At 37.2% G+C, this 144,179-nt stretch overlaps 7 protein-coding genes across 11 annotated transcripts in view; 2 read left to right on the forward strand and 5 right to left on the reverse strand.

The window, feature by feature from the left end:
• Positions 1–9,471, forward strand: part of mboat1 (membrane bound O-acyltransferase domain containing 1) — a 20,846-nt gene extending 11,375 nt beyond the window's left edge. Inside the window, exons 7-13 of the mRNA XM_053235042.1 lie at positions 1,870–2,050; positions 3,550–3,742; positions 3,955–4,062; positions 4,456–4,516; positions 4,624–4,756; positions 5,985–6,136; positions 6,784–9,471. Of these exons, the coding sequence (XP_053091017.1) occupies positions 1,870–2,050; positions 3,550–3,742; positions 3,955–4,062; positions 4,456–4,516; positions 4,624–4,756; positions 5,985–6,136; positions 6,784–6,901 (946 nt within the window). The 3' untranslated portion in view covers positions 6,902–9,471. The remainder of the gene's footprint in view (positions 1–1,869; positions 2,051–3,549; positions 3,743–3,954; positions 4,063–4,455; positions 4,517–4,623; positions 4,757–5,984; positions 6,137–6,783) is intronic.
• A 4,272-nt stretch (positions 9,472–13,743) lies between these two features.
• On the forward strand, positions 13,744–28,963 carry LOC117598148 (tumor necrosis factor receptor superfamily member 5). Its single transcript, XM_034307681.2, has 8 exons — positions 13,744–14,129; positions 14,912–15,037; positions 16,767–16,931; positions 18,171–18,264; positions 18,693–18,769; positions 19,006–19,113; positions 22,504–22,605; positions 26,493–28,963. The coding sequence occupies exons 1-8, from the start codon at positions 14,069–14,071 to the stop codon at positions 26,657–26,659; spliced, it is 900 nt and encodes a 299-aa protein (XP_034163572.2). The 5' UTR covers positions 13,744–14,068; the 3' UTR covers positions 26,660–28,963.
• An 8,078-nt stretch (positions 28,964–37,041) lies between these two features.
• Positions 37,042–78,072, reverse strand: LOC113533985 (transmembrane protein 65). Its single transcript, XM_026926527.3, has 7 exons — positions 77,512–78,072; positions 59,932–59,976; positions 56,226–56,293; positions 54,976–55,030; positions 48,219–48,261; positions 42,100–42,205; positions 37,042–40,840 (listed from the first exon to the last, which is right to left on the reverse strand). Exons 1-7 carry the CDS (start codon positions 77,723–77,725, stop codon positions 40,700–40,702), a joined length of 672 nt encoding a protein of 223 aa, XP_026782328.1. The 5' UTR covers positions 77,726–78,072; the 3' UTR covers positions 37,042–40,699.
• A 10,327-nt stretch (positions 78,073–88,399) lies between these two features.
• Positions 88,400–100,918, reverse strand: oscp1b (organic solute carrier partner 1b). Of its 2 annotated transcripts, none has more exons than XM_026925948.3 (10): positions 100,759–100,918; positions 97,847–98,001; positions 95,616–95,783; positions 95,417–95,497; positions 93,318–93,421; positions 92,694–92,822; positions 91,940–92,009; positions 91,639–91,778; positions 91,429–91,492; positions 88,400–90,522 (listed from the first exon to the last, which is right to left on the reverse strand). In XM_026925948.3, the coding sequence occupies exons 1-10, from the start codon at positions 100,781–100,783 to the stop codon at positions 90,403–90,405; spliced, it is 1,056 nt and encodes a 351-aa protein (XP_026781749.1). In that variant the 5' UTR covers positions 100,784–100,918; the 3' UTR covers positions 88,400–90,402. The 2 variants fall into 2 exon arrangements, with proteins under 2 accessions (XP_026781749.1, XP_026781748.1); XM_026925947.3 differs by lacking the exon at positions 100,759–100,918 and adding an exon at positions 100,059–100,696 and having other exon boundaries at positions 88,404–90,522.
• A 5,744-nt stretch (positions 100,919–106,662) lies between these two features.
• Positions 106,663–109,226, reverse strand: LOC113534155 (cornifelin). The gene is made up of 4 exons (XM_026926782.3): positions 109,068–109,226; positions 108,122–108,252; positions 107,210–107,346; positions 106,663–107,099 (listed from the first exon to the last, which is right to left on the reverse strand). The coding sequence occupies exons 2-4, from the start codon at positions 108,231–108,233 to the stop codon at positions 107,001–107,003; spliced, it is 348 nt and encodes a 115-aa protein (XP_026782583.1). The 5' UTR covers positions 108,234–108,252; positions 109,068–109,226; the 3' UTR covers positions 106,663–107,000.
• A 419-nt stretch (positions 109,227–109,645) lies between these two features.
• Positions 109,646–120,506, reverse strand: mrps15 (mitochondrial ribosomal protein S15). The gene is made up of 8 exons (XM_026926781.3): positions 120,211–120,506; positions 113,956–114,018; positions 112,566–112,641; positions 111,384–111,432; positions 111,141–111,225; positions 110,943–111,001; positions 110,006–110,197; positions 109,646–109,846 (listed from the first exon to the last, which is right to left on the reverse strand). Exons 1-8 carry the CDS (start codon positions 120,368–120,370, stop codon positions 109,733–109,735), a joined length of 798 nt encoding a protein of 265 aa, XP_026782582.1. The 5' UTR covers positions 120,371–120,506; the 3' UTR covers positions 109,646–109,732.
• Positions 120,507–122,259: 1,753 nt separating this feature from the next.
• csf3r (colony stimulating factor 3 receptor (granulocyte)) lies at positions 122,260–136,770 on the reverse strand. 4 transcript variants are annotated; one of them, XM_026926531.3, is made up of 17 exons: positions 136,651–136,770; positions 134,833–134,915; positions 134,459–134,534; positions 133,613–133,906; positions 129,793–129,925; positions 129,504–129,676; positions 129,173–129,333; positions 128,735–128,891; positions 127,387–127,466; positions 126,912–127,122; positions 126,606–126,794; positions 126,402–126,500; positions 126,037–126,183; positions 125,815–125,955; positions 125,621–125,714; positions 125,452–125,533; positions 122,260–124,735 (listed from the first exon to the last, which is right to left on the reverse strand). In XM_026926531.3, the coding sequence occupies exons 3-17, from the start codon at positions 134,520–134,522 to the stop codon at positions 124,253–124,255; spliced, it is 2,508 nt and encodes an 835-aa protein (XP_026782332.3). In that variant the 5' UTR covers positions 134,523–134,534; positions 134,833–134,915; positions 136,651–136,770; the 3' UTR covers positions 122,260–124,252. The 4 variants fall into 4 exon arrangements, with proteins under 4 accessions (XP_026782332.3, XP_026782331.3, XP_053093138.1 ...); XM_026926530.3 differs by having other exon boundaries at positions 134,829–134,915; XM_053237163.1 differs by lacking the exon at positions 134,833–134,915 and having other exon boundaries at positions 136,651–136,759.
• Positions 136,771–144,179: the final 7,409 nt, after the last annotated feature.

The raw sequence follows: 144,179 nt of genomic DNA on the forward strand, positions 1-144,179 counted from the left end.
TTAAATATTGTGTGGTAAATGTATAAATGTAAATAACTGTGCACACATAATGTTTAATTTATCAAATCATTTCACCCCACTTTTTTTAAAAGCCGCCAATAGTTATGAAATGAAGTCAATGCTTATTAAGGGTTTGTTAAGTGTTACGGAAGAACGTTCACTCAACCATGTTTATGTTTTAAACCCCGATATAATTCCCGAGATTAAACTCAGAGATTATTCCTGAGATTAAACCCCAAGATTGAACCCCGAGATTAAACCCCGAGATTATTCCAGAGATTATTCTCAAGATTAAACCCCAATATTATTCCCGAGATTAAACTCTGAGATTATTCCCAAGATTATTCCTGAGATTAAACCCCAATATTATTCCCGAGATTAAACCCCAAGATTAAACCCTGAGATTATTCCCGAGATTAAACGCCAAGATTAAACCCTGAGATTATTCCCAAGATTATTCCTGAGATTAAGCCCCGAGATTAAACCCCAAGATTATTCCCGAGATTAAACCCCAAGATTATTCCCGAAATTAACCCCTGAGATTAAACCCCGAGAGTGTTCCTGAGATTAAACCCTGAGATTAAACCCCGAGAGTGCTCCAGAGATTATTCCCGAGATTAAACCCTGAGATTAAACCCTGAAATTATTCTAAATTAATAATACTGAGAGTGTGAGTTTGTGAAGAGGAAGGTCGTCCTGATGACTTGAGTGCACTTGAAGGGTGTGTGTGTGTGTGTTTATAAATGTGTGACAGGGCAAGGATGAAATGAGATGAGTGATCAAGAAAAAAAAAAGCGTGGGCGAAATTCCAAGAAACGAAGAAAGAAGCGACTGAACGTTTGACCTGTAGCACATTATTCATGTACACGTCAGCACTGTTTCAGCTCCGTCTGCTCACACACCTCTCTTCTGTAGCTCAGCTGTTAACTAGCATTACAGAAAACAGGCTAAAAGACAAACACTGAAGTCAGTATGCTAAAATATGAACCTATAAAATGCTACAAAATGATCTAGTAATATAGTAAACATGTTGAAATACTAATAAGCATTATATATATATATATATATATATATATATATATATATATATATATATAGCAAACAAGCTAAAACATGAACTAGCATTACAGTAAGCAGGCTAAATCTTGAATTAGCATCACAGCATGCAGGCTAACTTATTCGGATTTAAGGCAAATGTCGTAACTAGCACAAACTAGCATTATAGTAAATTATAATACCGACTAAAACATGAACTCGCATTGTAGCAAATTTACTAAAGTATTGAAATTACGTGCTGAATTAAGTGGCCAGGATAATGTGATTTAAGGCAACACAAGTTAAAATTACATCATTTTAGTGTTTACGTTGATGCTGGCTAACATATGAACTAGCATTAACACTGTTATATGAACTGTTAAATGTTTAACTGTTATATTAAGCAGTCCATAACTGTAAGTTAGCATCATAGAAATCAGGCTAACCTTTTAACTAGCAATACAGTAAAAATCCAATAATACAAACTGGCATTGGAGTATCCATGCTAAAACATTAGCTTACTAAAATGCAGAGTAAATGACCTGACTTAAGCAGTCAGGCTAATATGATTAACTGCAACGCAAATGAAAATGCTAATTTTAGCGTTCACTTTGATCTGAAAAAAAAAAAAAAGTTGTGATTGTCAGAGTGAAAATTAGCATTTTAGCTCACTGTTGCTAAAACCAACAGCCGTGAGTGCAGTAAAGTTTCATATTGTTTTGTATGTTTGTGTGGAAAAGTGCTGCTGTAAGGTCAGGTTTAGCCTGTTAGAGCTAACCTGATTAGCCTGACGACGTTAAGCTAATGAGATTTAGCGTGTTTTTAATGCTACAGCACCCAGCCGTCGCTGCTGGAGTATCTGAGCTACACCCTGAACTTCATGAGCGTCCTGGTCGGGCCATGCAGCGACTACAGTGACTACACCAAGTTCATCGAGGGACACCACGTTCACAGCAAACTCAAACACAACGTGCAGCACAACGGCTACGATGTGCAAGCAGAACCCTCGCCTGTGGTGAGAGACAAAGACTGATACACACACACACACACACACACAAACTCAAAGAATGGTTTATGCTAGCATAAACCAGAGGGAAGTTAGCATAAATTAGAAATCTTAGCAAGTAGAAACATACTGGATAATTATTATTCAAAAAATAATTAAATATAATAATAAAAAAAAATTAAAATTGTCTTATTTCCTTGCCAGATATTTAGCTTTTTAAAATTTTTTTATTTATATATTTTTTCATATTGGATAATAATTATTCAAAAAATAATAATTTCTTTGAATAATTTTTCAAAAAAATGTAAAATTGTCTTATTTCCTTGCCAGATATTTTACTTTTTTGAATTTTCTTTTTTTATTTTTTCATATTGGATAATAATTATTCAAAAAACAATTAAATAGAATAATTTTTCAAAAATTTTTTAAATTGTCTTATTTCCTTGCCTAATATTTAATTCTTCAATTTTTTTTTTATTTATCTAATTTTTTCATATTGGATAATAATTATTCAAAAATAATTAAATAATAGAATAATTTTCCATTTTAAAATTGTTTAAAATTGTCTTATTTCCTTGCAAGATATTTTGCTTTTTTAATTAAAAAAAAATTTTTAGTCCAATTTCAGTGACATAAAAAAGAATGAAAAAATGCAGGAGGCAAACTATGTCTAATTTATTTTTAAAAATATGTATAAATTGGTTGAATCTACTTATAAAGTATTTTAAAAAGTATTTATAAGAATCTGTATTATAAAGTATCTTTTAAAAATATAAAAAAAGAAGTAAAATTATTATCTAGTGGATAAAAAAGTTTCAGTGATTTAAAAATTATAATAATCGCAAACGTGAAATTAATTAAAATTTTGTATAAATATTTATAAATTCAATCAAATTATAAACAATAAAGACAAACAAAAAATAAGGAAATATTGAATAATGAAATCAGTCTATTGTAAATGCTATTAATAAATATAACTAGTGTTAAAAAATAATATAAATATCTAGGAAAAAAGCAAAATAGCAAAAAGAAAAAACTTGGCAAGGGAATAAGATTATTTCAGTTATTAAACAAGGGAAAAATAGATTAAAAAATAAAATTAATAAAATTGCCTGAAAAAACAAAGAAGAAAAACTAAAATAAAAAAAACAGCAAAATGCCAATAAAACAAAAAAAGAAATAAATTAAATAAAATCAAATTAAATAAAATCCAAGCTTAAAATTGACACAAATATTTAGAAATATGTTGAGTTTTATTTTATTATAAAATAATTATTTTATTTTGGAGAAATACTCTTAATACTGAGATAAATACTCTACGTTATTTAATAAAACTTTTTTTTCTGCAATGTTCTAACTAGCTGCAATTTTTTTCTGTAAAATGGCAGACCGTTATACAGCCTAGTGCATTGTGGGTATTATGATTGCTAACTGCTTTTACACTTTATAGCAAGCAAGGATCGTTAGCATGTGTACAATGAGCCGGTCGTCTTTTCCTCCCTCCACAGCGAGCTGTATGTGAGAAGTTGATGGTGTGTGTCGGCTGCCTCTTCTGGTTCTTCACCGTCACCAGAAGGTTCCCGATCGGCTACAACGTGGACCCACGGTTCATTAGCGACGCCTCGTTCCTCAGCAGATTGGCTTATGCCTTCGTCTCCATCCAGGCAGCTCGGCCCAAGTTTTACTTCGCGTGGACTCTCGGTGAGTCTGAGATCTTCATTAGTGTTCCTGTTGTGTGCTCAGGAACGCTAACGCAGAGCGGCTGTGTTAGCTCCATGGCGTGATGTGGCGTTTTTATAAGAACACAATGTAAGTGTTTGTAGATGTGACATTGCTACACAATGTGGCTGCTTGTTTGGTGTGTATTGTGTTTCTCAATGTCATCTGAGTGTATGAGATGTTCCTCTGTTCAGCTGATGCAGTCCATAACGCAGCGGGATACGGAATCAGCGGATTGGATCAGAATGGCCGAGTGTCCTGGGACCTGGTCTCTAACATCCACATCTGGGAAATCGAGGCAAGTTCATTTATTATTATTAAAAAAAAACAAAAAAAAGGTAACCATTAGGCAAGTTTTATTATACATCATCATCTACAACACTCACAATGTTATATACGGGACACTAAAATATTGGTATAAATAGAAATGTGCATGCGTCTTTAAATCCATATATGGAAATGGTTCCTGCTCTGAGTGGGCGTGGCTTAAAGGGAATGGGAATGTGGGCTTGTCTTTGAGGACCCATATGGACATAATTTCCATTTCATTTGTGTTTATAAATATTGTAAAGATCATGTGGTGATTCTAATACAACTCTGCTCAATGAACAGTCAGTGTTTACTTTAAAAAAAAAATAGTTTTGTCTTTTTCCTGATTCTAAAATGACTAATTTTGTCTTTCCTTAAACAGACAGCAACCAGCTTCAAATCGTTCATCGACAACTGGAACATTCAGACAGGAGTATGGCTCAAGCGGTACAAACTATTCTTCTTCTTACTATAATAATAATAATAATAATTATTATTATTATTATTATTAATGATGTTTAATCCTGTGTGTGTGTGTGTGTGTGTGTGTGTAGCGTGTGTTACGATCGTGTGCCGTATTTCCGGACACCACTGACATTCGTGTTGTCGGCACTGTGGCATGGAGTTTACCCTGGATATTACTTTACCTTCCTCACAGGCATCCCTATCACACTCACCGCCCGCGCTGTGAGTCTACACACACACACACACTCACACATACATACATACATACACACACACACACACACACACACACACACACACACACACACACACACACACTAGGGCTGGGCGATATTGCCAAATTAAAAATTCATGATTTTTTTTTCCAATTTTATGAATGATTCTAGATTACGATTTAATTTTTTTTTGTTCTTACATATTGCAATTGAAAAAGTATGCAATTGATTTATAAAGTTCTGATGAAATGCCACTGCAACTGAGAAGTCAACTTCTTCTCAACTCCGAGTTCCTTCCCTGTTTACGGAGTGACGTCAAATCATGGCAGCTGACAGCATCAAAAATAAACACAGTAAAACTTCTTACCTGTATATACAAGTATTAGCTTTAATCAACATACACATATGTAATCGTTTGTCAAATCTAAAACACAGTTCACTGTTTCAGAAAGAAAATATACATCACTCCTCCACATTAGCTGCCTAGCCACTTCGTCTGTCGAACATGCCGAGATCGAAAAATAAAGTAATTACGACGGAGAATTACGATTGGGATGCATTATATTTTACATAAACAATTACGTTGTTCATCTGACTTTTCAAAATTGTACCACTTCCGCATCTCTAAAATGAGATTTGAACATTTTTTTTGCTACGAGCTCAGTCCTCTCGAAGTGTTGCCTGTTTATCTTTTTTTTCTTTAATCTAAGCGTGCAGTGTTTGGAAGCGCAGGCTGTAGGAGGCGTTTATCATGTTAAGAAGGCTGTGTTTTTCCTTCATATAGGTTTAAACTTTTAAACAGCATTAATGGATGTTTTAATTCAAAATTTAAATATGTATGTGTGTATATATATATATATATATATATATATATATATATATATATACATATATATATATATATATATATATATATATATATATATATATATATATATATATGTAAACATGTACAATCTCGATTAGAAATTTAAATCGAGATTTTTTTTTTTAATTAAAATTTAAAATTGCGTTAAAACATTAATTCGAATTAACCGAATTATTTGTGAAATTCACCCAGCACTATTTGTTTCCCCTTTTTTTGATGGAATAAACTCAAAATAGTTTGAACGATAGTAAAGACGCTCAGGCAAGACACCTCAGTGACATGATGTATTTGTGAGTTTTTTTTCTTTTTAGTTCTGCATGCTTCTCCACACTAACTTCTACACTCTCCTCTTTGTCATGGTCGGCAGGTCCGCAGGAATTTCCGCCACTATTTCTTGCACTCTCGCTCCATCAAGCTGGCGTATGACGTCATCACCTGGGCAGCGACGCAGTTGACCATCTGTTACACCGTCATGCCATTCTTACTGCTGGCCGTGGAGCCGACGATCATCTATTACAGGCAAGAAACACTCGAGTTTAATTCCTCAGTTCCTCAAACCTGAGTCTTATTTTTTTTTTTTATTATTATTATTTAATGCTGCAAATTAATAAAAACATTTGCATCTGTTATCATTATGTTACGTGCATATAGAATTTGTTTATTATAGGTACATTTATGGGTGAAATTTCTTTTAAGAAGCTAATATCAGGATCTGTGAATAAAAATTAATATGCAAATTAGCTAACATTGCTACATATAGATAACTTAGCTAGCCAGTTAGCTAACTGCTAGTCGCTCAAATTAGTTACGAGCCTCGAGTTACATCCTCTTTTTCTCACTGATTTATTTAAACCTGCCAGAATATAGTTACTATGACAACCATCATCTCCATTCATCAACATAGTTTAGCTAGCTAGCATTGCTTAGCACACACGTTTTGCAGCTAAACATTTAAGGTATTACTTTAACTCTGTACTAATTTGCATAATTTCAATACATATTTTGTGACATCACAACCTGAATAGCTGGTTTGAAATGAAACCTGCATCTTTGTATCAGTGCCAGCGTGGAAGAGGAGTTAACCTTGTAAACTATCTTATTGATTTTAGAAAACATTAAATGAATCTTTGAGGACAAAAATGGTAAATAATTATTTTGTCTCTCAGGTCCATGTACTTCCATGTGCACATCATTAGCATTCTGGCGATGCTCGTCCTGCCCAGCAGACCCAGGAGGCCTGATCTCCATGCCCAGCACTCCAACAATAACGTGAAGGGAGAATAAATACCCTGCTGTGTGTGTGTGTGTGTGTGTGTGTGTGTGTCTGTGTGAGACTGCAGTGGCATGAGGGCTGCACAAAGGACGCTCTGTGTGAGCGACAAAGCGAGCTGGGCCGGCGTGTAACCGCCTGCCATAATGTGTCCTCACTCTCAGTTCATGAACACACACACACACACACACACTCTCTCTCCATGGATGATGAAGACTGAACTGTAGGTCTAAAAAAGGCTTAAACAGCGCTGTGTCACGCCACACTGCACCTAGCTATAATGAAGACAAGATGGACTCATCACATCTTTACTAAGTAAATTAATTGTCATTCTTAAGTATTTTTAAAACTTTAAACTTGGGGTATTACACAGGTTTGGGACCAGAGCATTAATTGTAAATTAATGTTGTCTAATATGTATTTATTATTAATTCATATGTTGTGTGTTTATATATATTAATATATATAAACACACACGGATCAGCTATAACATTAAAACCACTGACACAAAGTGAATAACACTGATTATCTCATTAAAATGGCACCTGTGTAAGGGGTGGGATATATTAGGTAGAAAGTGAACAGTCAGTTCTTGAAGTTGATGTGTTGAAATTAGAAAAAATGGGCAAGTGAAAGGATCTGAGTGACTTTGACCAGGGCCAAATTGTGATGGCTAGACGACTGGGTCAGAGCATCTCCAAAATGGCAGGTCTTGTGTGGTGTTCCCGGTATGCAGTGGTTAGTACCTACCAAAAGTGGTCCAAGGAAGGACAACTGGTGAACTAGTGACAGGGTCATGGGCGCCCAAGACTCACTGATGCACGTGGGGAGCCAAAGCTAGCCCGTCTGGTCCGATCCCACAGAAGAGCTACTGTAGCACAAATTGCTGAAAAAGTTAATGCTGGCTATGATAGAAAGGTGTCAGAACACACAGTGCTTCGCAGCTTGCTGCATATGGGGCTGCAGGCTGGACAGAGTGCCCATGCTGACCTCTGTCCACTGCCAAAAGCACCTACAGTGGTGACATGAGCATTAGAACTGGACCATGGAGCAATGAAAGAATGTCGCCTTGTCTGATGAATTACATTTTCTTTTGCATCATGTGGACAGCCAGGTGCGTGTGCATCCCTTACCTGGGGAAGATATGGCATCAGGATGCACTATGGGAAGAAGGCACTTTGACACGTACCACCTACCTAAACACTGTTGCAGACCAAGTACACCCCATTATGGCAATGGTATACTCTAATGGCAGTGGCCTCTTTCAGCAGGATAATGTGTCCTGTTAACACTGCAAAAATTGTTCAGGAATGGTTTGAGGAACATAAAGAGTTCAAGGTGTTGACTTGGTCTCCAAATTCTCAATCCGATCGAGCATCTATGGGATGCCCTGCACAAACAAGTCCGATCCATAGAGGCCCCACCTCACAACAGGACCTTACAGGACTTAAACGATCTGCTGCTAACATCTCGGTGCCAGATACATCAGCACACCTTCAGAGGTCTTGTGAAGTCCATGCCTCGACGGGTCTGAGCTGTTTTGGCAGCACAAGGGGGACCTACACAATATTAGGCATGTGGTTTTAATGTTATGGCTGATCTGTGTGTGTGTATATATATAATGTATAACATTGTGAGTTTTTGATAAAAAAAAAATATTTGGGAGCTACCTTTTTTAAAGATATCTTTTTGAATAAAAAAAATAAAGCGAGGTTTCAAATAAACAATTCATTTATTGTTCTTATCCTACATACAAATGCAGCCATGTGTTCATGTTTATGAGAAGATTACAGCTTCGACCAGTTAAAAGTGGGTGCTAAGTGCAATTAAAGTCTAATTTTAGTTCAATTGAGTCTTTCTTCACTAATTTACTAACAGATCTGAGGTAAATGTTGATGTTCTGGACAGTTCTGTCTTGTTTCCGTGGTCACTTTGTCTTTACACTGTCTGTATAAAGGACTTAAAGGCTACGTGTTAGCTAGCTAAAGTGTGGAGCCCAATCATTAGCTAACGTATCCAAAGTGTACAAAACACTTGTGCTGCAATATTGAAGCTTCTCAGTATGACAGTACTCATTAAACTGGATTAAAGGTTGATGCTAAGTGTAATTTAGTCTAATTTTATTTGAACAAAATGTTTTCTTACTAATTTAACAACACGCCTGAGGTAAATGTTGATGTTCCAGACAATCCTGTCTCATTTCCGCTGACACTGTGTTTACACTGTCTGTATAAAAGACTTCAAGGCTACGTCCTAGCTAGCATCCTAGCTAGTATATGTTGCACAACATTTCTCAGTATTGTGAAACCCATTAAACTTAGCAGTCAATGCCAAGTGTAATTAAAAGTAAAAAGTGCATTTTAAGTTGTACGTAGTCTTTTCTGAGTAAGTTACCAACATCTTGATGTTCCGCATGGTTCTGTCTCTTCACACTGTCTGTATAAAAGACTTCAAGGCTACATCCCTCATTTCAATCACTAGCCAGCAGATGCTCTGTGAATGTATTTCCTTTTCACCTAGCAGCAGACTTCTAACAAAACATTTGTGCTGCAATACTGACTAAGGGCAGAATCCATTAAATTTGGATTAGCAGTCAATGCTAAGTGAAATTATAGTGTAATTGTACTTTTATGGAGTCTTTTATTACTAATTCAACACATCTGATTTAAATGTTGATGTTTCTGATGGTTCTGTCTTGTTTCTACGGTCACTGCTACATGCTAGCTAGTTAAATTGTTAGCCTCAGTCATTGGCTATCTTATGCTCTGTATGTGCATGTTTCCCAGTTGCCTAGCAGCTGTCTTCTTACAGCTTTAGCCATTTGAAAGATTTTTTTTTCTTACTATTTGCCTTCTGATGTTACTTTTTTATACAGATCTGTGTTTGTATGCTTGAGGTTCATGTTGTAAAGCACTAATACCAACCAGTTACACAGAATTTTTTTTTTTAATGTTTTGGGTCAGTGTTGTATCAGTATTTGTGTAATCCAACCTGATGTTAGCCTTGAAGCTCTTATTATTTGGGAGTTACTAGAAAAGCCTGATGATGCTACACAAATACACTCAGTCATGGAGACTGGAACACACACTACATTATTGTTTATTCCAGGCAAGAATTCCTCACCATTTGTCACATTTCTTTATGATCCTCTGAGACCATGGACAAATCCAGCACTGCCTAGAATGTTCCAGAATTTTTCTTGAACAGGTTGAAAGGTACACGACTCCTCTGTCAAGCCATAAACAGAGAAGTGTTTGCATTTCCAACAGAAAGTCAAGTATAATATCCACTGCTGTGAAAAAGACAAACCCCTGTCCAGACGAGGGAGGACCTTCACAGGGGTCACCTTCTCCCCACAAATCAGCTGTGTTCCTTAAATTCCTGGCCATTTTTTTTTTCCAGGTAGTCAACACTTCTCCTGCTCTGTAGCTTCTTCTCCAAGCTCTCATTTCAAACAGAAGAACCAGCAGCATCATGTTGCCAGAGATTTCCTAAAATTCTAGAAACCCCAATGACTGATTTTAGACATCAAGTTCTTGGGTTCCTGTTCATTATTTAATTGACGTTATCCATTCCACAGACTTTGGTCCTCAGATTTCCACCACTATGTAAATAATGACTGGTTCAGCAGCATGGTGACACAATTGGTCCTAAATGTTAAGGCACTGATTATATACTTGAACCTTTGAACTTCACCTTATCCACTAGAGCAGTCTGAGTTTCCCAAGTCCTTCTCTGGTACATGAAGTTTTCAGCAAAGAGAGCTTTCCTTCCTCATCATTGTCCACACCATGGTCCCATTCACCTTGAGACTAGCAATTTATCAAATGCATCAAGTAAGCCCTCTCAATTTAATTTTAAGAATAGACATCATCACAAAGCAGCTTAACAGAAGAGGGCATTTAGACAGCATTTTTCTTCCTGTTCGCCTGTCAGTGCGACTGATTTAATAGATATGATGTAACGCCAAATTTTTAGCAGTTACTACTAGACATTTTCCAACCTGAATGCCAAATCCATGCAGGACTTCTGTGAGCTTCTCTTCCACTGGTGATTAATTGTTCCATTTATCTATCCATCTATTGTAGTGGTTGACTTTGACACATCCTTTAAGATCTTCTCATTCAGGTTTAATTACCCACACATTTGTCGTTCTCAGAAAAATAGTTGGAACGGAATCCAAAATGAAAATACAGCGTGTCCAAAAGTCTCCATACAAAGGGGGAAATTAACACTTTTTAGCAAAATGTGACTTTATTTACAAACTATCCTCATGATTGACATTTTTTTGTAAACACAGAATTTTGGCTCCCAGTTTGGTGACAGTGTGGTGTGTGATGTGCTTCCCATGTTTCCTGTTAAAGTCCATCTTCCCAATCCAGCCATGAAAATGATTTCGATATGTTCTTCTGTTCCCAAGGCATTCCGAAAGGCTATCTGAAAAAAATATATAACATAAACTAAACCTAAAAAATTTTGAAAGACATTTTGCCAAAAAAAAAAAGTGTTAATTTCACCCTATGAGACTTTTGAGACACCCTGTATAGTCTGGAGAGGTTTTTTTTTTTCTTTTTCCGTTAGTGTCATCAAAAATTTAAAATTCCTGCACAAAAAAAGTCGATAGCATTTTCCATCCATTTATTTTTAAGAATAATAATACACATTGGAAGTGGAAATTCACTTAAAATTTTAAGAGAGGATACTCTTTAAATATTCACAAATTAAATTTTGTGACAGACAGATTAGATGTACTAGCACAGAAACACAGACAGGGGGCAGTACGTGCACACACACACAGACAGACACACACAGACACACACACACAGACAGGGTGAAAGGTTTAGAAAGAGGAATTGGACCTGTAGGCTTTTGTGTCTTACATCCTGTTTTTGTGGTCTGTGGTTGAGTTTAAAACCCCTAACTGTTTACTGTAATATAGTTTAACACTCTTTTCGGCTTTTCTTCTGACGTGCGTGTACGTAATGTGCTAACCACACATAAAAATCCAGTAAGAGGACGACTGCAGCGTAGTTCATCAGTGAAAGCTGAGAATGAAAAAATTCATGGTTGGTTTGCATATGGGTAATTTAAAAAAAAAATTCCTCTTCAAGATGTAGGCAATGCCATTACTGCTGCATTCATTTGCATTCATCCTCGTTAAGTGCTCTGTCCTGGTGAGTGTGAGGTGGACCTGCAGCCTATCCCGGGATTACTGGGAGTGAAGTGGGAATACTGGTGACCCTGGAGCTGTGATGTTGCCGCACTAGCCGCTGCACCACCATGGCGCCTGTTACTCCTGAAAATGTTTGTAAAACCTTTTTGCCACTTGTGAGCTGTCCGTTAACGTGAATAAAGATTAATGTTGCTTTCATTAATTGAAGCAAATAAAATTTTAAGTTTCTTGGTCTGTCCATACAGCACGAGGGAAACATGCAATGTAGCACATGCACTTATTTGAAAAATCTCGATATTGCAAACTTTGACTGATTTAGAAGAAAATAATCAGTGAGCCAATGGCTTGTGAGCGAAAAGAGTTGACTCTTATTGGTGAGTTATGTCAAATGATGAGAATTAGAGGAGCGTGAGATTAGTGTTAGAGGAGCATTAGAGGAGCGTTAGAGGAGCATTAGCTTAGTGTTAGAGGAGTGTTAGTGTTGGAGGAGCATTAGAGGAGCGTTAGATTAGTGTTAGAGGAGCATTAGATGAGTAGTAGATTAGTGTTAGGTTAGCGTTAGAGGAGCATTAGATAAGCGTTAGATTAGTGTTGGAGGAGCATTAGGTGAGCGTTAGATTAGTGTTGGAGGAGCATTAGGTGAGCGTTAGATTAGTGTTGGAGGAGCATTAGGTGAGCGTTAGATTAGTGTTGGAGGAGCATTAGGTGAGCGTTAGATTAGTGTTGGAGGAGCATTAGATGAGTAGTAGATTAGTGTTGGAGGAGCATTAGATGAGCGTTAGATTAGTGTTGGAGGAGCATTAGGTGAGCGTTAGATTAGTGTTGGAGGAGCATTAGATGAGTAGTAGATTAGTGTTGGAGGAGCATTAGATGAGCGTTAGATTAGTGTTGGAGGAGCATTAGGTGAGCGTTAGATTAGTGTTGGAGGAGCATTAGATGAGTAGTAGATTAGTGTTGGAGGAGCATTAGGTGAGCGTTAGATTAGTGTTGGAGGAGCATTAGGTGAGCGTTAGATTAGTGTTGGAGGAGCATTAGATGAGTAGTAGATTAGTGTTGGAGGAGCATTAGATGAGCGTTAGATTAGTGTTGGAGGAGCATTAGATGAGCGTTGGATTAGTGTTGGAGGAGCATTAGGTGAGCGTTGGATTAGTGTTGGAGGAGCATTAGATGAGCGTTGGATTAGTGTTGGAGGAGCATTAGGTGAGCGTTGGATTAGTGTTGGAGGAGCATTAGATGAGCGTTGGATTAGTGTTAGAGGAGCATTAAGTGAGCGTTACAGGAGTTTTAGATAAGCGTTAGATTAGTGTTGGAGGAGCATTAGATAAGCGTTAGATTAGTGTTGGAGGAGCATTAGATGAGCGTTGGATTAGTGTTGGAGGAGCATTAGATGAGGGTTAGATTATTGTTAGAGGAGTGTTAGAGGAGCATTAGATGAGTATTAGATAAGCATTAGTAGAGTGTTAGATAAGCGTTAGAGGAGTTTTAGATAAGCATTACAGGAGTGTTAGAAGGGCATTAGATGAGCGTTAGACTAGTGGAGTCCAGTGGATACAATAATCAAATGCTGCTTTAGATGGCCATTGGGCAATAAAATAAGTGGAAGTGGACAAGAGGAAGTATTAAAAATAGGATTTCAAATGTTCTTTTAGATTCAGCTGGACATACAGATATGATCTCTCTCTTTTCTTCATGTTTCTCTCTCTCACATACACACACACATACATTAGTCTCTTTCTTCTTGAGAGCCTTCACACCTTACATTCACTTTCCTCTTTTAGGTAACATGAGATGAGAGAGAGAGAGAGAGAGAGAGAGAGAGAAAGAGTGGGTGGGATGATAAAATCAGAACGAGACAGAGGAAGTGACAGAGACAGCATGAAGCATGTAAAATGCAACCAGTTGTAGAACAAAGAGAAACCTCGTCAAACTCAGAACTTTAAGGAACCTTAAGGGGATTCATTTTTAATTTTTTAAATTAAAAAATCTTATCAAGTGAAAACTTTCAGCAATGGCCTGCTCTCCGGACGAGCATGAACACAAAGGTTCCTGCTGCAAAAAATGCCCAAAAGGTGAGTCTTGAAAATTACAGATCAGAAAAATATAAGAAATGGTTTACATTTATATTTTGCATTATGAATTGAGTACAACACATTTTTGTGATTCTTATATGTGTGTAAAACAAATTCCCAATAATCGGATTAAAGCTCTACAAAAACTATAAGTTTTCCGTTTGGGGCACAGACATAACTTTCACAAATTTTACTCTTTTGATAAAAATATACTTACACTTTCTTTCATGAAATTAATTTAGATAAATTTCATTGAAGAGGGCTGGAAAGTAAACATAAATAACAGACTGTGTATGTGCTTGTGTAGTATGATTAAAAATATATTTTAAATCTGTGCTCCTCTTATATTTTAAATCTATGCTCCTCTTAAAACTTTTAATAAAGTTTTATGTTTTATGTCGTAAACAGTTCATTTTTTGAATATTTCTTCGTCATTCCAGCTAACAACCGTGCATTAGCAGAACATTTTCAAAATGTTACCGTTTGCTTTTTGAAACTTTCAGACTGTCAGGTTTGTTTTTATGGGTGTTGTGAAGATCTTTTTATATTTTCTAACATCTATAAATGTTCCTACAACACTACTGTAACATTTTGTTTTGGAAACAAACTCATAACTTGTATAATAACTCCTGCATAAATCTTATAGTACACATAATTAATACCTTAAGCTGTTAATGAAGACTTAAAGCCACATTGAAATAATGCAGAAGATTATAAAACAGCTTTTTCTTAAAATAGTACGATTCATAAAAATGGTGTTTTTATTTCTCTCTCTGTTTCAGGGAAACATGTGTCAAGTTACTGTGCTGCATCTTCACAAACGGAGTGTGCACAGTGCCGTAGTGGCTTCTACACAGAAACTGATAATTTTATAGACGATTGCTTGCCATGTAGATCATGTGACCCTAGTAAGTTTCACCACCAGTTACCAGCATACACTGATGTTCTTCACCAAAACACAAAAATTTTCTATTAAATACCAATAAAGACCATCAGACATCAACATTCTTCACCAAACACCATCAAACACAAATATTCTTCACTGAACACCATCAGGCACCAACCTTCTTCACCGAACACCATCAGACTCCAAAATTCTTCACTGAACACCATCAGGCACCAGCTTTCTTTACCAAACACCGTCAGGCACCAATATTCTTCACAGAACACCAACCTTCTACACTGAACATCATCAACACCAATATTCTTCACCAAACACCATTAGACACCAATATTCTTCACCAAACACCATCAGACTCCAAAATTCTTCCCCAAACACCATCAGACACCAATATTCTTCACCAAACACCATCAGACACCAATATTCTTCACCAAACACCATCAGACTCCAAAATTCTTCCCCAAACACCATCAGACACCAATATTCTTCACCAAACACCATCAGACTCCAATATTCTTCCCCAAACACCATCAAACACCAATCTTCTTCACCAAACACCATCAGACACCAATATTCTTCACCAAACACCATCAGACTCCAAAATTCTTCCCCAAACACCATCAGACACCAATATTCTTCACCAAACACCATCAGACTCCAAAATTCTTCCCCAAACACCATCAGACACCAATATTCTTCACCAAACACCATCAGACACCAATATTCTTCACCAAACACCATCAGACTCCAAAATTCTTCACCAAACACCATCAGACTCCAAAATTCTTCGCCAAACACCATCAGACTCCAAAATTCTTCACCAAACACCATCAGACTCCAAAATTCTTCGCCAAACACCATCAGACTCCAAAATTCTTCGCCAAACACCATCAGACTCCAAAATTCTTTGCCAAACACCATCGGACTCCAAAATTCTTCACCAAACACCATCAGACACCAATGTTCTTCACTGAACACCATCGGACTCCAAAATTCTTCACCAAACACCATCAGACACCAATGTTCTTCACTGAACACCATCAGACTCCAAAATTCTTCACCAAACACCATCAGACACCAATGTTCTTCACTGAACACCATCGGACTCCAAAATTCTTCACCAAACACCATCAGACACCAATGTTCTTCACTGAACACCATCAGACTCCAAAATTCTTCGCCAAACACCATCAGACTCCAAAATTCTTCGCCAAACACCATCAGACTCCAAAATATAAAAGGCATTTCTCCATTATTTGTTATTATTTTCTTTTTAATTTAGGGTAACAGAGTTGAAATCTAACAGGCATTCCCTTTAGTTATTTGAAAGAATAAAAATAGGGCATTATAAATATGAGTCACTCTGAATCATTTTTCATACAGAGATAATCTTTTTATCATAACTTCCTGTCAGTAATACTAGGTGAAAAAATAATAATATCTTGCCTTTTCCCAAAAGGGTAACATGCCTGATATAGAACTAATAGTCATTACAACAGATCGTTTTTTAACAATTAATATATTACTCTTATACATATTTTAGCTTGAAGTAGAAACATTATATCTGGAAAATTTAATGTTGTAAACATAATATTTAAAATATTACATTTAATACATTTATGTAAAATTATATTAATATAATAACGATGTTTAAAATTTGAAGGTTTAATAATTGTTACTGCATATTTATTTTACTGCTGATTGGTGTGTGTGTGTGTGTGTGTTCCTTCTCTTAGACAACCATCTGCAAACATCAAAGTACTGCACAGCAGACAGCAACACAAAATGCAAGTGCATGGAGGGCTTCTACTGTACTCAAACATCTGGAAATTGTCAAGATCACTGCGAGAAATGTGAATTAGTCCACCGCTGCCCACCAGGACAAGGAGTTTCAGTTCCCTGTGAGTTTAACACACACACACACACACACACACGTACACATACACAAACACACATTCTATCCCTGAACTAATTCCTGGTACTGTAGACACATTTAAACACCTTATCATACTTTTATACGAGATTTAATTCTTTTGATTTGCTGCTATTCAAGATACTTATCAGATTATGAAAATTCCACCACCGTAATATTTAAGTAGATATACGTTTGAGTACACTTAGATACATATAGCCTAAAGCTTTATGGATAATATGGCAAATAAAGTACGTATTAATGTATTAATATTAATGTAATCAAGCCATTTTATTTCTCATTTATTTCAAGTCAGTTAGGTTTACATCTATGATTACTAAATAATAATTTCACCAATCACCACCATCATTTAAGGACTAGTATTGCAATTCCCATGAACAGTTTTGCACTCAAGTCTCCATCAGTGAACAGTTGATAACAAAATAGACGACATATGAAAACTATAATGAACTTTCATGGTTACACAATTGCACTTTTTGTCCATGTAGTACACAGTTATAGGAGAGGTTTATTTATAATTGCACTATCTGTTGTCACTCAGATGAGGATGGGTTTCCTTTTGAGCCTGGCTCCTCTCAAGGTTTCTTTCTCATATCGTCTCAAGGAGTTTTTCCTCACCACCATTGTCTCTGGCTTGCACATTAGGGATAAATTCATACATTTAAAAATGTATATCCTGAATTTATATATTTCTGTAAAGCTGCTTTATGACAATGTCCATTGTTAAAAGCGCTAAAACTGGGGGTGCCTGGAACACACTTTGGGAACCATGGACTTAAAGAACATGGACATTCTCCCCTAAAAAAAAATAAACTTACAACTCAGTTCACAACATCATTCAAAAAAGTTCATCAATGACCAGTCCATACATGTTCAGGAATTTGTAAGTAAGTCAGAAATACTGACTTACCACTCCATTCTGACACATTAACCTCAGCGGTTTCATGCCAAGTCACACCTCTGTGGTGTTAAATCCCACACAGGAGTTTAAACAGAAGAGAGTACCCATTATTCAGGAGAACCTCAGATGAGCGGAGAAACATCTTAACGCAAAAGTTCAGTCACCAAGATTACATGTCTATGTAACAAACTTTACTTTATAGTGGACTTATGTTATCTCACTGTGTGTTGATAAGAAGATGATGATGATGAACACTGACTTGACATAATAAGTTTGAATAAAATGAGACGTGATTTTTTTTTTCAGCCAACAGCACACGTAACACAGTGTGCAAGCTCTGTCCACCAGGAACCTTCAACAAGGAGACTGATTATGTCACACCTTGTCAAAATCACACCAGGTGAATAGAGCTACATCACACACACACACACACACACACACACCATCAAACACCACCATCCACCATAGAATCCACAGTTCTACATGCAACATCAAAATTCTTCATCAAATACCATCATTTACTGTCAAAGACCATTAAACACCAACATTCACCATCAAACACCACCAACCACCATAGAACCCACAATTCTACATGCAACACCAATATTCACCATCGAACACCATGAAACATCATCATTCACTATCAAACACCATCATTTACTATCAAAGACCTTTAAACACCAACATTCACCATCAAACACCAACATTCACATCAAAAACCAACATTCGCCATCAAAAACCATCAAACACCAACATTCACTTTTTTATTCTGCCTTTGTTACTGTTTAGTGTTGACTGATTTGTGGTTTTTAACTTGTTCTTTCCTAGCTGTTCGGATCTGGGTCGGTCTTTGATATCAGCTGGAACAGCAGAAACAGACGCCGTATGTGGAGATTTTATACATCGTGAGTAAAAAAAAATAAAAATAAATAAATATAAATATAATAAATAAATAATATATATATTTAAAATATTATAAAATATTAATAAAATATTAAAATATATATATATTTAAAATATATAATAATATATATATATATATTAACCCCAAACAGGATTTTGCTCCTTTAAATACTAAAAAAAATACTTTTTTTTTTTTTTTTTTTTTTTTTTTTTTTTTAACCTCCGCCTCTGCTTATAGGCTGTCATTGGATGATTCCTGCTAGTTTGTGGGCGGGGCTAATCCTGACGCTCATGCTCATTATGATTGGAGTTATTTATCTGAAGTGTAAGCGTAGAGGAAAAGCAGGTAACACTTGTTTATTTTAAAACCGTGATATGTGAGATACACTCTATTTGAGAATGTATTTGATGCACAAAAATGTATAAATTTGCTACTTTAAATGATTTGTGTGTGTGTGAGACTCGCAAAGCCTTAAAATGGCCAACATGCTATTAAGAAAGCTAAAAGTCCACACAGTGGTTATTCTTTTATTTTACGGATAATCACCGATTATTATATATATTGGTCTCCTCCTGCCATCAGATAAATCAGAGACACTAGACATCCTTCAGTTTAATTCATTCTGAAGGCTTTTTTGTTTATGTTGAATGTGTAATGTGTATTAGAACGTGTTAGTGTGTCTTTCAGTAAATATTGTTCCATTTAGTGTCATTTCCTTTCGGTTTGCTTTGATGTGTGCTGTATACAATGTGTGCGTTGGATGCATGGTTTAGTTTCGTGTCGCTGTGGTGTGTAGTGACGTCACAGCAGCTAAATCTGCTCCTTTAACCCAGTTACATTAATATCCACTCTGTGTGAGAAACCAGGTGTAGTGCTGTTGTTCCACTCACTATAATCACACACTCGCTATAACCACATTAACTATAAATCACACACTAGCTATAATCGCACACTCGCTATAATCCCATTAACTATAAATCACACACTCGCTATAATCGCACACTCGCTATAATCACATTAACCATAAATCACACACTCGCTATAATCACATTAACTATAAATCACACACTAGCTATAATCGCACACTCGCTATAATCCCATTAACTATAATCACACACTCGCTATAATCACATTAACTATAAATCACACACTAGCTATAATCGCACACTCGCTATAATCACACATTAGCTATAATCACACACTAGCTATAATCACACACTCGCTATAATTGCACACTCGCTATAATCCCATTAACTATAATCACACACTCGCTATAATCACATTAACTATATATCACACACTAGCTATAATCACACACTCGCTATAATCACATTAACTATAAATCACACACTCGCTATAATCGCACACTCACTATAATCACATTAACTATAAATCACACACTCGCTATAATCACATTAACTATAAATCACACACTAGCTATAATCGCACACTCGCTATAATCCCATTAACTATAATCACACACTCGCTATAATCACATTAACTATAAATCACACACTAGCTATAATCGCACACTCGCTATAATCCCACTAACTATAATCACACACTCGCTATAATCACATTAACTATATATCACACACTAGCTATAATCACACACTCACTATAATCACATTAACTATATATCACACACTAGCTATAATCACACACTCACTATAATCACATTAACTATAAATCACACATTAGCTATAATCACACACTCGCTATAATCGCACACTCGCTATAATCCCATTAACTATAATCACACACTCACTATAATCACATTAACTATAAATCACACACTAGCTATAATCGCACACTCGCTATAATCACATTAACTATAAATCACACACTCGCTGTAATCACACACTCGCTATAATCACATTAACTATAAATCACACACTAGCTATAATCACACACTCGCTATAATCCCATTAACTATAAATCACACACTAGCTATAGTCACATTAACTATAAATCACACACTAGCTATAATCGCACACTCGCTATAATCCCATTAACTACAAATCACACACTCGCTGTAATCACACACTCGCTATAATCACATTAACTATAAATCACACACTCACTATAGTCACATTAACTATAAATCACACACTCGCTATAATCACATTAACTATAAATCACACACTAGCTATAATCACACACTCTGTAATCACATTAACTATAATCACACACTCGCTATAATCACATTAACTATAAATCACATGCTAGCTATAATCATACACTCTGTAATCACATAAACTATAAATCACATACTCGCTATAATCCCATAAACTATAAATCACATACTCTCTATAATCACATTAACTATAAATCACACACTAGCTATAATCACACACTCGCTATAATCACATTAACTATAAATAACACACTCGCTATAATCACACACTCGCTATAATCACATTAACTATAAATCACACACTAGCTATAATCACATTAACTATAAATCACATGCTAGCTATAATCACACACTCTGTAATCACATTAACTATAAATCACACACTTGCTGTAATCACACACTCGGTAATCACATTAACTATAAATCACACTAGCTATAATCCCATTAACTATAAATCACACACTCGCCATAATCACATTAACTATAAATCACACTTGCTATAATCACATTAACTATAAATCACACACTAGCTGTAATCACACACTCGCTATAATCACATTAACTATAAATCACACACTAGCTATAATCACACACTCACTATAATCACATTAACTATAAATCACACACTCGCTATAATCACATTAACTATAAATCACACGCTCGCTATAGTCACACACTCGCTATAATCACATTAACTATAATCACGCACTCGCTATATTCACATTAACTATAAATAACACACTCACTATAATCACATTAACTATAAATCACACACTCGCTATAATCACATTAACTATAAATCACACACTAGCTATAATCACACACTCTGTAATCACATTAACTATAATCACACACTCGCTATAGTCACATTAACTATAAATCACATGCTAGCTATAATCATACACTCTGTAATCACATAAACTATAAATCACATACTCGCTATAATCCCATAAACTATAAATCACATACTCTCTATAATCACATTAACTATAAATCACACACTTGGTAATCACATTAACTATAAATCATACACTCGCCATAATCACATTAACTATAAATCACACACTCGCTATAATCACACACTCGGTAATCACATTAACTATAAATCACACTCGCTATAATCCCATTAACTATAAATCACACACTCGCTATAATCACGCACTCGCTATAATCACATTAACTATAAATCACGCACTCGCTATAATCACATTAACTATAAATCACACACTCGCTATAGTCACACACTCGCTATAATCACATTAACTATAAACGACACATTCGCTGTAATCACACAAATGTGTATCAGGTTGTATGGTAACAGAACATGTCTAGTGAATGTCTCGGTTGTGCTGACCATGCAGCTCTGATGCAGGATGTGGAAATGAAAATCATGAAACACACACACACACACACACACACACACCATACATTGCTTAAAGATTGCTCAGATAACACAGCAGCAATAATAGACCACATCCTTTCAGAAGTTCGCTTAGGAGTATGTGAAACACTCACACATGGCAGTGTTCATTCTATTAAATTGTGTCTGTTTGTGTGTGTGTGTGTGTGTGTGTATGTGTGTGTGTGTGTATCATCAGTGATTACATTGGTGACTTCAGAGAATTTCGTCCCACCAGCTCTTCCTCCAGACGTCATCAAGTATCCGGGAAGCCCAGAGTTACAAACACTCACTCACAGCAGTAAGCGCAGACACACACACACACACACAATTCACTGTACGTCTCTGGTACTCAGGAAGTACAAGAAGTTCAGAAAAGAGAAACAGGAGCAAAACATCACCATCAACTTTAATTTTTATGTAATTTTTAATTAATCAGTATTGTTTTCTTGATGCTAATATTTTGATAAATTTTAAAATGTCTTACACTGGACCACATAAAAATTGGCCACTTTCAAGCTTCTTATTCACTATATATGCTCCCTATATAGGATATAACAGAATGGTGTTATGGACCCTACCTAGTGCACTATATACCCAATGGAACACCATTTAATATTCAGTTACAAAAAAGCAGAAACCTTGTATTTTAGTTGTATTTCAATGTCAGAGATTAAAATATTGGCACACTTGGTTGTGTTTGCGCCACTCGCTGGCTCTCATACTCAGTGGTTCACCTCATAGGGAAATACACAAGAACGAAATTGCAAAAAAAACCAAAAAACAACAACCCACATTTAGGATGCATGTGCAGAGTTTATTAAATCACAATTCAAAATCATAGTCGTCAAAAAAAAGTGTATACACCCCTGACCATCACATCCATATATGGTTCTTCCCCAAACTGTTGCCACAAAGTCTGAAGCACACAATTGTATAGAATGTGTTTGTATGCTGGAGCATTACAATTTCCTTCACTGGAACTAAGAGGCCCAAACCTGTTCCAGCATGACAATGCCCCTGTGCACAAAGTGAGCTCCATGAAGACATGGAGTGTTAAGGTTGGAGTAGAAGAACTCAAGTGCCCTGCACAGAACCCTGACCTCAACCACACAGAACACCTTTGGGATGAACTGGAACACTGACTGCACTCCAGACCTCCTCGAAATCCCAACATGAGTGCCTGACCTCATTAATGCTCTTGTAGCTGAATGAACACAAATCTCCACAGCCACGAGCCAAAATCTAGTGGAAAGCCTTCCCAGAAGAGTGGAGCTTATTATAACAGCAGCAAAGGGGAATAAATCTGGAATGAGATGTTCAACAAGCATGTATGAATGTGATGGTCAGGGTGCACATACTTTTAGCCATATAGTGTACCTGTGTTTTTTTTGTTTGTTTGCTTGTTTATTTCAAAATGTAATGAGAAACAGAAAGAGGATAGTTCTGAATTCGGATTAGCTTCTGTCCTGCACCCTGCTGCATGGTGGTGGTGGTGGTGGTGGGATACCTGAAATTAACTGACCACTGAGAGCATTCTTCTCACATTAAATACTAAATCTTGTTATTTACATATGCAGTACTGTTTTAATTAACTAAAGGCATTCTTGAAAAGTAGGCCAGTATACGCGATGTAAAAAAAAGATTTTCCATTACAAAAGCTGGGGTAGAAAGTAGAAGTAGGCTGTTGTGTGGTGCGTCTTTGATGCCTTCGCTGTCTGCAGCCTTCTCTAAACCCTTTCTCCTCTTTGTTAAGAAAAGGAAATGAGCTGGCAGGAAGTACTGTTTATGTTCAGTAACCACACACAGATTCAAATAGCTGCTAGCTCAAACGCTAACGCTGTTAGTCACGTCTCTGAACTTTACAATAAAGTGGCTTATAATAATAATAATAATAATAATAATAATCAAAATAATAATAATATACTTTATTTATAGAGCAGCTTTCATACATGTGGTAGCTTATAGTGCTGCACAATCAAGTAATGAAAATGCAATAGTATGCACAGGATAAAATAAAAGATGAAGTAAACATAACAGCAATAAAATAATAAGTGTAATGAGATAAAAACTAATGAATATAAAGTATGAATATAATATAAAGTACTGTACAAAAGTCTTAGGCACTGTATTTTTTTAGTACATACTTTTTATTTTTATTTAATGACATCTACATTTAGATTCCAAACATTAGTTTTCCAGCACAGAATGAAATGTTACAAAAAATGTTTGTATGTAGGTTAAAAAAAAAAGCAGCATGTTACGCAAGAGACCACTTTTCAGATAAATACATAATGAAGGCTGCTGGGTTTCACCGCAAAAATAAGCGAGTGCGACAGTCAAGAACTGTGAAAAGTCTCCAGAAGAACTGTGGCTGCTTCTGCAAGATGCTCAGTAACACTTACAGCTCATTTCCTTATAAAACTGCACACGCTGTACCTGAGACTACTATTTTTAAAGCAAAGGGCTGTCACATTAAATACTGAGTTTCATTTATTACTGTTTACTGCTCTTTATAGTATTATTTAAAATGTAGAAACATGTAATTTTATTATTTTTGAAGCCATCTTTGCCTAAGACTTTTGCACAGTACTGTGCAACAAGGAGATATAGTGGAAATATTACATCACGTGTGTGTGCGTGTGCGTGTTTGTGGGCGTGGTGTGAAACACATGTAAGTTTCAAAATGAGTGTGAATGTGACATGGGTGCTGTACGTTACATAGATCAGCAGTTTACACACTCATCTAAAACCCCCCTCACACACACATACACACACACACACACGCATCAATGATCTAGGACACTAGATCATAAATCATAAATTACCCGATAATTAAATCAGCAGTCTGCTTTTAGTAAAAAGACTGTTTAATGCAATTGTAACAATGTAACAATAATAAAAATCTAACCATGAGAAAAATATCAGAACGCCGATTTGCACCGCAGCAGAGGAAGTAACCTGAACGCTGATTTCCTCTAACCCACGTCCTCGTGTTTTAGTCACATTAACCATCTACAGAGCGTTCCATTACTCTGTCAGTCCCAGTGACGTGTGCTACACGAGGAATCACCTCAATGTCACTGTAGCGTTCAGGACCACAACATTCCAGGAAACATTTACTCAAGTGAAAAATGCTTATTATTTTTATACCTCGGTCACTTGGTCACACGCAACTGTCAGCTTTTATGCTCAGTTTATGCTCAAGTTAGTAAATTCAACTCTTCAGCTCTTACTGAAGCTGCTAATAGGATGAAGAAAGAAAGAAAGAAAGAAAGAAATATAAGAGAGAGAACAAGGAACGAGCAGAAAAATAAAAGAAAGAGAGAAGAAAAATACTATAGAAAGAAAGAAAGAAAGAAAGCATGGAGGAACAAGCAGAAAATAATGGAAGAAAGGATATGAGAAAATTAGAGTAAAGGTAGAAGAGAGACATAGGAACTAAGGAAAAAACTAAACAAAAGGCACAAATGACACTGAAGAAAGAAAGAAAGAAAGAATAAGAAAAAGAAGAATAAAAAGAAAGAAGGAAGAAATGATACTATAGAAAGAAAGAAAAAGAAAGAAGGAAGGATGGAAGAACAGAAATAAAGAAATAAATTGAAATAAGTAAAGATAGAATAAGCACAAGAATGAAAGAAGGAGGAAATTATACTATAGAAAGAAAAGAAAGAAAAAACGAAAAGCAAAGATCGAAGAGAGAATAAGAAACACACAGAAAAATAAAAAAAGAAGGAAGAAATGATACTATAGAAAGAAAGAAAGAAAGAAAGAAAGAAAGCATGTAGGAACAAGCAGAAAATGGAAGAAAGGATATAAAAAAGAAAGAAAGAAAATGAGAGTAAAGGTAGAAGGACATAGGAACTAAAGAAAAAACTAAACGAAAGGCACAAATAACACAAGAAATGATACTATAGAAAGAAAGAAAGAAAGAAAGAAAGAAAGATGGAAGAAAAGATGGTAAAATAGAAAGAAAAAGAAAGAAGGAAGGATGGAAGAACAGAAATAAAGAAATACATTGAAATAAGTAAAGATAGAATAAGCACAAAGAGAAAGAGAAAGAAAAGCAAAGATAGAAGAGAGAATAAGAAACACATGAAAAGTGGAAGAAATTATACTATAGAAGAAAGAAAGAAAGAAAGAAAGAAAGAAAGAAAGCTATAATGTGCATCATGTCTGGTTTTCCAGGTAAGCTCTGTGCTGAAGAGGACGACGGCACTCTCGAGACTGACGGCGTCTCTGTGAACATGTTTTTGGAGAAGTGTGGAGCTCTGTACATCCCGGACACCTGCATGTCCTACATCAGCGAGCCGTACAGGTCCGAGCCGCAGGAGGACGACTGGCCTGTACCCTGACACACCCTCGGCTTCTCCTGCGCTCTCTCCCGCTTCCTCCTCACTCTGTCCCGCTGCTCATTTCAGGTTTTTCCCCCAAATACTTCAACACACACACACGCACACACACAGGCTCCGTTTTAGAGGTGATGTGTGTGTGTAATACCCATAATGCACTGCGAGGAGTCAGCCATGTTACCTGGAGCAGAGAGCTGGAGTTCTGATGTGTTTAACATCTCTGTGTCCAATAATCTTATTATTATTATTTTCCCACATTCTTTCATTTCCACTTGATGAATGTTAATAAAATATTACATTTTATCAATGCTAGCATTTGGGACACTGTTTTATTTAAATGAAGATATACAGATTTTTGTTTTATTTATTTATTTTTTTGCTAAACCTATGTAGAATGTACAGCTTGAACACGATGCATAACAAAATAATACTTGTATTCATTTTGTAGTTTTATAAATACTTCTTTTTAATAGGTGATGTAATTTAAAAATTCAGTAAATCTATTCCTGTAAAAAAAATAACAATATTTATCCTTCTAGAGTTGCATTCGTGTATGAAGCTGGTATAATAATATAGTGTCTATAATAATAGTGATGTGTAATCACTAAACATTTATTTGAATTAAGTAAACAATTCTGTAAAATTTTACAGCGTAACATCTCATAATTCCTTCAGATACGGGAAGAAAAGAAAAGGGGTTTTACGCTGTAGAGTTTGAGTGTAAGGGGTCACTGACAGCTACAGACAGGACTACAGCGTCCCCTGGTGGCTCTACCTCTGATGATTGTTTTTACCTTCACATATTTAATTTGCTGTAGCCTTTAGGCAAATGTTATCCGAAAACCCAGTGCTAATCATGCTTACCAATACCACTTCATGAAAATATATATCCAATTCAATTACTCATGAAGGCTCTCTTTAATTATTGCATTATTAAAGTTATAAATGACTGCTGTATGCTGATTGCCCTCATCCCTGCTGGAAGTACAATAGAAATACATAGAATTTGTAATGGTTTTAATGGGAATTGTATTGGTTTTAATGGAAACTCTAATGGTCCCTGTGGGTCACTACTGGTAATTCCTTACCTTCTGTTGGTGGCATGTTATGTCTAGTGGATACCATTAAGGACCAGTAATGGTTTTAATAGTTAGCTGATGGTTTGTAATGGTATTTGTACTGGAAACCATTAGAATTTTTTTGATGGTTTCTATTGTTTTTTCAGCAGGGATAGTTTCATCTAACATTTGAACTTAGTGGACATTTTATTCTAGCACTGGCGATTGTTCTGTTTTATTCATGTTTTATTTATTTTTTCCTGATTTAGGTTTTTTTGTTGTTGTTGTTGTTGTTGTTTGTTTTGTTTGTTTTTTTAGTCTGATTAATTTACTTCTTGACCGAGTCAGTTGCTAGCTAGCATTCAGTGAATCAATCTGAACGAATCATTTAAACTGAGTCACGGAAATGACTCAAAAAGTCTAATATTGAGCCACTTCAAGCTCGTGTTAGCACAAAATCAAGCTATATTCCTGAGGACTGGTCAATAAGTGACCATTAGCAGCTATTAGCTAACTATCTACCTGACTACTGGCTCAGTATTAGACATTTCTGAGTCATTTCAGTGACTCAATTTAAATGATTCGTTCAGATTGATTCGCTGACTTATTTAGTTTGGCCAAATGTAACTACAGCCTCCATTTAAAGCCAGCAACAAACAGCTTGTTCAAAAGCGATTCAATGAACTCTGATCAGCTACACAAGCAGAAGAATCTCAGTCATGGCTGAAAGATTTACTGGAATCATTGGCTTATCTACACTCAGGTTCATTTTAAAATCTAACTTAACATAAGCCTAGGCAATTGAGAATCATAAATCAGGGTTATTTGATAATTTGCTGATGCTGTTCTTTTTGGGTTCTTTTTGGGTCTGATGAGTGCAGCAGCAACTGAACAAAACAAATGACTCACTGCATACTGATTCACTCATCTAGAGACTCAATCAGTATCTACTGACTGTGATGTGGTCCTTCATCTGAACAGGTCTGTTTGTCAGGAGACTCTGCTGGAAAGAAATAATAGGACACATTACAGACTTCTGTTGGTTCTTGATGGTTTTTAATGGAGTCTAATCAGTATTCTGTATGTTTGGAATATTAGCAACTGTAATTAAACTGAATTCATATGTTGCTCATAAGCTTGCTCATTAGGGATAAAAGTTATAAATTTAATGTATATATTTCTGTAATGTTGCTTTGTTACAATGTCCATTGTTACAAGTGCTATATAAATAAAATAAAATTGAATTGAATCTATGCAGAACTGCAAATATTCCATTAAAATACAACAATTCAGCTAATTATGCTCTGAACATCTTCTGGATCTGTAACTGTAACTGTAGCTTTAAAATTTTATTCTGTATTTGTATTTAATAGACACGATTAGGCTGATTCTCATTGGAGACTGAAACAATATGTTTAATGTTTTTTTTTTTGTTTTTTTTCAGCAGGGTAAACTTTTCACATGTCACAAATACTAACTCAGGATTGATTCTGGGTTTGTTCGGGGACAGGTAATCATCATCATCATTATCATCATCATCAGTTTTCAGACAGACACACAAATACTGAACTGCAGTTTTATTCCACATCTTTAATCAGCAGTAGCTAGGGGGCGCAATGTGAGAGCGTTATTTCACACAGTCTCTCAAACTTACTACGCATTTCTGAGTTCCTGCATTGTTCCTGCATGGTTCCTGCATGGTCACAATAATATTTCCGAATCAAAACAGAAAGATCAGAGATGAGTTTTTACTGTTGAGCTACAGCTGGTCTTTTCTTCATACACATGGAACTGCCTGAAACTGGTGGCACAGTGGAAACGGGGTGTGTGTGTGTGTGTGTGTGTGTGTGTGTGAGGCAGGTGTGATGTGTGGTTCAGGCCCAAATCAAAAATTCTTCCACAGAGTTAAACCAAACATCTAACCCTAATTGAGCTGTGTGAGAAATGTAAAAGATAAGAACCTGATAAACATCTCATGGTTGGAGTGTTGGTTAGAGTGTATGTCTCTGTGTGGGCTGTGGTTTGAGACCAGCCTCATGTGAGATCGAAATGATTCCTTCTTGAATCATGTTTGACTACAGACACATTCTCTCACTCGCCTATCACACTTGTTTAAGCCACTGGTGGTAAGAGATGCTCTTTTTTGGACATTTTTGTCTTTTACTTTAGGTTATGGCATGTGGGTCCCTGGAGAAATAGTTGTTAGGCTACATCACTCTCACTGCTGGGGCATGGGTTCGATTCCTGGCCAGGGAACCTACCCCAGCCACTGGGGTTGCGTGCAACAGTGCACTCTCAGTGCCAGTCTCAAGCCCGGATAAAATTGGGGAGGGTTGCGTCAGGAAGGGCATCCGGCGTAAAAACTGTGCCACATCAAATACGCAGACCAATGATCTATGGTGGCGACCCCTAACAGGAGCAGCTGAAAGAGGAACTTCACATTATAGCGTGTGTCCGAGTCCAGGTTCAAACCACAGGCCATGATGCACCATGATACACAAGCACACTCATTACACACTGAGCCATCAACCTCCTTTTTTGGACATTAGAAGAAGAGAAACCAACAGCAACCCTTTACCTGTGTGTGGGTTTGAACTGCACTCCGACACTGCAACATGTTTAAACCACTGAGCCACCTGCGTAACAGGCGTTGTGTTTTAGTGTTTTTGTTCTTGACCTCCATGCAATGCTCACTTCTGATTGGTCAGGTTGTTGTCTCACAAGTAGTTGTGTTACTGAGTAGTGAGTTACTGTATGTGTACCATGTATTTAGCTTGGACACTAGCTCTTTACAAAGACTGTAGCTGATATAGTGACCTTAATCGGCGTTTAGAGTACTACAGGTGTGTGCTTGATGCTACAACCTTCTGAAAGTGGACGTTTTATGTATATGCAGTAGTATGGAACATTATTCAGGCTTGTCCATTTTGCGAGATTTATGGAGGAAATTTAGAAGGACTTCATCGGCTGAATCACAGCTGTGCCTTTACTCATCTGTAGAAACAGCAGTGTGTTAGTGATCACATCACAGAAAACCCCAGAGTTGGAATTAAACAGAATTAATCAGATCCAGAACGAATGTGAAAACTTTTCCCCGAGCAGGAGTTCACTGTAATAATGAAAATGAAACGCCGATGAAAGTACAGCAGGTCATTTCTCTGGGCATTGTTTCAGGATTAATGTGATGATTAATGTCATGCTAATGCGCCTAACTCGATGATCATTTACAATGATAAATGAAATAAAGCCAAAATAGACCATGTGCTGTGTGTCTTCATTAACATAATTACAACTCTGCAGTGATGTGCATTTGGTCTTTGTTAAAGAAGAACTTTTGGAGATTCAGATTTATGGATTAAACTGCAGTAAGTCATATCTCATACACAAAGAACTTTCTTCCTTCCCAAATGAAGCAAAATGCTCCTTCTGCACACTACATAGTGCACTAGATATTTGTTACGTAAGGAGCCATTCAAAATCCTGCTCCTTATACTCTATACATGTTCACTACATAGGGTAATGAAATGGCAGCTTCTACACACTACATAGTGCACTCCATATCCAATTTGGGAATTGGCTACCTATATAAGCGGACTATAAATGGTATAAATGTACTACTTAATGCACTAGACAGACGTCCAATAGAGACTTGGCTCTTCACACACTATGTAAGTACACAATAAACACGTCCAATAGGGATTCGCCCCATTGATCTCTGTGTAAGTGTTCTACTTAGTGTACTAGAAACATATCCAACAATGAGTTGGCTCCTCACTCATTATATAGATGTAGCACTTAGGGTGTAAAATTGTGGCTTTACACCCTACATAGTGCACTAGATGTCCAATAGGACACAGTTTGTGACTCAATTTCCCACTTCCTGTAGTGCACTACACAATGCATCCTATGCCCTATGAAGTACAGTATATGTACAGTTGGAATCATTTAGGACCATAACTTATTATGTCAAGTGCACTACATCGGCTACAAAATAATGGCATCTACACAGTTCATGCACTATAGGAAGTCATTTGGGAATCAGATCTCTATATTTTATCTCCCTATATGTAAGTAAACTGCGTAGGGTATATAACAATGGTTTCTACACTATATGTGTTTTTGTGGAGTCATTTAGGATTCATCTGCCAGTCTAGGTGAGCTACATAAGGCATGAAATAATAGCTTCTACACTTTATCACCCTATGTAGTACTCAACAAGCTATCTGGAATCTGGCTTCTTACTCTTCATATATGAAAGTGCACGATGCCCGTTATGAAATAATGTCACTAGAAATTAAAATAGAGAAAGTGCCCTAGGCAGAGGACACAGGGACGATGGACTCGGCTCTCCAGCTTAAATGTTAATGAATTCATGTTTATTCTACAGCGCAAATGTCAGTCCTTTATTTTTAACACTCACACACACACACACACACCAATTAATAATGTTATATCATCAAATTATACACTTCTACTGAAGCTACTTGAGAACAGGAAACACACAGAGTCCCAAATCACTCCATACTCTGTTTATAAGGCTCATTAATGATAATAATTCCTCGTACACCCTACATAGTGGCCTCCAGCTCCCAGACACTTGCTATTAGTCTCCCTATTTCACCCTTGTAGGGTCTCATCTGGGCTTTAGTGCACCATTTCCCTCCAAGTGCTCCATATGAAACATGAAATAATGGCTGTGAAATTATACTCACCTGCGATGATCTGACCAATATGACAACTTTACTGCTTTAAAAGGTCACTCTCTATTCCCTGTTCCTTTTAGACAATGATGAAGAGTGAGACAGCAGTCAGAAAAATGATCATCACCAAATATAAAAATTCAGAAGGGTACACAGCTTCTCTCCAGACACCTAGGCATCCCTGTTTCCACAGTTCACAATGTTCTTAAGAAGGTTAAAGCTCATGGAACTGTCGAGAACCTTCCAGGACGTAGTGATAAGAGAAAAGCTGAAAATATTATATCTCAAATATCTAAAAATGCATGGGTGCCAATAATTTTGAGCAGAACTACATGTCAAGTTACACTACATATGGTGTACAAGAATGGTTTCTATGCCCTACATACTGTATAGTGTAGTATATTCAGAAAATAAGAGGAGTATAGACTTTTAACTTCCCTAAAGATACAGTGTATAAAGGCAAATAGAGACATAAAAATATAACCTTGTGTTGCTGTGGGGTTTTTTCACTCTCTGTGACTTTCGTTATGATCTATAGCTTGTGATATGCAAAAAAAAGCAAATTATGCAAGGATGATGTGAAAAAGTTGCTGAAAAAAGTTCCATTTCGGTCTAAATAGCTGCGTCAGTGTGCGCGCTGGGATTTTACCAAGACAAGAAAATGGGTTTTATCTTGAAGATGGAAGAATCTGTGCATAAATTCTGAGATGCTAAATGACTGTGTCCGTAGTTAGAGTGAATAAAATCATTTTAATGAAGGACATCACTCAATAAAATATAAAATCCCAAAATAGAATAAAATTGTGTTTTATATGATAATCTGGAGAAAATATGAAATATTCAACATCAGAATGCGTGTGGGATTTATGTTGGGGTTTGAGGGTGTGCCTAAAGCGTAGAAGAGACACAGTCTTTTGATTAGGTACCTCACACACACACACACACACACTTTACCACAACATCTCACCCTCCAGAGAGCAAATTATTTTAGCAACCTGCTTGCTGTGAATACACACTATTCATTCCCCTTCATCTTAAAACATGTTCTGAAGAACACACACACACACACACACACACACACAGCCCTATACATAATACACCATGACACAAACCTACAACTGCTTCATGCCAAAAATAAAAGCAAAACTGCTACAACAGAAACCAGAGATAAAATGCTCAGAAACATTTGAGTAATAAAACAAATCAGTGTATTTTTTTCTTTCTTATGGCTATCATTTTATTATTTTAATGAGCTTTTTTAAAAATTGCGTGTAAATGCGTATGTCTATAATTTACCAGTGTTACCAATACTTAGGCAATGTAAAGCCTTTTACCATGCTAATAAAGCTACTTGAATCTTGAATTTAGTGAGAGAGAGAGAGAGATTCATAGCCATCACAAAACAAGAAAACAAAAGGTATTTTTTTCTGAATGGTCATGACTAAAATGTCCTGATTATGCAGCAAACCCTGAAAAAAACAACATAAAGTGCTTTTTATTAACGCTTTAAGATTTCCCTCAATACTGAAAGTTTTTGTGGTTACTGACGTTAACCCTGGTTTGGAGTCAGATTTAGGATTCAGTGTAGAAAAGTATTAGAACATACAGGTAGTTACACACGTACACTAGAAGTTACAGTAATATATGTTACATTTATATAAAATCCTGTGTGCTGAAGAGAACAGAATTCCCTCCCCGTGTGTGTGTGTGTGTGTGTGTGTGTGTGTGTGTGTGTGAGGTACCTAATCAAAAGACTGTGTCTCTTCTACGCTTTAGGCACACCCTCAAACCCCAACATAAATCCCACACGCATTCTGATGTTGAATATTTCATATTTTCTCCAGATTATCATATAAAACACAATTTTATTCTATTTTGGGATTTTATATTTTATTGAGTGATGTCCTTCATTAAAATGATTTTATTCACTCTAACTACGGACACAGTCATTTAGCATCTCAGAATTTATGCACAGATTCTTCCATCTGCAAGATAAAACCCATTTTCTCGTCTTGGTAAAATCCCAACGCGCACACTGACGCAGCTTTTTAGACCGAAATGGAACTTTTTTCAGCAACTTTTTCTCATCATCCTTGCATAATTTGCTTTTTTTCATAATGAAAACAAACAGGTGCTTTTACTTTTACTCAGAGGGCTGTGCAGACCAAACCACAGGTACTACACACGTCAAACTTAGTACACCTGGAATATCAGAATACAACATCCTATCAACTAACTGGGTTACCCCAGCAACCAACTAGCAACACCCTAGCAACCACCCAGCAACACCCTAGCAAACATGTAGCAACACCCAAGCAACAGCTGGAATATGAGAGCAACCACCTAGCAACACCCTAGTAACCAGCTAGGATAGCATAGCAACCACCTAGCAACACCCTAGCAACCACGTAGCAACACCCTAACAACCAACTGGGTTACCACAGCAACCCCCAGCAACACCTTAGCAACAGCTGGACTATGTGAGCAACGACATAGCAACACCCTAGAAACCAACTGAGTTACCACAGCCACCACCCAGCAACACCCTAGAAACCAACTGGGTTACCACAGCAACCACCGAGCAACACCCTAGCAACAAGCTAGGATAGCATAGCAACCACCTAGAATATCAGAGCAACTGCATAGGAACACGTCAGCAACCAACAGGGTTACCATAGAAACTACCTAGCAACACCCTAGCAACCACCATGAATACCATGGCAACTACCTAGCAACAGCCTAGCAACCACATGGCATTAGATATCTACCATAACTATGTGTTTTAACCTTTCAATGTTTTACCCTTTAGACATGATTTAACCTTTAAACAATATTTTTAAAACATAAGCTTTAAACATAATTTGTAAGATTTTAAACTTTGACTATTATAAGTTTTAGCCTTTTGACCTTTACACACAAACACACAACCTGTTTTAACATTAAAAATCAATAACAACAAAACACTGGAATATCATTGAACTCTTTTAGTTTATTTAATGTACTCCATCAAGCCAGTTCATCCATGACCTTTAACCTCTGAGTTTATTGTGCAGTTAAGTTTTTTCAGAAAGTTTTTTGTCAACCTTGCAGAAAACGTCATGACATCACGGGATTAGCAGATCATTTATGACGTCACAGCAACCATACTGCTCCACTTGATTGTAATGAATGGTATCTGATTGTTCATTATAAGTAAGAGGTTAAATCCAGAGAACTGCAGTGAGTGTTGCAGTGCTGTTTTGTGCTCAGTAGCTGAGACTGTTGCAGTGGTTTGTATTTCACAGCTCCTACACTGAAAACAACTTTCCACGTGTTTCTTTTGTGCTGCACTTTAGCGACGGTCCCTAACCTTCCAGCACCGCAGAAACACAAACTCAGAGAAAATGTTTTACTAACTCCAGAATTAAATGTGTGCCATTGCCATGCCATGTAGTTTTACATTTATTTGAGCAGAAATACCCAAAATCACCTCTACACAACTCCCACAACACACTCTCACAGTGATGAACATACAGCAGCGCGCTCACTGGAACAACAATGAGTCCAAATTAATCACTAAAATAAAATATAAATGTAGCTCCTTATCTTAATTTCAGCAAAACCCATTTCAGTTTTTATTTCCTTTTCCTCCACTAGCCTGTATTAACAGCCTGTTCGGTTATTTTCCATTATCAGACACTATGCCAATTAATTAGCCAATTAAAATCCCATGTGACTGCACCTGTCCACGAGTTCAACCAATCAACACAAAGTAAGCATGACTGACGCACAGCTGAGCAAATTAAAACACCTGCATCCACCAGGTACTGAACTTTTCTTTCATATTTCTTTAAATAATATTTTTTTCAGCTATTTCTGGTGGAAGACAAATATTTGGAAGTGAATTAAACTCACACATATCCTGAAATAAATGAAACAGAATATTTGAAATTATAGTAATTTATAAACCATAAGTGTTTTATTTCTCTTATACCACAGCAATTTGCCAACAATGAGCATTTCTTATTTGTTAGAGTTAGTTCCTGTTGTCACTTACATTATAGCAGCTATAAACAGTCATTCTCTCAGCAGCCTCTCTTTCTTCTCCCTCTTGAAGTTACCAGTGTGACCAATAACACATTAAAAATTTTTTTTTAAATGTGTTAATTTATCAGCTTTTATCTGAGTTAAATTCTGATGATTCTCAGATTTATCACAAATTAATTATAAAAAAATATTAATAAAATTAAAATAGCCCATTATATTGGAAAGGAGGTGTGGGCAATCAATATAGTTTTAAAATTTTTTAAATAAATTAATTAAATTTATTTTTTTTTGCATTAGTTTTCACCCACATTGCTGTGAAACCCCTGAATTCTTTAGGGTAAGAAAGACGTTCTGTCAGTAGCCGGAATCCCAGTCCCAGCTGAAGAGAAGCAGCTGCACAGCATGATGCTGACACCACCATGCTTCACTGTTGGTATGGTGTTCTTGGGGTGACAAGTTTTCTTGTTTCTTGCTGCCAAATGTATCTTTTAGGATTCTGCCCAAAAAGAAGTTCAGGCTCAAATGGAAATAAGGTCACCTCGCATTGCGTAGAAATCAGATTATGTAATTAGAAGACAAAACAATTGAACAGACATTTCGATCTCCTTTATGAAGTTTAATAAATAATCCAGCATGCAGATATAAAAACATTCTGTGGCATTTTTCACCTTTAATGCATAGTCACTACAAGCTAATGAACTCTGATTAAATCTCTATTCAACACAAATCTCTCTCACACACACTCTGAGGGTTTACTGTTCACACACACACACACAACGCTTGTGCTTCCTTCTTTGCTCCCGAGTGTAAGTGTAATGTCACAGAGGTCAGTGAGATCCCGTGAACCTTCATTCCACCTCTGATGAAGAGACGTGGTGTTGCCATGGTTACGCCACTCAACAACACAACATCACAACTTCGAGCAGCTTTGATCCCTTTAAATCATCATTAAAATGCTTTGAATACAAAATAACAGTGTTTCATGACCAACACACAAATAAAGAATGAAAATAAAATAAAAAATAAATGTAACATGTGGATTAAGTGAGTGTGCAAACATTCTGCAGTGCGAGAGATAAACACTGTGCGAAAAATCCAGAAAAAAAGCTGTTTATTTCATTTTCAGTCCCGTTATCTCAAAATCACAACCGAACCGTAACAAATAATATTTAATATTAATACTACATTGAAAGTTTTATTTCTGGCACAAAACCAATGGCTAAAGGTCACATGATCACTACAGATTTCACTGTGTGTAACATGCATTTAATAATATCTAATTAATTTAAATTGTTTATTTTTTTTATTTACTATGATTTGCAACAATAATAAGGTTTTAGAAATAAACGACATTTTGCATTGTTTGAGCAAACTATAATAATTAGCATAATTTTTGCTAGCATCCTAGTGAAAACAAGACAGTGAAATAGCTAGCCTAATATTAACTAGCTTGCTAATTAACTTGTGGACTGATTTTATTTAAGCAAGTAAAAATGTTTGCCTGATGTTTTTTTAGTTTGTGAGATTTAAACAAACATTTTAAGCTAAACTCTCCACAAAAAAAAAAAAAAAAACCTGACCTGGTAGCTTGTAGCCGTGATGTTGTGATAACGGAACTGAAAATAATAAACACGCAGCCAGGTCTGGACATTTTCCTGCCATGACTATGTTTATAACATGCTAACGCTACGTTTACCACGATGACGTAATCACACATATAAATAAAGACTTTCTCGTCACATCGCCTCTGCATTAAGGCACAAAATAACACAGAAGCATGCCTGAGGTCTGTGCAGTGCTTATGTAATGTATACGAAGTGTCTATGTAGTGTGCGTAAGAATATCCTGATTCTGCTAGTTTGGCTAAAGAGGGTGGAGCTTAAGTTGAATTTGATCTGCCAATCACAGGCTTGATTGTACAACAGCAATACTAGTGTAATAGTGTAACATTAGCTAGATTGCTAGCGGAGCTGGCTATGTGGATTAGCTAACTCCAAAACAATTCTAACAGTTAGCTAATAGTTAGCTAAAGCTAACACTGCTAATCCGTTCATTTAGCACACCTTGCATGCATTTTTTTAAAAATTTAGAATGCGTTTTAAAATATTGAGATTTTGTATTTCTGTTGCTGAAAAGCTAAGGGTATTTTATGAATTCTTTACGTTTTTACTTATCCATAGTCCCTTTTCGCTTAATTGTAATAACACTTACACACTCACTACACAACAGTAGAATTAGCCGAATATTAGCTAGCTTGCTGAGAAACTTTGCTACTGATTTTAAATACATAATTAAATATCTTTTTGGTTTATTAGCAAAGTTAACTAGCTTAAGTCACGATGTTAGTGTTTGTCAGGTTAAATGAAGTTAGCTAGCTTAGCTAATGTTGTCAAAGTATCGTATTGTACAAAACAGTATTTTATATTAAGCACTAAATCAAGCTGATCACATTTACAACTGTCTTAAGCTCCGCCCATTTCGACCGCCAGGACGCCTGTCACTCAGCTAAATCAGGATGTGCTAGCTTAATGTGCGCGCGCACGCATGTGTCTGTGTGTGTGTGTATTTTTGTGCGTTGACTCAGAAACATAACAATACGTGGCATTTGTTCAGATTCTCACATTCTTTCAGATTTCCTTCTTTCAGTCTTCATTGCTGCCCCCTAGTGGCTCGGAGGAGAAATGATTTCAATCTCTTTCCTAAATCTAAACAGGGTTAAACTGATCCACAAATAAAACACGCAAACAAACAACATAAATATAAAGTCCCATTTTCCAGTGTTTGTGATGCACAGAGATGTTGAGTGTATGTGTAAATTAATGATGATGATGATGATGATGATGTTTGTCCCACAGCAGTAAACTCCTGATTAAATAAATAACAGGCTGTGCACGATCCAGCATTTTCAGGAGTAAAAATCTGGAGTTTTTACTCCAGTGATGTGATTTTAACGCAGGATTTGACTCAGTTCCACTTCAATCCATCAACATCAGCATGTGAGCAGAAATGAAATCCTTCACAGTCTGAAGGAAGCTGAGATGATTTCGCTAAATCACACGGCGATGCTTTGATATTTAATAAATTCCCTGACACGCAGGAGGAAGGGAGTACGTTAGTGTGACGTTGGCTGGAGGAAGAAGCTAACATGTCGCATGTTACGATGTTAAATACCGAAAATTGAGAGTTAGCATGTTATTATGAAATCTGAGATTTCATTTTAAATATTTTAGTAGCTGAAGGAATGCGGAAAAAAAGTGTAATGCTATTAACGGATAAAACAAAAATTACAGAAAGTCTAAAATCCAAACCCATTTTTTGTTATATCTTGCTACTTCATGTCATGTAAAATACAAAATTTTACTTTTTTCCCCCGAAATCTTCCGTCAAAATGCAACAATTTTACAAAAATGCCTGCTTTTAAACCTCTTTCTATTTTTGGATTATATCACCATGCACATGCAAATAACGAAAAATAATATTAACCAATAATAATCACGTAATTCCCCCCGCCCCCCATTCCCAAACATCACGCTAAAGAAAAAAAAAAGTGTTACGGTTTGTGTTTCATGTCGTCTTTAAACATTCAATAAATTTACTTCTTTTCTTTGGTCGATACTACGCCTGACGTCTTGTACACGACCCCAACAGTCATCTTTTGTACGTCCTTGAAAAAGACGTTAAAAACGCTCAGCCTTTTTGCTCAGTGAGAATTTGGAAAAAAAAAAAAAAAAGACAACTATTTAAAAAATCTCATTAGCCACATTAGTGTTGTACATGAATTTAACGTTTTGAATATTGAAAAAAGAAAAAAGATAAAACTTGATTTGTAAATGTGAAACATGGACAAATCAGCTTTCGCTTTCCTGTCGTTCCTTGGCTATTGTTCACCTGCTAGCCCTATTAGCTCTGTTTTGTAGGCTATTATAATGAAGTAAATTTGGTGTGAAGAAATGGAAAAGGAAGTGACCTCACTATTGTTTTTCACCTATTCCCGCTTTAGTGGTGTTGACAGTTCTGAAAGAGATAAAAACAACTTTGTGTAAAGTGAAATAAGAAAGCGGCTGGAATGGTTGAAGTTTCTCTTCATGCTCTCACTTCTCAGGAACTTCAGGATCACCAAAAAATTTCAGCACGACGAAGCTGTTAAAGAAAATCATACGCACACGTGTCGATGAAAATAGGCTGCGATCGGCAGCTCGTCTTGCAGTTTGATCAGTTTGTTTCATTTACAGGATGTCGGGGAGGAGCTGCGTCCTCTATCACGCGCTCTTGGAGGCGGAGTCAGCAGGAGGAGGAGGCGGATCCTCCGCTCCAGCCTCCGTCTTCTCTTCGTCGTCTTTGTAGAAGAGGAGAGGAAACATTCCCAGAATGCAGCCGATTCCCACTCCGATGGCTTTGCCCTGCAGGTCCAACACAAGAGATTAGCGTCTGGTTACGATGGTCCTGCGTAATAGTTAGCATGCATCACATGAGATAATTTGTAAACTCTCACGTATCTTGCTCGGGCACATTTTAAAGCACAGACTAGCTAAACACTTCTAGCTAACTTGTTTGTTAGACCAGCAGAGATGAACACACCCGTGATGACGTATAAACTCGAGCGTAAGGATAACAGTAGGCACGTTTTACGTTTTCATCCAGTCATTATGTAATGAGGTTGTAATCTCATTATCTGCCGACTCGCTGTGAGCTCGTCAGCTTCTTAAATGATGAAATCCTGATTTCTGCCTGAAGCCATCTTCATCTACTCATCACTTCCAGCGTGAAAACAAAGCTGGACAGAAATTTACAGCTGTCACAACAACATTGTTTGATCTTTTCAACATTAAACTGGAGCTCTTTAACTAAAACTCCACTCGCTGAGCTCGTCACGCCAGACGTTAGTTCATTTTAAGCTAGTAAATTATTCAGAATTTCTGAATCTGTTTTATTCAGCAAAATAAAAAAAGTCAAAATGTTCTTCCACAGACGCTGAGGTGTTTCCTCATAATCACAGTTTAATTACTAAACTCGATGGTGTTTTTTAATAAGGAGTGGAATAAGAGATATCACTGATGGGACACACCATGTGGATGTTTATTTCTGCTCTCTAATTTAGTGATTTTATTTATTAACCGTAAGATAAATCCGATGCAGTCTATCGAGCTCTATATATGGTAAACAACTTCATTTAAAAGGCAAATGTATATAAAGCAACTATAACATGAAACATATATATTGCAAATCGGTACATTACTGAAATGGTCATATTTTGACTTTATGAAATGAGATATTACGTTTAAACATTTTATATTTCATAACAAAAGAAAGAAATTCCATTCCATTTCATGTATTTAATCCACTGCAAAAATAAATTTAGATTTACTGATAAATACAAGCCATGTGTACTGAGTGCTAACCTGCACACTTAGTTCATGCAACCTGTTTGGAAGAAAATCAATAATAAAATAAAAATAATTGAGAATTATGCATTCAGAGAAGCCTCAATACTGTTGCTCAGACAGCATGTGAGAAATAAACTGTACCGTTACTGCACCAAGTTTTAAGAAGGACTTTTTTCCACTCCATTGTGACTAAAGACTGGAGGGAATAAAGAGAGAGGTGTGGATGATGAAGCTCTAGAGAAGGGAAGTGATAGAGACAGTGATGTATTGCTCACCATGTGAGAGCTGACTCGGGTCTGCCACATGTCAGCCTGTTTAGGACTCAGATCTGGAATCTGCATGCCGAGTCTACAGGCCAGAGCTTCCACATAGCCTGCAAGACTACACACACACACACACACACACACACACACACATACACACACACAGACATCCATGGAGTGACAGGATTTCAATAATCAAATTCTTATAACTGTGATATAAAATGCTGAAAAATGGTCTGATGGATCCGGCACGCTGAAGACGTCGTAACTCCGTTATTTATCTCCTGACAGATTTCTTTGGCTCCAGACGCAGTGGTGGAATTAAAGCCAGCAGTGACAGATGTGTTCAGCTAATTAATTAAATCACATGCGATTATCGCATGCTAGGGGTCTGTGACTCTTCTCCTGAGACAATATGTCTCCAAGCTTGACGTGTGAAAGAAGGTAAACATTTCATATAAAACTGATTCAGTTTCATGCAAACAGGTGTGCTAGCTCCAACAAGTGGTAGGCCATGCCTCCTTCACACACAGTGGCCACACCTCCTACATGCTGTGACACACACAGAGGCCACACCTACTTCACGCTGTGACACAGAGGCCATGGCTCCTTCACACTTTGACACAGAGGCCACGCCACGTTTACACTGTGACACAGAGGGCACGCCTCCTACACGCTGTGACACAGACCACGCCCCCTTCACACTGTGCCACAGAGGCCGGGCCTCCTTCATGCTGTGACACAGAGGCCACACCTCCTTCACTGTCTGACACACAGAGACCACGCCCTATTCACTGTGATGAATTTAGGCCATGCCACCTTCACTGTGTGACACACAGAGGCCACACCTACTTCATGCTGTGACATAGGCCACGCCCCTTCACACTGTGCCACAGAGGTCAGGCCTCCTTCATGCTGTGACACAGAGGCCACGCCTCCTTCACTGTCTGACACACAGAGACCACGCCTCCTTCATGCTGTGAGACAGGGCCACACCTCCTTCACTCTGACACACAGAGACCATGCCCTATTCACTCTGATGAACAGAGGCCATGCCACCTTCACTGTGTGACGCACAGAGGCCACTCCTACTTCACGCTGTGACACAGGCCATACCTCCTTCACACTGTGACACATAGGGCATGCCTCCTTCATGCTGTGACATAGGCCACGCCCCCTTCATGTTGTGCCACAGAGGTCAGGCCTCCTTCATGCTGTGAAACAGAGGCCACGCCTCCTTCACTGTGTGACACACAGAGACCACGCCTCCTTCATGCTGAGACACAGGGCCACACCTCCTTCACTCTGACACACAGAGACCACGCCCTATTCACTCTGATGAACAGAGGCACACAGTAGTGCTGTGACACACAGAGGCCACGTCTCCTTCACTGAGACTAACACACAGAGGCCACGTCTCCTTCACTGAGACTAACACACAGAGGCCATGCCTCCTTCACTGAGACTAACACACAGAGGCCACGCCTCCTTCACCGAGACTTACACAGAGACCACGCCTCCTTCACTGAGACTAACACACAGAGGCCACGCCTCCTTTATTAAGACTAACAAAGGCCATGCCTCCTTTATTAAGACTAACATATACAGGCCACGCCTCCTTCATTAAGCCTAACACAGAGGCCACGCCTCCTTCATTAAGACTAACACAGAGGCCACGCCTCCTTCACTGAGACTAACGCATAGAGGCCACGCCTCCTTCATTAAGACTAACACAGAGGCCACGCCTTCTTCACTGAGACTAACGCATAGAGGCCACGCCTCCTTCATTAAGACTAACACAGAGGCCACGCCTTCTTCACTGAGACTAACGCATAGAGGCCACGCCTCCTTCATTAAGACTAACACAGAGGCCACGCCTTCTTCACTGAGACTAACGCATAGAGGCCATGCCTCCTTCATTAAGACTAACACAGAGGCCACGCCTTCTTCACTGAGACTAACGCATAGAGGCCACGCCTCCTTCATTAAGACTAACACAGAGGCCATGCCTCCTTCACTAACGCATAGAGGCCACACCTCCTTTACTGAGACTGAAGCCAGACTTTTTCATTAGAGCTGTAAACAGAATAAGGTTCTGAGTCAGTGATGGAGTCGTCCCGTCTCAGCGCTGTTTCATTACAGCTCAGTAATATTTCATTACACTCTCTATTAGCACTTCCTGTTGTGCGAGAGCTCTAAACACCTCACCAGCTCTCAAATCATGTGAGCCGAGATGACGATGGAAATGAAAAGGAGCTCGTCAGTAAACAGCTCACTCCGGGATCCGGCACCGTCCCCCTCCCGGACCTGGAGCACGTCAGTGTGAGAGATGATGAGCGCGTGGAGATTTCTGGATAAACGTGATGGACAGATTTCAGGAACAGGTGCCACACGGTTTGGGAGGAATACCATCCTCATCAGTTCAGACGCTGATGTCCTCCATCTGTACGTGATGTTCTACTGAGAGACAAGACTGATTTCACTGCCTGATTCTCACTAAACCGTGCAGCTCACAAAAATGTCCTGATAAGAGGATTTATTCCATTTTTAATCTTTTAGTTTTATTCGTTTATTTCCTTCTATTTTGTTTCTTTTGTCATTATTATTTTTTCTTTGTCATTTCTCTCCCTCTCTAAGAAATGGCTTTAATAATCCATAAAATTTTTACTACATATTTTGTGAACAAAGTCCTTACTGTTCCTTCAAAAAATGTATTTTTATTTATTTTTATATGAAAAATGGTCTGGATATTTATTTTTTCTTCCCTTTTTTTTTTGCTTTTCCAGCCTTTTTTTCTTTCTTTTTCTCTCTCCATCCCATTATAACTTTCTATTTAGCAAACAATGTTCTTATTTTCCTACAAAGAAGAATTTTAAAAATTTATTCACTGACTGATCATTTGATTGATTAATTACTTCCTTCCTACACTTTTATTTATTTCATTTTTTCCCTCTTCTTTTTCTTTTGACTTTTTTTCCTTTTTCTTTCCTCCTTACTTTCCTCCCAAAAGAATTTTTATTTTGAAATGTTTTCTTTCTCGTCCTTTTCTTCTTCTTAATGAATTATTTTTTTAAAAAATATTATACGTTTTTCCTATTTCTTGATTTTTTTCTCTCTCTCTTAGGAGTGGCTTTAAAAGTCCATAAAAAATGTAACTTTACATTTTGCTAATAAAGACTTTACTGGTGGGGAAAAAACCTCCTATATTTCTCTGCATGTGTGCAGTAAGAATCGTTGGTCTAGTGATACGTGTACATGGAACATGTCCTTGTGAAAGCAGACTTAGCTGTATTATCTTTGTTTTTTCAGTCAGGAATTGTGGGTAATGTGGTCTGACGTCAAAAAAAAGCTGAGATGTCACGGAGGGTCAAACGACCAGAACGCTAATCTATCAGGAGGCTAAATATAGATCCTAAACTAACACACGTCATTAAGCACTTAATAACAAGCTGCTGGTTAACAAATGAAATGAAACACAGCTTGACTGCTCAAAGAACGATCTAACAAAGAAAAAATTGCAAAAAAAAAACAAACAAAAAAAACAAATGAAGAAGAAGAATGCTGGAATTTTCCTCTAGCTGTTGAGTTCAGTGATAAGACACGGCATGCGAGAGAAACCTCCAATCGGAGAGGAAATGAAGAGTGGGAGCTACTTTCTCTCTCTCTTTTCCACTGAGTGAGCGAGTGAGTAAATAAGAGAGAGAGACAGAGAGAGAGAGAATGAATGCTAATGGAAGAGGAAGGTCACTCGGGGTCATTCGGCTCACGTTCACTTTGCGTCCATGTCTGGAACTCAGGAGAGCAGATCAAGAACACACACTGGAGCCGTAATGGAGTCAGGAGCAGTGATGATTTGCATATTCACAATGATTTGCATATTCAGAATGATTTGCATATTCAATGAAGCGTCAGGATAATTTGCATATCAACACCTTATACAAAGATCTTAATAGCTCTTAATAGAATTACTGTTTAACAATTATTTTAATTAAATAAGAATTTATTCTAATGTATATAGTTTATTGGAGAAATGTTTCTTAGAATTGTGATATGATATTTTTGTCATATTGCTCACCCCCTTAACTATAACAACGGGCTAACGCTTTGAGACTGGCTCAGACGGCGGTGATACTAAAAGCCTCATACAGTTTAATAGAACAGGAAATGAGTGTAACAGCATGTCAGAGAGTGTGTGTGTGTGTGTGTGTATGTGATGACTCACTGTCTCATTTCAGAGAGATGGAGAGGGTGAAGAACTTTCTGGAACCTTCTGGGACTGAAGTGTACTGAGGTGTGAAATACAGCCACATCATGCACACACACACCTCATACACACTTTAATGCCCAACCTGTCACATAAATATTCCAGTCCTCTCTGCTCTCTGGTCATGACCCCAGTCAGGTGTGTGTGTGTGTGTGTGCGTCTGTGAGGCGTGTGTGTGTATTTTGACTTGCACTAAAGGGAGGTGGAGGTTTAAAGGGGAGTGGAGTTTTAAAGGGGAGTGGAGTTTTAAAGGGAGATGGAGTTTTAAAGGAGGTGGAGTTTTAAAGGGGAGTGGAGTTTTATAGGGGAGTGGAGTTTTAAAGGGGGGTGGAGTTTTAAAGGGGAGTGGAGTTTTAAAGGGAGGTGGAGTTTTAAAGGGGAGTGGAGTTTTAAAAGAAGGAGAAGTTTTAAAGGGAGGTGGAGTTTTATAGGGGAGTGGAGTTTTAAAGGGGGGTGGAGTTTTAAAGGGGAGTGGAGTTTTAAAGGGAGGTGGAGTTTTAAAGGGGAGTGGAGTTTTAAAAGAAGGAGAAGTTTTAAAGGGAGGTGGAGTTTTAAAGGGAGATGGAGTTTTAAAGGGGAGTGGAGTTTTAAAGGGAGGTGGAGTTTTAAAGGGGAGTGGAGTTTTAAAGGGGTTGGAGTTTTAAAGGGGAGTGGAGTTTTAAAGGGGAGTGGAGTTTTAAAGGGAGATGGAGTTTTAAAGGGGAGTGGAGTTTTAAAGGGGAGTGGAGTTTTAAAGGGAGGTGGAGTTTTAAAGGGGAGTGGAGTTTTAAAGGGGAGTGGAGTTTTAAAGGGAGATGGAGTTTTAAAGGGGAGTGGAGTTTTAAAGGGGAGAGGAGTTTTAAAGGGAGGTGGAGTTTTAAAGGAGGTGGAGTTTTAAAGGGGAGTGGAGTTTTAAAGGGAGGTGGAGTTTTAAAGGGGAGTGGAGTTTTAAAGGGAGATGGAGTTTTAAAGGAGGTGGAGTTTTAAAGCGGAGTGGAGTTTTAAAGGGGAGTGGAGTTTTAAAGGAGGTGGAGTTTTAAAGGGAGATGGAGTTTTAAAGGGGGGTGGAGTTTTAAAGGGTGGTGGAGTTTTAAAGGGAGATGGAGTTTTAAAGGGAGGTGGAGTTTTAAAGGGAGGTGGAGTTTTAAAGGGGAGAGGAGTTTTAAAGCGGGGTGGAGTTTTAAAGGGGAGTGGAGTTTTAAAGGGAGGTGGAGTTTTAAAGGGGAGAGGAGTTTTAAAGGGAGATGGAGTTTTAAAGGGAGGTGGAGTTTTAAAGGGGAGTGGAGTTTTAAAGGGAGGTGGAGTTTTAAAGGGGAGTGGAGTTTTAAAGTGAGGTGGAGTTTTAAAGGTGGGTGGAGTTTTTAAAGGGAGGTGGAGTTTTAAAGGGGAGTGGAGTTTTAAAGGGAGATGGAGTTTTAAAGGGAGGTGGAGTTTTAAAGGGGAGTGGAGTTTTAAAGGGAGGTGGAGTTTTAAAGGGGAGTGGAGTTTTAAAGTGAGGTGGAGTTTTAAAGGTGGGTGGAGTTTTTAAAGGGAGGTGGAGTTTTAAAGGGGGGTGGAGTTTTTAAAGGGAGGTGGAGTTTTAAAGGGGAGAGGAGTTTTAAAGGGAGGTGGAGTTTTAAAGGGGAGTGGAGTTTTAAAGGGAGGTGGAGTTTTAAAGGAGAGTGGAGTTTTAAAGTGAGGTGGAGTTTTAAAGGTGGGTGGAGTTTTTAAAGTGAGGTGGAGTTTTAAAGGGGGGTGGAGTTTTTAAAGGGAGGTGGAGTTTTAAAGGGGAGTGGAGTTTTAAAGGGAGGTGGAGTTTTAAAGGGAGGTGGAGTTTTAAAGGTGGGTGGAGTTTTAAAGGAATGTCTCTGTATCTGTATCTGAGATGAATGTCTGGAGGAAGTCTTACCCGAGTCCAGCCAGGTCTGACACCAGGTTACCGAGAGCAGCAGCTGGAGAAAAGAGAGGAATAATAAATTCAGTACTGAGGAATATTTCAAATCTGAACCCATAAGTGTTACTGGTTCTTTCCTTTTGCCCCCTCCTTCTTTCATCCTTTCCTTTTTTCTTCCTAGTTTCTACATTTCCTTGTTTCTGTCATCTTTCCTTCTTCTTTTCACTTCCTCTCATTTACTTCTTTCCTTCCTTAATGTCCTTCTTCTCCTTCTCTATTTCTCTGCCTGTCATTCTTTCCTCTCCTCTGCATGTTCTGTTCTTTGTTTTTTGTCCTCCTTTTTTCTTTCTTGTCCTTTCTTTCATCTGCTATTTCCTTATTACCCTCCTGTCTTCCCTTCCTTTCCTTCTTTTTTCTTCCTTTTCTCCTCTTTTAGTCCTTTCCTCCTCTTCTTCCTTCCTTTCCTCCTTTCTTTCATTCTTTCCTTTCCTTTCCTCCTTGATTTCCTTCTTTCCTTCCTTCCCCTCATTTCTCTCCTTCTTTCTTTTCTTCTTTCCTTTCTTTCCTCTCCTCCCCTTTCCTTCTCTTATTCCCTTCCTTCTCATCTCTGACCTTTTGTTCCTCCTATTTTTCCTTCCTTCCTCCTCTCTTTTCTTCCTCTCTTTCTCTTTCCCTCCTGCTGTGATGTCATCAGTGTGCGCCTCCTGATTCTGTGCCAGATGAAAATTTCACTCTTGTCCAGACGGAATAGAAATGGTGTAGCTCTGCGCTTTATTTTACTTCACACCAGGGAATGTGTTTATTAACTGGAAGATGTTGAGCTGCAGTCTACCATGTGAGCTCAGATGAATGCTCTCATATCAGCTAGCTATTGTTATAAATTCCTCCTTACTGCAGTAAAGGGACGACGACGCTGCTAATCAGAGCGAACTAGCCTGTTGCGCTGCTAAGGCAGTTGAATGCCTAGCTTATATCATGTTAGCGAGCTACTGGTGCAGAAATCTGTCTCCATCCCTCTTCATCACGTCTCTGTATTTTCTCCAGGCGATGCTCGTCCTCTACAGAGAGTGATGAGGTGAATCATAGCATCGCAGCAGGGAATTATGGGAGAGGGAACTCATCTGGCCAATCAATTATCAGTCATCGATTTAAGTGTCAGCGTAACACGGGCCTCTTGGGTCGTTATTGAGCAGTGACGCCATGCTGAATAGCAGCAGAGGTCATATTCTCTCTGTGGTGTGTGTCTAGTCATGCCGTAGATTAACGGCAAATGAGAAAACAAATCCCAGAAGAAAAGAGAAAGAATGAAAGGATGAGAAGGAAAACAGAAGGAACTGTTGGGCAGAAATCCAAACCGTCACTAGTCAAAACCGGATATCCATCAGTGTACGGCACGCGCAGATCGGTTTTCACAATGAGTTTATGTTAAAAAAAACTCATCAGGACAAGGATGGGATCTCCATCTTACACTGTTTAATCTGGATAAATAACGGTTCTTCTGCATCTGCCTCGCTCAGCCAGTGAGATGTCTCAGTGATGACATTAACAGCTCATTTGTTTGTTTGTTCTGTTCTGTTCCTGGAGGACCAAAAACAATTTTACAAAGCCCCTTTATTTAGGCTAATTCAGTAATCTTGTTAGTTTGGATCATAATAATTAATAACAGGGGGCCAGACACTGCAACACCGTCACCTCTGACGAATCCTTTACTATCATCACGGAGAACCCAAAGACAAGAGAAAGATTACTTAGACCTGGAGAACACTGATGTAATACTCGAGTACTAGACAATGACATCAGACTCGTTCTTTTTCTTTGACTCGAGTTAATGAGACTAGGTCTTTGTCTTATGAGATTCCTTCTTTGCCTTGGACTTGGACTTGAGTTTGTAGGACTCATGGTTCGACTCGAGATTATGAGACTGATTCTTGGATTTGGACTTGAGATTATGAGGCTCGTTTTTGATTCAAATCTTTGTGAGTTTAAGAGATTTGTACTTTGACTTGGACTCAAGCTTGTGAGACTCATTTTTTTGACTTTATTTTGACATTTAGTTGAAGTTTAGAAGGTTCATTCTTTGACGCCGACCCAAGATTATGAGACTCAGCGACTTGATGACCGTCGTTGATGACAATCGTTCTTTAACTCAAACCTGAGTTTATATGAGACTCGTACTTTTACTCAGATTTGTTCTTTGACTTACAGGACTCGTACTTTGACTTAGCAGCAGTTTAGGGATTTTTTCTTGACGTTGACCTGGTGACCTGACTACAACACTGCTGGAAACAGAGATGAACTAAAGACTAGAAAATTATGGCCATGTTCCAATACTCTCTTTCCCCCTACCAGTTCCTGCTGGATAAAAAAACCAATCACTTAAAGTGACTCACTGACAACCTTACATCCTCCTGATCGCTAGCTCAGGACCTCAACGTTCTTTGCAATCTGACAAAAGGTTGGTGTTTATTAGTGGCAATATTATTTAAATAATTTAATTTTAATATTTAAGTTGCTGCTTTCAAATTGGGTCTGCTCCATTTATATATTTCAACAGGCTAATCAGCATGCTAGCCAATATGACTGCAAAAAGACCGCTTGAACCTGACTACATTGCTGTTTCTGTCACGTACAAACTCCCACCCATACACTCCTACACACTCCCACACACTCCTACACACAGGGAATATTAGACTAGGAACAAAGATTTTAGTTTAAAACAAACAAAAGAAGAACAGGTTATTAAAAGCTTCATTTTTTTGAAACTCATGTCCAATCATGTCTGATGTCCTCCAGACGATCCACATGTCTCTTAAACACACACAACCATCTGCTCAGCTTTAAAAAAGAAATCACACACACACACACACACACACACACACACAATGCAGTCTTTTTGTTCATCCAGCAAAGAAATGGCTCCAAAGCAGATTTTGTTTGAACTTCCTCCCAAGCTTTTCTGCAGTCCGGAAACATCTCCACTAATCTCACTATAGCTAAGACATCTGAAACACACACTCGAGTTTTTTCTCCTCTCAAACACGCTGCAGAGAAATCACAACCGGGTTTGTTTTTTTCGTTCGAATCCACCATGCCACGTGACGTTCACCAAGAAAGTCCCTGGTCATGTCTTCAAACATTTGTAGAAATAATTACAATAACATGTTCATTTCATACTATTTGGTCTGTATTTATTTACTCTGCCTGAGTGTTTTTATTCAAATGAGTTTATTTTCAGAGTATTTTATCTGTATTTATTCTTGTTTCTGTATTTATTCTATATTTATTTTGCCTGATTATTTTGGCTTACTTACATTACCTGAGTATTTTGTTTGTATTTGTTATGTTTGAGTATTTTATCCATATGTGTTTATTTCGCCTTTGTGTGTTTACATCTGAATGTATTTATTTTTTCCTAAGTATTTTATCTGCATTTATTTTGCTAGATTATTTTGTCTTTAATAATTATTTTGCCTCAATATTTTGTCTGTGTTTATTACGGCTGACGTTTATTTTCACTGAGTATTTTATCTGTTTGCATTTTTGTGTTAGTATTTTTTCTGTATTAATTTTACCTGAGAATTTTACCTGTAAATGTCTAATTTTACCTTTTAATGTCTAAGTATTTTGTCTGTATTTATTACAGACAAAATACTCATAGCATACTCAAAATAATAGTCACAGTAAAAGACTGACAGTATTTTGTCTGTGTGTTTATTTTGCCTCAGTAGTTTATCTGTTTGCATTTTTGTGTTAGTATTTTTTTCTGTATTAATTTTACCTGAGTATTTTATCAGTACATTTTTCATGTCATACTCAAAATACTCAATAGTCACAGTAAAAGACTAACAGTATTTTGTCTGTGTGTTTATTTTGCCTCAGTATTTTGTCTGCATGTATTTTTTCCTGAGTATTTTGTCCTAATTAATTATTATGCCTGAGTATTTCACCTGTACTTATTTTGCCTTCATGCCTGTATTTTGTCTACATGTATTTATTTTGCCAGAGTATTTTGTCTTTAATAATTATTTGGGACATGTATTTTATCTCTGTTTATTATGCCTGAGTATTTTCTCCATATGAATTTATTTTGACTGAGTATTTTGTCCATATGAAACTGAAATTATTCTGACTGAGTATTTTGTTTGTATATATTTTTGAGTTAGTATTTTGTCTTTATTAATTATTTAGTCTGAGTATTTTTGTCTTTCTTTATTTTGCCTGATTATTTTGTCTCTACGTATTTCTTTACTTTAATAGTTTGTCTTCAGTGCATTATTTTGCCCAAGTATTCAGTCTCTTATAACTAGACATAAAAATAGACAGCTTGAGAGATAGAGAGAGAGTGTGCAGATATAAAGCTCTGCTGAACTGCTGAGTGTAAAATTGCTGTCTGCTTGCGTGTCCTCATTCACTCCATGAAGCCAACAGACTGCTGCTTCCTGTCCTTTCAGCGCCACTGTTCCACATCCACAAGCGCAATCAATACGTCCGTTTTCAGCCCTGACCCGCTTGTGAAACGAGAAGCTATCTGGGTTTGGCTGCATGTTTATATAACCACAATTCCCTGCAGAGCCCCTGTGTTTTGTGTACTGCAGAGATAACAGTAACGTTTCCTCATCAGGCGTAATTTTATGGACACAGTTTCAGCTGTACAATTAATCATATTTTAATGATGATCAAAAATTTGGGCTTTCAAAATTAATTATACATAATTGCCTATGATATCGCTGAGCTAGATGGCAATGTTAGATTGTAAATTTACAATCCACAATGTTAGTCACGATGTTTGTTGTTTTTGTCATTAAGAAAATATCAGCATGCCCACACAACAATTTGAACACGGTATGATTTTCAGACAAAATCACACACTGTGTCTTTAGTCGTGAGTTCACATCAGCAGTCTGTGACCAAAGAAGTTTTGGCAGTGTGTGAAATTTGCAATTAAAATCTCATAACGCGACTGCTGCTATGATGCTCGTCTGCAATCCACCAATAGGAGGACGGAACAGGACGACGCCAAACTCACCGCACAGCTACAGATTCGGTGTTGGAGGTGAAAGAGAAACGCAAACAATACATGCTAATAGACTGAAAAAAAAAATCCCTTATTACTTCAAGCTCAATTTGAAGAATGTTTATGTGATTTTCTGATTGATGACATAAGTGGAGGTTAGTAATTCTTTTAAATCGCAGGTCTATCTTTAGACGATCTTCATCGTGTAATCAGAGACGGAGATCACACGCCATCACCGGGTCTGTTACAGAATTAAGCCCAGATGTTACCTGGATCAAGTCGTAGATGGTGTGACGGTTAATAATCATTAAAAAGCGCTGAAATCAAACAGCGTAAACCTGAATGGTTTTTGTTCAGGATATGAAGAGAAGAAATGGTTAAATTGTTGATCAAGGATAATGCCAATGCAAAAATAAAATTAAAAAAAAAAAAAAGTCAAACTATAACAGCTGTAGTCCTGTCACTGGATGCGATAAAGGGGTGCCAATACTTGTGCAAAACAAATAGGCTGCAGTCAGTAATTGTACTCTAACTAATAAATGGTGTGGCTGAACGAAAGAGGAAGACACGAGAATGTTTTTCTCTCTCTCCCTCACTCACACACTCACACACACACACACATCCATGACTAATGCTAACAAATAGGACCAAATTGAATCAGTCCACTGACGCAGCAACCTTGAGTGTGTGTGTGTGTGTGTGTGTCTGTGAGTGTTGTGAGATTTTTATGATGGAGCTCATGGTGTGCAGTGAGAAATCCCAGCATGCCTTTCACCCCTGAGCTAAAAAAACACTAAAGCTGTAGAAATCACAATTAAAAATCCAGCATTAGTCTGAGTGTCTCCTGTGGGGAACAATTTCCACACAGACACACATGCACACACACACACACACACACTGTTGCTTTGAAGTCTACTCTATTTAAAACATAATCCTGCTGTTTGACAGGAGCGTATAAATCCCCACGTCCTGTTTCAGTGGTGCACATCTGTAAGGAATGCTTTATTCTTTTGTGATATTGTATTCACTTTAAGTGTAATGAATTGTCCTTTAAGTTCTGTCTAGAGGAAAGTTTCATTTATGGGGCAAATAACTTCATGGTCATGTGACCTGCTGTGAGGGACAAATGACAGAGTTAGTTAATATTATATTAGTGCTGCATGAAGTTGTCACTACAGCTATAACTGCGACATCTCGTCACTGAGTCAGGAAATTTTATGCAAATTAGGTATAACCGTAAACTGACAAATCCAAAAGATCGTCTCAAATGATTTTAATCCTACAGCCCATGTGGTGCAACGTTTCTTCAGTTCCCCGCTCAAACTTTAGTTCCTACCTGCAATTTGTTACCTTTTACTGTTCAAAATTATGGAAGAAGAACATATAAACGTCATTTACTCTTACCCTGTCATTAAATTTGCATAAAGACGTTAGGAAGAAAAATAAAGATTACAAGGAAGTAGGAGAGATCGTCAGTGCCTCTGGTGAGCGTACGTAGCTAGTACAGTTATCTCGCTTTGCTAATCTAAACTAAAAACGAAGCTACTATGAAGCCAAGCACATAACACGTAAATCACACAGATAAGTGCGTTATTTAATTTGTGTTTAACTACAAGCTATACAGCTACTACAGAACTAAAAAATGTTGAACAGGCCCCGCCCACGGGAGACACTCTACTCTAACTGTCTCGTATATTGCATGAATGAATGTTAATAAACCCCATAATATTTACTAAAATAAAACCAGCTGAACTCTACCTGCCATGGTCGAGATGCCCAGGATCACGCCTATAGACAGCTCGATCTGCGTGCCCTGGAAATAAACACACCTGAGATTAGAGTCCAAGGCTTTCAGAAACACGTGATTATATGTTCAGTTTTTTTGTCTGACATCATAACAAAATAAAATGTGTTGTAAAAATCACCAAAAACAAACACTTATTATATAAATAGGATGTTAACACATTACATCACTTCTGGCATGTCATACCAGGAATCAGGAATTTTTGTTTTTACTGTTGGTTTTTTCTATGATATTTTTATAAATGTCATTCTCTCATTATAAAAATGTGGAGGTTAATTTTAAGAACATCTGTGATGCACTGTCATATTTAATGCTTTATAAATACTAGATAATTGTTGTGGATCTAAAAATACATAAATAAACAAATAAAAATAAACTTCACTGTTGTGATTGCAGTAATTTTTAGTCCTTAAATAAAGCTGTGTGTAAATATTTTCATCACCAATCAGAACTAAAAATTTTTCCCAGATTTAAAAAAATTCTGATTTTCTTTGTACTCGTGTGGAAAAATGCCAATCAGCCCTAAATTATCAAGCACATTTACAGCAAATTTACATTTAACCACACCCACAAAACTCCATAAAAGGCAAAGAGAACCATAAACAACAAAATGATAACTAAATGGTGATAGAGCACCTCCTAAGCACAACATGTGCTAAATCTTCCAGTAATGCAGCTCAGCCACTGCAGCGTCACATCAGCTACCACAGACACACACTCTTACTCTTAACTCCTTTTTTAGGGTGCAATTACTTTTGTCCTCATTGAACAGCAATCCTTATTTGGCTTAATTTATGGATTTGTTTTTTTTTATTAAATTGGTGTGTAATTGAAAATAGCAATTTAAGCAATTTAAGCAATTTATAAGCAATTTAAACTTGGCAGCGTAATAATAAGCAATGTCGCTAATATATAAAATAACAGTAACTCATCAACAATTATACACACTGAAGCCGATCAAGGTTCACATTTGCATTTTTCCAAACTAACTGAATTTTTAAGAACGTTGAACAATTTACAGATAATAATTATTAATTCCAGCTTAATAAACAAGGCCCACTGACTTGATTAATACACTTCCCTACTGTTCTAATAAACTGTGCATGTAAAAAAAAAAAGATTTAATCTTTTATTTGAGAATTATAAAATGAAAATTGTATTAGTTTTGTATAACTGATATATAAACAAGCACGTTATTACTTACTGCAGCGATCATAATGGCGTTGTCCAGGAAGCCGAAGCCGATGAAGGGAATGGCGTTGTGAAGCAGAACTGGAATAAGTGAAGAAAAATGTACATTATGACAGATAAAAAGGCAAGACGAGCTGACAACACAAGCTTCCTGTCAACTTTAAATCTTCCGGATTTAAAAGCACACAGTAGTCAAAAGGTAAACCTGAGATGAGAGACATTTTATATTAAATCAGGACACATCACAGGAGCTTTTCCTTTATTTAATACTCACAGAGATAAATTCTGAAGCTGTACTGATCTCCGCAATCCTTAATATTCTCTCCAAGCAAGATAACTTATAAAGAGGCCTAGAGCCATAATATCTAGGCCCATGCCTCATGAAACACTTCCTGAACTCCTGGAGCTCATTAAGGATGTTGATTATAATAATTAGAGCCGTATCAGAGTGGACAGTTGAGCAGATAAGTTTACTAAAAGCATAACAGCTGCTTAAGATTAGGTGCTCTCCTCAATATCCTCTCTAGATGAGCAAGAAGCTTATTATGTGATTATAATGACAATAAACCAAAAATACAGCTTTTTTGAGCCGCTAATATGATAAGGAAGGCCATTTCGGAGCGGACAGTGGAGCAGAGCCGTCACTCTGGTATTTAATTGAAAAACTTGGAGCTCGACCTCAATTTAAATGAAATTATGCAAATTTGTCAATTTTTCAATATCTCCTGCAAATTTATAACAATGCTTATAAAAGAAGCGTAGAGCCATGATATGGACCGTAAAAAATCAACGACACTGTTTTGGTCTAATAGAGTTTTTATTCTGTGATGTTAAAAGGCGACTTAAATAAACTCTGAGGTTTCAGAAAGTATAATTATATCTTAATATACAGTCAGGTCCATAAATATTGGGACATCGACACAATTCTAACATTTTTGGCTCTATACACCACCACAATGGATTTCAAATGAAACGAACAAGATGTGCTTAACTGTGGACTGTCAGCTTTAATTTGAGGGTATTTACATCCAAATCAGGTGAACGGTGTAGGAATTACAACAGTTTGCATATGTGCCTCCCACTTGTTAAGGGACCAAAAGTAATGGGACAGAATAATAATCATAAATCAAACTTTCACTTTTTAATACTTGGTTGCAAATCCTTTGCAGTCAATTACAGCCCGAAGTCTGGAACACATAGACATCACCAGACGCTGGGTTTCATCCCTGGTGATGCTCCCAATATTTATGGACCTGACTGTACATACATTAGAGCTGGGCAATATGATTATACAATAATGGTATCTGACATATTACGTCACAATACACTTTTCTGAAATATCTCCGGTATTGTGATATCTTTTTCTAACAATTTTTAAAAAAATAGCTGTTACAATCTGATTGAAAACAGCTGATTTGATTTTAAAAGTGTATACCTGAATATTTAAAATTGAAAACTGTATTACAATTTAATAAATGATTAGAATTTATTATTATTATTGTTGTCCTTTTCAGTTTAAGGTAATTTATTTTTGTAGACATAAAAGATTTTTATTTGTATTGCAGGCAGTTGGTTAGCAAACCTATATTGTGTATTGTGATATGATATTTTAGTCATATCGCCCACCCCTAATGTACATGCAATACAAATACAGTATATTGATATTTAATTATCCGTACAGTTAGCTCAAGTTGTTCTTGATAAACTTAAGAAAAGTCAACTGAATCAGAACTTCCCTTAATCACTTAAACCTGTGAAAGCTGTGTGTTTACTCCGCATGTGTATCACATTTAATTAAATCCACAATCCTAATTTTAGGGCTTTATCTATTTCTGAGTGGACAATCTAACACGTACGGTCTTTGGTCTTTCCTTTAAATTCACACTTTGGGTTTGGTTCTAAATTCAGAACAATGAAACGCCGTTTCACTTCCTGTGACCACTTCGACCTGAGAAGGTCCAAGCTGTAGGACTTCAGTGATGAAATGACTCACCACTTAATATTAATCAATCAATTGCAGATGTCAAGGAACATTTTATTTTGCTCTGTCTATGTTGGTTGCTACAAAACTTTATTGATATTGTTGTGTTTAAACAATATCTTTAATAAAGAGTGTGAAGACAGCTGACCGGAGCGTGGAGAGCAGCATCAGCGAGCGTGGGCCTGTGAATTGCTCCCTGACTCGAGAGTGTACTGTAGATCCTGGTGAACGACAGGGACGTTAGCTGGACTGTTAATCATCCAGGGCTGATCCCAGATTCTTCTCCAGCAAAAAAAAAAAAATTAAAGACGTACTTCTAAATAGACTGTTTCCATGTATTTTTTTTTCTTGCATCTGAGGTCTAATTGCTTAAAAAATGTGAAAATTGGACAAAAAGTACAATTTTGCCTTGGGTGTTATCACTGTTTGTAAGACTACCAGGCCAATAAAATATAAAACTTTTTGGCTATCTAACACGAGACTAGTTTGGTGTCACTAGCCAAGTGGAGGCACAACTAAGCTAGCATTGTATGGGTTTAGCTGGCTACAGTGTCATGTAAAGTACGCTAGCTGTCCTTATGCTCTGCTCATAGCATGTTCACGTAACTTGGAACTCATACAAACATTTACACAGCTTGTGTTCCTGCCTCATGAGAGGATATTAGTGTTTCAGTTCCAACCCCTTTACTGGTACAAAATCGGCGTATATCCTTTTTCACCTCACACTAACTGACTGTGTGAGCGTTTGGCAGAATTGAGATCTGTCAGCCAATAAGACACGAGTATTTCCACGTATATTTTCCTGTAAACCCTGTCTGATTAGTCTTGTCCCTGTTCAATGAAGATACAAAATTACATCACTGCTGTCTTCTTTTACTGACGTTCAGTTATGTCGCGACAAACCGCTCCAAGTGGAGAATTATTTGGGTCTAAAGAAAAAAATCTTCGAGGCTACAGCCTTGAATGCTCGGGTCAGGTTACACCCCTGAAGAACAATGAGAAAAGAATTGTGTGTGTCTCAGTGCTCAGTGAAGTGAAGTGTGCTCACGGGAGACAGTTTCTATGCAGTGGTTTGCAACTATATCAGAGTTTTGTGATAAAATGATAAAACTAATGTGATAAAATTTTTTTAAAATTCTCATCAATGGAAGGTTGTTGGTTCAAACCCAGCAACAGAGTTTACACTGGTCTTTTAACTAAAGGCAGATATTGAGCCATTCTTTCTCCGTCCTACTCAGTAATCACTTTGGTTAAACACACTGCTGATCTCGATTAGAGAGCATGTACAGCTATAAAGAAAGCACTCTGCAAGTGGAAGCAGCCAAGAGATGTAAAGAAGGTTATAAATTCTCTGAAGTGGCCTTTGATTATGCTTATGTGAGCAGGAAAAATAGAAGGAAGGTGTTGGATGATGATGAAAGAGTTGCATTTTTTTTTTTTAGAAATTCAGCTCGATTTGTCTATTCAACACCTTCGTCAGGTATTTTCACTGATAGGAAAATGACTTGGCTAAGGGAAATGTGGGGAAATTTATAGAGACGTGTCTTTGGAAATGTGAAGGTGAAAACATTTATTTTAATATTTAAATCTCAGGCAATACAGAGGCTGAGTGCTCTACATGAAATACTTCAAAAAAATAAAACTTGAGTAATAAACGCATAACCACTGACAATTACATTAATGGGGAGTATTTAAAATGGACTCTTTCTTTCTCACATGCATACACATTTGTACATACCATATCTCAGCTGAGCAGCAGTTGGAGGAGCCATTTCCAATTGCTCTGCAAGGACAGAAAAAAATATATCCACATCATCTCCTGTGACATAAATCAAAATGCAAGGACATCAAGAGGAAGGTCATATTGGACCTGTCAAAAACACACACACACACACACACGAGAAGGCATACCAGCTACATTTTGAGCTTGCAGCAACATACAACACTCTATTTACTCCAATTACTACTGCATAAATAAAAATAAATATAGTTATCCGAAGCAAATACACATTATGGATACTTCATATACCACATCAACAATTTATTTTCTTCAAATGTTAAAAATAAATAGATTTATCCTAAGCAAATACACATATGGCTATTTTATATACATCAACAATTTTCATTTTCTTTAAATGTCTCATCCATGATTATTAATTTTGCTTAAATTGTTACAAATAATATGGCTCATCTGAGACACTTTGACAATTTTGCTTCTTAAAAAGCCAAATTGAAAGTCAGCTCACGGTTCAGAATATGAAATACACATAATAGTCATAAGTGGTAGATGTTATCTGCAATGTCTAAATGTGTAAATGTGTAATTTATACACCTTTCTTGAATGCCAAGAAACTTTCACAAGTTACAAAATACCATGTATGTAAGCCTTAGAGCCTGAAAGGTTGGGACTAACCAAGAGTAAGAGCCTAAAGACTGGGACTAACCAAGAGTTAAAGCCTTAAAGACTGGGACTAACCAAGAGTCAGAGCTCTAAAGACCGAGACTAACCAAGAGTTAAAGCCCTAAAGACTGGGACTAACCAAGAGTCAGAGCTCTAAAGACTGAGACTAACCAAGAGTTAAAGCCCTAAAGACTGGGACTAACTGAGAGTCAAAACCCTAAAGACTGGGACTAACCAAGAGTCAGAGCTCTAAAGACTGGGACTAATTGAGAGTCAGAACCCTAAAGACTGGGACTAATCAAGAGTCAGAGCCTAAAAACTGGGACTAACCAAGAGAGAGAGCTCTAAATATTTGGACCATCCAAGAGTTAAAGCCGTAAAGACTGGGATTAACCAAGAGTTAAAGCAGTAAAGACTGGGAGTTAAAGCCTTAAAGACTGTAATTAACCAAGAGTTAAAGCCTTAAATACTGGGACAACTAACTACAAATGAAAGCCTTAATGACTGGGACTAACCAAGAGTTAGAGCCTTAACAAGTGGAACTAACCAAGATTTAAAGCTAAATATTGAGACTAAGCAACAGTTAAAACCTTAAAGACTGGGACTACCCACATGTCAGAGCCATAAAGATTTGGACTAACCAAGAGCTAGCGCCTTAAACATAACAATCTGTAACAGAACTTTCTGCTGTATTGGTTCTAGTATAGGAAGAAAATCCAAACGTTCTGCTGCAAAAACAATATGAGATGCAGACACATCTTAACAAGGAGAAGCAAGGATAGGCATGCTCCTAAAATTGTAATTCTTTCATGAGTAATTATTCTCTTTCATTATTAACAAGCAATTATGTCTATTTCTCATTAAACAAGAGCATTTCAAACTCCAGAAAGAGACCAAAACAGATACTTCAGTGTGTCATTTGTCATTTTGTCATTGGGGGAAAAAAAGTCATAGTTAATTTATATGTAGCCATGGTTTGTTAGAATTCAAAACACTTACAGGCAACTCCACTCACTCTGACAACATTACTGATGGCTTCCATTTGAAACGAATGACTCTTACCATCATCATCATCATCATCATCATCCCAGTCATTATTGTGTTTTGGCTGAGGGCCATCCATCATTAGATTACTCACAGCCACACATGTTCTTCTTAAAACGCTACATGCTGGATGTTTAATGCTGACTACTGCAGTGAAGAGCTTTTTTAAGCTTCCCTTTTACATTCAGATTCAGAATCACACACAGCTAGTAAACCACTTTTAGTCTTTAAGTCAGCATGCAGTCAAAACACTTTCAGCGACTGGTAAGACACTCTTGAAAGGAAAAAGACTCCATGCAGAACTAAAGATTTCACGCCAGCGCCGGCACAATGAGCTGTCAAACCTCCACCTCTGAAGCTCATTAAAGCTCCTCTTCATGAACACTCCTAACTTGTTTCAAAAACAGGCTCCATGTCAAAGCAGATGTTGCAAATCTGTGATTTACCAAGTACAAGAACCAACAAGACGTCACAACATAGGCTTGGGCAATGTAACAATTTAGTTGTCTCTACACTTACACTGCCACAATATCCAGTGACGTTTACACAAATTACACCGATCAGCCATAACATTATGACCACTGACAGGTGAAGTGAATAATATTGATTATCTCATTACAATAGCACATGTCAAGGGTTGAGATATATTAGGCAGCAAGTGACCAGTCGGTTCTCGAAGTTGATGTGTTTTTAAACAGGAAAAAATGAGCAAGCATAAGGATTAGAGAGACTTTGACAATGGCCAAATTATGATGGCTAGATGACGGGGTCAGAGCATCTTTAAAACAGCAGGCCTTGTGGGGTGTTCCTGGTATGACAACCGGTGAACTAGCGACAGGGTCATGGGCGCCCAAGGCTCACTGATGTGCGTGGGGAGTGAAGGCTAGTCCGTCTGGTCTGATCCCACAGAAGAGCTACTGTAGCACAAATTGCTGAAAAGTTAACGCTGGTTATGATAGAAAGGTGTCAGAACACACAGTGTAGCCACAGACCTGTCAGAGTGCCCATGCTGACCTCTGTCCACTGCCAAAAGTGCCTAAAATGCACAGGTGAGAATCAGAACTGGACCACGGAGCAATGGAAGAAGGTGGCCTGGTCCGATAAATCACATTTTCTTTTACATCATGTGGAAGGCCGAGTGCGTGTGCATCGTTTACCTGGGGAAGAGATGGTGCCAGCATGCACTATGAGAAGAACGCAAGCTGGTGGAGGAAGTGTGATGCTCTGGGCAACGTTCTGCTGGGAAACTTTGGGTCCTGGAATTCATGTGGATGCTATTTTGACACATACCACCTACCTAAACATAGTTGCAGACAGGTACACCCCTTCATTTCAACGGTATTCCCTAGTGGAAGTGACCTCTTTAGGCAGGATAATGCGCCCTGCCACACTGTAAAAATTGCTCAGGAATGGTTCGAGGAACATGACAAAGAGTTCAAGGTGTTGACTTGGCCTCCAAATTCCTTTTAAATTCTTTGTGCCAGATATCACAGTACACCTTCAGGGATCTAGTGGAGTCCATGCCTCGACAGGTCAGGGCTGTTTTGGCAGCAAAAGGGGGACCAACACAATATTAGGCAGGTGGTCATAATGTTATGGCTGATCGGTGTATATTAGATTACCAAACCTGCCAATCTTTACGCATTTTCTGTAGGAGCCCCAACATCAGAGTATGCTAGTACAAGCTATCAGCCAAAAATACACCAAAAGAGCATCTTTTTTCCTCCCCAATAAAACAGGAGATGAACTGATTGATGTATGAATCTGGAATGATTTGTACAAATGTTCTGAACACTCCAATATTAATCGACACCTTCTCTCCATCTCACATGCTCTCAATTGGCGCTCTCGCTTTTTTCCTGGGAAATGAAGAATGGTTTGAGGTCATTAATATGAAAAAAAATCTATCTTCAACATATGTTTGACTTAACTAACATTTGACAATTATATAGTTAACATCAGCTATTTATTTTTAGGCAAAATGTTTTTGTGGCATTCATGATAGAAATATTGACAAGAACAGAACTTTCAGTTTTCAGACGAAAATTTGTAAGCAGATCCGACTGCACAGCTGGTATTATTATTATTACGCCCTTGTTGAAATGGTGGAAATACCTGTTTTTGTGGGGCTATTGGTTCTAAATGATTGAAATGTTTAGTGCAAATTTAAATGGTTGAATTGTGAGCAGGGAAAAATTCAACATTGCACAATCCTACACCTACAAACTAATCTTTCTCCATCTTAAGGAGGAAAAGAAGAATGTATGCTGCTCGATCATAGAGTTCTACATTCCTGCTTCCCCACTTGTACTGGTTGTTGAGTCTCTCTAGACAGTCAGGGTACGACGGTTATTTGTAGCCCTGCTTATCAATATTTTTGTCACACACGTAAATGAGGAACACTGGTGCTCAGACCTGCAACAGATCTGAGAATATCAGGCAGTGTGTAGCAACAGCATTGTTTGTAATGCCAGTGGCTCCTTTTGTCACATTTAACCCAAGCCTTAACCAATCTCCTCAGACCCTCAAAGCAGATAACATGCTGGACCTGACCTAACTGACTGACCTATCCCCAAATACCCAGCTCGAGCAGAGTGGCTACTGCATTTTTCACTTTTTTCCATTTTTTTTTTTTTTTTTTTTTTTTTAGAAATGTGGATCATCGTCAGCATTACAGCTCAAGACGCTGGCCACTCAAGATAAGACTCGAATGCAGACTGGTAAGACTTGTGGAGGTGTTTTGTGTTTTCATGCGCAATACGATAAAAATATCATAGCATGATTTCAAAGATTTCTAATCAGGTTCTACCAATCAATCAGTTGTAATTGTTATAAAAAATACTGATGATAAACGAGATCTCGTAATGTATTGTGACATACTTAATCACAGTAGTATAATCATCATATTGTGCATCCTCAGTTTTCATTTCAACAAAGACTAATATAGGTACAAAGTGGCGTTCTCCTACCACTCCATAAAGCACGCTTACGGTAAACACTGTGTCTGCATTATGGTCACCGGTATTATGGGTAACCCCACCCACCTCTCTCACTGCCACAGGACAGAAAGTACTGCAGAATCTGAGCCATTACTGCTAGATAACAAGGATGATTTGAGCCATCCGACCAGCCGCGATGCCTCGTTCCCAATCCACGTTAGCACAAACACGATGAGTCATTCCTCTTCACTGCTTATTCTCCGGACTCACTAAAACCAGCCATCAATCAATGGACCAATCGCTCTATTCTCGACGGCACACATGATCTTCTCTCATAGAGGTGCATCTGAAGTGCGTGTCTGGAGAATACGCCTGAAATGGGAGCGAAAACGCTGCAGGAATTTAGTCACAGCAGACCTGAATCAAAACCGCTGTCATTTAAGCACAGTCTATTCCACATTACTCCTGAAGGAAAGAGATGGGAATGAGCGAGGGATTGGAACATTGAGCAGAATATTGTATAATTTATAACACTATACAGTTTATTTGTACATGTCTATTTCACAAGTGTCAGGAGTGTAATAAGATAGTATATGATGAAATCTGAAAATGTAAGTAATAAACACAGTGTGTGTCATGCTGTTATATTAAAAATTTAACTCTTTTCTCTGTCTTGAAGTTAATAATACACCAAAAAAAACAAAAACAAAAAAACAGCAGCTCGATGTTACGTAGAAATCGCAAAGCATAAACTCTGACACTGGAGACACCTTCCATAAACTTTAAAATAATGTCTCCTTACAGAAATCTTCACAACATCAACAACTTTTTAAAACCGTTTATTATTAGTGCATTATTAGCCATTCAAGTCTGTGTGAATGAGCTGTTATTATAGAAACGATAACGTATTAGAACGAGCGCATTAATATAAACATGTGATTTGCAGCTGCACTACTGTCAGAGCTGCTGTTTTGGAAAATTAATCAACACCTTCTGACCAATCACAATCCAGAACTCAACAGCGCAACAAGACAATATATTATTTGTCCACCATATTGTTCTAAAACTGATCGATAAGCCTCACACTGGATCAGAGTTGAAGCCTGAACTGGGGGTCTAATATGTGTAGGCAGAAGACATGCTGAAGATCCCTCAAGAACCATAAATTGATCCTGAACTACACATGGATTGCTTTACCCGGGGAATCACACTTCACCTGGCCATTAAGAGTCTAATAAAGCTGGAGACGGAGACACGCTGAAATTTCTGAACTGCTCGAGGAGATCAATTTCACTCTTGTGCAAATCGATATGGTGCAGAAGTCCACCCACTTACACCACTAATGCTTTTTAGACTCCACAAGAAGCTCTGTGAAGAAGACTCTAAATTCGCTGAAATTCATCACACTGCATTCACTGTCCACTTCTCTCAAAAACAAAAGACGAGTAGTGAAACGTAGTAGCTGGATTCTGGATTCTGATTGGTCAGAATTGGACGATGCTGCACTAATAGCAAACAGATTAAAAATAATTGATGTGCTTAAGTACTCTGTGGGAGAAGTTTATTTAACATTTATGGAAGGAGTCTCCAGTGTCAGAGGTAAAACTGTAACTTGAAGTTTTCCGACATCTTCAGGACAGAAGTTTATGCTCTGCAGTTTCTCGGTAACAAAAGATGTCAAGCTGCAGTTTTTTGTCTTAGCTTAAAGAGAAAGAAAAAAGAGAGGCAAGTGAGGGAATGTAACTATAAAGGGATAAAAAGTATGATGTCACTGTTTAATAAATAAAAATTGTTGGGGTAAAAGAAGAATAAAACACTTAGGAATGTGCTGTTAGAGGAAACTTTGGGGTTGTAACAGTAACTCTGCTTCACCTCACATCAGGGATCTGGTCAGAGATCCGAAGTCTATCATGGGAACACTGGGTGCGAGGCGGGAATACACCCAGGACGGCAGCCTAGTACATTGCAGGTCATTTGTATTCTCAATTCACAATTAACCCATCAATAAACCCAAGGCAGAATTGCAGCTCGGAGTCAAGCGTCACCATAAGAATTTATCGACCTCCTGTTGCTCTGTGCCGTCTTAACGTGGTTGTGTTTCTCATTAAAAAAATAACTAGATGATTTACAGGATGGAAGACGTTGCCATGTTGGAGAGATTCCATGCGTAATGTAAAATAAAATGCCAAATGGTGCTCATTTGGACACTGGATTACAACCACCTCTGTCTCCAGCTACATTTTATTCTTCACTTTGCCAAACCAGACCACAGGGACGCCACACAGTCCATATTTTTGCCATCTACCACCCCTCGGCATACCTGTACAAGTATTCTGTGATATACTGGAATCTCAGAGAGAGAAAACATGGCCCATCTGTGGGGCCTCAGACACAGGTTTGAAAACCACCACTTCAATTAAATCATAACTTTTAAATACGTGCTAAAGGATGAGAGCGAGGATATTTGGTGAGATGTTCAGCTGCACTTGCATTTAGTGTTCACCTAATGAGCAACTCATCTGGGTGGGAACATTTGATCAAATGAAAAGTAAACATTTGCTTGCAAATCAGTAGAATTTGCATTTAAATGAGTCGGTTGTTTCCATTTAGTTTCAGGGTGCCAGAACAATCTCCAATTAAAACAACTCATGTTGGACTGAGAGACTTTTAATATGAATAATAAAGCAAGCTGACAAAAGCAGACCCCAGCTGGTTTCAAGTACCCTTTTCCCTCTTTCGTCCTTCTCCCCAATTTGGTTATTATGTTAAGACTGAAAGGCATTTCCAGAAATTAATGATTGTAATTAAAGCTAATATCAAAATCTTGTAAAATTTTCCCTCCAGCAGTTACTGTAATTATAATTACAATATGCAAACATTGTGAAGCCTACACTCATTTTACACATCATTTCTGCTTGCCTGAACCGTATAAATTCAGTTAGTGTTACATCAACAAATCGACAAACTGCAGGAAAGCAATCTTTAATAAAGATTCATTTAAATCTCACAAAGAGAGAGGGGGAAAAAAATCGATGCAGCTCCAGACTCGAGTGCATACATCACTCTCAGACATGTCAGGTAAAATCAGCTTGCATGATAACACACAGGACTGAACGCAGGAAAGAACAGAAAACTATCGCAGGTAGAAGTACCAATTCCCACAAATCTCATTGTGGATTCGAGCTCAGCAGCCATTAGATTTGGTATTGATTTAAATAAAAAAACAAAACACAACTGGATCTACCCTGTCACTACTCCAGCACAGAGGATGCAAAATATCTAAGCAATAAAACACTTGGTGTTGCACTGTTATAGGAAAATAATCAACGCCATGGTGGTGTGATGCAACCTGAGGACGAGTGGAGTGACTGTTACCACCCCAAAGTTGAATCATTTCCTATAACGCTACATCTCCAAGTGTTCTATTCCTCTTATATTACAGCAATTTTCCAGCGATTATATCATACTTTTTATCCATTTATGCAGTTACACATAACGTGAATCTACCATGAAACAATTCCTCACTTACGTTATAGCAGCTATATACAGTAGTTCCCTCACCAGCCTCTTTTTTTCCTCTCTCTTGAAGTTAATATGACAAAAATATAAAATGCAGCTTGTCGTGTTTCCGAGGAACAGCAAAGGAAACAATATATATATATATATATATAATATATAGAAACAATAACATATTAGAACGAGCGCATTAATATAAACCTGTTTTTTGCAGCTGCACTACTGTCAGAGCTGCTGTTGTAGAAAATTAATCAACACCTTCTGAATCAGAGTTCAAGAGCACTGTGGTATAAGAATGAATTAGTAAATTTTTAGTATACCATGATGACAAAATACTGTTAATATTATGACGGTGTAGATGCTACACACAGACAAATCATCATCATGTACAGCAAGTCTAAAATAATGCCACATAAGTTTTGAAGACGCACAAATTAGGAAAAATGTCTACAATTTTTTTTGATTTTGGAAAGTAAACTGGAGGCGAAGAACAATTTTCTACACCGACATTTAAATTCTTTGTCTTAGAAAATGAAGACCTGGATGTGGTGACGTGTTGGTGTCACAATGTGATCATACTGTCAATTTATCACGGTGGTACTACGTATTTCACAATAACTTCATATTTCAGAGTTCAAAGTCATCAAGGCCATTGTTAGAAGATCAAATCAGTCAGCTCACTTTGTTTCCTCCATTACCATTTCCATGTGCTCTCAACCGACTCTTTCAAATGTGATTTTAACTGCGGATAATTTGTGAAAGACCTCGACTGCTGGGGTTCAATCTGTCACACTGAACCATAAAAGCAAATGAGCTCAAACAAAAAAATGGTGTTTTAGATAAATAGTTTGCTCAGAGACACTCCATTTGTCCTCCAGAACCATTATGATCTCTAGAAGCAAATGAGGTATGGGTTACAAAGTTTCTTGTGTTTGTGCCTTTCTGTGGATCATGTATGGATGACTTGAAAGAAGTCCTAGAAATTCTTTATGGTTTATTAACTTTTAAGAGGCGGTTTGCACCAGAGACCAGAAGGTTGAGAGTCGGGAGATGCCCCTGAGTCTACTACTTTTCAATTAGTGATGGGATGGCCTACTGAAAAAAGGCCAACAAGTCACTTCCTGTTTTAATCCAAATTCGTAAAAATACTTCTTGACCCTTTTGCACATATTGACAAATTGAGCTTTTTCGAGCAAGACATAGTCACAGATTGGAAAAATTAGTCCCAAATAAACATGGAGTTTCTAGGAGAGTGCAAATATACTGTAAGTATATGCAAAACAGTATAGCCCTTAAGATACAGGCTTGAGGAATCCCACTTGGAATTACATATTATCAAAGTGGTTGGTCACGTTTAGTGTCAATCATAAGCTCTCTATTTGTTAAAGTAAGTGCTTCTTGGATATGTTTAGTGACAAAAAAGTACCAGACTCTCTAAAGAAAGTTAAAAGTCTTGCTCCTGAGATTACCCAACCCCTGGCCATTGTCATTATATTTATGAATGGTTGAAGTGCATTATTTTTGGCACCATGTGTGCCTTGTGCGTCCTCAATTTTGTTTTTGTTGATTCAAGAATTTTGATGTTGGTGCATCTCTATTTGAGCTTCATATTTGGATTAGAATCTGATTCAGTATGTCAATGAGAAAATCTAGAACATTAAATAATTATGATAATTATGACATCAAAAATAATTTGATGTCTCTTGGATGGCACCCAAAGTACAGCAAAAGTGCTGAAATAGTTTTCCTTTATTACTTAGAAAGTCCATAGTAAACCCGAGCAGTTAAACGTTATCCAGTCGTGATTACTCAACATTATTTTTTAACATCATCATACACCAGTGGCCATGAGAGTCTTAGGAAAGGTTTTCCACGATGATGGTCTCAGGTTAGTTGCTGTGCAATGGAAGTTCACTGAAACTGCTGACTTGGCACAAAGGATGCAAATGGGGACACATTTTCCCCAAGTCTACGCACTAGACAGATTAACAACAGTATAAATTTAGGCTCTGCATTCCCCAAACAAGCAGGAATACCCAAAAAGAACAGTAAATAATGAGGGCTGTATTCGTCCCTTTGTCGAGGAAAGGAAATGAGATCAGAATGGCCAGACTGCTTAAATCTTGTGCCGAAGGGCATCAGGGAACAACAGACAAACACCCTTTAGAAACCATCACACAATTTCATAAAAGGAGCCTGTGTATCTCATCACTGTAGCTACTACACAATCACACATGGCACTAAAGAAGACAGAGCGCTCACTCCTCCTGGGATCAACATCAATTTACAAACCTAGATGCAGGAAAGGTTCCATAGTCCTGAATGGTTCCTGAGTTCCTGACAGTGCAGCAGATGGATTTTTGGACAGGATCAGTATGTATGTGTGAAGAATCAGTCACAATCCCAAAATCAATCAGATCTGATCTGTTTCTTCTGCTGGATTAAGATTCAACTTAATCCTTTTGATTGACCTACAGCTTCCTTTGCCATGAAAGTGTACTCCCAAACTGCTCGAAAACTCCAACACAAACTACTGCCAGAGACACGGTTGGACCATTGTGCAAAAAAAGATTACTGGTGGGTTGAAACTGGCTAAGATGCTCCTTTTCATTTTTGGTCAAAAACATGTGCTGCTTTGAACACACTGACACACTGATGGTTTTTCCTAGCGAGATATAATCATGGTTTGGAAACATTAAGTAAATAAAGCAATCAGGTTTACAAAATATCATTTGACAACAAATGTACCGATTTTCATAAAGTGTTGTTGCTGTAAATTCAGACTTTCAGACAACCTTTAAAAAAAATGTTTAGCACCTGAAAGGGTTCTGCGATTTGTCCCTCTGGGGAACCCTTAAAGGTTCAATATAGAACTTTAAAACAGATGATTTCCCTTTCAGGAAAGGAAAGAAGGTTTAATTATCCAAAGAGTCCTTAAGGAACCTTGTAATGGAGTGTAAAATATATGGATATGTAAAACAGGATCGGTCCTATGATCCGGCCCTGGGGGATCCCACTGGGAATTAAACATTATAAAAGTAATACAATTAATACTTCTGTAGTGTGGATGCCTGGATTTTGGAAAGCATAGTTACACTGTGTGGAGTGATCTACACTTCCACCTCCAACAGTACTGATCACTAGAATAACAAGTTTGAACACCATATTATTGTTTATTTACCTTTTCCCAAAATTTGCCATTAAAACTGTGTGACGGTGCTAAGCACACTCTAATCTGTCTACACAAATAGTCTGCCTTAATAATCGTGCCGATTGCCTTGCCTCAAATGGTGTGGATGCTTTATCCGTTATTTTCTCACCTGCTTTCCATCTAGCTCATCTTTGAGGCTCTCGACGATTAAAACACAATCAGAATTTTTCAATTTCTGATGTGTGCTAACAGCAACAGGAATATTAATAACATAAAATGTCTTAAGGGATGTAACATGACAGGCGTCCTCCATCAAGCAATGGCAACACGGAATGAGATAATATGGCCATTTTTCCAGAACAAGCGTTGAAAGTTTACCTAACTGCTGAACCTTCAGCTTTTGCTGGTAATCACATTGGAATCTGCCTGGAATTTGCTGTGAATGCTGAGGGGAGTTTTAAATCTCAGACTGTGAGATAATGTCTGATCTGTAATATTTGTTTTCCTTTGAGCATACTTGGCTAGAAAAGTGAGAAAAGGTCAAATCTGAAAAACAAAACAAAACTGAACTACCATTTATAGTCCAAATGCCTGAGAACTATATCAAAAACATTTTTAAGGAACTAGTATAACTGTTTAATTTCACTGATAATACATAATTTAAGGAAGTTAAATTTAGATGATTTAAATCAGAAATTATTTAGCATTAATCTAATATTACTGTGGCATCAGACATTGTTCAATTATTATCACTATTAACACAGTGTTGAATAACAACTTAATATTAATATAAGCCTGTATATACATTCTGGAGAAAGCTCTACTTGTAAATAATAAAGCTATTATGTCTACGAAAGTTAGTGAATTCAGACTTTGGGACAGCCTTTAAAGGGGAAAAAATACTGCATTTGGTGCGCTAAAAGGTTTCTTGGTTTGTCTATCTGAGGAGCACTTAAAGGTTAGAAGCAGAGCCTTATTAGAAAGCGAAACCTATTAACTATCCAAAGACTCTGCACACGAAACTGTGCATGATTGTATAGGAGTGTGGAAATGCACTCACTGACCGCTGTTATAGAAACACTTGCAGGCAACTGTAACTCAAATAATCACTCTTTACAGCCGTGGTGAGCAGAAAAGCATCTCCGAATACACAACACATCAGACCTTGACTACGGATGGGCTGCAACAGCAGTAGATCACATGAGGATTCACTCCTGTCAGCCGAATACGGGAATCTAAAGCTACAGTGAGCACGGACTCACCCAAACCGGATGGATTTGCCCAATGTAGCCTCGGGTTCCTGTTCTTGGCTGACTGGAGTGGAACACAGTTTGGTCTTCTGCTGTTATACAAGTTATATTTTAAAAGTTACATAACCATTTAAAAATACATATTAGTGCATATCCCAGCCAAAAGTGCTCAGTACAGTTATTTTTGGGTGTGCATGGTGACTAGCATTGTGGAAGTCGTTTTTCTATCACTGCATCACACATTTACAGATTTACTGGGAGATATTTTTAAATGAATTCAAAACATGTCCCAGTACGGTCATGATCACAGGCACAGGAGCAAAACCTCCAAAGAACACCTGGTGCCTTCAACCTTCATGTCGAACGAATGAAACTGATCTTTAATAAATCTTTAATCTATGAATGTGCCGTGGAAATCGGACCTCGTTGCTGATAACGCGCATCAGCATGTGACTTCCTCACTTCTGCATCAATGTTCTGACTCAAGGTCACGCTGGTCTTCTCTATAATTAGCCAACGCAGTGTGTACGCACAGCGTAAGAGGAGCCACACACGCTCCGACACAAAGGTGACACTCCCCTCTGAACCACAGAGTTAAAACACTCACAGCGGAACATCGCAGATATCCAGCTGTAAACATCTGCGCCGGCTGGAAGACCAGACGATGCTTGGTGATATTTGAGGTCTGTGAAAAAGAAAGCATCAGCTGCCACACACCACAGATTTTTCATTTTTGATCCAAGAACATTTTGGCCTGATAAGACAACCATTACTTCAAACAAGATATTAATTATACACAAGCCAATAATCGGTGACACACATGATATTAAACACCTACACCACTGCGTTTGTGTTCAAACTACAACAAATACATCATCTTTATGTCACGTTCTGGTTACACTGCCACCATTTTAGTACTTAATTTCAGCAGGGTCATGGTGGACACAGCCTGCGTTTGTTTATAAATTTACTGTGTGTTGAAATGTCCTATGTGGTATTATTACGTTACAAAGAATTCGAAATGCTGTTGTGATTATTTACCGCAGTTTATTAAAAGTTTATTTTTTTAATCAATACGTTAATGTACCATTTTTTTCACTACAGAAAGTACTGTTCAAGATACTTCTACGATACACAACATGCACGATATATAAGTTTCCTAACAAACGTTCAGCAAAACTGTAATGTTACATTTAAAAATAACCCTTTAAAATGAGTTTGATGATACTTTTATTTAACGAATTAACACTGAAAAGGGGGGGAAAATAAATCAGACAGAAAAAAAACTCAGAAAATCTGCTTCAATCTGTAACTGCTATTTAAAAAAGAAAAACATTTAAAACTCATATCTGTATTGTGACATAATTTATCACAATATCGATATTATATTGTCGAATTGCCCAGTCCTAAGTTTAGTACGTAATTATTATATCCATTTTATCATATTTTTCCAAACCACACACCAATGGGACTACAGCCGAGTGAGGTGATGATGAAGGAAGAATTTGCACGTATTGAGAAGTGAAGTCAGCAAATTCAGCATCTAGAACATGAGAACATTTTGCAATGCTGTGATGATCATGGCCAAGGATTCAGTCTGCATTTCCTCACAGGAATCTCTCCACAGACACCGGGAAAAACTCAGACAATTAAAGTCTCCATGGTAACTAGCTGTAGGATCAAGAGACAAGTATCACATCTGTCTGTGTCTTGAAGATGAGAGATGTTCATCAAGCTTCCTCTGAAATCTCTGAACAGTATGTGCATCGTTAGTTAATATTTGCAATTTCTTTCTGTTCCGTCTTTGTGCCTGTCCCCACTGTGAAGCATGGTGGTGGAAGCATCATGTTGATAGTTACCCTTGGCCTCTTGTTTTTTTTCTCTGACTGGTCATTAGAGATGTTACGGTTTGAAATGTTCATGATATGATAAGCTATTCTTAAAACTTTCATGATTTCATGAACACACAAGCCAGTGGTAAAATTAAAGAAAAAATGTATTATGAATTCTTAATTATTGGCTCGTGTTTCACAATTAATTAACATTATTTTCTGTCTGTAATGTACAGTTAGGACAATAAACCTAGGGAGAAGGGTGACATTGTCATGCTATCCTCTCTTCACTTGCTCCAGGATGCAGCTGAAGGTTTTAATTTATTATTAAAGCGTGTAATGTGCTGTTCTCTATTTACACTTCATGCTCACGCCGTCACGCCTTTTAGCTTGTCCTATCAGTTCCTGTTTTAATTTCGTTCTCTTTCTTAAACAAGACTTACTTTACTGACACTCTGATCAAATCATGATCATTATTTGCACCGTAAAGCTGTTGGATCAATGCAAATATCCTTTGACTTTATAAATGAAACGCATTTCCTTCCTGTCCTCTTAAATTGTTGTTATCATTTTATAAAGGACGCCGTAGGAGACGGAGGATGATGAATAACACGCTGCACTAAATCTATACAGACAGATTACAAACTCAGACCGAATTATTTTCATCGTTCTGTAAAGTGGACATGACTTGTGGAGTTTATAAGAAAAAGTGCAGGAGGAAAGCTGTGCTGAACTTTAACTCCGGATGAATGCTCGCTAATAAATGGTGCAAAACACCAGATGAACTGCACTGTGATGAGAACGTTTCCTCAGGGAGGAATTTCCTCATAAACCATAAACCATAACGGCAGACTTGCAGCTCAAACACTGATACGGATCTCGCTGTATATTTTTCATATGCAATTAACTCTGCTTAACTCCACCTCTCTACTCCTTTTACAGACTTTATCTTATATTATAGACAATGTGCTGTGTTTAGGTTGGAACATAAATATACATGTGCCTTGGTATCACTTTAAATATGGTATAAAACATTCCACGTTGTGCAGAAGGTTACCGTCACCACGGCGATGTGTTTTATTTCTCTTACACCACAGCAATTTTTCAACAATTATGATTTTTTTATTTATTAAAGAACGATGTGTATTTTTTATCCGTCTATATTTAAATTAAATGTTGTGAAACAGTCATTCCCTCACCAGCCTCTCTTTATTTCCTCACTCTTAAAGTTAATAAGACAAAAAAAAAAGACAATGCACCTTGTCGTTTTTTTGTTACCGAGAAAACGCAAAGAAGCGTAAACTCCTCTGTCCTGAAGATCTCAAAAAACTTAAAGCCAAAGCTTCTGTCAGTGAAAAGGTCATATGGTGTTTAACCAGCCGTTTGTGATTCTCATTAGTTTTTACATTGAAGCTGTTCACACACAAACTGAACTGTAACCATGACAATGCTGTTTCTGTCTTCTGGTTGTAGATTATTAATTTACATCATGTTTATTAACAACACACATTAGACTTTTCCCACACTGCTGCTCCGCCTTCCCTGTTTAAATTTCCCTGGTACCTCCACGTCGTAAATCTCCTATTATTCATTATACAGTATATATACATATACATATGTATATATACACATGTACATATACAGTCATATACTGCACACAGAGGGGGCATATACAGTCATATACTGCACACAGAGGGGGCATACACAGTCATATACTGCACACAGAGGGGGCATATACAGTCATATACTGCACACAGAGGGGGCATATACAGTCATATACTGCACACAGAGGGGGCATATACAGTCATATACTGCACACAGAGGGGGCATATACAGTCATATACTGCACACAGAGGGGGCATACACAGTCATATACTGCACACAGAGGGGGCATACACAGTCATATACTGCACACAGAGGGGGCATAGACAGTCATATACTGCACACAGAGGGGGCATACACAGTCATATACTGCACACAGAGGGGGCATACACAGTCATATACTGCACACAGAGGGGGCATATACAGTCATATACTGCACACAGAGGGGGCATATACAGTCATATACTGCACACAGAGGGGGCATACACAGTCATATACTGCACACAGAGGGGGCATACACAGTCATATACTGCACACAGAGGGGGCATACACAGTCATATACTGCACACAGAGGGGGCATACACAGTCATATACTGCACACAGAGGGGGCATACACAGTCATATACTGCACACAGAGGGGGCATACACAGTCATATACTGCACACAGAGGGGGCATATACAGTCATATACTGCACACAGAGGGGGCATAGACAGTCATATACTGCACACAGAGGGGGCATACACAGTCATATACTGCACACAGAGGGGGCATACACAGTCATATACTGCACACAGAGGGGGCATTAAAGGGAACATTAGAGAACACACAGAGGCTGCATAGAAGGTGTACAGAGGGCATATAAAAGATGCATAGAAAGAGTATAGAGGGAGTATTAGAAAGAAGTGCATAAAGTGCACATACAGAGAGTATAGCGGGCATATAGAGGGTGCATTAGAAGGAGCACAGAGGTAGCATAGAGGATGCAAAAAGTGTGCCTACAGAGTGCATAGAGGACACACGGAGGTTGCATAGAGTGTACACAGAGAGCACACAGAGAGTATATAGAGGGCGCATAGAGGTTGCACAGAGTGTACATAGAGAGTGCGTAGAGAGTGTACAGAGGGCAGATAGAGTGTACATAAAGAGTGCATAGAGAGTATATAAAGGTTTGCATAGAGTGCACATAGAGAGTGCACAGAGAGTGAATAGTGGGCGCATAGAGAAAGCATTAGAAGAAAAACAGAGGTGCATTTGTGGGAGCATAAGAGTCTACATAGAGTGCAGCTTTTTTTTTTGTACACATCTCTTGGGCGGGGCCACGGAGATTACTACAGAGAGCCGAGGGGGCGGAGCCAAGCTGTGACTACAAACATGAAACAGTAAACATGTAAAATAATAAGTAACAGCAGAGCGTAACAAAATAATAACACGCACGTTATACACATGTTGTAGACATGTTATAGAGTTACAGCGTCATTCATGGGTTTATAAGAACTCAGAAAAGAACTTCACACCGAACTGCCCCGGTGCCGGTACCGAACCGCACACTTCTGCCCCAGTGTGTGGAGGAGTGTGTACTCACCCTGTGCGATGGCGATGGACTCGAACCGGTGCAGTTCCCGCAGCAGGCACGAGCGCTCGGCGGGATGGAGGCCGTAGATGAAGTCTCGCGCTCCCTGCGGCGAGCTGAGCGGCTCCACGGGCTCCTTGCGCGCGTGCGTGCCCAGGTTAGAGACGGGCACGAGCGGACGGAACGCGAGAGCCGGCCGCAGAACTCTGCGCAAACACGGCAACATCGCTCTCACACGCGCGCGCGCTCCGGTGCACTGACAAGCAGACGGGGGGGAGAAGCCGCTAACGGACTAGCTCGCGCTCGCGCTGAGTGTGCAGTGTAGCCAGAGACGTCCCGTTAACACCGTTACACACACCAAGCGAATGAACGGATTTATTAACACACGTCTCCGAAAAGCACGGCGATTAAAATCGGTTAAAAAGTGACCTAAAGTGTGGCATCTCTCATTCATGTCGTTTTTCCCAGCCGCACGCGCACCCTAGAAATATTCTCCCGTTGGATTACGGCTTGCTGTCTCGAGCTTTTACGTCGCTATGACGACACTCTCCTGACGTTTACGTCCATTTTACAGTACAGTAAAAAAAAAAAAAAAAAAAAAAAAAAAAAAAAAAAAACTCAATCCTTACTAACCGCCCACTTTTTAACGACCCGTATACCGGAAGTAAATGTGTAATATCTACTAGCATAGAAGACGAGTCAGCCGGGCCGCCATCTTGGAGAAGGCAACATTCAAAGTTAGGCTCATTGACTTGAACTGATCAAAACACACCACTTCTCATATAATAATATACCATGTAATGCATGTAAACATTTTTTTACACTTGACTGCAACATTTATACATGCTATATCAGTAATAGTTTTATTACTTATTATTATTCTGTTTTATTATTTTATTCATGAAATGAAAATTACAAATCAAACTCCCCGACACACAGTGTATACGCTACATAGTTGCTAGTTTAAAAAAAATCAGCTTTATGAGCTTAAATACTACTGGCTTTTAGGATTTATTATAAATAGGTTACCATTGTTTGAGTTTATATTAATTTGGTCTGTAAATCGGGGCAATATAACGCGATTTATTTTGCAGCGCTCAGTAGACTTGCACTGCTCCTGACCTTTCCAAAATGGCGGCTTCGTTGTCGTACTGAAATAGCTAGCAAAAGCGGCTAATATTGTTTTCTTATAGCTACGCCTTTTACAGTTTCCTTTGCGTTTGCGTTTTTATCGTGTGTATGTTATTGCTTTGTATTCTCCACACATATATGGTCACATATTATAATTTAGTGATTTATATACAGAATTACAGTAGATTGGATCAGCTTCGTGCTAGGCTACAGCGCAGGTGTTCATGGGACGTGTAGTTCTTCGACCGGTGATTTATTTAAAAAAAATAAAAAGGCACATTCCGCAAATTAGAAAATACGTTCTATTACCTATCAAATGATACTTTGAAGGCGAGTCCTAAAATGACTAAAATTAGTTCACTCCTGGTTACTTTGACCTAACCGTCTTAACACGCGCGGGTGATCATGGGAAATGTATTTCTTTGTGGGACTTCTGCGGGGGAAAATGGCTTACCAGTGAAACTCATACCTGTCAACCCTCCCGTTTTTCCCGGGATTCTCCCGTATTTTACCATTATATCCCGCTATCATCCCGTTTAAATATTTTCCCGTATTTCTCCCGTATTTTTAATCTTTCTATAAAAAAATCCCACTGGGTGTAATTGATATGTTTGCTACATTCGCCTCCGGTAAAGCAGGTGACAGTATACAGAACATTAGCTGTAACAGCTACAGAACTCACTCAAACGGCACCCGCCAATAAAACATGTAGAAGAAGAATAGCGGTCGAAGAAGAAGAAGAAGAACAGCATCCAGAGGATGGAGGAACGTGAGAGAGATGGCGTTGGAGTACCTGCAGAAAAAGGCGAAAACTTTGTGCAAGTATCTTAACAAATGGGAGGAGGCTTACCCGTACTTAACCAAGAGCAACATCGGGCAAAGTCATGCCTTTTGTACAATATGCTATACAGATTTCACACGGAGGGAAAAGTGATGTGAGCCAACATGACGAATCTGCAAAGCACAAGCGCGCCCCACAGAAAATAGAATGGTATTGGACAACAGTACTGTTTGTGCTTTACTGTCATGTAAAATCATACAACACTGGTCAAGCTCACAAATACACTCCTTCTCAGAAGGTGTTAGGTTGCAGACTTTGCATTCCTTATGTGTATAACAAGTCCCTTGTAGATGCAAGAGAGCCTCACGACCAATAAAATGGTAAAATGGATGTTTAGAGCTAATTTACGATTGTTTGTCGCTTAAACATAAATAAATCTCCTGATTGCAGCATTTTGTTATTTTAACAATCTACCGAGATGAAGAAGAGATGTATCTGTTTTTCGGGTGTAAACAGTGACACCCAGTGGCGGAACTCTGTCACTACAGACCCAGCTATAAACTGGGCGTTTATTCGGAAAAATAACTTGCAAAACATGATCCTTCCTGATAAAGTACTCGCATGTGGACACTCCTACTGCTAATGTTAGCTAGTTAGCTGGTTTAATTTGAGTTTAATTAGCTAGTAGGTGTTATTAAATGTACCAAAACATTATCCCTTGCTAATGATAGTTTATTAGACTTCAGATCTGAGGAAGGAGACGATGTTCCAGAAGGTTCAGGTGTATAAATAAATAATTAAATCATCAGTTGCGCTGTACAACTCTTTTCTTTCCTCTCGCTTTTGGGCTCCACTTTTATCTTTATAATCTAAATTCATTCCGAGACTTTCGCTATTACCTTCAATTAAGCAAAGCCACGTAACTGGAGCTAATTAGAGCCTTATAAATCACGTGACCAAATTAAACAAAATTCCATAACTTTAGCTTAAAAATCATGCGCCATTTTACAGGAAAAGTCTCAGTTAAATGTAAAGTTGTAATGTTTTAAATTTATTTGGATTTCACTATTTGCTTCTAAAAGGAGGAGTTAGTGATTAAAACTGTAGGATTTAACTGTGGGATAGTGCCAGTGTCCACATTAACACAGTCAGGAAGAAGTAATTCACCATTACAAGTCAGCAAGTGACGTCATATGCTAATTTTCATATTCATTTAACGACATGAATAGAAATAAGTCGTCTCTGTTTAAAAAATAGTCAAACTGCTTATTTACAAAGTAGTCAAACTATTTACGTATTTATAAATTGTTCAACTGTTTACGTATTTACAAAACATCAAACTATTTAGATATTTACAAAATAGTTACGCTGTTTAGGTATTTACAAAATAGTAAACTATTTACATGTTTTTACAATTCAAATTACATAACAAAATAAATATTCCAGCTGTTATGTCACATAACTAGCAAAATTTACCCAAAAACACACTGCAATATGAGATAATTTTATAATGTTAGATTATTTAGCTAGTTAGTTTATAAGCTAGCTATTTATTGCTTTAAGCTAGCTAGAAGAAATGTAGATATGTCAAGAAATATAACAACATTTTAAATTCTGTTTTCAAATTAGCTTTTCTGTCAGCAACTGATAAAACTTCGGTACTTTATCCTGCTAGCTAGTTAGCAAGATGGCTACCTAGCATGCTAGCCATTTAGCAAGCCAACATGACCGTATACAGTTCAAATAAAACAAACAAGCAGAATGTTTTTTTTAAAATTATTTTTCAGTGCTGTGTAGAATAGTGAAGCGATTTATTTAATCCAGTGGAGCCGAAATAATGCTGACACACAGAAATATTATAGAAATGATTAAAAAAAATTAACAGAAAAACAAAACGAAAAATAAATCAATAAATAAATAAAACAGCACCAACATTTAAATAACAAAAGAAAAAATAATGAATTCTGTAAGTTAAAGACAAAACTTCACTTTTCACACCAGTTTAATCAGTTTATAGAGACTGTGTTTGATTTTTACACAAAAGTAAAAAGAGAACATGAACGTGCAAAGTGAACCTGGACAAGGACGTGTGTGTGTGTGAAAAAAAAAACATAGAAATAAAATAGCCTTTATAATATTTCACTAAACTGTTCTGTTTCATCGTTACAAATACTCCATCGATAGTGTTGTTCTGAAGAACTAAACCAGACATCAGTTCATGTCCTATAAAGCAATGCGCAGAAATACAAGAAAAAAAGGAATATAACGTATTCCAAACTATAAAACATGTTTTGTTTCTCGGATTTAACTTTTTTGGTTGCTGCATTAACGTGTTCAGCTAAAACATGCACGTCTGTTAGCGTACTCATGGTAGACCTGCTACTCCCGTAATTATGGTCCTTATGAACACACATTAGCTATTAGCCAGCTAGTATAGCTAGTTTAACAGCGTTATTTTAATGTCACAACTTTTTAAATCGAGTAGCCATGTGATTTCTTGAGTGGGAAAACGCCATATTTCGTACACATACACAAATGTTGTGTTCCAATCAGAAGCCAGGTCCTAAGGTAGGGACAGCTCATCTGGGCAGCTCACAGGTTTGGCGTAGGAGTTGTTTACAAACATACGTTAATCACTTGTCATTAACATTCATTTTGCTCAGCTGATGTAACAGTTGTGTTTGTAGATCATCAGAAGTCGTTGTTTGGTTAATTTTAACTTTACACCTTGTACACGGTAACTAGCTTAACATTAGCTAGCTAGCAAAAAGTTATAATGTATGACACATATATATATTATATATGATATATATCGTACATATCAACTCCATTGTGTAGCTGTGTGTGTTTGTGGGATGAAAACGAGACAAATGACACCAGGAAGAAACTAAATGGTAACAAATCATAAACAAATCGTTGATCTCTTTGTTTAATTAGTGATTATTCGCAATGAGCAGAAACGGTGACATCAATCATAATATAACTTCATTATGTAGCTAGCTTTACATAATTTCGTAATCTTTGTATTTTTCTTTACTGTCCTGTCATTTAATCTAATACATTTACACAACAAACAAAAGCTACGTAGACACTGCGGTATAATTCGGCTACTACGGCAACACTTACAGGACAAACGCTAAACTGCGCTGCACCTGTAGGGGCCACTGAAGCAAAAAGCACTGAAAACAGAAAGAGCTACTACGTGAATGTGATGTATACACTGAACATGACCAGAATATTATTTTTTTATAAGAATACGGAATTTTGGTGGCTTATAGTCCGGAAAATATGGCAGTAAAGAACGTTCTGAGAGTAAAATATATATTGTATTAAATATAATAAAAGAGAGTAAAATATATATTAAGTAAAAAAAAAAAGAGAGTAAAATATATATTGTATTAAATAAATGTATTTATTATTAAATAAATAAATTAAAATAAATTAATTTAATTAATAAATTAAATTAATAAAGTTAACCCCCCAACCCACATCAAAAAACATATTGATGTGCCTATGTTAGAAAGTAAACATGTATTATTTGGAATTATATTGGAGTATACAAGTAATGATTATATTGTAAACTGCATATTAATTATTGTGAATTTATTTATACATGAAGTGAATTTATCAAGAACCAAACTCTTTTAAAAAATTTCTTAAGTGAAGTGGAGTTATTTGTTAGTTCAGTAATATTTATGAAACATAAGAATGCCATTAAGTTATTGAATTTATTGGAAATTGTAGGAAAGACCTAATTTTTGGAATACGTTTGTTTGTTTATTTATTTATTTAATGCATGAAAATGTGTGTTTGTATATGCATATGGGTATGCATAATCTCTCTCTCTCTCTCTCTCTCTCTCTCTCTATATATATATATATATATATATATATATATATATATATATATATATGTATGTAACAGTGCGCTCTCAGTGCTGGTCCCAAGCCCGGATAAAATTGGGGACGATTGCGTCAGGAAGGGCATTCAGTGTATATATAAAAAAAAAACTGTGCCAAATCAAAAATACGTGGACCAATGATCCGCTGTGGTGACCCTCTAAATTAACTATCAGCTGTCAACTTTCCCAGTTACTTGAAAATGATCAATTGTCTCAGTTACACAAGTCTATCTAAGTAAGGAGTTTTAAAGAAACAGCATATAAATGGATCAATTTAGACTCTGATAAATGGGATAGTTTAAACTCTCTTTTAAACTTGAGAACATTTACGTCAGCTCGTTGCCTGGGCTACACCTGTAAGTGAAATAAAGAAGGAATAACACACACTTGGCCATGGAACAACTGAGTGGCTAATTGTCCAGTTATTCCTTTCCTTTTCACCCTCTACACTGCAGACTTCAGGTACAACACGGACAGCTGTGTCCTGCTCAAGTTCTCTGACGACTCAGCCATCGTTGGCCTAATCAGTGACGACGATGACGCAGAGTACAGAAGACTGATGCAGGACTGGTGTTGGCCAAATCACCTCCTCATCAACGCGGGAAAGACCAAGGAGATGGTGGTGGATTTCCGCAGACACCGTTCTGCCCCCTCACTGGTGAACATCCAGGGAATGGACATTGAGAGAGTGGACTCTTATAGGTTCCTGGGTGTTCACCTAAACCACAAACTGGACTGGACTCACAACACAGACACACTCTACAGGAAGGGTCAGAGCAGGCTCTACCTCCTGAGGAGACTGCGGTCCTTTGGTGTGCGGGGGGCGCTCCTAAAGACTTTTTATGACTCTGTGGTGGCATCAGCCATCCTGTATGGTATGGTCTGTTGGAGCAGCAGCATCACTGAGAGGGAGAGGAAAAAGCTGGACAAGGTCATCAAGAGGTCCAGCTCTGTCCTGGTCTGTCCTCTGGACACAGTGCGGGAGGTTGGTGACAGACGGGTCCTGACAAAACTGACATCTATGCTGGACCACGAGTCCCACCCCCTGCGGGACGTCCTGTCAGCTATGGAGAGCAGCTTCAGTGACAGACTGCTCCACCCTCAGTGTGTAAAGGAGAGATTTCGTCGGTCTTTCCTTCCTGCTGCTGTAAGACTTTATAATGAACACTGCTGATTTATTTATTTATAAACTCTCATTGCAGTATTTACACTCACATTTATGTGCAATATCAGTGTGCAATATTGTAATGTGCAATACCGTCACACTACTGGCAAGCTACACTATTCTCAACCAATCTGTACTTATGTGTATACACCCCTCTCCTTTTTTATTTTGTGTTAGGACTTTTGTTTTAGCACTATTTAAGCCATTATACTCTTTCTGTACTGTACCCCTGCTGTTGCTAAATGCAATTTCCCCACTGCGGGACAAATAAAGAAATATCTTACTCTTACTCTTACTCTTTTGGTTCCTCAAAATGGGGGGTGGGGTCACAGGTGGACGAGTATATAAAAGGTGTTGTAATTCCTACACCATTTACCCAATTTGGATGTGAAACCCAGCATTTTGAGATCATGTTCATTATTTAATTTCAACTCCAATATACTATGGTAGTGAGCTAAAATAATAAGTTTGTCAATGTCCAAATATTTATGGACCTGACTGTATTATCTGTACTTTTTTTCAAGTCTGATTGATAAAAATCAATTACAAAAAATAATCAAGAATAGCAATAACAAACACAGCACACATACACATTTTAGGAAATAAACACACACTCTTCACCCTGCTGCCGTCTGGTAAACGGTACAGTAGCATTCGGGCCCTCATGACCAGACTGTGCAATAGCTTCTTCCCCCAAGCCATCAGACTCGTCAATCCTCAGAAACTGGACTGAAGGAACACACACACGCATACCAATATACACACACAACTGAGCATCCTCTCTGCAATTTATTTGCAAGTTTTTGGTGATGTCACTGTGGTGCCTCATTTTCTCCCACTTGTTGACGATGGTCTTCACGGTGTTCCATGGTACAGCTAATACATAATAATAATGCTTTATAAGTTCATGCTAATAATGCTTTGTAAGCTCTCTTTGGACCATGGCATCAACAAAGATGTGAAGAAAATCCGACAGAAACAGCTGGTCTCTATTTGGTGTTAATCAGAATTACTTCATTAATGACAGCTGTATGATAATGAGTTTGAATGTGATTGGTTAATTTTGAGCACAGTCACATGACCCATTATAAAAGGGTGTGCACTCTTATACAACCAGGTTATTGTAAATTGTTCTATTCTTTTTTCCCCTAAAATGTTTTAGTAGTTGCTATTTCACATTTAAGTTGGAATAAGATCTGATACGATTTATCATGATTTATTTCATTTTGTACAACACAAAAACCTGCTATTTTTGTATAGACTTTTTATAACCACTGTACAATCACATTACAAAAAAACACACATAAAGAGGTAAAATAGGCATGGAGTCATGAAAAACAAAGTGAACAATTGCAGCCCATTTTACATAAAGCTAAAATACTGGACTGCCACTGAAAGCTACTTCCTTTAGAGATAAGGAGCTTAATTAACTACATAGATTGAATATAATAACCCTTATCCTACAATCAAAAATATGCCAAAAATAAAAAGGAATGAGGGCTTATATATAACATATCGATGAAGCTGTTATTTTTGCATTGCTGTTTAACTATCAAATATCACAATCAGTCTGAGACTGGCACAAAACGACGTTCTTAAAACAGTCTGTGGAGGCGTGGTCAGGCGCCGGTTTGTGAATGGGGGGGCGGAGCTGGAGAAGGTGAATGGTAAGGGTGGCACACCTGAGAAGATTTTTACTAACAAGGGTTCTGTGTTGCAGTGCAGGGGTGGACTTAGCACTAGGCAAATGTAGGCAACAACCTTGGGCCCCCAGAAGCCAAGGGCCCCTAAAAAATGCAAATGATATATTTTTTAAATTATTAATGCTAAATAACAGGCCCCAATCCTATATTTTGACTAGGGCACCCAAATCACTAAATCCACCCCTGTTGCAAAGAGCTGTGGCGAGGATAAAGAGGGGAGAGACGAGAGCCTCGAGAGAGAGCCAAGCTGCACAGAGCCGTGTGTGTGAGTGAGGGTGAATTAAAACTGCTGAAAGCCAAAGTAAAAATTGGAGAATAAAGCAGCTTTTGAGTGGGTGGGCTAAACTAAATTGTGCCTAGCTGCCAATGAGTCTGTGTGTGGTGCTTTGCAATGGGCTGGCATCCCATTCAGTGTGTGTTACCGCTATGTGCCCAGGGTTCTGGGGATAGGCTCCGGATTCACCGTGACCCTGACCAAATTAAAGTGATTACTGAAGATGAATGAATAATAGGCAGGTATGCTAGAAAAAGGGCTACCCAACAACACTACAAAGATAAGCATTCAAGGCCACGGTTAGTCTCTCTGGCAAATTGTCATATTACCTCAGCATGTTCTGGCAGCTTTTCATTTTCCCATGGCTGAAATGGAGAGCATGTGATTGTGGTGTTTTGTTTAATGACTTATCTCATTTCACTCTGATGTCATGGGGCAGCATGCAATGCCACTGGTAACATTCATCATGGGGATTTAAATGGCTGCACTGTGCTGCCATTAATAGTGGATGCAAATGAAGTGAACAATAGGCACTTACTAAGGCGAACAGAAACGGAGAAATTGAGACGTGTTCATTGTCATGGGACTATAAAAGTGAGGACTCAGAATTGGAGCACATGCATACTGTATGTTTACGAAGAACAAATGGGCATACAGATTGGAGCTCGCATTGGGAGTGAATTATTACTGTAATTCATTTATGTGTAGAAGCAGAATCTCTTCCCCACAACTATACAAATGAATAGAGGAGTTTCAGAATTGCTTATTAGAAAACATCATCAGAAGCCTTACTGTGTTGGCTGTGTGGGTGAGTGAGAGACAGGGTGGGCAGCAGGACATGACGATTAGTCTGAATCTTTAGCCATTGATCAGTGTGCACTGCTGCAGGTGCAGACTGTCTGTTACTCAATATGTGACAGGATTATCAAGAGAAAAAAAAGAAAGAAACCATGTGCTTGCAAACCACGTTGCTAAGTATTGTCACTAATATTGGCAGTTCCACAGTCTGTGAGTGTGCCATGCATAAGTTTTTTGGTACACTCACCTCACATGAAGAAATAAAGGTTTCTCTCATAGGCAGTTATAGGCAATGTTCTAGTAGTAAAAGTAAAATTTTTGTTTTGTATATAGTAGATTGACAAAGTACTAACAGAGGACATAATGGCAATAATACCATTATATCATATCATACATATCAGGTGCAAGATTGTCCATACTGTAAAGCTCTTAAAATCAGAGTAACAGGACAGTCTGCACTTATTAGCAGTAAGCACAAATCACTGATGGCCCCTATTAGCCCAGACCAGTGGTTCTCAAAGTGGGGTTTCCCAGGGATTCCTGTAGCATAGCCATGTTTTTTTCTTTCTTTTTCTTAAGATAAACTTTATTGATTCCGAAGAAAGGTTTTGTGCCAACATGCTGAAGACAATACACATAATGAAAACGTAACAATGAATAGGTTTGGTAAGAAAATATAAACGTATAATATAAATGTATAATGAGTAATAAAACAGAGAAATACTGTATGTACATGTGCGAAAACTACTGACATAACAGGAAGCAGCATTTAGGTTATGGAAAATCTTTCCCTGCAGAAAGAGGAGAAGTTGTCTGATTGCCGCTGGGAAAACAGAGCTTGTGCCATTCAGTTTTGCTCTTTGTTGGTCTGATTCTCTTGCAGAAAGTACTGAGAACTGTGTTATGGAATGTGTGAGCAGTTTTGTCCATGATGCTGAGGAGTTTCTGTAGCATCCTCTTCTCAGCCACTTCCTCTAGCAAGTCTAGCTCAATATGGATCCAGCCTTCCTGATCAGCTTGTTGAGCCTTTTGGTGTCTACTGCCCTGACCTTACTGCTCCAGGACACCACTGCATAGATCACCACCCACCATTATCAAAAAATAAAATCATATTTATTACTGAGTTCTTTGTGTATTGAGACAAAACAATTCAGCATGTTATCCAAAGCAAAAATAATGCTTTGGTTATACTACAGAAGCACAGGGGGCTTTTTGATATCAGTAGTGTTTAGTAGTCTTACATTTACAAGTTGTGTCTGAAAGTAAAACTGAACATTGCAAAAATATTCACATTAAACTAAACCAACCACAGAAAACAAGAATATGCAGTTTACTCAGACGTGAAATTGCATACACTCTGCCACAGAATATTATTTCTGAAATAGAATTGGTGCTATGATCCACACATATTTCTTTCATGGTCCACACAAAATGTCATGAACTTAACACTAGTGGTGGCAAGCTGGTGTTAACACTAAGCTAAATGGCATGTTTTATATTGGTAGGAAGCACACTTTCTTTGGTTCCATAGTTTTATTTGTGAATCACATATGAATGAACAAACATAAAGAACAGAAAGAAGGGTGTTTTATGCAATCTCTGCACATCTGTAGACATCTACACATTTCTTCTAGATGGTAAAATAAATAAAAATAAAATACATAAAAATACATCCACCTGTAAACTCAAATCTCTGAAAAGTACACGATTTTCCCTGAACAGTGAGGTCAGTTAAAGGAGCTCTATAGCACTCCAGTGCATTTCATGTAAAGGGATGATTCAGTTTTCTGATCTAAAGGTCACGTGTGTGTGTGTGTGTGTGTGTAGGTGTGGTAGAGCAAAGCGTGAAAAGGCAGGACCACAGAATAAAACAACAAGCAGAGACCTTTCAATTTATTTGCTTTTATTTTAGGCATAGCTAACTCTGATAGTTAACTGATTTTGTCTGAACAAATGGAACATTAATCATTGAGAGTTTAATTTTGGGGTACACCTGTAATTATCTCATCTAAGGTTCATGAGCTGCCAAGCATTCAGCCAAGCGAAAAATGATCAACATGATCCACATTTATGCAAGTACACATATGCTCAAACAGCAAAATGTGCACTCTTTACTGTCTGTTCTCTGATTGTGCAACAGATATAAGTATCAGATTCCCATATGGAGACTTGATATAGAGTTACTCTCTGTAGTTTTGACAAGGTTCATTGCATTTCTATCAAGTTGATGGACTATATATTGATGTTTAATTACTAAATGCAGTACACAGCCACCACAAAAACTGATGACACTGTATTAGCATTACATCCCATGGTGCTTTCTTAAGCTACTCTAAGCAAAACACATCACAGGGTATCATTATAATGCAACAAGGTTATGATAAGTGTGGGATTGAAACTCGAAGAAAATGTAGTGTACGTGAGTATTAATGCTTCTACAAGGAGTTTGTGTGGAACTACAGGATAAATTGGTAAAACACAGCTACACAAAGTGCAAATCTTAATTAAAGTGATGTCAGTATTATTTTGGGAAAGGTAACACTCAGTTCACAGATGACCTACACAGGACATTGCTTTTCTTAGAAGTGGTTTTGTTCTGTTTCTAGTTTCTAGTTGCTTATTTATAGCCAGTAACTTTCAAGGCTATGTATGGTGTAATCAAAAATCACTGTATAGTTAGTGTTAGCTGTAAAGATTTGTATAGTATGTGTATTTTGTTAGCTTTTGCTGCCCTGGTGCTTTGTTATTGTTATGATGTTGTCAGAGTCCATTTTAACTTCATTCTTATTTTAAAAGTTGACAATACCTTGCCTGTATTGTAATTTATATTTTCACAGAGTCAATGTCCATAAATGGCATTTGTTGATGGAACAAGTGGCTTGTCCAGTGAAATCGCCAAGGTTTAAAATTTACATTAAGTTACAACTTCACAGCAACTGCTCAGACTTAAAGAATCCCCAACATCGGCTGCACCCAAACAAGATGGACGGTGTCTGACAATGATTGACTCTACCAGTACAAACACATATCAGCTCCTAGTTGTTGGTGTTTTGGGAGAGGCCGTTCTTTCAGCTCTCTGCGTGAGACACTGAAGCACACCATGCACAACCTAGACTGCTTTACAGAAGCCGAATGCGTATTCGCTGCACATCAGAGGCCATCCATCATGGCCAAAAGGTCATCACCTTTGCTGCTGGAGCTTGGAACTGGCTCGTCTGTCTCAGTGAACTCCCCCATGATCTTTGCCAATTCTGCATTGGCCTGATTGTCCTGAAAAACAGTCAAGATGACCAGTGAGGTTATGAAGAATGTTCTCCTATCTCATTATGTGTTTTTTTTTTCTCTCAGCCAATCTGCTAAATGTGTAATCCTTCAAATAACTGACAAGACTATTATGCTGAGCTCTGTCAAAACATGCCAGGACCATTTGCAATCAGTGATTTCTCTGTACTTTGGTTTGCACTGTAAGGAATACTTTGGGACATGCTGTTACAGGAAAATAATCAAGGATGGGGTGGTGTATTGCAGCCCTATGTGAAGCATATAGCATGTCCTGATGAGTTTTATTCCTCTTATACCACAGCAATTTGCCAACAATACAATCTTTCATTTATTACTGTACAGCACATTGTATTTACAAACATTTAGTTACATTTAGATAGTTTCTCTTACTATTTATGACAGAGCGACTAAATGAGTCATTTCACTCACTAGCCTCTTTTTTCCCTCTTACCTGAAGTTAGTAAGACCAATTAAACCCCTGGCAGCTTGTTATGCTACAGAGAAACAGGAAAGTGGAAAGTCTGCTGCCCAGAAGACTCTCCCATGGCAGAGCACTCACTGACCTTTACAAAGGGCTTTATTTTTTAATGGAGAATTCTTCTATAAATGCTAAATAAACGTCTCCTAACAGAAAGCTCGACCATATCAAACTTTATATGTTTTTCTTTGCTAAATATCAGTGCATCATATTATATATTATGTACATCTGCCATTTGATACTATAGAAACAAGTGCATTAATATAAACCTGTGATTTGAATTATAGCACTACTGTCAGACCTTCTGACCAATCAGATTCAAGAATGTAACAGCACTGTGGTATAAGGAATAGGATAATTAGACACTAAAAGCCACTATAAAAAAACTGTGTCATTATAGACAAATTCCTTCTTACCTTGGTTGCTTGAATATTTATAACTCCGTAAGAGAGCTCTGCTGGTCTTGATATCAAAGCTTCCCTGTGGGAGAAAATTACCACTTTAGTCACTCAAAGAACCATTGATGTTTCAGTGAAATAAAAACTATGGCATTGATTCAACCTGTGTACAACATATGCCCTGTTCTGGTCTGAAGCAATTAGAGGATCAATCAAATAACAACTCACTCTTCCTCCTCATCTGTAGCAAAGAGGTTGATACGGAAACCAGAATCAGTGTTGCTTGGTTTTCGAACCTCCAAACCTCCCATCAGTTTGGCAAGTAGATTCAGCTCTTCTTTTGCCAGTGGGTTTGGTATTGTGTTGACCTTAATAAACATGGGTTTAATGTGCAATAAATGCAAAAATATTTACTATATTTATTAAAAGGTAGCTTATTGCTGGAGAAATGCACATGCTCAGTTATTTAGATGATTACAGATTTGTTTGTATACAGGTATATATTCATTCAAATCACTCACTCCCTTACCTTTGTATGTTGTGAAGAAATTTTGGAGGTTCCAGACATGTGTGTCTCCACTGGGCGACTTACACTGTACCTGTTATGGGAAATTTAACACAATGTTTTAAATACATGTTGGGTTTCGTGCTGACAAATGTGTAGATGTAAAAATGTTTTATAATGTTTTATACCACAGCTCTGTTGAAAGCTCAACTCTGATAGGTTGATTAATTTTCTCTAATAGCATGGCTCATACAGCAGTTCCAGCTGCAATGTGCTCATTCAAATACGACATTGCTTGTATAGTAACAATTAACACAGGAAATTGTGCACCACAATTGTGCGTAATCGATCATATAGTAAAACTTTCTGTGAGAAGATGCTTATTTTGCTCCTGTATCAGCCCTTTTTTCCAACAGTCAGAGGTAAGACTATTTGTTTTGCAAAGATTAATCATGAACGAATAATAAATAATTTGCTGTGTTTTATTTAATACAAACTGCAATCATTGGCGAATTGTTGTGGTATTAGAGGAATATAACACTAGAGGACATGCTGCTGTTGGAAAATAACCAGGGTGGTAACAGTAACTCTGCTTTACACTGGGCTGCAACACACCACCCCTATAGTTTCCTGTAACAGCACGCCCAGTCATGTTTGAGCGATTACTTAAAATATCAGATTTTTATAGAAGGCTTTAGACATGAGGCTACACATTGAAGGGGAAACCCCAGATAACCATACAATTCCCTTTAAGGTTGAGTGGTACAGTGACACTCACATGTTTGTGCCTAGTTTGATAACTCGGTCACCAAACAGCTCAAAAGAACCCTCACGGAGAGCAGCTGTGTAGTTTCCCCCATCACGAAACTGCAACCTCTTCACCTCCTCACCATTACAGCTAAACATTCTGGAAACCAGGGAAAAAATGTGATAAGTGTTTAATAAGCACAACAGGAGGGAAGCATCAGCAGATGATTTCTTACAATCGTCCTCTTTCAATGTCAGACAATGCTGAGGGCTTCATATTTGGATTTCACAGAACATGTTATTAAAATACATTATTTTCCATGAAACAGATACTGAAACAGATGAGATATTTTCCCCTCACATTCCTGTAAGCACTCAAGACCTTTATACAGAGATACCCAAGACATCTTGTTAAATATAGAAATTCTAATGAAACTAAGTTCATTAGAAGTAGTTCTATCAGTTCTAATGAAACTGAGAAGGTTAACTTATAGCTGACAATGAAAGCATAATGACACTAAACAAATCTTTCATGATTTTTCTCTAATTTTCCCTCCCTAACAGTATATTTCTATTTTTCAACTCATTTGCACATTTTATCTACACTTTAACTCACTATATAGCTACTGCAGGAACACTGAACAAAAAGAGATACCGTATAAGTCCTGGAGAGTGTGTGCCATATGGAACAGGTCCTGATGTAGGAAGTACAAAGCGTCCATTGGAGTTTTGCACTTTGTCTTTCAGAAATATGGATACCTATAAAAACAGGCAAATAGAATTTAGTTCATAAAAACTATATATAAACATTATACACCTTATATTTCTAAGACTGATCTCTTGCATGATAGAATTGATAATTAATAATGATCACTTAAGAATGCACTTAGATTGTATGTGTATATATATATATATATATATATATATACACACACACACACACACACACACACACACACATACAGTCAGGTCTGGAAGTATTTGGACAATGACGGAGTTTTTGTGATTTTGCCTTTATATACCACCACAATGGATTTGAAATAAAACAATCAAGATGTGATCGAAGTGTAGACTTTTAGCTTTATTTTAAGAGGTTCCACAAAAATTTGGCATTTACCATTTAAGAATTACAGCCATTTTAAGCAAAGTATCTCCATTTTCAGGGGCTCAAAGGTATTTGGACAATTGACTGACAAAAAGTTAATTGACCAGGTGCGGTCTATTCCCTCGTTACTTCAAGACAAATGAAGCAGATAAAAGGTCTGGAGTTGATATCAGGTATTGTGTTGGCATTTGGCAGCTGTTCGACTGGAGCTACCAATATGAAGTCCAAGGAGATCTCAATGCAAGTGAAGGAGGCCATCATTAGGCTGAAAAAACAACATAAATCTATAAGAGAGATAGCAAAAACCTTAGGTGTGGCCAAATCAACAGTTGGGTACATTCTTAAAAAGAAAAAAAAAGCACTGGTGAGCTCAACAACATCGAAAGGCCTGGAAGACCACGGAAGACAACTAAAGTGGATGATCGCAGAATCCCTTCCTTGGTGAAGAAAAACCCCTTCACAACATCAACAGAAGTCAAGAATACTCTGGAGAAGGTAGTCGCATCATTGTCAAAATCTACAATCAAGAGACGCCTTCATGAATGTAAATGCAGAGGGTTTACAACAAGGTGCAAAACACTGGTAACATTCAAGAACAGGAAAGTCAGATTAGACTTTGCCAGAAAACATCTAAAAAAGCCTCCTATGTTCTGGAATAAGATTCTTTGGACTGATGAAACCAAGATTAACTTGTACCAGAATGATGGGAAGAGTATGGCGAAAAGTAAGGAACAGCTCATGATCCAAAGTATACCACATCATGTGTCAAACATGGTGAAGGCAGTGTTATGGCATGGGCATGTATGGCTGCCAATGGAACGGGCTCACTGGTGTTTATTGATGATGTGACTGCTGACAGACGTAGCAAGATGAATTCTGAGGTGTAAAGGGCTATACTCTCTGCTCACTTTCAGCCAAATGCTACAAAACGGATAGGACGCCGCTTCACAGTGCAGGTGGATAATGACCCTAAACATACTGCGAAAGCAACTCGAGACTTTTTGAAGGCAAAGAAATAGAATATTCTTCAATGGCCAAGTCAGTCGCCTGATCTCAACCCAATAGAGCATGCTTTTCACTTACTGAAGACAAGACTGAAGGCAGAAAGACCCACAAACAAGCAGCAACAGAAGGTGGCTGCAGTGAAGGTCTGGCAAAGCATCTCCAGGGAGGAAACTCAGAATTTGAGTTTTGAGAACATGGGCTCCAGACTTCAGGCAGTCACTGACTGCAAAGGATTTTCATCCAAGTATTAAAATTATGGTTATATTTACAATTATGTCACTTTGTCCAAATACATTTGAGCCCCTGAAAATGGAGGTACTCTGTTGAAAATGGCTGTAATTCCTAAATGGTAAATGCCATATTTTTGTGGAACCTCTTAAAATAAAGCTGAAAGTCTACACTTCGATCACATCTTGATTGTTTTATTTCAAATCCATTGTGGTGGTGTATAAAGGGAAAAAAACTCTGTCATTGTCCAAATACTTTCAGACCTGACAGTACATATATACACATTATATATATATATATATATACACACACACACACATATATATATATATATATATATATATATATATATATATATATATATATATATATATATATATATATATATATATATATAAATTAGAAGGTTGGCTTACTCTTATATGCATATCCTGAAAGAAGATGAGCAATGTTTGTCTAATTAGTTGAAATTCCCCACCAGATAAAGGAGTATATATCTGAAAGGTAGATACAAATGACAAATACATTAAATATTTTACTTTCCAACCCTGATGAATATATCTGGTATATAAAAGATAGTATTTGCTTAAAAATAAAGTAATATAGCTGACCTACCTCTATGAGTTGCCTGTATGTTTCATCCACTTGGCTAAGAATGCTGGGGGTATCCCGCACAAAGTCCTTTATTGCATCCATGTGGTTAAAGGTCACAAGCAGAATATCCTTAGGACGAGGGCATAAAAGGGCTTGATATTTAAATGCCATGGTCATCAAGTCATAAAGCTGGACAAGAGAAAAAAAAAACATAGCAAATATATTAACAGAACAACTCTTAATAGTCAATTTTCATAGATATGAACACACACCAGAGGGAGCCATTTAGCACATAATTAGTAAGTAGAGTATTTGCAGTAAACATTAATAGCACAACATAAACTCTTGCAAAGGTAAATAATTAATAATATAATATAATAAACTGTTTATTATAGTATTATTTAGTTAAAATACAATAGAATCTCAGCACCCACATTTTAAATCTATATCATCATGCCCACATACTTTCTTAGATGAGGGACAGCTAAGTTAAATGAAGTGCTTCAAAGTGTGGCCAATTATAAATATGGGGGCAATATAACAGGCAAACATTTATGCTGATGTCTGAATGTGTGAATAATGTAACTACATTCCTCCCCAATAGATAATACTATCATCAGCTTGAGAACAATAACCAAAGCCGGACAATATGACAATATAATATAAATTATATGATGAATTATATATGAATGATATACTTTTCTGAGATATTGACATTTTTTTAATTACGATTATAAACTCTGAGTGGAAGCAGATGATAGGATATTAAAGGTTTGTACTGAATTTTTCCCAGTACAAACCTCATTTATTAATTCATTTATCTTTAGTAACCGCATTATCTTGGTCAGGGTTGCGGTGGATCAGGTGCCTGTTCCCGGAGCACTAGGATCGGGGCAAGAATATACCCTGTATGAGACCCCAGTCCATTTACACATTTACACTCAATCACACCTAGAAGCAATTTAGCATAGCCAATAAACCTACTAGGATTGTTTTTTTTTTTGAAAGTAGGAAAGTAGTTTTTTTTTTTTTTTTTTTTTTTTTTTAGGAAAACTGGAGAGCCCTGAGAAAACCCATATGAACATACATTGCAAATCCACAAAGACAGTAACCTAAGTTCAAGCTTGAACCGGGGACCTCGAGCTGTGAGGCACTGAAACTACCTGCTGCACAACAGTGCTGCCCACCTTTAAAGCTGTAACTTACCTCCACTTCATTTCATAATTTTTTTTCTAGACGTTCCATAAAAGTATTGAATTCATTTTTTAATAAATGCAACACTGCTGTTTTGCTGACAGTTTCTTATCAAACTTGTGATACATATTGTGTATCATATAAATCTTCAAGTATCCTGATATGATATTTCTGTCATATTGCCCACCCCTACCCATAACATACACTATATGATCAAAGGCTTGTGGAAACTCATAACACTCATCTGTGCTTCATCAACATCCCATTCCTGATTCAGTCCCCAGTTTGCTGCTCTCCACTCTTCTGGGAAGGTTGTCCACTAGATTTTGGAGCGTGGCTGTGGGGATTTGCTCATTCTGCCACAAGGGCATTAGTGAGGTCAGGCACTGATGTTGGGTGAGGAGGCCTGGGGTGCAGTCAGTGTTCCAGTTCATCTTAAAGGTGTTCAGTTGGGCTGAGGTTTGGGCTCTGTGCAGGCACTTCTGCGTCTTCATGGACTCACTTTGTGCACAGGGGCATGGTCATGCTGAAAGATGTTTGGACTATGCCCCTCTGTTTCAGTGAATAAAAATTGCAATTCTACAGCATACAAAGACATCTTGGGTGTGATCGTCAGGTGTCCATAAACTTTTGTTGCCAGTGACCAAACTGTCATTTCCTGACACGAAGACTTGAAGCTTCATTGTCACAATTAACACTAGGTCATTCATCAGTAATTTTATTTGCCCTATCATAGTTTACTACACAGGTCTGTTATTCAAGATGTGATGTTTACTCTTTCAGATGTTATGTATATCTACACAATTTATACCCTGCTACAAGATCGCATGCACCTATGTATGATCAGACAACACTTATGTAGTCTGATTAGACATTATGGTACCCCTGTGTTATTTATGATGTAAACACTTCTTGTATTATTGTGGTTGACCTTTTGTTTTTTTTCCATTGTACGCTGCACTGTGGTCCTGAAGGTACATTAATCTCACCCACTGTGTATGTGTATAAGCTTAGGATGACTCAGACGGACCACAAGCTTGACTTGAACATGATGTTACCTTGTCCATACTGGCTTGGTTAAGCCTCATAATAGAGGCATGGGCAAGTCGATCAAAGACCGTCCTCAAAGCCTTCTTGGAGTACAGCTCTTGTGGCTTGAACAGCTCCTCTAAGAATTTCTTGTTAAACATTGTGGTAATGATGTCATTCATCACTGTCGCAACACAGAACAGAGAAATAGAAGAAACAGAAATAAGAGAAATATTAGATGAAAATACGTTCATGTTAAAGCTGAGTTGGAACCTAAGCAAACAGCATGCCATCTACAAGCAAATAGCTGAAATAGTACATGCCAATGTACGTTCTCGCAGAGATATTTATATTAGATTTCTCTAATCTTTTCCAATGCAATGTTGCTAGGTTATTACACTGCAACATAAAGTACTGTCCAGGATCGTCTGCTATCACTCACTGTAAAAGTTTAATGCAAGTTGACATACTTTATTTCTGCTCTCATACAGCTGATAACAAATAATTTGCCATTACAAAAAAAAAAAAAGCCCCAACTCTACTCAGCATGTTGTTCTGCTTCCTGCAGATGCTACTTTGCTATATAGCCATTAGCAAAGCAAGTGGGGGAAAAACAATATCTCTTTTTCTGTCCTCCTCTATCCATCCTGCTACAGTGGCTACAAAGATTGCAAAAGGACATGTTGAACACTTTGTGAAAGCTATTGCTGGCTACACAGTCACCATAGTGACACCACCCACTCATTTTACCACTTCACGTCTGCATTTTCATCCAGACTGCTTCACATTTCGAATGCATCATGGTTAAAGAAACGCTACTTTCAATTGTAAAACATGAATTCTTGTGAATGTTGTGTTTGTAATTAAGCATGTGCTGATATTAAGCTCTCACATCACAACAACTAACTGGCAAACCAAACAATGCAATATTGTATTTATATTCTTTGGTCATTTGGCCAAAGATGTTTCGAAATACTGACTGTATTTATTGATAAAGCCTGATGTTATTTTAACTTTAAGTGTTCTGCGTTCTGTAACTCAGTGGTTAAAGCATCTGGCTACTCGGCCCTGATTGAAAGGTTGTGAGTTCGAATTCCAGCATCACCCAAGCCCTTAGCCCTCAACTGCTCAGTTGTATCTTCTATCTAATGATCCATCAATATGGATCAATGTATCAATCAAATAACCAATGATCTGATGTATTGATGCAATGCATAAACATCGATGCATGTATAATTTTTAAGATGGACCTCTATTTAAGACACTCTAATTCCAGCCACGTTCCAGACGTAAAGTCCGTCAAAGTTTAAGTTCATCACGGGTCCTTATTTGCATGAAATATGTAGCATTTCATAGTGAGGAAAAAAGCTCAATACATTTTTTAAAATATATTTTGGTTGCATCTGTGATTTAACAGAAATGTTACTGATTGTACGAAATAGACACATCGTTGAATATTGATCGCAGGCCCCTGAATCGATCAAATCGAAATCGCATTGTGGCAGTCATTGAGGTATCGGCAAATATCGAATTGCTGGCTAAAAGAATCAATATTAGATAGTATCGTCATGAAACTTGCGATTTACACCCGTAATTTGTATCTTGTCTCAATAATGAGTTGCATTGAACAAAAGATTCCCTCCAATAAGGTAAATGAGATTATGTTATGCATTAACACATAATTAATGATTAAAAAAAAAACTCCCCAGTTGAAGCAGTTGGTTTCTCTACCTTGGAGCTGGAGTCTGGTGAACATAATTATGTGATTTAGTGGTGCAGTGATCTGATACACGTGTGTTGACTGGCAGGACACAGAACTTTCATGTAAAAATACACATAAACACTAGTGTTAAAGCACATCACCACTGTGTCTCTGCTGTTGATGTTTCAAAGAAGCTTTCTCTAAGAATACTGGTAAAAATATTGCCTACCTGCTTTTCAATGGAAGCGTTAAAGATGATATTTGATAACAATATCGTGGTGAATATCGCGATGTGTTACTGATTACCGACACAAGCCTGTTATAGAAAAGCCAGTTATGTTCAGCTGCTGCTACTTAAACGTTAGACGCTCATTTATAAGCAGGCTACAAGAGCAAATGAAGAAAATAACATTAAAAACGAGGGGGAAACACCAAACAACAGAAGTAAAGACAAACAAAGGTACGCCTTTTGATGTTATTGCTATTTAAACACACACTGAGTCAGCCAGCTCTGTTTACATTCAGCTAGCTGTCGTTACCTTTCTTAGCTTTGTCGGTTGGGATGTTCTGAGCTCGCAGGCGCTGGTCCAAGATGTACAGCATTTCCCCTCCGAGATTAATGAACACAAGAGGCAGCGTTCGCGTCGACATCTTCCCGAGTTTCCTACAAACAACGCTTGCTTACAAGTATCACAAATTAGCCCGTAAATTAGGCAATGTTTAACGCTTTGTCGGTAATAGATAAAGCGCAAGAGAGGATGAGCGAGCGTCTGTGAGCTGCCACTCGGTTGCCAGGTCACGACAAACAAGAACCAATCACAAATCGCCTTACTGATGTGGGCGGTGCTAAAATGCTACTTAGAGGAACATATGGTACGTTCAAGTTATGTCGGAAATATCGTGTTTACGAGTTGAACGCACATGAACGCCACCACAAAGTCGTAATTACGAGTGGGATTTTCATTGAGCTCAGAGTTTCCGAGTTGGTGGTGGTGTATCAGTGAGGAAACATGGTGGCATCAGTGGATGCAGCGTCTGTAGTTGACGCTAAATTAGTTTACATTGAATGGGTATTTACCAGTGACATGTCTATGTCAGGCTTTTTTATTTACAATAAAACAAGCAAATTATCTGCACAAAATACAATAACATCGTACAATTACGATATAATATGTAACGATAAAGTTTACAGGGGCTTCATAAATTGATTAAAAACAAACAAACAAAAGCAAAACACACCTGATGCGCATTCTTTGTTCTTCATTTTCTAAAAGTAGCGTTAAAAACCTTGCTATATTTTTAATTAAGAGAAGGTACACCGCCATCTTGCTCCGACCAAAGTGAACTGAACGTACCTGACGTCATAATTACGACTTCCCAACTAGTAAATAGGAACTTCACAGGAGAACATGATAGGCTAAAGAAAAAGCCGAATCCCGAATAACCAAGCTGTAAGATAATGCACTACATATGGTGTAGAGGCTCAGTCAGCCTTTTGGTCTTCTGTACACCAACTAGTGCACTTGATGTAAAGGATTAAAAAAACGAATGGTGCCAAAATGGCGCAGGAGAGCGGCTAAATGTGTTGTGTGTGGCACCTTGCAAACGGTTTATTTATTTATTTACTTACTTACTTACTTACTTACTTACTGTTATCTTTTAAACCACCAGTTCCCAAAAGCTGAGTTGAAATGGGTGAAGTTGAAGCGGGGAAAGCTAAATTTTGCAGGACCAGGGCTGGGAAGCTGTCCACTAAAACACCAACTGACTTCCTCATGCACTGCAACTGTCACACACTGGTTATACTGCAGGCACTGGCACTTAAGGACTTTAAACATGTCACTTTGCACTCTACATATGCAATAGTATAGGATATTGTATATACTATACTATAATACTGATTCATTCATCTTCAGTAATAGTGTCATCCTGGTCAGAGTTGTGGTGGATTCAGAGACTCACCCAGGAGAGCATGGTATGAGGCAGGAATACACCCTGGATGGGACACCAGTTCATCACAGGGCACTACACACACACACGCACACGCACACACACACACACACACACACACACACACACACACATTCATTCATTCACACCTAGGGGCAACTACTGGCATTTTGGGAGATGGGAGAACCCAGAGAACCCAGAAGAAACCCACGTAGACACAGGAAGAACATTCAGAGAAACACCACACCGTAACTTGAGCTCAGAATTGAAATGGGGATCCTGGAGCTATGAGGAAGCAACACTACCCGCTGTGCAGCCATGCCAGCCCTATACTATAATATACACTATATGGCCAAAAGTCTGTGGTCACCTAACTAACACACCCATATGTAGTTCTTCCCCAAACTGTTGCCACAAAGTTGGAAGCACATAATTGTATAGGATGGCTTTGTATTCTCTAACACTACAATTTCCCTTCACTGGAACTAAGAGGCCCAAACATGTTGCAGCATGACAAAGCCTCTGAGCACAAAGTAAGGTCCGTGAAGACGTGATTTGCCAAGGTTGGAGTGGGCTGCACAGAGCCTTGACCTCAACCCCACTGAACACCTTTGGGATGAAATAGAACACAGACTGCACCCCAGGCCTCCTCCTCTGATATTAGTGTCCAACCTCACTAATGCTCTTGTGGCAAATCCCCACAGCCATGCTCCAAAATCTAGTGGAAAGCCTCCCCAGAACAGTGGAGGTTATTATAACAGTAAAGGGAGGTCTGAGTCTGGAATGGGATGATCAAAAAGCACATATAAGTGTTATAGTCAGGTGTCCACAAACTTTTAGCCATATAGTGTATATCCTGCACATACTATACAAACTTTGTCTATCATATTCAATCATTGTAGCATTTTTGCATCATTATGTAGCTTTCTGTGACTGAGAACTTTTGTAGCTTTAAACTCTGCTGTAAAACTATGGACACATCAGTTTAATCCACTTAAATTGCTGTTGCCATCCCAGCACCCAGAATGTAACTTACAACTGTGCAATTTATCTTAACACTGTGACACTTGTAATGTAAATATGTAAATAATGTAGATAATTATGTTTGTGTCTATTGTTGTAATTTGTGGTTGAATATGCAAGTAAAAATTTCACTACACTGTGCTTGTACACATGACAATAAACTTGAACAATTTGGGAATTAAGTAAACATAGAACAGTCTGTCCAAAGGCAAGCCATTATAGCCTACTAGTGTGCATGGGGGGTAAGTGAATTTTGTGATTTTGTAATACTAGGCTATGAGTTATACCTTTGTTTGAGTATCTTAAAAAAAAAAAAAAAAAAAAGGATATGAGGAAACAAAGGGATGTACTGTATATATATTGGTCAATGTCCTGGGGAAAATGGTCAATTATACCATGCCCCCTCCTAGTAAAATTCAGAATGCCTATTGGTTATTAATCAGGACTCAATATTACCAAAAAAGACATATTTTAGTTAAAAGTTTCTTTAATTTGTACTAGTACTATTACTTTAATATTATCGAGAAACAGGTCAAAAGGAAAACCACCTTGACGCTGTTTGGCGTCAACTGTGATGACATACTTATGGCTGATTCACAGTTGCAAGTCATTCGGTCATCTTCTTGTAACCAGCACAAGCATCAGCAGAAACAATTATGGAGGACCACACAGAGGAAAGTAGCATAGGTCGTGTAATATTACACTAGTATATGTTTTTGAGGATTAATATAATCATGTCAAAACATTCACTCAGTGTATCAATGTATTCAGAGGAGGTAAACCACACCCTTTTGTATTTGCCATAGATGAAACTTGAGTGTAAACAAGAGGAAGAATCAAGTGTTCTACTGAGGTCTGAACCTGAGAAGTGTTTGTGCCCTGCAAATTTACTTTACAGTTTAGGCACATTTTACCCTCTAAGGAATGTCTTGTAGTTTATTGACTATTTTTTAGCTTTGCAAATTCTTTTAAGGATAACATTTAAAAAAAAAATGCAGCAGTGTTATATCTGAGAACCCCAGCAGCTGAAGGGTCTGGGGTGATGGGGTCTGCATCATCCAAAGGAAGCTTTAGGTATCCTCTCATTTCTCAGGACACAATTATGTGTCTACAGGTTCTTGAAAACCACTGAATAACTGTAATATCCCTGCCTGTAATGTACAGATTGCTTAAATAAATAGACAAACAAGCTAGCCTGTGGTATGCCTGAACACTGATGCTGTGAATGGAGATCAAGAAAAATGGCTTCGTATTCCCCCAGAGCTGATGTAACTGGAACGTGAGTGCAGAACTAGTCACCAGTCACTCTTTTCAGAAACCTATTAAAATATCAAATGCATCTAAATTTCCTTTGTCATCCATCGCCATAGGGGAAAGAAGTTAAAATCATAAGCAGTTAAAAATACCATTAGCCATAAAGGACAACCCAATTTTGATATCTCTATGTGTTTCAAAATCAACTGTTAACATGAAAGTGTTGCACAAAAGAACCCCTTCCTGAGAACTTACCACATATTGCAGCCCTGGCTCATTTTCATGAAAGGTGCTAATAATTCTGCAGGTGACAGAACAGTTTGTCAGACAGTGGTGAGTAGCATTTGCAGTGATGCAGTAGAACAAGCACATCAGACACCAATTCCAGAGACCACAGTCCTACAGAATTCAGCATTTACCTAATTAACATAACTGTTAAAGTAACAAGGTTTCTATCTGGGCCGAATTTGAAGTGTTAGAAGTGATATAGATAGATAGATACAACTTTATTGTCATTGCACAGTACAGGTAGTCAGCAACGAAATGCCGTTTAGCATCTACAAGAGGTGCAAGTAGTAGCATTGTGCAAATTACCAAAGTGAGAAAATACAAAGCATTTATGGCAGTGGAGCTCTAGGACCTTATTTTCACATTCCTGCTCTAGAAGTTGAAAAATATATGATGTTCTCTCTGTAGAAACTTTACATTTGTGATATAAAATAATATTGGGGAAAGCTGAGGGATCACAATCTATGGAACAGATTGTGTGCAAAGCTTAGAAAATAATTAAATGTGATCTCCTATCAGTGCAATACCTGTATATCAAATGCATCCAGAAAAGAGCATTCAGAATATCATTTGACCTGAATATCATCAAAACACCTCATATTTCAGCCCCTTCCCTCTGACAGAATATACAGATTCTTGATGACTGATGAAAATAGCTGTTTCTTTCCTTCTGCCAACTTAACTCAACTCATAACTGCTCTTCAGGGGCTGCTGCAGATCCTCTTCTTTCAGTCTGAACTTCCGTAATGTTTGCACAGACTATACTTTATCAGTCTGTTAAATCTCCATTCCTAATTCTGATAGTGTTACTACAGAGTCATTATAATACATCTACTTCAAATACTACTGCAGCTACTTGTTTCTGCCTGTACAACTACAACATTTACATACTCCTCTGCTAAATTTGAACTCTCTGACTCAGCATTAAAAAAAAAAATCCACTTATAATCCTGGATGCCTTTGCTGTATCACTCATGCTGTTAAGAATATAGTTGTAGTTTCTCTAGTATCTTGTACATGTTGTCTTGCCATGCACATTATTGTTTAGTTTACTGTTGACCTGTTCCAAACCCAGTTACCACCAACATTATTGTGGGGTACTAAAAGAAAAAAAAAAATCTTGTATAGGATTTTGGAGGAATGATGAGGACATTTCCAAAGTGTACCCAATTTATTGGATTTGGTACATCAGGGAATAAAGTACAGTTTTTTGAGAGCTATCTGGTTCAATATCAATCTTAGATCTTGAATGAGGTTAGTAATATCATGGTGACGTTTCCCAGTATACTGTGATCCATGGTCATATGGATCTTTCATACTAGAACCCTGACAGTTTCATACCAGAACTGTGAACTGGTCGACACTGCACTGTCTCTTACTGTGCCTATCGTCCTGTTTTAGTAATTATTATACTGTCTTGTGCTGTTTACGCACATTTGCAGGTGCACTTTATGTAGGATTGTGTAGTCTCTTGTAGTTCTGTGTTGTTTTATGTAGCACCATGGTCCTGGAAGAATGCTGTTTTGTTTCACTGTGTACTCTACTAGCTATATATGGTTGAAATGACAATAAAGCCACTTGACTTGACTTGACATGCAAACTAAGTTAAGCAATAACTGCACATCATATCCTGCTTTAAAAGTCTTAATAATAATTAATTATGTTTTTTAAAAATAATATTTGTTTTTCGTTTTGTTTTTATCATGTTTATTGAGTCACTTATGCATTATATGCTAATTTATCAGATAATTTTGGAATGGAAATATACTGAAGTACACTGAGGTTAAAACAAACAAACAAACAAACAAATTTCCAGCGTTCTTGGTTTGTCCCTCTGGAGATTCTGTGTAGAACCTTACAAAGGGTTTCCCTATTAGAGAAGATTCATTCAACATAGAACCTCTTTGTGATACTTAGAACCTTTAATCATCTAAACAGCCCTTGAGGAAAAGTTTACTTGTAGCCTTGATGCCTGTGAACACTTCACACAGAACTTAATTCCAGCTTAAAACTAACATACCTTATCCAGGATGGTTAAAGGCTGGCGACCACTACTCAGGAAACTATTCAGGGAAGTCCTTACCAACAGCTATATTTGATTTTTTTAGCTAATTATAAAGAGAAAATAGAATTTCAGGTTTTATAATTTTTTTTCATCACATTATTTCTTTCTCTATGTGATTTTTTCATGTTAGATTAATGAGCTAACATGAAAAAAAAAAAAAAAAAAAAAAGTAGTACTTTTTGTACTACAGAACTGAAACACAGAAATATATTTCTCTTTTGCATGTATCTCAACCAGGGGGAATGCTATCACATTTTAAATTCTGGTTACCCCAAAAGTGAAAAAAGAGAAAATTTTAAAATAAAGATTTTATTCCAATTCCTCTGAAAGAAGCCCCATCTACCTCTACATTTATAAGCCAATATACTAATGGAAAACAACATTACAGTCGAATACTAATGAATTTATCCCTTTGGTTATTACTTTGAATATCAGTATTGTCCACATCAATCTCTGTCTCACCAGCCAAGGTAAAAGTCACTCACGGCATTTAAACATGAGCAAATTCATGCGACTGATCTCTGTTCATGCTAATATTGCTGGGGAAATAATGGCTCAGTCAGTTCTGTTTATTAATGTTTATTTATTAGGTCATTAAACCTTTTTAAAACTTCGTCCAATGTTATCTGTACAGCGTGGAACATTTTCATATTGATTTGGTAAAATATATTATGTTTTCTTAAAGTAGAGATGTCAAAGAAAAAAAAAAAGATTGCTACACATTTAACTTAGACCATTACATTTTGAAGGTGTTATTGAATATATTTGGTACAATAAATCAAATCAAATCAAATCAAATCCAGTTGATTGTCCTGTTACAAAAGAAAGGACAATACAAATCTATAGCCTGCAGTGATGGGGTTTCTCTGCTACAAAGCACAGTCACAGTAGTATTACCTAATTAGGCCTCTCCATTTCTAATACGAATTTCTCTGGCCATTCGACATGTCTCAAATATTCCACAGCAGCAGGTCATCAGGGCATCATTGCATATTGTACCCTATATAAAAGAGATTTATGATTTAGTAAATGTAATTTAATTTAGTGTTAATTTATGAATGAACTCTAATAGTCTCTTGGGAGGACATTTCATGTTCTAGGATCACTCACTTGGATGCCGTAGGTCAGTCTCATGTGTGTCCTCATAGCGGCCATGCCTCCAGGAACACATGCTAGGCATGCATTCTCACCATACTTGTTTGCTGTGTAGCAGCTCAGTGCAATCGGACAGATGCAACCAAGAGCACCTGAAAAGTAAGGCAGTATTGAGAGAGAGTGTGGGGAACACCTTAATCAAAACAACTAGTCATATATTCAACAACATTGCTGTGAATGGACCACTATGAATGGAAATGGGAAGTGGTAGCTCAGTTCTGTAACAGTGAATGAAAGGTTGTATGTTTAACCCTTTCATGTAAGGTACCCACACTCATAGATCATTAATTTACGTCTGTTTTTTTAGCAATATAACATGTAAATCACATTCATACCACTGTATTATTATATACACAATTATTTCATTATGTGTTCCTCATCCCAATCCAACATGGCTGATAGTGATGAACACAGCAAATGTCTGTGTAAACGTTCTACACAGAAATGCCTATCTGAGTAAAAAATGTCAGACTACAACAAATTATTATCAGTAGTAATTTTTTTTAATACGACATAACTTCCGAACTAAACTGCATAGTTAATGTATTTGTTAAATATAATTTTGAACATCGAGGCTAAAAAAATGTTACACATTGCATATATTTTTCAACAGTAATGTTTTATCCCATTTTATGTTTACTTTATGCCTGCTAGCTTCAGTTACTTTTTAACATATGATTTTTTGAAAAAGTAAAAAAGGACTGTAAGACTATTCCACTACACTCTATACTTAAATACTTCTACAATTACTTATAACCACAGGTGGTGGTCAATTTTGATGTCCACTATTTACATCCATCATTCATTATCACACATTTTGGAAGGACATAAGCTGAAGTTTGGGTTATCAGTAGTGTGAGTACTTACAGACGAGCAGGTCGCTACAACAGGAGCAGAGGCCAGTGCTCCACTCTCCTGTCTGCACATTAGTGCCGTAGGAGGCTGCACCCGGCTGATGAGTAATGACTGGGTTTGACATGTCGATGAACTGGTGTGCTCTACAAGGGTGTAAATGTTTCCATTAGTAGAGTTAAAAAAAAAAAATCAGCGGAAGCATCAGATGCATGGAGTATCAGTGGTGAAGGAAATACTCACAAAGCCTATACATAAAGCAGAACTAAGGTGACATCATATAATGCTGTTTAAAGTGAAACTCCAAATTCCAGTACTTTACACCAAAATTACCTCAAGAATGAAAAGTAAATGCATTCCTAAACATTGGTGGGAAGTTATATGTAACACATGACTAAATATCTGTCCAAATTTCCCTTGAAGAATTATAAATTATGCTTTAAATTTATAAAATGTAAAGAACCAATACTTTGAACTTCAGCAGAAGTCGCTCATACTTTAAATGTTTAGTTTATGAACTCGAAGTAACAAGATGTTAGTAGATTCAGTTCAGTTTGTTAAAACGTAACTAACCCACTACCTGAGTAATAGACAAAACCATATAACCACCATCTTCCTTCCTTATATATATATATATATATATATATATATATATATATATATATATATATATATATATATATATATATATATATATATATACACACACACACACACACACATAAAGGTTTGCTTTAAAAAGTGTGATGAAAACATTCTGAAAAATATATTGGACTGACTTTTTTGGTTATATAAAAGTAAGTCAGGGAATCTCTGATAAATTCTAATTAATCTGAAATCTGTCTTTCACAAAGAATCTGTTAACTTAAAAATATGTAATGACTACAGCATAAGCAAACTAAACAGAGTAGCATAAATAAGAAAATGTTTAACGAAGTGAAAATGAAGTGAAGGCACTTACCTCGTCTGCTACCCTCGAGCCTCTCAATCTAAATCTTTGCGCACAAAAGGAAGTTGTGACACCAACCCCGCCTGCAATGTTTCCGAAGCTCTCTACAAAGTTCATAGTGGCTTGATCATAAGAGGAGGAGGCAATGTGACCAAACTCATGACCAAACAATAAACGCATACTCTGATCCAAGTTAATCAACACATTGATACATTGGACTGTCATTCATTTCTTATAATAAGCAAAATTAAAAAAAATATATATATATTTAAAAAAAATAAATAAATAAAAAAAATTGAGCACAGCCATGCCGTAGAATCTAACCACAAATGCACCAAGCTGCATCTGCCTCTCATCTTTGCCTCAACCTTTCATTAGTCAGTCTGATAGTCTGATGTATCTCATCAGATTAAAAAAGCTCTGATGTAATCCAGTGCATAGAAGAAAGATGAACAAAACTATTTATTTAAATATTTACTTTTCCCACTTTTATTAATGTTTATCATAAATCAAAACAAATAAAGAACACATCAGATTTGGTAAAGCTTAAAAATGTACAATTCCAACAGAAAACACAAGATGCCATAATCTTCAGTATCTATATCTCTGACTGTTTATTAGTTGTGGTTATGCTGCATGAGTTTCCTGTACAATAATATATGTTATGGTGGATTTTATTATACTGGAGTGCCCTGGGTTTCTGTGAGGTTAGAGCTTGTGCTCCTAGCCTTCTTATGAGCGAGAGCTTTATTTCTCTTCTCTGCCTTTTGTTTCTGGACCTCTTTGAAAACCTAAGATGGACACAGAAAAAGGTATAAATATAGAAATAAAACAATCAGGGTAAAATGAATACGAGTGCAGAGACTGGTACAAAAATTATCACTGGTGTGGTTTTGCCACTTCTAAGAATCAGGGGAACTAGAGATTAGTCTCACAGATTAGTGTGTTACCTTGATGCAGAGGGCTTTCTTAGCCAGCCAGCGCCGGGTTGCCCGTCTGTAGTACTCTGGAGGGAAGGTGTATGTGATCTCTAGCTCTGCACAGACCTTCTCAAAAGCATCATATCGTGACCTTCTCAAGTACTTGAGCAATTTCTTCCTGCGGTCAATGCTCATCAGCATCCACCTCTTGTTAGCTTTGTCCTGATACAAAATAGAACAACAGAGAAATAAGATATGGATATGATGCAGCTACAATATTATTTACCATTCAATTTATAATATCTATACAATACTACAATAATCTCAGTTAATGTATACAGCCAACTCCAGAAATATTGGCACCTGTCCTGACATGAGAGTATCCTCATGTGTCCAATTCCTGAAAGATTCATACTTTTGTATTTTTTCCCTTCTGACCCTATTTTATATCCATAAGGTCAACATCTGTGAAAAGCTTTTTTTTGTTTTCTATGATCATGGACAGCAAAGAGATTGTGTGTGTGTGTGTGTGTGTGTGTGTGTGTGTGTGTGTGTGACTTCATATTTATAATCCAGAGGACATGGTCAAAGTCTGTAATAGCTCCTGGAGACTAAAAGCAATTTTAAACCAATACATTTTTCAAGGATGATAATTAGTTTGCGTGTATTTTAGTTTCTATTTTGGTTTGCATGTATTGCATGATAATTAGTTTGCATGTATCTGTATGTAGAGTGTTATTTTTGCCAAATACTACTACTATTTCGGTGTAATGTCTATTTTATAAACGTTTTTGCTCATTCTTTTGAAAGATGTTAATAATTTTGGAGTTGACAATTTCACATCCATATTGATGTGAAATGTATTCTTCGTTCAGTGTGTGCACAGGATATCCTGTTTCTCGCTGAGGCTGCAATCAAGGTAGAGTGTGAAGCGTTCTCAAAACTTTAATGAAACAGAGAAGAATACCTTAGGGTGCTTCTGCAAATGCTCCTGAAAATTGCGTATTCGTGCTGTCAACACGGCCACTATAATGCAAGCAAAGAAAGTCCATTACAATGACAACAAGCTAGGAAATTCCATTATCACAACATCAGTCTGAGACAGGCAAAAAGTGAAGTGGCGAATGCTCTGCTTATCTTATTGGGACCAAAGAATGGAACCTACCCTTAACCTCTGTTGAGCTTCGGTCATTTTCATGCCTCTGGACCTTTCCAATCAGCTGTTCCTCTTTCAGGCGCAGTTTTTCACTCTGAATGTAGATATTGTTAGTTTTATGTTTCAATCATGTATCATGAATGCTTTAAAAAAATGAAAATGTGCAACCACTGAAAATCTAACAGTATTCCATATTCAGTATACATTACAATAAAAATAAAACAACAGGATGTTGAAATCAGTGTATCATACGTGACTTGCAAGCTCCAGTGAGAGAAGCTTCTTCACCACATCGTCAACTCTGAAAGCATATGATATTGCAAAATTTGAAGGGAAACATTTGGAACTTGGACACATAAAGGAGGTACAATTTTTTCAGTCTAGCCACACTTTTTTCAGATTTTGTCCCCTAAAGACAAAAATGTATCACATTTAAAACGTTTATTGTGATATATTCAAAATAATTTATTCATATCTGGCTGTTACAACACACAGCAGCCATGTTGTGAAGCAACTTGCATCACTTGTGAAAAAGCAACATTTGCCTAATCCTAAATTGCTCAAGATTTCCTAGTATCCCATCACTCTGTGATTTTTTTTTTGGGTCTGCTTCTTCTTTTTCTTCTTCTTCTTAATAATAATAATAAGCCGCTATTGAAAAGTTTGAGTTTAGATTACGTTTGAGATTTTGGTCTTATGGCCCTGATTATGCGTACTAATATTTTAACTACTCATGGATTTTTTTTTTTTTAACCATAGTCTGATTGTACAGGTCAACAACTATCTTTTGTATGAAAAGCTATTTTGTTCTCTCTCTGATCATATTTATACCCCAGAGGACATTGCCAGAGGCAGTTCCTGAAGACTAAGATCAAGTTTATATTTTAATTCAAGGATTATGATTCATTTGCCCTTATTTTAAATAAGCTAGAACCTGTGGCAATAATACCATTATTTAATGTTTAACCGTTCTGTGTAATGTTTTTATATTCATATCTGATAGCTTTATTCATATCTGGCTGTTTTTGTGAAGTACTTGTCCAATTCTCTTTATTAAATTGCTCAAGCTGTCCTGAGGTCAGGTCTCACTGTTTTTTTTTTTTAATCAAAGTAATTCTTGAAAAGTTTTAGATTTTTATATTTAAAATTTAGATTTTTATATTAGCTGAGATTTTATGCATAATTTCTCTAAATGTTTCAGCATTCCCACCCATCCTCTCATGATGGACACTTTTTTGCTGTTCAAAAGCAACTGCATGAAACCATCTTTCAGACCAAGATTTATACATTAAACAAAACACTTAGGAACATACTTGCAGGGTCTTTGAAACAGATTTTTGTATTTTTCACAGGCCTTGCTCCATGGTACAAATGAAAGTTATGGCCCATAATACCACTAATGCTAAGCCGGACAACTATACATAAGAAACGTACGTGTGAGCCAGTGGAACAGAAGCATATTCATGCTTCAGCATTGAAGGTGGCAGGTCTTGTAGCTGACTCTGAAATTCTGTTTTGAGATGGAAATAATTTATTAACATCAGCACTAATCTTCACATTCAAAAACATTCACAATCATATGCAGTGTTGTAATATAATAAAGATCAGGTCTGGTATGTATAAAGCCTTTGAATATTACTGTCAAAAATAGTCTTAGACTTTTCAAAAGTAGCCTTTGGAGTAAAAAGCTGGTTCTCAGAGCAACTCTTACTGAAGAGTAGGAGATAATCTTAGAAGTAAACCAAACTTAAGCACGAAACATGACAATTGCATTGCCATAAATCGATCAACCACAAATCATTTCTGTATTATGAGCCAACAGAAGTGCACAAGAAGTAGGCGATACACTGTTACAGCTTTTCCATATTTACTTTATGTGGTGTGAGGGCCATCATTCTGTATTCATCACATCATTCTGTGTTCAAACACAATCTCCACTGGACCCAAACACAATCCATACAGCTGAGGTGGTGAAAAAAACCCAGGGTAGATTTCAGATAAGAGAACGGTTTGCCAGGAGATGATGAAAACATGTCATGTGCTACCAAAACGCCAGATGCAGATTGCAGCATTTGTTTAAAAAAAAAAAAAAAAAAAAAAAAAGAAAGAAAAAAAACACAAGAAGCCAGATACATGTGAAAAGATCTATTATTTCCAAGTATAAATGGAGAATGTATAAAAACTCATACATACAAAGTTTATATCAATATTGATTTTGCCACGGGCAGAGGTCAAATCATTAGCTGAAATTGTTTATTCAAAGCAGTTACGTGAATGGAAACACTTTATAATTGATTTGCGTGTTTATTTGTATTCACAATCCACAGGCTATTGCATCGAGTCATTTTCCTCTTGAGAATAAATGAAAAGAGCAGCCAGGTACAATGTATCCAAAATCAATGTGCCCAAAATCAATGTGCCTCAATTTGCCTGAATTGTGCTGTTTTTGAATGCTAATTAAATCGGTCAGCAAAAGAAGGATAACCTGATGTGATACACACAGTGCATCTTGATGATAACTTCCTCATCGATCAACTGCATTTTTCAGAGCAAGGAATATTGAAAGTGCACGCTTTCTGTCTCAGGGTTCTCACCTTTCAATACTCTTAACCATTTGAGATATCTCTGAAGCACTCCTAATTACTCACCCATTTAAGAGTCCTCTTAAGGAAGTCTACGAAAATCCTCCTATTCTTAGTCCTAAATATTTGCATAAATTTCCTGGTTTCCAAGAATTTTTACCATTTAAAATGAAAATTTTACTTTGAGAGGTTTTATACATACCGGCCCTGATCAATTTTCCACCACCTTTACACAGCCTTACCTGGCTTTTTTTGTACAGCTCGGGCATATTGTCTCACTGACTGGCTTGTGAGGGTTTCATTACCTGAAATAAATGCAAATATCATAAATATAATGACTTCACAAGTGAGAGAAAAAACTGTGATGATGCCTATGTTTGTCAAATGATGACTGTGCTCTAGTCAAGAGTGATATTTCAATGAGCAATTCTGTTGAAATGCCAAGAAAACTAGGCCAACACTGAGCCAACTAAGCTAAAAAGTAATGAGAATATACTTGACTAAACCAGAGCTGACACCAAAGTCTCAGAAATGACACTAAAGGAAAACAGCTCAGAAAGGGGGGAGGTTGGTGGAAGTGAATTGGTAGCCCACATCCTTTCCACACACACACACCCACGTGTTCTCATGTCACCACAGTCCAGCTTGTTTAAAAGTCACACAAATCGATAAGCATACAAATAGGACTACGCACTACATGTTATATTTTGTAGAACTGTGCATTATTTATTATTTATTATTTTTCACAATGTCCCAGATATTTGAAATAAGTTATAGGTAGTTGCAGTATCACCATGTTCTACATATCACTTAACCTTATATTTTAAAATGTTTATCTTGCATTTTCTTAATTGTATTACTTGTATGGGCTACTTTTTAGCAACAGTATTATGTGGCAAGTATTTGACACCTCTTTACTCTTTTGTTTAACCTTCATTACAACACTGCTGCTAAAATTAGGGCAACTTCTCCCATGTAGAAATCTTTAGGGCAGCCACAATAATATTCAGCCTAGACCTACTTAAGCTGGGTTTTGGACATGGACACAGAACAGTGTTATATCTGCACCCTGGTTGAGTGCCCATGTACAGTTCCAAATTCCACTAATAATAAAAAAAAATATATGGCCAAAGGTTTGTTACAATTTTACAATCATACCCATATGTGGGTCTTCCCCTAATCGATGCCACAAAGTTCAGAAGCACACAACTATCTAGAATATCTTTTGTATCACTGGAACTAAGAGGCCCAAACATGTTCCAGCAGGACAATGCTCCTGTGCACAAAGCGAGGTCTGTGAAGACATGGTCCCTTGTCTTACTAATTTATTTTCTTAGTCACTGTATTATTGGGGCTAGACCCTGTCTTAATTGTGTTTAGTGGTGCTGATTTCTTCATTTTATTTTACTCTTTTTCTGAACCTCTGTACAGCACTTTGGTCAGTCATGTGGCTGTTTTTATATGTGCTATACAAATAAACTGAACTTGAACTTGAACATAGTGTGCCAAGATTGAAGTGGAAGAACTAGAGTGGCCTGCACAGAGCCCTGACTTCAACACCACTGAACACCTTCGGGATGAACTGGAATGCTGACGGCACCCCAGGCCTCCTCACCCGACATCAGTGCCTGACCTCACTAATGCTCTTGTGGCTGAATGAGCACATTTCATTTACTGTTCTTTTAATACCCTGTCAGCATCAATGGTTATTTTCATGGCAAGATCAAGGTAGGTAAATCAGAATATTCTGTAAATTCTTACAGTATTACAAAGATAAAATTTTACAACATTCCAACAGTGTCAATAACAGCAGTTATATAAGGTCCTTCACTTTAATATTTCATAAGAATTCTAGGATTTTTCCTGGTGAGACATTTTGGAAGACTTCTATATACGTCTTTTCTGAGTAGAATCGTTGTCTAGTGTCGTTAAGACTAGGACAGTCCAGTAACATATGCTTAACAGTCATACTTGTTTTAGAAGGGTCACATGGAGGTGGTTCTTCCCTGTTCAGTAGGAACGCATCTGAATGAGCACTAATCCCCACAGCCACACAGCAAAACCTAGTGTAAATCCTTCCCCGAAGAGTGTAGGTTGTAATAACAGCAAAGGGGAACTACAGTATATCTGGAATAGGATGTTCAAAAAGCACATATGGCTGTGATGGTCAGGTGTTCACATCCCGTTTGGCCATATAGAGTAAGTAAAATACAAGGGATGTGGTTTGTGTCTAAATTTGGATACTGTAAAATTTAATGAACAGATATTGAGTTAACAGCTCGAAGAGGGATAAAACGTGTTTATATGGTGTAACCAAATATCATTAAACATTCTTCCTGCCAGTGAAATACTGAACAGAAATATTTAATGGACAGCAAAAAACTTTACTGACTGTCGGCTCAATATTTCTGCCTGAAGCCCTGCATGTTCTTGGGCATTAGGCAAAATTCAAACTTTGTGAAAGTTCTAACTGCCCCAAAGTTTAACCTCTTTAAATTGTGGATATAGCCTTTGAAAACTAATTTTGTGTGATCATAGTGGCAATACATATTTATACCGATCTGATGGTTGGTACAGATATCTGCTCATCGTATTTACTAAACCAATGGATGAAAATGCAGAAATAAATGGAGCAGTTGAAATGTGTCACTTTCTGGCATGGAATGCTATTAATCTGTAAAGATTCTCTTTTCTTGTGACCGAATCACAAACTGCATTCTATTAGGCAAATGGTGCCTTACCATTAGTTCTGAGCAAACAATGTGAATAGATAACCTACTGTGATTTGGCCTAACTTCAAGAAGGCAAATTCTACATGAATCATGGGTAAGAAATGTAAAATACCAATAACAATACCCATTAATGTAGTTAAATTTAAAAAAAAATTTCCAAGATATTATTCATGATGTTGCCTTCTACAGCCGCCAGTAAAAGTATGAAAAGAAGCACTTTCCTCAATTATTATACTATCTATAGTGAATATATACTATACTATACTATACTGGATAATTAGTTTGTTACTTTGCCATGCTACACTGTCTAGTGGAAAAGTGCTGCAAGAGTGATGCTTTGCATCAATGACACTGTACATCTAGTTATTAAGCACTGAAGTAAATTCAGTGGGTATTCAGACTCCTTTAATTTTTGACAATTTATTGTGTTACAGACCTAATTTAAAATGGATTAAATGAATTTAAACACAATAACCCATAATGACAAACTGAAACCATGCCTTTAGAAATTTCTGCAAATTTATCAAAAAAAACAAAAACAAACAAACAAACACACACACACACACACACACACACACAAAAAAACCCTCAAACACTTGGCTAAGGCAAATTGAGCTCGGGTGCATCCTGTTTGCTTTGATTATCTTCAGATGTCTCTAGAACCTGACTGGAGTCCAACTGTGGCAAATTCAATTGATTTGACCAATAACCAAGCCATGAAGTCCAAAGAACTCTCTGTAGACCTCTGCAATTAAAATATGTTGAGATATAAATCTGGGCAAGGGTATAAAACCATTTCTAAAGCTTTAAATGTTCCCTGGAGCTCAGTGGGCTCCATCACTGTGAAATGGAAGATGTTTGAAACCACCAAGACTTCCTAGAGCTGGCAAAGCACAGTAACCGGGCAAGAAGAGCCTTGGTCAAGGAGGTGACCAAGAACCCAATGGCCACTCTAACACAGCTTCTGAATTCCCCTGCAAAAACGGGAGTGCTGCAGAAGAATAATTTGTGTGTCTCTACTCAAAGCAGCATGACTACTCAAACACACTGCTGCCCCCAACACCCACCTGGACTAATCAAATTCTTTCCACCACGCACCATTATACTGCCATCACTGAACACCTGAACTTTATAATGCTGCTCTGAGACACTTTTGCTGTTATTAAACATGTGTGTATATATATATATATATATATACACACAACTGATCTTGCTGTTGCATCTTTTTTTTCTACTAAGTTGTATAATGGGAAAAGCCTACAGCTGACAGAAAATAGATTGCACTGGTTTCTTCCATACAAAATGGCTCTTTTGTGCTGTATAATGAGCATGCACTGTCCTGTGTATTTATTGTACATTTTGCACTCGTCTCACATTGTCATGGATTTGCACTTTATGTAATCCAGTCCATGGCTGCAACTGGCTATGGGTACACCAAGGTCTGGACCTTGATAATATCACAAGAAGAACTGCTCTCATAAGTTCAATGTGGAAAATGCCCCTCTGTGCCACCCCTATTTTCCCTATGCCCACCAAATACTCACCTCAAGTTTTAAAGACCACATTATCAAGTACATATATTAAATCGCATGTCAAACTCAAGGCCTGTGCTCCAGATACAACCGGCATGTTGAAGCACCCTGTAGTATCTTCTACTCAAAATTTTCACACCATCTAGAATTGTCACCATAGTGTAGCAACTGCAACTGCACAGCGTACAGGAGCTTGCACTCACAGTGCTGAAACGTTGCCTAAAATCAACGTCTTGTCTTCTGCGTTTGATGAAACCCACACTCGTATCTAAAATGATTCAGCGACACGTGATTACTTTCGGTGTGATGAGGAAATAAAAAAATAAAAAATAAAAAATGAATGTTTTCGTGAACATTTTTAAAGCACAATCTACTATTGTACAATCTTTCCATATTAACATTACCATAAACACTATTATAACAGATCCACTGAAAAAGATTAAAATTGCATGTTAATAATAAGGCAAGAGGACACCTTATGTCTTACAAGTCCTGATCTACATTTCTTTTCCTCTTAGTGCAGTAAAACTCCAGCAGGCTACTTCATCATCTCTTACCTACATCTCTATTCTTATAGTATAACTCTCTGTCTAATAGCTTTCAAAAAGAATTGGGAAAATACATGATTCCAGCTTAATCCTGTTTCTCACCATAGCAGCTGGTAAAAAAAAAAAAAAAATGAATGTTTCATTTTTTTGTGACTAAAATGTGACTAAACAAAGCAATGCATTTATAAGCATATATAATAACCATTATCATCTAATAGTGCATATAGTTAAATAGTTTCTGTTAGCTCTGTTAGCTCTTAATTGATAGAATATGTTGAACAAGTTAAAAAAAAAAAAAAAAGCCTTAGATTATGGCCCTTCAGGTTCTCTTACTTGGCATGGGCAGAATTTGAGTTTGACACCCTTTCCTTACCTGTATATATAAGTAAAGAAATCAAATAATAACTAAAAGTATTAATTACATTTATATTTCTACAGCATAGTATTGAACTGTCCTTGTGGATGGCTGTGTAGAAATAAAAAGTTAAATAAAATTTAAACAATACATATGGCATGGAGCCTGCAGTTCTTCATTATGATACTAATATAATATTTCATCGGCAAGCATGGTTATAAAAGACACCCATCCGGATTTTGAATGCACCCCCAATCAGGACAGGCTCCAGATGTGAGTTTATACATATGAGTGTAAGAACAGTTAGAGGTTTATGATAGTAAATATTTTTTTTTCTGAGACTACTCATACATATTATGAGACATATTACTCTGTCTTACATATTAATATTTATGTTATAACATACTATGAGTGTGGGAAGGTTCATTTTTAACTATAGTATCAATGGCATAATAACATAATTCAGAAGTCAACGGGTAATGTAGATTTGGCTATATTAAGTGGCGACTGAAGCTTTCTGTCCTTCTCGTTAGTTTGAGCTAGATCAAGGCAGCCTTTATCACAGACATTCTCAAAGCTAGTTGACTAGAAAGTAAGCTCATTACCTGGTTACTCTACATAATGTCTAGCAGTCATGGGACATAATGCTGCCACATGTCCCAAGTCACACCACAGCCTTCAAACAACAGAACCACACCACAGCTCCCACTATAGCAAAATGTTCAATATTATCAAAATGTAAAACAGTGATTGACTAATTGAAGGTTAGGAATCAATTTCATGATAGCTGAAAGACTTCATCAACTCAAACTGAACTTTGGGTAAATGAAAGAAAGAAGGAAAGAAAGAAAAAAAAGCTAGACTTCATTAAAACGTTGATGCTGCTTCTGTGTATTGTGCTTCTGTACTGTAATGGGTTTCACTCCAGACCTGAAGGAACAACATGCTAAACAGCTGTATAGAGGAATGACAGTAAAATACCCTGTGCTGTACTCTCAGCGCCCTGTAGTGGCAAATAATGGTACTGTACACATAAAGGCATTGACACATCAGTCCAATGTGGCTAACTAAAACCCCAACAATTTGTGACGGCGAAAATAGCGTTGTTTGAAGAAAAAAATTTTTTTGCAAGGTCAGAGTAACTAAATACAAATCCACACGTTCGCTGCTGTTAACGTTCATTCAGCAGCATGGCATGGAAACTAACCAGGTGGCTACACTGGCAGTTTTGTTCACTATTCGCCACTGAATGACATACTACGCTAAATTAAACGGTCTAAAACATGATGCACGACCTTCTCTGACATAACAATGATGAACACGGACATACTTTTAAGTGAACGAGTCGCCATCCCGGTGAAGTGAACATAGCGCTGTCCCCTGGAGCTGCAGTGGCCGTGTGACGGAACACTGCCGTGCTTCAAACCCGACAGCACGCGCCATGTTCGTACAGCCGTCGCCGTTGATTTCAGGCTGTGATTTAAAAACATTGTCTTTGCAGATGTCTATTATGTAGTCAGTAATAGTCTAAACGTGTATTTGTCCCCCTCAGTGAACGGACGCAGCCATCTTTTTTCTTCTTCTGCGTCTGTAGCGGTCACGTGACAGCCCTGAACCCTTTACCGCCACCCTCTGTAATGTAGACTAAATATTTCCATATTTCCGTCCTCTGGCCTCCAGAAATAAAAACCAGGGGTGCCAAACATACGGCCCAGCAAATGAACAAAACAGCCCAGCAAATGAATTTAGAATCAGCATTAAGTTAAAATCGTCTTGTGGACTGTAAAGAGCTAGTCGTTGTTATTCCACGAGGGGGCGAAGTCGAGCAATAAACCCAGGGCCATAAACTCGGCTACCGACAAAATGCTAACGTCATTAGCAAGCAAAACATTTTGACATGTAATCCCAAATAAACTCATTTTCCAAAGAACTGCAGTCTGTTCATCTGTTTTACAGATGTTATATGTTCAATCCATCTGTGCATTCAGAATATATCTTTCAGATAAATGCAGATAAATACAAACATTTAAGAGGAGTTGTGGATGTGTTACTAGCCTGCTAACCTGATTTTATTTATTAATTAATTAATTTATTTATTTATCATTTATTTATACATTTTTGTGACCTTAAAATACTATATATATATATATATATATATATATATATATATATATATATATATATATATATATATATAAAATGAAAACAAAAATAGACACTGGTTCTTTTTCAGGTATTCGGCCTAACAGCCTGTCCATATGTCATCAAGAGCAAAAGGTACTGCATTTATTCAGCCTGAACAGAACCACTCAGATAACTTAAAAAAAAAAAACTTTCTTACTTGAATTGGTTCTTCATAGCATATCTGTTTCAACTCTACAGAAATTCTGGACCTTACTGTTCTATACACCATGATATTGATTGACTACTAAAAAAGCAACTTATACTCACTGGGTATGAGAAATATTGATAACTCCTCAAACAAATCCAAATAAGCTATACTACTAATGCGTTATAAAAATTTCCTACATAGATTTGAAGTGAGCAAAAATGAAACACTATTTGAATTAGTAACTGCAACTCTTTATGACAGTTGTGTGAAATGCAGACATTGATTTTACTGTGAATGTCCTTAATTTCCAAACATCTGAACATATGGAAATGAAGTCTTCTATTCTTCACCACTTAAATCCTCATGTCCAGAAGTGGACAAGAACAGGTACACCTGTAGGGGTTGTATGAGTGAGGGCAGGCTGGTCAAGGGACCGATATACTTGAAAAATAGACAACTCAAGGTTAATTTTTCAGTTTATTGAGTATGAGGAGTAACTGCTCAAAAGAATCCGTGGGCTTTTTAAGACTGTTTTCCAAGTCCACAGCAAGTTAAGTGAACTCAGCTCAATTTTATTTATCTAGCCATTGTACTATCTACAGGGTATCCACGGGTCATTAAAAAGTATTGAAAGGTAATAAATCAATCTGGTGAAAATTAAGGCCATTAAAAAGTATTAAAAAGTCTTAAATTTTATTCTAGAGGTATTATTTTATTTCATGTATATATTTTTATTATGATGTAAACATGTCCCTGCTTATAGTCGTAAACTTGAGTGAAATTGTTTACTTCGATATCTCTGTTGTGCAAGGTGAATTTGCGCTGGTCTAGCACTGCAGTTCAAGAAAGAGCTTGTTAGTAGTGTCAATCATGCATGGCTGTTTTAATCTCATTTAAATCTCTTTAATCAGTAGTATTTAAATCTTAATAAAAACATTTAGAGTCACTCTACTAATTGTCTTGTGCTTTTTTCCCCTGCAGGGTAAAATGCTATATTTGTGTTACATTTTGTTAGTTTGTAGGTCAAAGGCAATGAAGATGCTTGAGCAAAATTTATAAACTTTATTAACTACTATAGATGTCGACATACAAATGCACAGGTCTTACAAAAAAAAAAAAAAAAAAAGAGTCTTGAAAAAGGTATTAAAAAGTATTAAATTGGAAGTGCTGATACCTGCAGATACCCTGTATATAAGTTTCACAAAGTAGTTTTACATAATATGAATCAGTAAGACAAAAAAATAGTATGTATACATACCATAGTATATTGGAGTTGAAATTACATAATGAATATGAGGTGTGTTAACACAGTCTGCTGCCACCATCACTTGAAAGGAAAAATGCCTTGCACCTATCATACATTCTAATAGAGAAGCCGCGGACGAGTTAACATCTGTCTGTAGGCCCCATTTGGACTTTGGACATCCCCTGACTTACAGTATCTGAATCTCAAATACTGATTTTTTTTCTGCACCATTTTTACTCTATCTGTCAAAAAACAGATTTGCATCCTGAGAATTTAATAAACAAGAAGAATTATGTCACACTTAGGGTGGTAAACCATGTATGTTAACTGGAAGTTTTAGTCTTCTTAGCATTAATTATAAGAAAATGAATATCATGAATAAAAAAAAAAAACAATTATTCCAGTATCTTTTACACATTCATCTGGCTTAACAGAAAAAAACATACAGTAATTGTATATCATTAGCATAACAATGGATATTTATTCCATAATTGCAGATGCTATCTCCCAAATGTAGACTGAAATCAGAAGAGGCCCTAGTACAGAGCCTTGATGAGCACCAAATGTTAGTTCGTACATTCAGAAAAAATATTATTTACACTAAGATACTGATAACAATCAGTCAGATAGACTACATTTTCAAACCTATGTAACATGACATTATGGTCTGCTGTTGTTTGGCAGAGGTGGCTCAGTCGTTAAGACTTTAGGATACTGTTTGAGTTATGAGTTCAAATCCTGGTTCCTCCAAACTGCCACTACTGGGTCCTTCAGCAAGGCCCTTAACCCCTAACTGCTCAATTTGTATCCTGTCTCAAGTGTATTTTGCTTTGGAGAAAGATCATCAACCAAAGGAATAAAAGTAAATGTACTGAGTCAAACACTTAAGCCTAGAAGGACAAGCAGATAAATATTTTCAGAGCCATTAACTACTTCACAGCTGTAGCAACTGAAAATATTGCTGTTACTTATAGTACGTTTTGTTAGAACAGATAAGATCACATTTATCAGCCCCTATAATGCATTCTGTGAGTCGTTATTTCTTTGTCAAATTATGATTTTTCAATGTCAAGTATTAATAATATTAATAAAAATGTACTATTTTATATCCTATCACATTGTCTCCTGCACATGTTACCATACTACTTCACTATCCATTTGGCACTGAATTGGATATTTCAGTGGAGATTTAGAATATAAAGTGTGACAAAACATTGCTGCAAAAGAAGATGGAAACACGAACCCAATCAAGTATAACCTCTAAATCATGAAATGCCTGGTTTAAATTATGCTTCCATTTCACAGCATGTCACAGTGGGCAGACTAATTTATGCTTCACTCAAAATTAATTTGGTTTATTAAATCATTAGATTTAATAGGTCAGTGCCTGGACAGATTGAATGATTGACCAATCACATGCATCATGTACAAAAGTGACAATGCTCTAACAGTGACAGAGATAGTCTTTTGCCAAGATTTGGCTTCCTAACCAAATCTTACTTATCACTTTACTCATGTACATATTTCTAACAGATATTACCATGTGAATAATATGGTGGTCCATGTTAATAGTTTTCCTTTTATGCCCTACTGGTTGCCTCATATTATTAGTTGCTAAGGTGTAGGGCCATAAGGTCACAGACTGCTGCAATATATGACTCTGTATGTCTCTATTACAAAAAAGATTACAAAATAAAGGCTTTATATTCCACCGTGGCTCCAAACTGAGGAAAATGTAATCACTGTTTCATAACTGCACCATTTTATATCTGTGTATGAATGCACACATTGAATTTAAGACTTACTGTTAATTTCTAAGGACCTGAGCATAGGGAAATCCACCCAAAGTGAAGTTTTTTCTTTCCCAGCACTTAAATTCTTGTGAAATGTTGAAAAGTGGTCTACATCAGAAAGATTGTCCTGGTTGGTCATTTTCTCATAAGGACGAGGACTAGAAGGTTCCTCTTCCCCCAGTAGGGGTTGTGTAGACTCTGAGCGGAGGTAGACTGGTGGAGGGACAGGCTGGCGTCGATATGGCCCAGCAAAGACAACTGTAGCATAAGGCACAGACTCACTCTGCTGCTCTGAGTCAAAGGTTTCGGAATCATGGGATGAATCATCGTGGCCTGTATCAACACTTTTGCCCTTATATGGCCAATTTCCATTCTTGATGTTCTCGTCTCCTTTCGACAACTCTTTCTCAGGCAGACTCAGAAGACTAAGGTGGGAGAGATACACCAGCACAGGGTCCTTGACCTCTTTAAAGGGTGGCATGCACTTTGGAGGAAAAAAGTGTCACAAATCATTATCTACATTTCAGATAATTATATTGAATAATTATACTGAATAAATTGATGTATTTAACTGTATGATAAGTAAGGAATAAAACACAAGGTGTGGTGTTGTGGGAAAATAATCAACACGGGGATGTGTGATCCGTTTCCTGAAGCCGGACACATTTAACTGTTTATGGTTATATTTCATGTTATGGAATGTGCACAAGACAAATTAGTTCCTGTCCTCTGTTCTGAAGACATCCCTGTGGCAGAAACCTTGATGATTGTTACAAAGTGCTGACACCAGAGACTCCTTCCATAAATTTGAAACAAATTGCTGTGGTATAAAAGGACTAAACACTTCGGGGCATGTGATTATAGGAAAACTAATTTTCCTATAAGATCACACTCTGTCATGTTTTATTCCTTACATAACAGTTATGAATATACAACTGTAAAGCAAAATACTACTGAAACTACTACATTAGTATAACATAATATCAGAACAAGCAAAAAAAAGATATAATCTCGACATACTACATCATAAGAACATGCAATGACTTTCATATGCTCTCACATTAAATTATTTGAGATATATGATTTAAGTAGTTTTGTAGTGTTTTTTGAATTACACCAATTTACACCTTAGAAAATGAATCTGTAATATAATAATTGCTTCTCCATGCTGTGTCGCTTGCAAAAACAAACTGGACATACTTCCAGAGAATCAGCCGTTGTCCACTTTTTAATATTGCTGTTGGCAGGGTCTGGAATCACTGGCCACACATACTTCTTCATCCTTTAAAGAACAAACAGTGGCGTACTCTGAAGTAGTTTTCCCAATTATATAACAAATTAAGCAATATGCTTTTTTGTGGAGACTCACCACTTTTGCTTGATAAAACAGGTAAACACACCAAAGAAAAGAAGTGTCAATCCAACACATGCTGGAATGACAATCAAAACTATCTCAAAGGCATCTGAAAACAAAACATAAGCAAAACATGAATTTATGAACAGGCTTATTATTATTTTGTTATAGTCTAAATAATCCTCCACAAAATATTCTGTAATTGATACCAATAGATGCAGTTTTCACTGTGACACTGGACCCGGTCACACTGCCACCATCTGTGCTAGTCATGAGGAAGAGTTCGTAGATGGTGAAAGGATAGAGATCTTTAAGCACCACATGTCTGGTTGTGTTCTCAATGTCTATAACTACATGAAAAGGAGAATTAGTGGAAGAAGCATTTTTTTATTAATCAAAAAGCAATTGCTTAGCAATTTAATATAGCCTACCTCCTGTATTGTTTTTCTCATCCCTGTAGAAAATCCTATAGCCAGTAATGATTCCATTCCTCTGCTTCAATGGGATTTCATCCCAGAAAAGTTCCACAAAAGAAGGTGTGATCTTTCCAATCTCCAATTTTGGAGATATGGATGGGGCTGTGATCATAAAGAACAACCATTATTATTGTTGTTGTTATTATTATTATTATTATTATTATCATTAGTAGTAGTAGTAGTAGTAGTATCAAACAGATTTGTGTTTGGCGTGAACTCATGGAAAGACCACTAGAGGGAAGTCTTGTATCATTATCAGGGTGATATATTCCTCTCATAATTTTTCTGTCCTCAATCACAATTTTTGGGTGAAAATTAACCTTTTTGTTTTGTGTATGCCACAATGCTGTAGGGCCGACCAATACCACCCCCATACTTCGGATACACTGAAATTTCATACGGTATGTAAGGCTCAAGACCTAAAATTGATACAAAGATACAGTTCATTTTAGCATTTACAGTAAGCAAACATTCACTGAGATTTAGAGAATACACCAAGATGATGCTTTGGATTCTCACTGTACCCGATGCTACAAAGCTGGTCTGATTTCTGTCCAGAATTTCGAAAGAGACATGATTTGGATTCGTCCCACAAAGTGATTTCCACTCCAGCACATACGCACTAATGGTTGAGGTATCTGGTCTTTTCCATTTGGCCAACAAAGACTCTTCAGATTGTGGAACTATTTTCAGAAAAGGGACAGGATCCATTCCTGAAAATCATACAAAATCAACATGTATTTATAACTGATACACAGGAAATGCTTGGTTCTGCAGAATGGCCTACATCATTATAATATGAATGCTAGCTTGACAAATGCTGTCGCTACCTCTTTGTCTGTACACTGGCACTTCAGTAGGGTTGGATTTCCCTGCTTCATTCATGGCTGTTAGGCAGACCTTCCTGACCTTTGCATGGATCTGGAAAGAGCAGTGTTGCTGATCTGTGACACACACAGTTTCTTTCTTCTTTGTGAGTTCTCCCATTAGGGATACAGTGTAAGACACATTCATGCTGTTGGCACGGAACTGCAAAGATGGCTGGAAGAGCAAAGTCTCACATGAACATAAGGCAGAGAATTGCCAAAGAATAATAATGACATTAAATAGTTCAACTACACAAGGTTGTCTATACAATTTAGTAATACCACAATCACACCACTGATACAGGAGACAATAGCACCGTAGTTGCTAAAAAAATATAAGCAACTGAAAGTTGCTAAAAATCGATGAGGACAGAGAGATCTCATCTCTATTAGCCAATCTCTCACAGCTTGTGAGGTGTTGTATTTGTTGAGTTCTCACCTTCCAGAACAGCTGTGCTGTCTGCTTCTTGCCTTCTGGCTTAAGTAGCTTCAGCCATGTGACTAGTCGGCCAGTGGGAGCTGAAAAGAGACCACTTGATTCAGCACATCAAGGCTTTTAGTTGCACTAGTGATTAAGTGAAGCTTTTAGAGACACTGTAGCATAGGCCATTCTCATCGCCTCATATACTGCACTCTAAATAATTTACAGTTCGAAAGATATGTGCGAATTTGATAAGCCCAAAGAGAGAGAGATTTATGAATATATAAGTCATGGGCAATTTCTGGATAGATGATATAACTAGCTTTCATTTGTGGACTTAAAACAGAACCTGGATCTGAGCTGTTTTAAAAAAACATGACATTTGCTTCCATTGAATATTTTCACTGCAAATCTTAAATGCTTGAATATATCAGGTCCAAATTCACCTCTTTGAAATTCAGGTCTTAAAAATTCTGATGAAAAAAGAGGTAGAAAATTCAGCTTGTAAAATACAATTGCATCCAAAATTACATGTTGTGTTTACAGCGCTAGACTTCGAAAGACATGTTTCTACCTTGATCATGATCAAAATCTATAAAAAACTAACTACATTCATTAAAAATTATTTGAAAAATATATTCATAAGGATAACACCAAGGAGGTGCAAGCTAGCTAAAGTTAAACAACACATTTTGTTTACAACTTTAAAGCAACCTAGTATAAATGTACATAATCACATTTTTAAATTAAAATTAAATTTCCCTCTTTTCTCATTAACTTGCATATGAACAAAGTGAAAGAGCGATATTAGTGATATTGATCCTTGGCGTATTTAAGTTGCTTGCTTAGCGATAGGAGGTAGGGACAGATTTCTCGACCAGTGGATTTACAGGATATTATTCCAAGTAATTAATTTCCGTTAGTTCATTCGTCATAAAATTAAAAACCTAAACGTTTTCTTATCTGTTGCATTTACAGAAAGCAAAAAATTTCAGAAGCCAGTGCTACGTACTTCAGTGTATCCTTTGCACTATGTTTTGACTACAGAGATTTGCATTAGATTGAGGCTCTCCAGATGTTTTCCATGAATGTCAACAATTTTCAACAAAGTGAATGTATGTGCTGAATTTTCTGCTTGAAAATATTCTACTTGTTATTTCTTCTGTTAGAATTTTTTTTTTGAATGAATGAATTTAGGTTCAGGTTCTGGTAAAGCTGACTGAACTTCATATTCACTGATCTGTAATGGATTGATCTGGCATGTTCTTAATGCAAGCTGGTGCTAAGTACAATGAAATAACTATATTTCTACAAATTAAGCTAAAAAAATTAAGCTATAATAGGGATAAAATTGAATTGTAAGTACCTTTCATGGGTGTAGTAGCCACTGTAGCATTGCTCCACTCACTCCATGGGCTGCTGTTCTGATACTTCACCCTCATCTGTGATTCATAGCTCATGCCATGAAGCAGACCACACACCTTAACTTTGTTGTCAGGTCTACGACTAAACTGTTGGATAGACTTAAAACAACACATCAGGCAAAAATGCTGAAAAATTCTGTTCTGATTAAAAGCTTAAGAGACCAGGTGATTAAAATTTTTCCACTTAATTATATTTCCCAGATTTTTAAATTGGTTTCTAGAGTACTGCATAGCATCCATTTTATGTTTTTTTTTATGGTGTTGTTGGGTACTAGTACGGGGGTGGGGTGGGGGGTGTTAGGGAATCAATGTGGAGGTATTTAAATATTGCCAAAACTGTGTGGAAATAGTTGCAAAGAGTTAGTGCAAAGATATCTAACCTGCTCTTTGTTGAAAATGTTGTTATTCACAGGTGTAAATTTGATCTCTATAGGTAAGGTCTTTCTTATCCACTTCTGAGTATGCGAGAGACTCCATTTGTACTCAAGGCATCCAAATGTTTGTGTTCCAACCCCTTGAATCACTGGAGGATCCAGCTTAGCTATAAAGGAAACACGACATACAAAGTTCTTGAATATGTTTACATCCAATGAAACCACATGAACAGTTGATGCTAAGCTAAAACCATTCTGTTCTATTGCACACCTGTTTAAAACTGACCTATGACCTTTTTCTGTTCCTCTTTGTGGTGTAAAAAAGTTCATTTCTAACCTGTTTTCATAGGATCCAACACTAGGAGGTTAGATGTGGCCTGGCCAAGGGCATTCCTTGCTACCACATAAACTTGCACTTCATGAAGCAAAGCGAAGCCGACACGTGGAACCCTGTAGAAATTCTCCTCAGGTGATGGAACAAAGGCAAACTTTTGTAATGGACTTGTATCTCTAAATAAAACAAACATGGGTCATCCATCACTACTACTGTTTAAACATCTCAATATAATTTGTATTATGATCAATGCCATTGTTAGGAATAAGAATTGGGTACTTCATACAGATACCTGATTTCTGTGTAAAGGGTGTAGTTTGTTGGAATGTCTGAAGTTTTTTTACCAGGGTCCCATGTACACATCAGAGTAGCGGGTTCATTTAGATTTAATAGGCAAGTCAAGTTCTTTGGGATGGATGGAGGATCTTCAAAAATAAACAGGATTATAAACAGAAATTAGGGACATCTTCATAAAATTACACAATGCAATACAACAGTGCATAATAGGAAGAATCTGAAGCTTTTCTATTGAATATTGTATCAACATTCTGTTCTCAATTTATACTGTATTTTTAACTTACTATAGGTCACATGAATAAGTAGGGGAGAGCTGGCACAATTGTAACACAACACAACATGCCTGTTTTGTCTAAATGCACACATGCAACTACAGCTTGTGCATATGCATCATTTCTCTGTGTCTGTCTGAAAAAAATTCTTGCTGGAAATGTTTGTGCCATATTTGTGCCATATAGGTAAAAAAAAGTAAACAGAAGTATTTTTCTAATATTACTTTTCTTTTACATGTTCAAAAATTGAAATCTGTGCAGTTGTGTAAACTTATTTCTACACTAAATGTTAGAAAAGTTTTCACAGTTCATGCATGCAAAAAGGTGAGAAACCGTAGGTGTGCACTGAGGTACAGTTGTAACACTTTATAATTGTATAACATTTTCCTTCAGGGACAGCTCAGAATGCAGTGAAAGGTGTCAGCACTGAGATATAAAAGATGCAGACACTAATAATGAATTGCGATCTATGCAGAGCACATAAAGATGTTATCCTTTAAAAAAAATCATAGAAATATGTCAATACTATTGTAACCATATAAACTACCACACCATAATAGAGTATTATTCATTTTTTCTGATGTACTGTACAAGTTTACAGTGCTTTCTGAGTTATTTGACCTACGCACTGTTACAGTTGGTTTCAGGGAAATTGTACAGTACTCGCTGATGATATTAGTAAACTGGCACATGATAAAAGTATCAAATATATGCGTGATGTTATGTGGGAAGTGTGAAGTCTGTAATTTAAATCATCACTGAGTAATTTAGCTCAAATTAAAAATGTTACCATTGTACCATCTCTCCCCAATACAATACAATATATATATATTGTACAATACAATACAATATATATATATATATATATATATATATATATATATATATATATATATATATATATATATACATATATATATATATACAGTCACGTCCAGAAGTATTTAGACAATGACGGTGTTTTTGTGATTTTGCCTTTATACACCACCAAAATGGATTAGAAAGAAAACAATCAAGGTGTGATCGAGGTGTAGACTTTCAGCTTTATTTTAAGAGGTTCCACAAAAATATGGCATTTACATTTAGGAATTACAGCCATTTTCAACAAAGTACCTCCATTTTCAGGGGCTCAAAGGTATTTGGACAATTGACTGACAAGAAGTTAATTGACCAGGTGCGGTCCATTCCCTCGTTACTTCAAGACAAATGAAGCAGATAAAAGGTCTGGAGTTGATATTAGGTATTGAGTTGGCATTTGGAAGCTGTTCGACTGGAGCTACCAATATGAAGTCAAAAACAATATAAATCTATAAGAGAGACAGCAAAAACCTTAGGTGTGGCCAAATCAACAGTTGGGTACATTCTTAAAAAAGAAAGAAAGCACTGGTGAGCTCAACAACATCGAAAGGCCTGGAAGGCCACGAAAGACAACTAAACTGGATGATTGCAGAATCCTTTCCTTGGTGAAGAAAAACCCCTTCACAACATCAACAGAAGTCAAGAATACTCTGGAGAAGGTAGGCATATCATTGTCAAAATCTACAATCAAGAGACGCCTTCATGAATGTAAATACAGAGGGTTTACAACAAGGTGCAAACCACTGGTAACATTCAAGAACAGGAAAGTCAGATTAGACTTTGCCAGAAAACATCTAAAAAAGCCTCCTATGTTCTGGAATAAGATTCTTTGGACTGATGAAACCAAGATTAACTTGTACCAGAATGATGGGAAGAGAAAAGTATGGCGAAAGAAAGGAACAGCTCATGATCCAAAGTATACCACATCATGTGTCAAGCATGGTGGAGGCAGTGTTAAGGCATGGGCATGTCAGGCTGCCAATGGAACGGGCTCACTGGTGTTTATTGATGATGTGACTGCTGACAGACGTAGCAAGATGAATTCTGAGGTGTAAAGGGCTATACTCTCTGCTCACATTCAGCCAAATGCTAAAAAACTGATAGGACACCGCTTCACAGTGCAGGTGGATAATGACCCTAAACATACTGCCAAAGCAACTCGAGACTTTTTGAAGGCAAAGAAATGGAATATTCTTCAATGGCCAAGTCAGTCGCCTGATCTCAACTCAATAGAGCGTGCTTTTCACTTACTGAAGACAAGACTGAAGGCAGAAAGACCCACAAACAAGCAGCAACTGAAGGTGGCTGCAGTGAAGGCCTGGCAAAGCATCTCCAGGGAGGAAACTCAGAATTTGAGTTTTGAGAACATGGGCACCAGACTTCAGGCAGTCACTGACTGCAAAGGATTTTCATCCAAGTATTAAAATTATGGTTATATTTACAAGTATGTCACTTTGTCTGAATACCTTTGAGCCCCTGAAAATGGAGGTACTCTGTTGAAAATGGCTGTAATTCCTAAATGGTAAATGTCATATTTGTGTTTTTTAAAATAAATCTGAAAGTCTACACTTCGATCACATCTTGATTGTTTTATTTCAAATCCATTGTGGTGGTGTATAAAGGCAAAATCACAAAAACTCTGTCATTGTCCAAATACTTCCGGATCTGACTGTATATATATATATATATATATATATATATATATATATATATATATATATATATATATATATATGTGTGTGTGTGTGTGTGTATATATATATATATATATGTATATATATATATATATATATATATATATATATATATATATATATATATATATATATATATATATAAGATGAAGGGCCAAAGAGGAAATAATCATATGAAATCTGAATATATAAATATAAATCCAAATATATAGTTATAACTCATGCAATATGTTGCTAAGTACCACAAAAAGCAGCACGTCATTGCTGTAACCACAACATGCTGTAAGTTTTGTTTGCTAGCTAATTTATGTTGACTTGGAAGCCGATGTATAATGCTAGTGATAAGGTAATATTTTTGATACTTGTACTGAATATATAAATATAAATCGTCAATATATAAATGTAAATCGGAATATATTGTTATAACTCTGAATATATAAATGTAAATCGGAATATATATTTAGAAATCCTGAATATATAAATGCAAATCTGAATATATATTGTCTACATCTCAATATAAATACATCTTTATGATCAGGCATGTCAACGAGAGATGTTCTTATTGATTTTTTTTTTTTATGAAAATAGTAGGCCTATACAGCCTGTATACATTTATCAATGCAAATATTGTACTATTATATAATTATTTTAAGTGCACATCACTTATCTAATCCATAGTGCCAAAGGGTCCTCACAGTCCAATCTTTTGACGAATAATGATTTTATTGAGACAAAAACAAAAACTAATTACACCAAGCATGTTTATTGGTTTAGTCAACTATGAAAAAATTAAGAGCTTGTCTATCCATATGCCTGATAATATGTATGAATATATAATCAGGGTTTATAACTATATATTCAGGATTTACATTTATATATTCAAATTTCATATAATTGCTTCCTGTTTGACCCTTCGCTATATATATATATATATATATATATATATATATATATGTGTGTGTGTATATAGCCACAGAGTAAAAGTCCTTACACACTGTTCTGATCTCCACGGCGCCTACCACGTTGCAGATATCATGAGAGCAGATAAAACATTCCAGCACAGCTCGCACGTCAGTGAAGTTGTATATGAGGATTTCATATACATTCTTCTGAGTGCCTTTACTACTGGGGATAAAATGACCATTTTTCTTCCACTTAGTGAAAAAATCCTGGTTTATTGTCAGTGGACACTCTTCTTTGATGTAACAGGAAGCGGTGACTGCTGAGCCAAAAGGAACCACCATTGAAGAACTGTTCACCTCAGCACATGGTGATGCTCTGACATCTTTAGGGAATAACATATATGAAAGACACATATGAAACTTTTCCCCAAATAGATACAAATTATTAACGCTGATGGTTCGAAACATCCATACTAAACAGATACAGAGATATGAAAGTAGATATCATCCTATAACAATAGAGTTAGCTGCTGCTCCCACCCCAAGTCTTGTGAAACACAGCATTGCAATCAATCTTCTCGACAACTGGGCTATTTCAAAATACATGGTGAAATATGTCACAGCATTGCTTGTTAAAGTATCTTTCATTTTACCAGCTGGATTATCGACAAATATATTAATCATTAACACACAGGGAACAGAATAGACATAAAATACACAATTTCCTTCCCCCTACAAAATCAGAGATACTTCAATCATGAGCTTCAATTTTTTAAAAAATATCCCGAATCTGTGAGTGGCTTCAATGATTTGAAGGCACAGACTACAGAATCAAATGCTCTCAGTCTTACAGAGAAAGATAATGTTTTTCAAACAAAGCCCATGGACAACTAGCCTCAAACGAATGAAAAAGAAAAAAACATCTGTTCTCTTACTTTCTGTGAACGAATACAGAATAGTCCAAAGCACAGCATGTACTGTGGTCAAGTGCAGAGCCATGATGGAAACAATCTGTAAGACACCCAAAATGAATTGTTCTGTCATTTACTATATTCTCTACATTACCTTCATTGCTTTACATCTAAGATTTAAATCCTCCATAAAACTGACCCGCCTGTCCGAAAAGTGACACATCACCACATTAAAAGAGAAAAGTTGCTACTTCAACTTCAGCAAAATTATTATTATTTTTCCTTTGTTTAATGGAAAGACAATATTTAATGGACGGCTACTGAAATACAGAAGTTATTATCCGACTACTAACTAAAAACCTGATAAATGAACATGAATAAAAAATGCACGTACACACCGGTGACAGGGTTTCTCAGGACAGGAAGAAAACATGTATGTAGGATTCCTTTGCTACCATTTCTGTTAGACAGCGTGCTCTTTCTAAAAAAAAAAAAAAAGAGACCACACAAAATTAGACTAACTAGCTGAACATTCCTCTTTTTTCTCTTCTGCGTGTTTCTTCTTCTATATCGGCTGTTTTGTGGTGTACCGTTAGCTCTATCCTGATTCACAGGGGCCAACTGGAGCAGGAAATGTCAGCTTGTTGTGCAACATGCTCCGACCCTCTCTCACATACTGCTGTCTTTTCTCCCTCCACCATCAGTCCTTTAGCCACACAACCCATTAATCTGTGTGATATATCTTATTTTATTATAGAATAACAAAGTAGAATAGTGGATGTGCTTGACTCCATTATGTGGAGTATTGAATAATTGTAAGGAAGACAACCACACATGATAAAACAAGAGTAATTTTTCTTTTTAACCCCCAGCAAGGTACAATTGGGGCACTCCAACTCACATAACCCCTGTGGTAGACAGAGAATGCTTCCTCCTCTGGTTGTGTTTGTATGCATGTGTGAATGTTAGAAAGATGTGACTATTGAAGTTATACTCAATTCTTTTCTTATCACTGTCTCCCATAAAGGCCTTCACTTCTCAGCACTCGCCTTACAGAGAATTCACCAATTGCAGGGGCTAATTGCCTCTGGCTCCTAAATGTGCTTTTCAGCCGTCTGAGGAGAAAGCAGTTATTATATTTTGTAGTAATTTTATTTTTTTTATGAGTGCCTGGCATCTTGCTCCAGCACAATGATTTAATGTGCTTGTGAACACAAATGAGTCTGCCAATTTCTCATTTTCCATTAAAAAACCTTAGTGTTGCTTATGTTTTTTTCCTCTCTCAATTTGCCTCGCCATTTATTAATAATGTGAATATGGCAAAATATAACAAATGACTTACATATAGCTGTAGTGTTTTAGCATCTCTGTTGCCACAAATTGCTTTGTTTGTTTCCATGAAATGTGTTCATGGAAATAACAAGTAATACGGCCAGAAAATAGAAGTTGTTTTGTAACTGGCTAGTGATTTAGAGTACTATGTTTTTAGGTATTCTCTGTTTCGTTCCCTTCTCAAACACAGTGGAAGTAATCTGTTATCTGTTACTCTTCTTTCTGGCCCAAATGCCTTAGAACACTGTGCACTTGATTAAGAAATAATCTTACAGGAAACAGTATCCCTTAATCACTCTTCTTTTTTTTCTTTTCTTTTCTTTTCATTTAATTTCTTTTCTTTTCCTTGCTATTTTGGCAATAAAAAGCAGACTTTTTTTCAGTCTAACTATATGTCATTGTGCAATAACTGAAGAAGAAGTTGAACAAAAAGAAAAAGAAGAACTGCGTCTCAAAAACTAAATCTCTTTCACATCCTCCTTAGTAACTAAATTGCAGAATCTGTTTTATAAACATATATTTTATATACATAGATTTTTACAGTCATAGATTGAAAACGTACTGTCTAGCTTGTATCTGTCCAGCAGTATATGTTAAAACATTTTGATAAAGCAGTACCAATGAATATTAGAGGTACTAGGTAGAAAGTACTCTATTCTCTGATCTTACTGCATTGTAAAATGCCATATGTAGTGTTTTGAAAAATAACAACAACAAAAAAAATGTATTAATGTATTAATTATGTGAGATACAGTATAATGCCTCATTTGAATTAAGCTAGAAAACCTGAAAATAAATCAAAGGTTTTTTCATTCCTTTTTTTTTTTTTTTCAGAAAACTGGTTTCACATAAAGACAGAAATGTAATCACAAAATAACACTCACCACATAAAGCAGCAAGGGCTCTGTGCTTTTATAGTCTCTAAGAACCTACAGATGATATCAGACTAATTTGATTGCACTTTGTAACCTCCGTTTGTGTCAGGCTAGTATAGCTCAGTGGTTGCACATTTATCAAGCGAGATCACATGATTTCAGGAAAAAAGGAGAACCAAGCTTCAGACCGAGTTTAAATGGCATCACAGAGATTGAAAATTTTCAAAATAGCAGGCTGATTGTGAGAGACAAAGAGTGTCTATATAAATAGAAAAAGAGAGGATTCTTTCTATTCCACCTTTGCTGCAGACATTGTGACCATTTTGGAGTCTGTTGTTTGTTTGGTCCACCTGATTTTAGGGTTGGGTTTCGGACTTAATGATTATGTTGGCATTAATTATATTGTTGCGTAGCACTGTGTGACTATCTTTTTATTTGCCATTCATCAGAGAGAAATTCATGAAATTCATTGCATAGAAAACAGAACTACACACAGGACGAGATATACATAGCAATTACATAAAACATGTCACACATCACACTTTGCTTTGGTTTATAAAGAAATTTTTTGTAGATGTTTAATGGTCTCAAGAGTTCAGTGCTTGTCTTGTATGTGTTCGAATAGGAAAGCGGGAATTTAATATCCTTTATCCTGTGAAGGCTGGCATGAAATCTATAATGCCAAGAAATTTTGCTCCATTTCTGAGTGCCTCAACATTTTGAACATGTGATGATATTTAGTTAGCATATCACTTCACCGACCGCAAATACTGTAAGGTCAGCTCAAGAAGTATTGGCACCTTTAATGAGTATATAAAATAAATAGCACATAAGTGTGGTTGAAGCTGGCAGGAAGTCTACAGTAATCACTCTTTACAACCATGGTGAGCAGAAAATCATCTCAGAATGCACAACATGCCAAACCTTGAGGCAGATGGGCTACAACAGCAGAAGACCACACCAGGTTCCACCAAGAACAGGAATCTGAGGCTACAGTGGGAACAGACTCACTGAAACCGGACAGTTGAAGACTGGCAAAACATTGACTGGTATAATATAGTTTAATATTATATATTATATACATTTTTAATTATAAATTGTCTTCTTTAGTAGTGCATTTTTCAATGTTAAAACACTGCTTTCTCCGTGCTCTCCATTAATTTGCTCAAGTTGGTGAAGGCTCCTCTGAAGAGAATGACAGTGATGAGTCTTCCTGCAATTTCTGACAAGTTTGGAAACCTGGGAAATATAAAAACCCTTTATATTTTTAGATTTGTGTCAATTCAGACCTTAAAATAGGTTTTAAAATAGGTTTTAATTTTTTTTAATTTCAAAGACTGACTATGTTTACTGTTTTGTGGTAACATCTGTCTATGGTAACCAGGTTTTAAGCTAAAGTTTGCTTGTACTTATTGGAATAAAGCATCAGTAATACACCACCATATTTTCCATTGGGTATAGGGGTATTTTATTGCATGCAGTTCCCATTTCTTACCAACCTGTAACAAATTTTATAATTTGATTTCAATCATATGTTCAATGATGTTTGGCAATTTTCTTTGGTGCAACCCTTAGAAACAGCTTCTTGGTATTGAGTTTTTGTTTAATAGTCAATTTATAAATGTCACAATCCTAAGAATCAGCTAACTAGTGCAATTCTGAAACTGTTGTCTTGGTTTATCCATTGCTTTCCTCACCATCCTCCTTAGCGTGAATGGTGGGAATATGCCTGTATCCATTCCAGGAGATTTTCTTTGATTTTGGCCCTCATTATACTTAATAGCTATTTTAACTGATTGATGTTTTGCAAATTTATTGTAGCTAGTCTACCTACGAGCATGTTTTTTCAAACTGGAGATATGGAGCAGTGTTTTAACATGGCTGCATCACCATGCTGCCCTCTTTGAACATGTTCTTATAATAATGTTTTTTTTTGTTTTGTAGTTTTTGTTTGAGTGAAAGATACTGTTTTGTTTGTGTAATTGTTTTATGCTATGCTTTTTGCCTTTCTTTTTAAAGGGGGCTGAAGTTGATTCTATATACTGTGTAAAGTCCACGTATTTTGTCTTCAGTATTTATGTAGTCAGCTGATTTGGTTATCATCAAAAAAGACATATTTGCTTATTATATGTAGCATTCTCATCGATGCACCACTAGTGATCAGGAGTCCATTGTTCATCATTTTCATTTTCTGCAACACCAGGTCACTTGTGCATAACCTACATGGTCTCAGAAGATTTTAAGGCTCCATTCCCTGCCATCCCTGTTATGAGAACTTTACTTTTGAAAGAAGAAACTGGCAAAACTATGCAACAAAAACAGGAAATGTTGCAAGCAATAGGATCTGACTGTGGTAATGGAGACATGGGTGTAGGAACACAAATCTTGGGTGTGTGTAAATGAATCATACTCTGTAAAATGTGTAAAATGTTCCTCAATCCTCCAGGGTATGACATACCATTTGTTAAATTAGGCTTATTAGCTCATTAAATTATGAAACTACTCTATGGCTAGGTGTCTAATTTTGTATTCCCAGATTCAACAGTTTATCCACTTTAATATCCTTCTGACAATCTGAAACACAACAGCTTATTGGAAAACCGCCATAAAAAAGAACAAAAAGACTAAATTCCACTGATGAGAGGGAAAAGAAAAGGAGACTGCATGCTAATACAAGTGCATTATCTGATTAGGGTAATGCTGACATATTTTCCTTCATCTCTGTGCTAATCAGCAATAATGAATGGAATATACTGCACGTTACATGCTTTGTGAGCTTGGAGCCTGCAGCTAATCCAGCAACTCAAGCATATTCAGCCTTGTATAAAAACTTTTTTGTGCTTGACATGATTCAGAGGTGTCAACCTATTCAAACTGATCCATTTGTTAGCCTCCATATGAATTTACTTCATACAAATTTACTGCTTATGACTTGGCAATCACAAGATCACGTTTTGTTTGTGATTGCTCCCTCAAGAGTATTTTCAATAGTACAGACTTTTGAGACCCAGTAAACCAACTTCGCCAACTTCGTTAATCTTCCATCACCATGTGTTGAGGTTCAATAGACTTAAAGCTGACACCCTGTTTATAGATCTTTACTCCTTAGACATAACCTCATCCAGGATAAAACACACCCTTGGGTCTAGTTTCACTTAGAGAAATTACCAATAGAGCTACGTGAAAACCCCTAAAGTGCTGGATCTGCAAGCAAAAGCTATATTAGGCAATGGGGCAATGGCATTGTACACATTACATCTGTCTTAAGGGCAGTGGAGCAAGATGACTTGAACTCACAGTCCTGCTCCTTACAAGCATCCAATGCACTCCTATCTAGTAGCTGTCACAGGCAGGCTGCAAAATGGAATTGACTATTGATTTCCTTCTTACCACAGGTCAGTAGCACTAGCTGGGAGGTTAGCAGAAGGCAATATAAATTATATATCTCCCTCTGTTATACCCTTTTTACTAAGAAACGTTGTTGTGCGAGGGAGGAATTGAGAAGGCTATTGGTTAGGGTACGGGGCAGGGTGCAACAAAGAGAAAACTACACCCCAGACTGTCCCCAAGAACTTGCTGGATAGAAGGACAACATGAGAAGTAAGAAAGCTATTATTACAATGGTGGGTGTTGTCACTCATGGAACAATTCTATTCAATTCAATTCAATTCAATTTTATTTGTATAGCGCTTTTAACAATAAACATTGTCTCAAAGCAGCTTTACAGAACATAGGAAACAAAAAGCATGCAAACAGAAACAAAAACATGCAAACAGTCCTAGATGTTAGACAGAACTATCCCTAGTGAGCAAGCCTGAGGCGACTGAGGCAACTGTGGCAAGGAAAAACTCCCTTAGATGATATGAGGAAGAAACCTTGAGAGGAACCAGACTCAAAAGGGAACCCATCCTCATTTGGGTGACACTGGAGAGTGTGATATGAACAATGTCCTTTCTGTATTTATTTATAGTCATGTAGGTTGTTGTCTTCCTCAAAGTCCTCAAAGTCCACAAAGTCCACATAGGGTTGGCAGCGTTGCTTTGAACACCCAAATCCTCACGAGGCAGAAACCAGCTGGAGCAGGTCCATCTCTGGATGCCTCAGGATCCTCACAGGGTTGGCCTCGTCTACTGGAGCTGGCACAATCTCTATGTGCCTCGGGATGGGTAGAAGAAGAGAAACAAGTGGAAAGGAATTAGCGTAGCTGCTGTTCATAATATTAGTAAGCCCTAAATCATAATTTGCAATTAATCAGATGTACTGAAGCACAAGGTTATGGTGTGTGTTAAGTGTATGCCGGGCTAAAGATATATGTCTTTAATCTACGTTGGAACTGGGAGACTGTGTCTGAGCCCCGAACACTGTCAGGAAGGCTATTCCAAAGTTTAGGAGCTAAATACAAAAACGCTCTACCTCCTTTTGTAGACTTTGATATTCTGGGAACTACCAGAAGTCTGGAGTTCTGAGATCTTAAGGAGCATGGTGGACTGTGACGTGTTAGAAAACTGGCTAGATACGTGGGAGCTAAACCATTTAGAGCCTTGTACGTAAGTAGTGCTAGTTTATAATCAATTCTAAACTTAACAGGATGATAATATTGGGGTTATGTGATCATTTTTTCTTGACCTAGTAAGAACTCTGGCGGCTGCATTCTGGACTAACTGTAGCTTGTTTATTGAAGATGCAGGACAACCACCTAGCAGTGCATTACAATAGTCCAGTCTGGAGGTCATGAATGCATGAACTAGCTTTTCTGCATCAGATACAGATAAAATGTTCCTAAGCTTGGCAATGTTTCTAAGGTGGAAGAAGGCTGTTTTAGTAATATTGGAAATATGATTTTCAAAAGACAAGTTGCTGTCTAATATTACACCCAGGTCTTTCACTGTCGATCTAGAAGTAATAGAACATCCTTCTAAATGCAAGTTGAATTGTAAGAGCTTTTGTGAACTGGTTTTTGGACCAATAAGTAATATTTCTGTCTTATCAGGATTTAGTAACAGAAAATTATCAGTCATCCAATCTTTTATATCTTTAACACACTCAGTTAATCTAGACAATTTATTTATTTCATCTGGTTTTGATGAGATGTATAACTGGGTATCATCAGCATAACAAAGGAAACTAATCCCATTTCTTCTAATGATGTTACCCAAGGGAAGCATGTAAACTGAGAACAGCAGAGGTCCTAAAACTGATCCTTGTGGAACCCCATATTTCACTGGCATTACACTGGATAGTTCTCCATTTAAATCTACAAAATGGTATCGATCAGACAGGTAGGATCTAAACCATTTTAATGCCTGTCCCTGAATACCTATGTGATTTTGTAAGTGATCTACGAGAATGTTATGATCTATAGTGTCGAATGCAGCACTATGATCAAGTAAGACTAATATTGAGATGCAGCCTTGGTCCGAAGCTAAAAACAAGTCATTTGTGATTTTTACTAGCGCAGTTTCTGTGCTATGATGGGGCCTGAAACCTGACTGAAATTCTTCAAGGATATTGTTTTCCTGTAAGAAGGAGCATAATTGAGCAGACACAACCTTTTCCAATATTTTAGATATAAACGGAAGGTTTGAAATAGGTCTGTAATTTGATAATTCATTAGGGTCTAGTTTAGGTTTCTTAAGAAGAGGCTTAATAACTGCTAACTTGAGAGGTTTTGGGACGTGACCTAAATATAACGAGGAATTAATAATGTTGAGAAGAGGCTCTCCAGCTGTATGTATCACTTCTTTCAGCAATCTAGCTGGGATTGGATCTAACAAACACGTTGTTGAATTAGCCGTGCTGACAAGTTTATAAAGCTCTTCCTGTCCTATACCTGTAAAACATTTTAGCACTAAATGTGGAGCTTTAGGCTGGACTAGACATACTGTCTTTATACGCAATTCTAAAAACTTCTAATTTAGTTTTTCTCCACTTTCGCTGGAGGTTACGGGTTGCTCTCTTGAGGGCGCGAGTATGACTATTGTACCATGGTGCAGGTGTTTTATCTCTGACCTTTTTTAATCGGATGGGGGCAACAGTCTAGTGTGCTGGTGAAAATAGTGCCTATGCTGTTAGTCATTTCATCTAGATCATCTGCATTTAGGGGTCTAGTGAGAAATTGAGACAGATCCGGCAGATTACATGTGAATCTGTCTTTAGTGGTTGGAATAATATTTCTACCGAGTCGATAACGTGGAGGGACATGGCTAATATGTTCTATAGGTAGAGTGTACACTAAGAGGTGATGGTCTGTGATATCATTGCTTTGAGGTAGAATATCTATATCAGTGACATCTGTTCCATGTGATATAATTAAATCTAGCGTATGATTAAAACGATGAGTTGGTCTAATAATGTTTTGTTTAACCTCAAATGAATTTTAATTTAGTCCATAAATGCGAGTCCTAAGTCGTTATTAGCATCGTCACCATGAATGTTAAAGTCTCCTACAATGAACACTTTGTCGTAATTAATCAGCAGGTCTGAGAGTAAATGTGCAAACTCTTTATGTATTCATTTGGTCTAAGCCAGGTTTCAGTAAGGCAGAGTGCATCAAAACTATAATCTGAGATCATTTCATTAACAATAAGTTTTAAGCTTTCCGTGTAAGGGATCTAATGTTGAGAAGCCCAAACTTTAGAAATTGATTTTTATTCTGGCAATTTCTCTAAATGAATAGAAGTTGACTGTTGGATCTGTTCAGCTGACACAGAACACAAGGGGATTAAGACCTGTTTATCAATTATATTGTGCTGTTATTTGAAAGCTGTGATTACTGAATCCACATCAGAATGTAGCTCAGTAGTTAATGGACCAAAATGGACCTCAGTGAAGCACTGAAATAAATAGGTCTGGCTCAGGTCTGTTTGCTGTTGGATAGATTTTATCTATCATTTTGTTTTGTCAAATGAAAAGCAAGAAAGCAGTTTATTAACTGAAAAATTAAAGCGTTAGGAATATGTTCTCATAAGTGTAAATTTAAAAAAGTTAGGTTTAGAGCAAGAAGCAGAGTTAGCAGTCATAGCTTTTCCTACATTATTTGCATGAAATGCAATGAACTCATTCTTGATTGTTGGGACTATATCCATCTTCTGTAACTGCTTTATCCTAGTCAGAGTTGTGGTGGATCTGGAGCCTACAGTATACTGGTAACACAGAGTACAAGGTGGGAGAATTCATCCCAGACTGGACACTAGTCCATTGCAGGGCACTATGCACACACATTCACACCTATGGGCAATTTAGCAAACCAATCTGCCTGTGTGCATGTTTTTGGACAGTGGGAGGAAACCAGAGAACCCAGTGAAAACCCAGGCAAACACAGGGAGAAAATGAGAAACTCTGACAGTAATCTGAGCTCAGGATCAAACCCATGTCTCTGGAGCTGTGAGGTGGTAAAGCTACCCCCTATGCCACTATGCTGCCTTTGTTAGAATGCTTATGGGTTTGTGAGTACATTATTTTATTAATGGATAATTTCATTATCCATAGATGATTCACATGTCCATAGTCAGTACACATTTTTGTTAATCTAAATAATT

Source organism: Pangasianodon hypophthalmus, chromosome 1 (assembly GCF_027358585.1).
Source record: "Pangasianodon hypophthalmus isolate fPanHyp1 chromosome 1, fPanHyp1.pri, whole genome shotgun sequence".
NCBI classification, from domain to species: Eukaryota; Metazoa; Chordata; class Actinopteri; order Siluriformes; family Pangasiidae; genus Pangasianodon; species Pangasianodon hypophthalmus.

What these genes read in the sequence shown, in the direction of transcription:
- LOC117598148 (XM_034307681.2), top strand. Translation starts at nt 14,069, where the DNA reads ATGGCCTGCTCTCCGGACGAGCATGAACACAAAGGTTCCTGCTGCAAA. An exon ending in ATGTAGATCATGTGACCCTA is followed by an intron (nt 15,038 to 16,766) that starts GTAAGTTTCACC and finishes TCCTTCTCTTAG; the next exon opens with ACAACCATCTGCAAACATCA. An exon ending in CCTTGTCAAAATCACACCAG is followed by an intron (nt 18,265 to 18,692) that starts GTGAATAGAGCT and finishes GTTCTTTCCTAG; the next exon opens with CTGTTCGGATCTGGGTCGGT.
- LOC113533985 (XM_026926527.3), bottom strand. Translation starts at nt 77,725, where the DNA reads ATGTTGCCGTGTTTGCGCAGAGTTCTGCGGCCGGCTCTCGCGTTCCGT. An exon ending in TCAGACCTGGCTGGACTCGG is followed by an intron (nt 42,206 to 48,218) that starts GTAAGACTTCCT and finishes GTGTGTGTGTAG; the next exon opens with TCTTGCAGGCTATGTGGAAG. An exon ending in CCCGAGTCAGCTCTCACATG is followed by an intron (nt 40,841 to 42,099) that starts GTGAGCAATACA and finishes TTGGACCTGCAG; the next exon opens with GGCAAAGCCATCGGAGTGGG.
- oscp1b (XM_026925947.3), bottom strand. Translation starts at nt 100,170, where the DNA reads ATGTCGACGCGAACGCTGCCTCTTGTGTTCATTAATCTCGGAGGGGAA. An exon ending in CACTCTCCAGGACTTATACG is followed by an intron (nt 92,823 to 93,317) that starts GTATCTCTTTTT and finishes CCTGGTTTCCAG; the next exon opens with AATGTTTAGCTGTAATGGTG. An exon ending in ATCAAACTAGGCACAAACAT is followed by an intron (nt 92,010 to 92,693) that starts GTGAGTGTCACT and finishes TTCCCATAACAG; the next exon opens with GTACAGTGTAAGTCGCCCAG.
- LOC113534155 (XM_026926782.3), bottom strand. Translation starts at nt 108,233, where the DNA reads ATGTCAAACCCAGTCATTACTCATCAGCCGGGTGCAGCCTCCTACGGC. An exon ending in TTGTAGCGACCTGCTCGTCT is followed by an intron (nt 107,347 to 108,121) that starts GTAAGTACTCAC and finishes CTTACTTTTCAG; the next exon opens with GTGCTCTTGGTTGCATCTGT. An exon ending in GACTGACCTACGGCATCCAA is followed by an intron (nt 107,100 to 107,209) that starts GTGAGTGATCCT and finishes TCTTTTATATAG; the next exon opens with GGTACAATATGCAATGATGC.
- mrps15 (XM_026926781.3), bottom strand. Translation starts at nt 120,370, where the DNA reads ATGTTTTTAAATCACAGCCTGAAATCAACGGCGACGGCTGTACGAACA. An exon ending in AGCTGTACAAAAAAAGCCAG is followed by an intron (nt 112,642 to 113,955) that starts GTAAGGCTGTGT and finishes ATCTCAAAACAG; the next exon opens with AATTTCAGAGTCAGCTACAA. An exon ending in AGAAAGCCCTCTGCATCAAG is followed by an intron (nt 109,847 to 110,005) that starts GTAACACACTAA and finishes TGTCCATCTTAG; the next exon opens with GTTTTCAAAGAGGTCCAGAA.
- csf3r (XM_026926530.3), bottom strand. Translation starts at nt 134,867, where the DNA reads ATGTTTTCTTCCTGTCCTGAGAAACCCTGTCACCGGTGT. An exon ending in AGAAACCCTGTCACCGGTGT is followed by an intron (nt 134,535 to 134,828) that starts GTACGTGCATTT and finishes GGTGTCTTACAG; the next exon opens with ATTGTTTCCATCATGGCTCT. An exon ending in GCCAGTGTACAGACAAAGAG is followed by an intron (nt 126,795 to 126,911) that starts GTAGCGACAGCA and finishes TATGATTTTCAG; the next exon opens with GAATGGATCCTGTCCCTTTT.